Below are 125,693 nucleotides of genomic sequence, written 5' to 3'. Positions count from 1 at the left end.
TGCTAATGGTTTAGTCCAGGGTTAACAGTGCTAATGGTTTAGTCCAGGGTTAACAGTACTAATGGTTTAGTCCAGGGTTAACAGTGCTAATAGTTTAGTCCAGGGTTAACAGTGCTAATAGTTTAGTCCAGGGTTAACTAGGTGCTAATGGGGGCTAGTTCTCTTGACACGGGTCATATATACCATTTGTGTGGACGGACCTTAACAGTGGTCTACAGGCTGCATTGTAGCTGAGTGACTAGACTGTCTGTTATACTGTACATAGACTGTCTGTTATACTGTACATAGGGAAGGAGCTCGTTATTTTTATTGATATAACGAACACAGTATCGATCAGGCTTATCAAGTCGGGTTCTTATCGAGCCCACTATGGAGCAGTAGGCTATATTGCGCCTAGTCAAATACAGTACTTTAACAACAGATGGAAGGCAATTGACCTTTTTTACCAATAAAATAATAATAAATAAACTGTCAACTGGTTAATTTGTATACAGTCACTTTGAAAGCGTCATTTTACTTACCCGGACAGCGCTGGTTGGCAAGTTATCAATACACTTTTAGACACACATGTTGCGTGGATGATTACATTTATTCCTTGGTCGCCTCTTGTCTTCATTGTTTAGACATGACGTCACGGGCCGCTAGGCTCCATAACAGGCTTGATATGCCCAAAGCTTATTGATAACGGGTACTCAATAAGCCCAAAGCTTATTGATAACGGGTACTCAATAAGCCCAAAGCTTATTGATACCGGGTACTGGATAAGCCCAAAGCTTATTGATAACGGGCACTCGATAAGCCCAAAGCTTATTGATAACGGGTACTCGATAAGCCCAAAGCTTATTGATAACGGGTACTCGATAAGCCCATAGCTTATTGATAACGGGCACTCGATAAGCCCAAGGCTTATTGATAACGGGTATACTGGATAAGCCCAAAGCTTATTGATAATGGGTACTGGATAAGCCCAAAGCTTATTGATAACGGGTACTGGATAAGCCCAAAGCTTATTGATAACGGGCACTCGATAAGCCCAAAGCTTATTGATAACGGGTACTCGATAAGCCCAAAGCTTATTGATAACGGGTACTCGATAAGCCCAAAGCTTATTGATAACGGGTACTGGATAAGCCCAAAGCTTATTGATAACGGGTACTGGATAAGCCCAAAGCTTATTGATAACGGGCACTCGATAAGCCAAAAGCTTATTGATAACGGGTACTCGATAAGCCCAAAGCTTATTGATAACGGGTACTCGATAAGCCCAAAGCTTATTGATAACTGGCACTCGATAAGCCCAAAGCTTATTGATAACGGGTACTGGATAAACCCAAAGCTTATTGATAACGCGTGGGTACTGGATAAGCCCAAAGCTTATTGATAACGGGTACTCGATAAGCCCAAAGCTTATTGATAACGGGTACTCAATAAGCCCAAAGCTTATTGATAACGGGTACTCGATAAGCTTGTTATCTGGTTTTGTCTGTTCCCTAGTTCTACATCACTGGTTCTACAGCTTTTTTTAAGTTAAGTTTTTGTGTGTGTGTGTTTTTGTGTGTGATACAGCTCCGCCCTCTGGTGGCGGGCAGGTGGTGTTACAGCGTTACACACACACACAGATGTTCTGTTAGGTTTCATAGTTAGTGCTCACTGAATTCGCAATGGTTGTTTTTTTAGGGGGGCGTGGCCTGAAAAAGGTTGAGAACCACAATTTACAATTCAGGCATTTAGCAGACGCTCCTAACCCATTTGGACCCCGCACTAGATTCTACAAAATGTCTTATTTTTTTTAAACCTATATATGTCAGCGGTACTACAACCTTTTTCATGTCAAGGACCCCCAGAATTATCTGTAATTGGCCGCTGACCATCTGAAAACATGTTGTTCCAGGGACCCCCGCAGAAGCAAAGATTTGAGTTAAAAAAAGATTTAAAGATTAAAAAAAGATTTGAGTTAAAAACCTTCACTGTGAAAGAATATAATATTCAAAGATGTAAAGATTTAAAGAAATAGAAGACCTACAAGCTCGTAGTGCTGCGCTCCAAGAAACAAGCACAAAGGTTTATAAACAAAACAACAACCACCACACATATAAGTGGGTTATTTTAATTTTTTTCATATAATTTTAATACTTTTTTTTTTCTTAAAAAAAGAGATTTTTATGTTTTGTTTTTAACTCCATAATTAGAACAGGATGAAACAAATCGCCCTCAATACTCACACTCACCAACATGGCAACATACCAACAGGTTATTCAAGAGGAGGAAAAAAATAAAGTCTCAGAAAGAAAAGAAATACTGAAATAAAATAAAAATATGAATGAAATGAAAATAAAACATAGAAAATATATATGGAACCAAATACACTCATGAATGTCTGAGCCACAACCAATAGGGCAGGACTTTAGCACCCTTCTCTTCCCACAAAATTAAAATCCCACAATGGCACACAATAACTCCACCTGCTATCATGGACACAATAACAGCGGAGGCAGACTGTCGCGCGTAGTCGCGCAGTTTTTAGACAGCTGGTGGATGGAAAGAAGCTCCGCCTCCGCGCCCGACTGACGCGACGGACAGCTTCACGGACGCGCTCTCCTCCGCGTCAGTCGGGCGCGGAGGTGGAGGTTCTTTTCCATCCACCAGCTGTCTAAAAACCCCACGAAGAAGAAGTTCTTCTGACGCGTCCAGCCCTCCACGCGCGACAGTGTGCCTATGCCCTAACTCAAAATGAGTCAGTAATGAAGACATTTAAGTGCAGTAACCTATAGTCATTCTGGCTACAGACCGAGCTGACATTAGTGCCTGTGGTAAAAAAGAAAAGAAAAGTGACATCCAAATAATCTGTATATAAACCGCTGATTCACACAATTATACAACAGAGCAAACAAACGGGTGCATCATCGCAATTTATTAAATAAAAAAAAGGATAAAAGTCAAATAAAAGTAAAACAAAAAAAAAAGTAGCCTTTAATATAAAGTGAAAAGATGATGCAAGTTGAAATGAAAATTAAATAAAAAGGTTTAGGGTAAAAGGTTTAGGGCAGTGGTTCTCATCCTGTGGTACGCGTACCACCGGTGGTACTTGAGCCCCCCCAGGTGGTACGTGGAAAATCTTCCCAAAAATGAAAAAAAAGGGCGGGCGGGTGAATAAATAATATATATATATATATATATATATATATATATAATAAAAACATAATAAAACTATTGAAATACTACTTTGAATGGAAATAACATTACCATAATATCACTCAAATTGAATTTAAAAAATGTTTTGTTAAACACTTTGTCAGCGTGGGAAGTCTGGGAACAGCGCATTTCCTGGCTGTTACTTTTAATGCGCCTGTACTGGTAGTAGCCACGATCAAAACAAACAAGGGGAGCTGGCGCCTGGCGGGATATTAAACAGCACATAGTGATATATATATATATATATATCACTAACAGTCACAATGATGCAATCGTGGCTAAAAACGGGAACGCTAAGGAAGAGAAGAGAACAGGGGGATTTGAGCAGCGATCTACACGTGGACCAGGGCGAGCAGGAGCCTCAGGTATCGAGCACAGCGGCCCCGCGAGAGAACAGGAGGATTTGAGCAGCGTGGATCTAGATGTGGATTTTGAGGTGGATCTGCACGTGAACCAGGGCGAGCAGGAGCCTCAGGTACCGAGCCCAGCGAGCCCCGCAAGCGGCAGCAATGAAACCGGTCACCGCTGCAGCAAAAAGAGCAAACCCACGAGGAAATTCAATTTGGATTCACTTGGAGTGGGACAGAGGCAGACCCCATACAACTGTGTGCGAAGAGACAAGCACAGCCGTCTCCTGTGTTCTCGTGTGTGTGTGTGTGTGTGCACGTGCGCTTTCAGAAGACAGTCGTTGTTGGACCCAATGCGTGTGTGTCTGCTTTCAGAAGACTGCTATTTTTGGACCCTTGTTGTTGGACCCAAACAGTGAATACCCTGCTTTTTCAGCACTTTCTCCGTTATACATTGTCACTAATATGCTGGCTACCTTTCAAATTGTTTGTATTTAGCATGGCCTTCAAAAATGGCAACAGGTTGTTGTAAAAAATAGTTAATAGTTAATGTTCAACTTCTCACTAGGCGTGTGTGTGTGTATGGTTGGTTATTGTTTTCACTTGCTGTGTGTTTGCAGTACTACAGTTATTGTTTTCACTGTGTGTGTGTGTGAGAGAGATAATGTGTGAAAAATGAAATGTAATCTTTGTATCAAGCCTGTATGGCTCCTCGTAACAGTTAAAGTGCCTGTTTTGTACAGCATGATTTTGGCTGACGTCTGTGAAAATTAATAAATATTCTTATTAGGAATACATTTGCCTCCTGTGTGAACTGTGCATATATATATATATATATATATATATATATATATATATTCTTTTTTAACATAAGTTATAATGGTGGTCATATTGTCATTATAATGGTGGTCATATTGTCATTATCATTTTGATAACAGTGTATATATAGGTAGGTACCCGAAATCCATCATAAACCCGCCAAAAAAGCATCAATAACCACTAATAACCGCGCGTTTGGCAGTGGTGGTACTTGGAGTGACAAAACAAATCTGAGGTGGTACTAGGTGTAAAAAGGTTGAGAACCACTGGTTTAGGGTGATTTGGCATAGCGTCAAAGAGGAAAGAGAGAGAGAATAAGAACAGACAAAACAATCCTTTCAATAGAATCATAACAAAAGTCCCCCCCCCCCCCGTCTTTACAGTAAATAAAAAATAAAAACATGAAATAAAACCAGAGCTCAGATAAGAACAGAAGAGGGCGAGCTTTGCTCTTTTCCCCCACAAATTATTTTCATGTTCGCCTTTTTTTTTCGTTTTTCTTTTTTGGACTTTTCATCGATCGTATATAATATATATTCATGTATCTATTTATATATAATATGTATAATTAAATCCTTTAGTTTTACAGGTCATAGCTCTAAGGCAAAGGACACATTCCAACACTTTTGTTTAATAAAACCCCCGGTTTCCCCTCCACCCTTCTTCCATGGCGGCTTGTCAGCTTCACACACAGACCAGGTTTTCCAGCGGACCGGACCGCCAACACGGACCAGGTTTTACACCGGACTGCCAATCAAGGACTATTAAATGAGGACAGGAAGCGAAGACCAGGAGCAACATTGAGTCCACCGTACGGTCTTCTTTCCTTCCAGGAGCAACATGGAGTCCACCGTACGGTCTTCTGTCCTTCCAGGGAGCAACATGGAGTCCACCGTACGGTCTTCTGTCCTTCCAGGAGCAACATGGAGTCCACCGTACGGTCTTCTGTCCTTCCAGGGAGCAACATGGATATCATTTAATATTTATAGTCCAAGGACCACGTCCCACTAGGATGAGACCCCGGGGCAGACCAAGGACCACGTCCCACTGGGAGGAGACCCCGGGGCAGACCAAGGATCACGTCCCACTGGGAGGAGACCCCGGGGCAGACCAAGGACCACGTCCCACTGGGAGGAGACCCCGGGGCAGACCAAGGACCACGTCCCACTGGGAGGAGACCCCGGGGCAGACCAAGGACCACGTCCCACTGGGAGGAGACCCCGGGGCAGACCAAGGACCACGTCCCACTGGGAGGAGACCCCGGGGCAGACCAAGGCGCAGATGGAGGAAACACATCGACTCACTGGCCTTGGAACGTCTCGGAAGTCACTAATGTTGCTCTGGAGAGGGAAGTCTGGAGCTCTCTGGTGGAGCCGTTGCCCCCGCGACCCGACTACGGATAAGCGGTTGAAGATGGATGGATGGATGGACTTTGATGTCCGGCGACAACAACAACTTGTTCACTTATTCTTTTAACTTGTCTCCCATCCCATCCCCCCCCCCCCCCCGCCGCGATTGAGAGATTTGAACGACAACAACTTTTTTTTTACTTAAATTAAAGTCTCTTCTCTCCCACGCCTTTTTTTTCCTGTTTTCCGTTTTCCCGATAAAAGTTCTGTCACCGTCTTTTTCCTTCTGATAGTCAGTGTCCGTGGTCACTTCCTTCTGATGGTCAGTGTCCGTGGTCACTTCCTTCTGATGGTCAGTGTCCGTGGTCACTTCCTTCTGATGGTCAGTGTCCGCCGTCTCCCCGGGAGAAATCTGAACTTAAAACCACAAACGAAGTTAAGAAAGACCCCCCCCACCCAGGTCGGACGGCAGAGGGGTCTTCTGCATGGCCTCTTATTTCAACTCTCCTTCACGTCGTTTACAAGCAAGTCGCTTCTGCTGAGAGAGAGAGAGAGAGAGGGCGAGAGAGAGGGGCAATCGTTGTGTTGTGTGTGTATGTCTGTGCGTTGCAAATCTACATGTCCTGTACGTGTTGTGGGTGGCGTGACGTGGGCCTTGGATGTGTACGTGTTGTGGGTGACTGTCTGTATGTGACCCGTTGTTGTGGCGGTCGATAAGCAGACACGCTGGTCTTCTCTCCTTCCTCACTGACGTCGGTCTTCACATCCTCAGAAGAGGTTCTCCTCAAAGATGGCCATGAGATCGCTCTGGAAGTTGATGTCGATGGTGTCGGCCATCTGTGGAGCAGAGCGGAGAGAAAACAGACTAGAGATCCTCCAATACCTTTTGTTTTATTTATAGTAGTACAAGTATTTCATTCTGAGTACTCAAAGATACAGAGTACCGATACCGTTACTTTTTACTAGAGATGTCCGAAAATGTCGGAAGATGTCAAAGTATCGGATCGGCCCTTATTTGGTCATATCGGTATCTGTGAATATGCCAGTCTAATCCCACACAGGGGTAAGGGGTCGACACTATGCCAGTCTAACCACCGATCCCACACAGGGGTAAGGGGTCGACACTATGCCAGTCTAACCAGCGATCCCACACAGGGGTAAGGGGTCGACACTATGCCAGTCTAACCAGCGATCCCACACGGGTAAGGGGGTTGACACTATGCCAGTCTAACCAGCGATCCCACACAGGGGTAAGGGGTCGACACTATGCCAGTCTAACCAGCGATCCCACACAGGGGTAAGGGGGTTGACACTATGCCAGTCTAACCAGCGATCCTACACAGGGGTAAGGGGTCGACACTATGCCAGTCTAACCAGTGATCCCACACAGGGGTAAGGGGTCGACACTATGCCAGTCTAACCAGTGATCCCACACAGGGGTAAGGGGTCGACACTATGCCAGTCTAACCAGCGATCCCACACAGGGGTAAGGGGTCGACACTATGCCAGTCTAACCAGCGATCCCACACAGGGGTAAGGGGTTGACACTATGCCAGTCTAACCAGCGATCCCACACAGGGGTAAGGGGTTGACACTATGGTAGGTAAATAAAATGTTGGGGCATGTGGAGTTTGCTTTGGAGTTTCCCCAAACTGCAAGTGCACATTATGAGTGAGGAGTCTGCTATAAACACAACACATTTTCTTTTTGCAACTTTTGCAGTTCAGTTTGATAATTACCGCTTCTCTCCTGCGTCTTTCCTGCTCGCGACGGCGCGCCATCTCCCTCTGGTGGTCGAGGGCGTTCTGTGCCGCCGCCGCCGAGGAGGAGGCCGGCGGAGGAGGCGGGGCTTGCGGCTGACTGGGAGGCGGCTGCGGGGACAGAGTGGGCGTGGTGGAGGCCGGGGGCGTGGCCGTGGCCCGCGGCGACCGCGTCTCTTGCCGCCGTCGGGACGAGTCGTCCTGCGACCGTCGAGGCGGCTCCGCCGAGTCCTCGCCGTCGCGGGTGCTGCGCGGAGGAAACGGTGCATTTATTTATATATCTAACCCTGATTTTCATTTCTAGTTTTTAACCTTTTTAAATAGTTTTCTAATAAATATGTCTGTACATCTTTCTGTAAAGCGACTTTGGTTACCCAGAAAAGCGCTATATAAATCGTATATATTATTATTATATCGCACTTTTACACACACACACACACACACACACACACACACACACACACACACACACACACACACACACACACACACACACACACACACACACACACACACACACACACACACACATTGTGTTAAAGGGGAGGTCTTACTGAATTCCGGAAAAAACAACTAAAAAAGTGTCGTAACCTGCCCTTCTTCTTTCCAATTATTTGTTCGGCCCAATAAATTGTGTTTGTTGTCATAAGGATTACAGATCTTTAAATGAATACTTTTTGAAAAATGCACAGGGAATTCTTTCCTGGACCTGTGGTCGTCATGGAAGGGCGCGGGTAAAATAAATAAATAATTACAAAGAAGAAAAACAACAAAAAAAAGTGTTGTAACCTGCCGTTTTTTCTACTTTCTAATTCTTTGTTTGGCCCGAAAAATTCTGTGTGTTGTCATGATTTGTCACGACACGACGCTTAAAAGGTCTTTAAATAAATTAATAAGAACTGCCTATGGGGAAATGCATTGCGTTTTCATTTCCTGGGCCGTTCGTTGTTCTGAAAGGGCTCTATATCAGTGGTTTTTAGCCAGTGGTCCCTGAGGGGGTTCCAGGTGGTCCCTGAGGGGGTACGGTAGTTTCTCCTGCTCTCTCTCTCTCTACGTACCGTAGTTTCTCCTGCTCTCTCTCTCTCTCTACGTACCGTAGTTTCTCCTGCTCTCTCTCTACGTACCGTAGTTTCTCCTGCTCTCTCTCTCTCTACACATACCGTAGTTTCTCCTGCTCTCTCTCTCTCTACGTACCGTAGTTTCTCCTGCTCTCTCTCTCTCTACATACCGTAGTTTCTCCTGCTCTCTCTCTCTACGTACCGTAGTTTCTCCTGCTCTCTCTCTCTCTCTACGTACCGTAGTTTCTCCTGCTCTCTCTCTCTCTCTCTACGTACCGTAGTTTCTCCTGCTCTCTCTCTCTACGTACCGTAGTTTCTCCTGCTCTCTCTCTCTACGTACCGTAGTTTCTCCTGCTCTCTCTCTCTCTACATACCGTAGTTTCTCCTGCTCTCTCTCTCTACGTACCGTAGTTTCTCCTGCTCTCTCTCTCTCTACGTACCGTAGTTTCTCCTGCTCTCTCTCTACGTACCGTAGTTTCTCCTGCTCTCTCTCTCTCTACGTACCATAGTTTCTCCTGCTCTCTCTCTCTCTACGTGCCGTAGTTTCTCCTGCTCTCTCTCTCTACGTACCGTAGTTTCTCCTGCTCTCTCTCTACGTACCGTAGTTTCTCCTGCTCTCTCTCTCTCTCTACGTACCGTAGTTTCTCCTGCTCTCTCTCTCTACGTACCGTAGTTTCTCCTGCTCTCTCTCTCTCTACGTACCGTAGTTTCTCCTGCTCTCTCTCTCTCTACGTACCGTAGTTTCTCCTGCTCTCTCTCTACGTACCGTAGTTTCTCCTGCTCTCTCTCTACGTACCGTAGTTTCTCCTGCTCTCTCTCTCTACGTACCGTAGTTTCTCCTGCTCTCTCTCTCTACGTACCATAGTTTCTCCTGCTCTCTCTCTCTCTCTACGTACCGTAGTTTCTCCTGCTCTCTCTCTCTACGTACCGTAGTTTCTCCTGCTCTCTCTCTCTCTCTACGTACCGTAGTTTCTCCTGCTCTCTCTCTACGTACCGTAGTTTATCCTGCTCTCTCTCTCTACGTACCATAGTTTCTCCTGCTCTCTCTCTCTCTCTACATACCGTAGTTTCTCCTGCTCTCTCTCTCTCTCTCTACGTACCGTAGTTTCTCCTGCTCTCTCTCTCTACGTACCGTAGTTTCTCCTGCTCTCTCTCTCTACGTACCGTAGTTTCTCCTGCTCTCTCTCTACGTACCGTAGTTTCTCCTGCTCTCTCTCTCTCTACGTACCGTAGTTTCTCCTGCTCTCTCTCTCTCTCTACGTACCGTAGTTTCTCCTGCTCTCTCTCTCTACGTACCGTAGTTTCTCCTGCTCTCTCTCTACGTACCGTAGTTTCTCTTGCTCTCTCTCTACGTACCGTAGTTTCTCCTGCTCTCTCTCTACGTACCGTAGTTTCTCCTGCTCTCTCTCTCTACGTACCGTAGTTTCTCTTGCTCTCTCTCTACGTACCGTAGTTTCTCCTGCTCTCTCTCTCTACGTACCGTAGTTTCTCCTGCTCTCTCTCTCTACGTACCGTAGTTTCTCCTGCTCTCTCTCTATACGTACCGTAGTTTCTCCTGCTCTCTCTCTACGTACCGTAGTTTCTCCTGCTCTCTCTCTATACGTACCGTAGTTTCTCCTGCTCTCTCTCTACGTACCGTAGTTTCTCCTGCTCTCTCTCTCTCTACGTACCGTAGTTTCTCCTGCTCTCTCTCTACGTACCGTAGTTTCTCCTGCTCTCTCTCTACGTACCGTAGTTTCTCCTGCTCTCTCTCTCTCTACGTACCGTAGTTTCTCCTGCTCTCTCTCTACGTACCGTAGTTTCTCCTGCTCTCTCTCTCTCTACGTACCGTAGTTTCTCCTGCTCTCTCTCTCTACGTACCGTAGTTTCTCCTGCTCTCTCTCTCTCTCTACGTACCGTAGTTTCTCCTGCTCTCTCTCTACGTACCGTAGTTTCTCCTGCTCTCTCTCTCTCTCTACGTACCGTAGTTTATCCTGCTCTCTCTCTCTCTCTACGTACCGTAGTTTCTCCTGCTCTCTCTCTCTCTACGTACCGTAGTTTCTCTTGCTCTCTCTCTCTCTACGTACCGTAGTTTCTCCTGCTCTCTCTCTCTCTCTACGTACCGTAGTTTCTCCTGCTCTCTCTCTACGTACCATAGTTTCTCCTGATCTCTCTCTCTACGTACCGTAGTTTCTCCTGCTCTCTCTCTACGTACCGTAGTTTCTCCTGCTCTCTCTCTACGTACCGTAGTTTCTCCTGCTCTCTCTCTCTCTACGTACCGTAGTTTCTCCTGCTCTCTCTCTCTCTACGTACCGTAGTTTCTCCTGCTCTCTCTCTCTCTACGTACCGTAGTTTCTCCTGCTCTCTCTCTCTCTACGTACCGTAGTTTCTCCTGCTCTCTCTCTCTCTACGTACCGTAGTTTCTCCTGCTCTCTCTCTCTCTACGTACCGTAGTTTCTCCTGCTCTCTCTCTCTCTACGTACCGTAGTTTCTCCTGCTCTCTCTCTCTCTACGTACCGTAGTTTCTCCTGCTCTCTCTCTCTCTACGTACCGTAGTTTCTCCTGCTCCCGGCGGTTCTGCTCGGCCTGGGCCTTCAGCGTCTTCTCCCTCTCCTCCTTCTCCCGGGCGGCCCGTTTGAACTGCTCGAAGCTGTCGCTGGAGGAGCGCTGTGCCGAGGCCGGGGTGGACTGGGAGCGCTTCGCCAGGCTGGCCCACGGGCCCATGATCTTCAGCTTCCCCTCCTGTAGAGGGAGATAGAGACAACATGTTCTTTAACCCATTTTGACCTGGGAACGATTCTACAAATGTCTCCTAAATCCTGACAGTTTTCTGAAAAATCTCATGTTTCTATGTGTCAGTCGTTCTCAAACTATTTCATGTCAAGGACCTCCAGAATTATAATGTAATTGGCCGCCGACCCCCATCTGAAAATATGTAGTTCCAAGGACCCCCCAGGAGCAAAGATTTGAGTTAAAAACGTTCGCTCTGAAAGAATATATATTCAAAGATTTGAGGCACATTTTCAAAAATAGCAGACCTACAAGTTCATAGTGCGGCACTCGGTGCCGCGCTATGAGCTTCCATATATAACATCCATATATAAGCCCTAGGGAACGATACTCCACCTGGGACTTCCTGGAGGCGACGGGCGTTTTGGGCTCCTGCTTGACTTTGCTGTCCTGCTGGGAGGGGGGCGGGGCCTGTTGGGAGGGGGGCGGGGCCTGCGGCGAGGACGGGAGGCGGGACCCGGGGCGAAAACCGTCCAATGGCTTCAGATCTGATCCTGTGTGGGGGCGGAGTTATACGGTATCTTGTCATTACGTGCTCACCAATCACCAGCAAGTGTTGGATTTTGACAGCAAAAATTTTGATTTTGTCCACTAGTCCCTTCCTAACATTTTAGTTTAGTTTTACATTTGTTGACGAATCCTGGGTCTTGTGGTCTCTAGTCTAGTCTCTACTCACGGTGGGTCTTGTGGTCCTGGGTCTTGTGGTCCTGGTGGCGTAGGGCTGGGTTGAAGGTAGACGGAGGAAACACAGGAGAATGGGAGCGCTTCTCCTCTTTCACTCCCAGCAGACTGGACCTCTGCTCCTGAGCACACGCGCACGCACACGCACGCACGCACGCACGCACACACACACACACACACACACACACACACACACACGGGCTTTCATCTTTCTGTCCTGCTATTCTATGATAAAGATTGGTTGATGGGAAATAAAATCGGCAAACACAGTATCGGAGTATCGGACGATTCTAGTTGTTTTTTGATCAATCAATAACATTACACCTAGCTACATGCTTAAGCATTTATTTCATATTTACATGTCTTCTGTGGACTAACATTACACCTAGCTACATGCTTAAGCATATATTTCATATTTACATGTCTTCTGTGGTCTCTAAAATTACAATAGCTACATGTTTAAGAATTTATTTCATATTTGCATGTCTTCTGTGGTCTCTAACATTACACCTAGCTACATGTTGAAGCATTTATTTCATATTTACATGTCAATTTCAGCTCTCACACTTATTTCAGACATGCTCTAGTATGTGAAGTGTCTGCCTGTGATATTAACTAATTTTGGATGAAACAAAGACAAAAGAGTTTTTCTCCTCTGGTGAGTTTGCACGATGGCAGGCTCTAGGTCAGATCTGGTCACACATGACGATGCAGAGATAACTCACAGGTTTCTTGGGCTGTGAGGGCGACTGCTGACCGCCTGGGTGGACCTGAGGAGGTTTCCTGGGCTGTGAGGGCGACTGCTGACCTCCGTGGTGGACCTGAGGAGGTTTCCTGGGCTGTGAGGGCGACTGCTGAACTCCGTGGTGGACCTGAGGAGGTTTCCTGGGCTGTGAGGGCGACTGCTGACCTCCGTGGTGGACCTGAGGAGGTTTCCTGGGCTGTGAGGGCGACTGCTGACCTCCGTGGTGGAGGTGAGGAGGTTTCCTGGGCTGTGAGGGCGACTGCTGACCGCCTGGGTGGACATGAGGAGGTTTCCTGGGCTGTGAGGGCGACTGCTGACCGCCTGGGTGGACATGAGGAGGTTTCCTGGGCTGTGAGGGCGACTGCTGACCGCCTGGGTGGAGGTGATTAGGTTTCCTGGGCTGTGAGGGCGACTGCTGACCGCCTGGGTGGACTTGAGACAGCTGAGGAGAATGCATCAGTAGAGACGAGGGACTCTCTCTCAGAGGACCTTTATTTCAACAGCATAGAAAGAAAGAAAGAAAGAAAGAAAGAAAGAAAGAAAGAAAGAAAGAAAGAAAGAAAGAAAGAAACGAAATACCTCAATCAATTTAACAGCACAGCAAGCCAAGTCAATCAATTTACCAGAACGTTTGACTCATAGAATATGTGCAGATGCTTATGCACAACACGTGCCTGCAATGATCCCTTTTGTCAGGCTTGATGTCACGACTACCTAGTCGTTATACGTCACCTCCTTTTTTTATAAGGCATCTCTGTCGGATTATATACTACAGTCAAGTCCGTATAAGAATATAAACCTAAGCCTTAAAATTAAGCTTATCTTTAAACCCAAGATCTAATCTACTCTGCAAGCCTTTAGTCAAGACTATACTCTGCTAGGAGTTACATCTGGTCAGCACTTCCACTCTTGTGACCGCGGAAACATTCTCAACCCTTACACCTTTGCTAAGCGGAACATTCACAACCCTTACACCTTTGCTAAGCGGAACATTCACAACCCTTACACCTTTGGAACATTCACAACCCTTACACCTTTGGAACATTCACAACCCTTACACCTTTGGAACATTCTCAACCCTTACACCTTTGGAACATTCTCAACCCTTACACCTTTGCTGAGCGGAACATTCACAACCCTTACACCTTTGGAACATTCTCAACCCTTACACCTTTGGAACATTCTCAACCCTTACACCTTTGGAACATTCACAACCCTTACACCTTTGCTGAGCGGAACATTCACAACCCTTACACCTTTGCTGAACGGAACATTCTCAACCCTTACACCTTTGGAACATTCACAACCCTTACACCTTTGGAACATTCTCAACCCTTACACCTTTGCTGAACGGAACATTCTCAACCCTTACACCTTTGGAACATTCTCAACCCTTACACCTTTGCTGAGCGGAACATTCACAACCCTTACACCTTTGGAACATTCTCAACCCTTACACCTTTGGAACATTCACAACCCTTACACCTTTGGAACATTCACAACCCTTACACCTTTGGAACATTCACAACCCTTACACCTTTGGAACATTCACAACCCTTACACCTTTGCTGAGCGGAACATTCTCAACCCTTACACCTTTGGAACATTCTCAACCCTTACACCTTTGCTGAGCGGAACATTCTCAACCCTTACACCTTTGCTAAGCGGAACATTCTCAACCCTTACACCTTTGCTAAGCGGAACATTCTCAACCCTTACACCTTTGCTGAGCGGAACATTCTCAACCCTTACACCTTTGCTAAGCGGAACATTCTCAACCCTTACACCTTTGCTGAGCGGAACATTCTCAACCCTTACACCTTTGCTAAGCGGAACATTCTCAACCCTTACACCTTTGCTGAGCGAAACATTCTCAACCCTTACACCTTTGCTAAGCGGAACATTCTCAAACCTTACACCTTTGCTAAGTGGAACATTCTCAACCCTTACACCTTAGCGAAGGGTCAATGAATTGCATGCATCTTACCCGTGGTGAAAGCGTCCGTCTTGCCACGCGGCGAGGGCTGCTGTTGATGCTGTAGTTTGTGATGCAGCGCGGCGGCGGTCGGCCCCTTCGGCGGGCGCTGTGGCGTCGTGGCGGCAGTGATGGTGGAAGAACGGTGCGCGTGCGTGAACGGCTGCTGCGCGTGCGTGTGCGCGGCGGCTGCTGCGTGCCTCTGGGTCGGGGGGGGAGGAGGCGCGGCGGGCATGGCCGCACGCGGCGTGGTCGACTGCATCGACTGAATGCCGAGCTGCGGGGCGGCCGTCTGCACAGGCACAGAGACGGCCTTGTGGACCGGCGGCGGCTGGCCGTGCGAGGAGGAGGAGGAGGGAGGAGGTCGTGTCGTTGTCGACTGCAGGTACATCTGGACCTGACCGAGAGGCAGCGAATGGGGCGGCGGCGTCCTCTGGGCCTGACCGAGAGGCAGCGAATGGGGCGGCGGCGTCCTCTGGGCCTGACCGAGAGGCAGCGAATGGGGCGGCGGCGTCCTCTGGGCCTGACCGAGAGGCAGCGAATGGGGCGGCGGCGTCCTCTGGGCCTGGCCGAGAGGCAGCGAATGGGGCGGCGGCGTCCTCTGGGCCTGGCCGAGAGGCAGCGAATGGGGCGGCGGCGTCCTCTCCGTGGCGGGCTCCTCGTCGTCCTCCAGGAGGGCGTGCGGAGGCTGCGCCGAGAGGGCGTCCAGGACGCCCACGGCCGAGGCGGGGGAGGGGACGCGGGGCCGCGGCATGGGGGGGAGGGGGAGCGGCGTGCGGGGACGCGGGGGGAGAGAGGCCGCCGGGGGAGGAGGAGGCTGCTGATTGGAGGAGGGTTTCGGGGGGAGCGCCGCCGCTCGGTGGCTAGGGCGAGACGGCTGCTGGGGGAGAGCGTTGTGCAGCGCTGAGGAAATATTAAAAACATTAAAATATTTTTTTTTCAAATATTTAAAAAATATAGTTTTCTCAGTAGGTAACAGAAAATATATATAAAAAAAAAACATCAGACCAGTCTGAAGCGAGTGGTGCAACAGCACCTCCAATTGTTACTCTAAACATTGGGACATACCATAGTATTGCTGTTCCTTGGAGTGGTTGCACCACTCAAAAATAGTTCTCAGTAGGTAACAAAAATATAAATAAATAAAAAATTCTCAGTAGGTAACAGTGGTAGGTAACTGTGTGTGTCTGTGACTGTAGAGGAGAGCTGTGTGACTGACTGTAGAGTTAGCTGTGTGTAACTGTAATAATAATAATAATATTAATAAAACTTTATTTGTATAGCACCTTTCATGACATGAAATGCAGCTCAAAGTGCTTTACAGAACAATGGAGAATAAAAGAAAAGCAACGACATTAAAAAAACAAGCAGTAATGCAATACAGTGAGGACATGAATAACAAAAAAATAAAAGATCAATTAAAAGCAATGTTGTAGAAGTGGGTCTTGAGCTGAGCTTTAAAAATGTCTACAGAGGCTGCCTGACGAAGGTACAGTGGGAGCTTGTTCCATGCCGACGGCCCGTAGAAGCAAAAAGCTGCTTCCCCGTATTTTTTAGTTGCCATTTTTTTAGGCAAAGCGAGCAGGCCAGCAGTGGAAGACCTTAGGGGGGCGGTTTGGGACATATTTAGGCAGGCAGTCATGTAGGTAGGAAGGTGCGAGACCATTGAGAGCTTTATAGACAAGTAAAATTATTTTAAAATCAATCCTAAAAAGTGCAGTGATGCCAAAACTGGAGTAATATGTTCTCTCATCTTAGTTCTAGTTAAAACTCTGGCTGCTGCATTTTGGACAAGTTGTAATCTGTCAGTTGTTTTTTTGTAGAGGGGAGCTGTGTGTGTCTGTGACTGTAGAGGGGAGCTGTGTGTGACTGTAGAGGGGAGCTGTGTGTCTGTGACTGTAGAGGGGAGCTGTGTGTCTGTGACTGTAGAGGGGAGCTGTGTGTGTCTGTGACTGTGCCCAGGTGATGGTCGTTGATGCTCATTAATACATCAAGGAAGCAATTATGTTTCTGTACTGTCAAATATATGTACATATATCCTAAGATATTTACATTAACTCCAGCTAGGTTCTAAACAAGAAAGCATGTTTAAAGTTATTGCACAGAAAGATAAATCATTAAAAAGAAAATCTGTCATTTTTCTGGAAAATATTTTTTGTTTAAAACATCGTGATAAATCGTATCGTTTCACCTCATCGTATCGTGAGTTGTTACATGCCTAGTACTGTACTTACTGTACTAGTACTGTACGGTAAGCTAAACATTTGGGTAACTTTTCCACGACTGCAGGTGTACGTACCTGGTGACGGAATGGTCATGGGATGAGCGTTCAGGAAGGGGTGTGTCTCAGCGGGCGTGGCTTTGATGTGAGCGTTCGCGTTGAGGAGGCCCATGCCGACGTGACCCTCAGCGTTGAGGAGGCCCGTGGCCCCGGAGTGGCCCCCAGCGTTGAGGAGGCCCGTGGCTCCAGAGTGGCCCCCAGCATTGAGGAGGCCCGTGGCTCCAGAGTGGCCCCCAGCGTTGAGGAGGCCCGTGGCTCCAGAGTGGCCCCTAGCGTTGAGAAGGCCCCCAGCATTGAGGAGGCCCGTGGCTCCAGAGTGGCCCCCAGCATTGAGGAGGCCCGTGGCTCCAGAGTGGCCCCCAGCATTGAGGAGGCCCGTGGCTCCAGAGTGGCCCCCAGCATTGAGGAGGCCCGTGGCTCCAGAGTGGCCCCCAGCATTGAGGAGGCCCGTGGCTCCAGAGTGGCCCCCAGCATTGAGAAGGCCCGTGGCTACAGAGTGGCCCCTAGCGTTGAGAAGGCCCCCAGCAGCAGAGCCGGGCCCCATGCTGTTGCTCTGAGACATGTGTACGTTCATGAAGTGGGCGAGGGGGTCGAAGCCACCGGACCCCAACAGGGAGGGGTCGAGGGAGGGGACGGGGACACCGGACCCCAACAGGGAGGGGACATGGACACTGAACCCCAACAGGGAGGGGTCGAGGGAGGGGACGGGGACACCGGACCCCAACAGGGAGGGGACATGGACACTGGACCCCAACAGGGAGGGGTCGAGGGAGGGGACGGGGACACCGGACCCCAACAGGGAGGGGACATGGACACCGGACCCCAACAGGGAGGGGTCCAGGGAGGGGACGGGGACACGGACATGGACAGGAGGGGGTTTGGACTGAAGGCCCTGAGGCTTGGGGTGACCGGACACCGGCCCGGTCGTCACAGTGCTGAGGGACGGCTGCTGCTGCTGCCCTGCAGGCCTCCTGGAGTCCTTGTTGGACGTCGTCTTCTTTTTCTGCTGCGGTTGTTGTGGTTGTTGTGGTTGTTGGTGTGGTTGTTGTTGTGGTTGTTGTTGAGGTTGTTGCTGCTGCTGTTTGGGAACCAGCCCTAAAAGACAAGGATGAACAGAGTAAGAGGAAGAGGAGGAAGAGGAAGAGGTAAGTGGGGAAAAATATGAGGAAATAGGGGCTTGCATGTTGGGTAATGATTAACCCATTTTGACCTGAGGTCGATAAAATAAAAAAACGTCTAAATCATGACAGATTTCTGAAGAAAAAAAACAATGTTTCTATATCAGTGGTTCTCAATCTATTTCATGTCAAGGACCCCCAAGATTATATGTAATTGGCCGCCGACCCCATCTGAAAATATGTTGTTCCAGGGACCCCCCAGGAAATAGCAGATCTACAAGCTCTCTAAAATAAAAAATAAAAAATAAAAAATAAAAAATAAAAAATGTAATTAAAATTTAAATTAAAATATTACCCTTCACAGAGTCTTCGCTGTCAGAGGAGTCACTGCTACCCGATGAAGAACCGGTCTTCATCTTCGTCACATTGGTCACCTCCAATCCTTTATCTGCTATGACACGCGCACACACACACACACACACACACACACACACACACACACACACACACACACACACACACACACACACACACACACACACACACACACACACACACACACACACACACACACACACACACACACACACACACACACGGTTTCATTTTACGAATATCTTTCTGTTGAGATATCCTTTACAATACATAATATGTCCTCTTCAATCATATTGTTGTCCAATCATGTTAAAAAGTTCCAATTAGTCATGGCATATAATATAGTTTTGCTGAATATTATGAGTATAATTATTATGTCATTGTGTGTCTATGCTTGAACACTCTTCCCAACAGAATACCACATGAAGCAGTTCATTCAATCAATGCCAACATAACCATACTGTACATACTGTGGCAATGCATCCTCTCACAGGGCAAAAAGACCCAAGCTGTCACACACTGTTGTTTTTGTCGACTAAAACTATGACAAAAATGTTCGTCGACTACCTTTTACCACTGAGGAAATCTAACTGGAAACAAAATGAAAACTAAGCTATGATGACTAAAACGAAGACTAAAGTCTAAAACTAGACACTAAAACATTACAGGTGACTAAAACGTGACTAAAACTAAATGAAAGCTATTCAATATGGACTAATGACTAAAACTAAAATCGAAATGTGCCGCCAAAAAGCCCCATGCTGTCACACCAGGCCAGAAATAGGCGCCTCTCTCAGGAAGTGTTGAGAAACGAACATATACGTCCATAGCAGCTCAAGTGTTAACCCATTCAGGGCCGGGGGAACCCCTTCTGGTGTTTCAAGTGTTATGTCAAGCTTTAGCTATTGAAAAATATCAGTTCTACAAGCTCGTATAGCGCGCCACCGAGTGGCGAGTTACACCAAGTGAAAAAAATGACTTATAGTGGATCTCTTGTCCACTAGTCCCCTTCCTAACATTTTTGTCTAGTTTTTATTTGTTTGACGAAATTGTCAATATATATGTATGTACAGTAGTCTTAGTTTTAGTCATCATGGTCAGTGGAAAAAAGGTAGTCGACGAACATCTTTCGTCTTAGTTTTAGTCGACAAATTCACCACTGTATTAGGTAGTCTATGGGCTGTATTTTTCGTGTCTTAAGTACCAGGTCTTATTACCTAACTTGAGTAAACCTGGAGGCGTGATCAATGCCATTTGGCTATTCTGAGTGGCCAAAGAGCATTGACCACGCCTCCAGGTCTTTAGTATTACTCAAGTTAGGGAATAAGACCTGGTACTTAAGAGTAAAGACACGCAAAATACAGCTCTCTCTCTCTCTCTCTCTGTCTCTACCTGCAGCCGGCCTCCTCTTCCTCCTCAGGCTGGTGGAGACGTACTGTATTATATAGTACTGTATTAGATAGTCTCTCTCTCTCTCTCTCTCTCTCTCTCTCTCTCTCTCTCTCGGTCTCTACCTGCAGCCGGCCTCCTCTTCGTCCTCAGGCTGGTGGAGACGTACTTCTCCAGCTCCCGCAGCGTGGAGGGCTTCAGCGTCTCGAAGTCGATCTCGATCTCGTCGGGGTTGGAGTTCTTCAGCGACGGCTCCCTGGACTGTATGATGTGCACCACGCGGCCCAGCCTGTCGCCGGGCAGCTTGTTGATGTCCAGCGAGAGCTGACGCTTCTCCTCGTACGACATCGGCCGGCACTTCTCGCCGGACGCGCCGCCAACGCCGCCACCGCCACGTCCAAACACGCCTGCGGAGAGATTTTGAGGCCACGGATCAGGAGTCAAAACTAGAGGTTTGTGTTGACAACATTTAACCCATTTGGACATAGCATCGATTCTACAAATATCTTCTAAATTTTAACAGAAAAAATAGAAACGATGTTTCTATGTCAGTGGTTCTCAACTTATTTCATGGCAAGCATCCCCAGAATGATCTGTATTTGGCCACAAAGACCCCCCATCTGAAAATATGTTGTTCCAGGGACCCCTCCCCCCAGAAGCAAAGATTTTAGTTAAAAACGTTCGCTCTGAAAGAATATATATAAACAATAGCAGATCTATCTATCAAAAACCTCCTAAATGGAGTTATGAGGTTTCTCTCATACACACCCATGTGTTGGTCTGCTTCCAGAGAGGCCGAGGGGACCAGAGGGGTCGGCCCGGATGGGGGAGGACCGCCCAGGAGACTGTTCTTCACCACCACGTCCTTCTTACTGTGGAGGAGAGACAGATGACCATCAGACCCCTTGAACCCTGTACCACTGGACATACACTGTACCACTGGACATACACTGTACTACCGGACATACACTGTACCACTGGACATACACTGTACTACTGGACATACACTGTACCACTGGACATACAGTAGAAACAACCGTCTGGTTTAAGGGCCTTGCAAACGTGAAGCGAGGAACGCAGGCGTTGTTGCCTGGATCAACGACAGGTCTGTTGAAGAGGGTCTGGATCAACGACAGGTCTTGTAACCCTAAGGTATATACAGGGGGATTGTTCCTTTAACTGTGTTGGCGGGCTGAGTCTGGGACGAGGAGTATTATGGGATATCTTGTGTTTACTTTCTGTTGTGTTCCTGGTGTGCAGGGAAGCGGTCGCATTATTGAGAGGAAGAGAGATATCACTTTGTTGTTCACTACGGAGGTTGGATACAGAATTAGAACCCTGGCTGATCACGTTTGTCCTTTTTGAATTATTATTTTGTTTATTAAATCACCAGTTCTGCAACACGGACTCCTTTTCCTTGACAGCATAGCAAGAAAGCATAAGGATTATTCCGGAGTAGAGACACGGTGGTTATAGTCTGTTGAAGAGGGGTCTGGATCAACGACAGGTCTGTTGAAGAGGGTCTGGATCAACGACAGGGTTCTCCTCCAGGTCTGTTGAAGACATTCACGGGACCGCGCTCACGTAAATACGCTTGCGTTGTCGCACCGCGACTTCTCCACCAAGTGCTCCGCGTTAAAACGCAGGTCTCATTGAAAACAAAACGCTTGAAAGGCCCTTTAAGACAAACAAAGCCCATTTGACGACCCTATGCCCTTACTGAGCTGCATTCAAAGACACTTGCCTTGTGTCTGATACCTGACTTGTGTCTGAACACAGCTTTGATGGATGTCTTCTGCCCCCCTCCTCCCCATCAAACAAAATGTTTGGTCAAACCATATGGGCTTCCATTGGAAATGCATTGGAGCGGCCATTAAACACAGACACAAGACAAACGCAAGACAGGTGTCTTGAATTCGTGAACGCAGCCCAGTAAGGCCACCCCCCCTCCTGATCCATCTTGGATCCTAAAACACAGGGAGAGAGATGGGGCCATCTTGGATCCTAAAACACAGGGAGAGGTGGGGCCATCTTGGATCTTAAAACACGGGGAGAGACGTGGTGCTGCGGCCATCTTGGATCCTAAAACACAGGGAGAGAGGTGCGGCCATCTTGGATCCTAAAACACAGGGAGAGAGGTGCGGCCATCTTGGATCCTAAAACACAGGGAGAGAGGTGGTACTGCAGCCATCTTGGATCCTAAAACACAGGGAGAGAGGTGGTGCTGCGGCCATCTTGGATCCTAAAACACAGGGAGAGAGGTGGTACTGCGGCCATCTTGGATCCTAAAACACAGGGAGAGAGGTGGTGCTGCGGCCATCTTGGATCCTAAAACACAGGGAGAGAGGTGGGGCCATCTTGGATCCTAAAACACAGGGAGAGAGGTGCGGCCATCTTGTATCCTAAAACACAGGGAGAGAGGCGGGGCCGAGAAAGGCCCTCTCAGTGTCTCGTTTGCAAGAAGCATGAATCAGCCTCAAACCTGCACAGCCAATAATACCTGGTCTTCTTGCGTTCCTTCTTGGAGCTGATTGGCTCCTTGTTGTTGTTCTTTAACTTCTGGAGCAAGGCGGTTGGTGGAGGAGGAGGAGGAGGAGGCGGGGCCTCCACCTCCTCCACTCCTCCCTTTTTCTTGTGCTTGTCTTTCTTTCTCTTCTCCTTCTCTCTCTCCTTCTCTCTCTCCTTCTCTCTCTCCTTCTTCTTGGGCTTGCTGGGCTGTGGGGTGGAGAGGGCGGCCAGCTGCTCATGTACTGCCTTGAGCTGCAACCAATACATGATACATAATACATAAATAATACATAATACAAAATACATGTAACGATATATCGTATATCTATATATATCGATATTAATCCTGACGATATGAATCGTTTCATTGAAATAAAAAATCGAGGGGGGGGGGGGGTAGTGTGTGATGTGAAATGTGAGCTTTAGTCATATTCCATCATATTCAAGTGCTTTTGGAGAGAAATGATAGTCACTTTCAGTAGTAGAGCACTGTAGAGGGGAGCTGTGTGTGTCTGTGACTGTAGAGGGGAGCTGTGTGTCTGTGACTGTAGAGGGGAGCTGTGTGTGTCTGTGACTGTAGAGGGGAGCTGTGTGTCTGTGACTGTAGAGAGGAGCTGTGTGTGTCTGTGACTGTAGAGGGGAGCTGTGTGTCTGTGACTGTAGAGGGGAGCTGTGTGTGTCTGTGACTGTAGAGGGGAGCTGTGTGTCTGTGACTGTAGAGAGGAGCTGTGTGTGTATGTGACTGTAGAGGGGAGCTGTGTGTGTCTGTGACTGTAGAGGGGAGCTGTGTGTGTCTGTGACTGTAGAGGGGAGCTGTGTGTGTCTGTGACTGTAGAGGGGAGCTGTGTGTCTGTGACTGTAGAGAGGAGCTGTGTGTGTCTGTGACTGTAGAGGGGAGCTGTGTGTGTCTGTGACTGTAGAGGGGAGCTGTGTGTGTCTGTGACTGTAGAGGGGAGCTGTGTGTGTGTGTGACTGTAGAGGGGAGCTGTGTGTGACTGTGACTGTAGAAGGGAGCTGTGTGTGTCTGTGACTGTAGAGGGGAGCTGTGTGTGTCTGTGACTGTAGAGGGGAGCTGTGTGTGTCTGTGACTGTAGAGGGGAGCTGTGTGTGACTGTGACTGTAGAGGGGAGCTGTGTGTGTCTGTGACTGTAGAGGGGAGCTGTGTGTGTCTGTGACTGTAGAGGGGAGCTGTGTGTGTCTGTGACTGTAGAGGGGAGCTGTGTGTGTCTGTGACTGTAGAGGGGAGCTGTGTGTGTCTGTGACTGTAGAGGGGAGCTGTGTGTGTCTGTGACTGTAGAAGGGAGCTGTGTGTGTCTGTGACTGTAGAGGGGAGCTGTGTGTGTCTGTGACTGTAGAGGGGAGCTGTGTGTGTCTGTGACTGTAGAGGGGAGCTGTCTGTGACTGTGCCCAGGTGATGATGGTTGTTGATGCTCATCAAGGAAGGCCATTATGTTTCTGCACTGTCAAAAGTAATGCTACTTCTTTTGCAATGTAGTTAAATAAAAAATATCAGGGGAAGATACATTATATAACATTTTAAAAACTGAATCTTTTCTTTAAATTATATATGTTTTAATATCGTGAAAATTCGTATCGTGAACCTCATATCGTGATACGAATCGTATCGTGAGTTGAGTGAATCGTTAAATGCATATACATAATACATACATGGGGAATCTTGACTTTTAAAGCCCGACACACCCCGTCTGCGACCGCCGCGCGTACCGCCGCGGCACAGTATTGCCGCGCGCCATAGCCGCACGGCAACACCAACAGGACGCGGCGCACTACCACGCGGCTGGGGAGTTTTGTTGACTATATTCCATTGCCACGCCCACGGATAGCCGGGTGGAGGCCGCGCGGCAACGCCTGGAAAATAGAACAGCGGGTGCATCGGCTCGGCAGGCGAGGCGTGACCGCGCGTCGGACGCAGCTGGTGTGCGATAGGTTAATTGAAAATAATGGAGGGCGGCTGTGTCCGCCGCACGGCGACGCGCGGGGGACGCAGCCGGTGTGTGGTGGGCTTTACATGCGGCAATGTGGTTTGGCAATCTAAAATGTGACTAAAACTAAAGTGAAAACTATTCAAGAGACTCTACGACTGAAACTCAAATTTCTGCCAAAAACAACAACCCTTTTTTTACCTCCTCCTTCCTGTTCTGTTCTTTGGCTTTATAGAAGTGTCTATTTGTACGTCTCTAAATGTTTAGATGAATTGAACATGGTGGACCCTCTTGTAAACAAGTGTAATGCTTTATTGGGTCGTCCAACTCACAGTTAACAGTCTTTGTATAGAGCAGGGTTCCCCAATTAATTTTCCTCAAGGGCCATATTTTGACTAGCGTACCAGGCTGGGGGCCGAGTCTGCACGCGCGAGGTCGAGGTCTTGCCCTGAAAATTCATTTTCAGGGCAAGACCCCATTTGAAAAGGATGCCCAGTTTGACATGCATAGGCTACTGACCCCCATTTAATGCCATTTATATCTGGGACCCTTAAAAAAAAAAAAAAAAAAAAAAAAACATTTTTTTATTTTATTTTTGAAATTCTTTTATGGGCCACAAGGGGGCGCTCTGTGGGCCGCAAATGGCCCGCGGGCCGCCTATTGGGGAACCCTGGTATAGAGTTTGTGCTTGAAATGTACTGTAATTCTGCAAACTGGTAATAAATATATATATATATATAATATATATATATATATATAATCATCTTATTAATGAGCTTTCTATCATCTTATTATTGCGAATGCATTGAGCACTAACTATGAGACCCTGCAGATCATGTCTGTCTGTGTGTGTCTGTCTGTCTGTCCCGCTGTGACACCACCCGCCCGCCACCAGAGGGCGCAGCTGTAGCACACACACACACACACACACACACACACACACACACAGGGCGCAGCTGTAGCACACACACACACACACACACACACACACAACCACACACGAGCTGCGTTCGCTTCCCGCGTTTGCGCGTCTTACTTGTATAGTATTCAGTGTCACTGAACAGTATGGGTGGGAGGGTTAAGGGATTTATTTATCTTCTTTGTCTAAAAAAATATATATAATATATTTCATATCATAATGTTTAACAATTTATAATCTGTTCAATAAAAACATATTTGACAAAAATATATATATATATATATATATATATTTTTTTTTCAATCAATCAATCAATCAATGAATCAATAAAATGGCCGCCGACCTGTTCCTGGAGCTCGGCCAGTCTCTGCTGTCTCTCGTGCTCCGAGTCGCCGGCGGAGGATTCCGACTCGGAGGAGGCGGAGCTGCGGTGGTGGGCGGCGGCCGGGGGCGGGGCCTGTCGAGCGGAGGGGGCGGGGTGGTGGACGTGGACGGGAGCGGGCTGCTCGGCGGGCTCGTCTGGCATCTTGGCGAAACGCATCTCGAAGACGTCCTGGGAGGAAACGCACGGCGGCACAACGATAAGCCCCTCCTACTGCGTGTCCAGCTTTTGGTGTGTCTAACCATAGACATATATAAAGGCTAGATGGCCCAGTGCATTCTGGGATGTGTAGTTCTATATGTATACTCTACCAGCCCATAGCCATATATAAAGGCTAGATGGCTCAGTGCATTCTGGGATGTGTAGTTCTATATGTATACTCTACCAGCCCATAGACATATATAAAGGCTAGATGGCCCAGTGCATTCTGGGATGTGTAGTTATATATGTATACTCTACCAGCCCATAGACATATATAAAGGCTAGATGGCTCAGTGCATTCTGGGATGTGTAGTTCTATATGTATACTCTACCAGACCATAGACATATATAAAGGCTAGATGGCCCAGTGCATTCTGGGATGTGTAGTTATATATGTATACTCTACCAGCCCATAGACATATATAAAGGCTAGATGGCCCAGTGCATTCTGGGATGTGTAGTTCTATGTATACTCTACCACCACAGCCCATAGACATATATAAAGAGACTAGAATTTCGCGGCCGCTTCGCGGCCGCTCATCCCAGAGTTACTTTGCCGCGCACTATGGGAAGAAGGAAATTGCGGGAGTTGACTCCACATGTAGTAATGGATGGGTTATTAGTTATTATTATGTGTCCTTATTAGTGTAGTGTAGTGTAGTCAACACGTTATGGCTCATAGACACTGCCCGGTATTTGCTCCGATTATGCTGTCGGGGAGCATTTTTGGCGCTGGCCGACAAAACCCCTGATCTGACGTTACTGGTAGATCGTGATCTACCTTTTGGCCACCGCTTGGGATGTGTAGTTCTATATGTATACTCTACCAGCCCATAGCCATATATAAAGGCTAGATGGCTCAGTGCATTCTGGGATGTGTAGTTCTATATGTATACTCTACCAGCCCATAGACATATATAAAGGCTAGATGGCCCAGTGCATTCTGGGATGTGTAGTTATATATGTATACTCTACCAGCCCATAGACATATATAAAGGCTAGATGGCTCAGTGCATTCTGGGATGTGTAGTTCTATATGTATACTCTACCAGACCATAGACATATATAAAGGCTAGATGGCCCAGTGCATTCTGGGATGTGTAGTTATATATGTATACTCTACCAGCCCATAGACATATATAAAGGCTAGATGGCCCAGTGCATTCTGGGATGTGTAGTTCTATGTATACTCTACCACCACAGCCCATAGACATATATAAAGAGACTAGAATTTCGCGGCCGCTTCGCGGCCGCTCATCCCAGAGTTACTTTGCCGCGCACTATGGGAAGAAGGAAATTGCGGGAGTTGACTCCACATGTAGTAATGGATGGGTTATTAGTTATTATTATGTGTCCTTATTAGTGTAGTGTAGTGTAGTCAACACGTTATGGCTCATAGACACTGCCCGGTATTTGCTCCGATTATGCTGTCGGGGAGCATTTTTGGCGCTGGCCGACAAAACCCCTGATCTGACGTTACTGGTAGATCGTGATCTACCTTTTGGCCACCGCTTGGGATGTGTAGTTCTATATGTATACTCTACCACTACAGCCCATAGACATATATAAAGGCCAGATGGCCCAGTGCATTCTGGGATGTGTAGTTCTATGTATAAAGGCTAGATGGCTCAAGGCGGAGTCTCTGACGTAGTTCACCCGGCCATCTTGCCTCAGGGCTACAGTACAGTACAGTACAGTACGTTCAACAGCAGCTCAAACTAAAACAGTCTGTTGTTGTGATTTGCTTAATGATTTGCATGGTGATCTTCTGTGCTTTGTTTACCTGCATTTTGCGCGCCATGGCAACCACGTCGTGGTCTGGAGGATTGTACTTGTAGCAGTTGGAAAACATCAACCTGACGTCGGCTGCAAAGTCCTGGGCCAGTCGGTACTGTCTGTGGTCCATCTTATTCTGAAACACACACAGAGGTACTGTCTGTTGTCCATCTTATTCTGAAACACAGAGAGGTACTGTCTGTGGTCCATCTTATTCTGAAACACAGAGAGGTACTGTCTGTGGTCCATCTTATTCTGAAACACACACAGAGGTACTGTCTGTTGTCCATCTTATTCTGAAACACACACAGAGGTACTGTCTGTGGTCCATCTTATTCTGAAACACACACAGAGGTACTGTCTGTGGTCCATCTTATTCTGAAACACACACAGAGGTACTGTCTGTGGTCCATCTTATTCTGAAACACACACAGAGGTACTGTCTGTGGTCCATCTTATTCTGAAACACACACAGAGGTACTGTCTGTGGTCCATCTTATTCTGAGGGAGGGGGGAGAGGTGGACATCCTGTCCACCACTACTGTCCAGGGCTCGTCCCATTCTGATGTCCATGGGGTCCTGAGGTCCATGGGGAGCTGAGGTCCATGGGGGTCTTACCTTGACGGTGCTGAGGTCCATGGGGAGCTGAGGTCCATGGGGTCTTACCTTGACGGTGCTGAGGTCCATGGGGAGCTGAGGTCCATGGGGGTCTTACCTTGACGGTGCTGAGGTCCATGGGGAGCTGAGGTCCATGGGGTCTTACCTTGACGGTGCTGAGGTCCATGGGGAGCTGAGGTCCATGGGGGTCTTACCTTGACGGTGCTGAGGTCCATGGGGAGCTGAGGTCCATGGGGGTCTTACCTTGACGGTGCTGAGGTCCATGGGGGTCTTACCTTGACGGTGCTGAGGTCCATGGGGGTCTTACCTTGACGGTGCTGAGGTCCATGGGGTGCTGAGGTCCATGGGGGTCTTACCTTGACGGTGCTGAGGTCCATGGGGAGCTGAGGTCCATGGGGGTCTTACCTTGACGGTGCTGAGGTCCATGGGGGTCTTACCTTGACGGTGCTGAGGTCCATGGGGGTCTTACCTTGACGGTGCTGAGGTCCATGGGGTGCTGAGGTCCATGGGGAGCTGAGGTCCATGGGGTCTTACCTTGACGGTGCTGAGGTCCATGGGGAGCTGAGGTCCATGGGGTGCTGAGGTCCATAGGGGTCTTACCTTGACAGTGCTGAGGTCCATGGGGAGCCGAGGTCCATGGGGTGCTGAGGTCCATGGGGTGCTGAGGTCCATGGGGGTCTTACCTTGACAGTGCTGAGGTCCATGGGGAGCCGAGGTCCATGGGGTGCTGAGGTCCATGGGGTGCTGAGGTCCATGGGGAGCTGAGGTCCATGGGGACTTACCTTGACAGTGCTGAGGTCCATGGGTTCTTACCTTGACGGTGCTGAGGTCCATGGGGGTCTTACCTTGACGGTGCTGAGGTCCATGGGGAGCTGAGGTCCATGGGGTCTTACCTTGACGGTGCTGAGGTCCATGGGGAGATGAGGTCCATGGGGTCTTACCTTGACGGTGCTGAGGTCCATGGGGAGCTGAGGTCCATGGGGTCTTACCTTGACGGTGCTGAGGTCCATGGGGAGCTTGATGATGTCGTGGTAGTCGTGCAGGCCCAGGGCGCGCACGTCCACGGGCTTGTAGAAGGGCCAGGCGTACGCCACGTGCTTCTTGGAGAGCATCTCTCGGACCAGGCCGGCGCAGAACCGCAGCTGCTCCTGGCACCTGGGAGTGGCCTTCGTCGTCCCTCCTCCTCCTCCTCCTCCTCCTCCCCCCACCGATAACGAACCGCCCCCGCCTCCGACGCCCAACTGGTGCTGGGAGTCGGGCTGCAGGGCGTCCCTTAGTTTGGGCTGCTTGGCCGGGCGGGCGGTCTCTCTGCGAGGCCGCGTCGTGGTGGTGGTGGTGGTCTCGACGGGCGACGACGCGCTGAGCTGGTCGTTGGCGGTGGGCGTGGTGGTGTCGGCTTTCCTCTTCTGGCTCTTCCTCTGCTGCTGGGGAGAGAGAGAGGTCAAAGGTTAACCCATTCTGACCTGAGATCAGATTCTAAAAATGTCTTCTACATCCTGACTGTTATGTTTCTATGTCAGTCGTTCTTCTTTATATTTTTCCATAGCTAAAGCACAACATAATGCTAACACCAAAAGAGGTTCCCGCCAAAAATGGGTTAAACAAAACGACAAAACATGAGGAAGAAAGTGACGGTTCGTGTGGATTGTGGAATTATAATATAATTATATAAATATAATTTTTATCCCACAATTTTGCACCCCAGTTTTTTTTTCACCCAGTGCCAATTATCTAATCATGTAATCCTGGGCGCTACACTTCCTCTGCCTACCTCGGGGGGGCCTCCTTCTATGCATGAGGAGTCCAAGCTGCTTCTTTACACCTGACAAGGGGGGGGAGCATCCCTGGCCGGACGTAGCGCGTGGAAAGGAACACGTTATTCCAACCAGTTCCTTTCCCCTCCGTCAGGCGCCCCTAAAGCGCCTTTCAAACATGAAGAACTGCAGCATCACTCCCAATCTTCCGCCGTAGTCTGAAAACCCACCTTTTCAGACTCCATCATGGCCCATAGCACTTACCCTACCCCCTTAGATAGCATTTCTGTAGACTTAGATATAGCATTTGATACAGACTTCTAGCATGTTATGTAGACAGCTCTATAATTGCATTGTAATGTAGTCATAGCACGTCATAGTACATATGTATAGCATAGTATAGTATATATGTATAGTTTCATTATATAGATATTCCACTGTTACTTTCTTAGCTTACGCAGGTTTCATGATAAATGCTTTTTATGTGATGTATTCCCATGCTTTTTTGTTCTTGCTTAATGTAAGTCGCTCTGGATTAGCGTCTGCTAAATGCCTACATTGTAAATTGTGAAGCGACACTGCGTACCTTGACGAGGGCTGCCGGTCCGGGATGGATGACCGGGGGGTGAGGAGGAGGAGGGGTGGGGAGGAGGGGGAGCGAGGTCAGGCCCTGGACCAGAAGGTCCAGCGTAGAGAGGGGGAACGGCGGCCCCAGGTGGGGGGGGGCGTGGGAGGGCGGCGTGGGGGGGACGCGAGGAGGCGGCGCCGCCAGGGGTAACGTGGGCGGGCCCTGAGGCGTGGGGGGCGTGGTCAGGAGCGGCGGGGGGTGGGGGTGGGGAGTGGTGGCGGGCGACGAGAAGCCTCGCGTGTGCGGCGTGCTGCAAGGGGAAGAGGAGGAGTCCTGGCCCGAGTCCTGCTGCTTGATGAGGGAGCCTGGAACACAAGGAATGGAATAAACAGAGGAGGAATGGATTCACCTCAAAGCCTGGAACAGAGGAGGAATGGATTCACCTCAAAGCCTGGAACACAAGGAATGGAATGAACAGAGGAGGAATGGGATTCACCTCAAAGCCGTCTACAGCCCCGCCCCGTTACATGACCACGCTAGAACCAGACGTGAATTCCCCGTTCATTTTCCCTCATAGACTTTTCAAAAGGTATTTGTTTGAAGACGTTTACGCCGCGGACAAAGACAACTGGAGTTCTGACAAATCATGACAACAAACACGATGTTTTTCGCTGATCAAATAATTTGTAAGAAGAAAAACAAAACAAACAGTGTTGTATCCTGCCATGTTTTTCTTCTTACAAATGATTTGATCGGCCCCAAAACATTGTGTTTACTGTCATTTGACATTCGTCACAACTCCAGTTGTCTTTGTCCGCAGTGTAAACGTCTTTAACCCATTTTGACCTGGGAAGGATTCTACAAATCCTGACAGTTTTCTGAAAAAACCTCATGTTTCTATCTGTCATTCGTTTTAAACATTTTCATGTCAAGGACCCCCAAAAATATATGTAATCGGCAGCCGACCCCCATCTGTAAACACGTTGTTCCAGGGACCTCGCCAGAAGCAAAGATTTTAGTTAAAAACGTTTGCTCTGAAAGGATATATATTCCAAATTTGCGGCACATTTTCATGATTTTTCAAAAATAGCAGACCTACAAGCTCGTAGATCTGAGCTTGTAAATCTGTTTTCTGAAAAACCTCATGTTTCTATGTCAAAAATGTTCATGTCAAGGACCCCCACGATTATATGTAGGCCTATTAGGCCACCGACCCCCATCTGAAAATATGTTGTTCCAGGGACACCCCCTCCCCCAGAAGCACAGATTTGAGTTAAAAACGTTGGCTCTGAAAGAATATATATTCAAAGATTTGTGGGTTGTGCCACATCGCTTAATTTAGACCTGAGGACGATTCTACAAAAAACATATTTTTTTAATGACAGATGTAGTCACTACGACCACAAATGTCCCAAGAAACTAGCTAGCCTAGCCACCGAGTTTGCTAGCGCTCTGGGAAAACAGAGCGGCTGAATTATTTGTTTTGATTAAGTGGTGAACGGTGCTGGTTTAACCCACGGCTAGAAGGCTGTTTCAACCAATCAGATTGCTTCCAGGAAACGACCTGTGGTATAATGGGTATAATGGGACAGGACAGATTGATAGAAGGAGAAAAGTGTACCCGAATCCCGCCTGACCCCGCGGCGACCCTTGGTGACCACCGCTATCTCAATCTCCTCCTGCGGCATCTCAGAGATCCTACTGAGAAACGTCTTCTCCAGAGATTCAGCCATCAGTACGATGTCATCACCAGGCTGTGCAGAAACACATCAATAACACATCAGTACGATGTCATCACCAGGCTGTGCAGAAACACATCAATAACACATCAGTACGATGTCATCACCAGGCTGTGCAGCAACACATCAATAACACATCAGTACGATGTCATCACCAGGCTGTGCAGCAACACATCAATAACACAACACGATGTCATCACCAGGCTGTGCAGAAACACAGAGGAATGCAATAAACCAAAACTTTAATCCACGCAAGCACCCAGTCTTATACCTTATTGTAGATGTAGCAGTTGAAGTTGTGTACCTTATTGTAGAAGTCTTAAACCTTAATGTAGATGTAGCAGTTGAAGTCTTATAAGTTATACCTTAATGTAGATGTAGCAGTTGAAGTCTTATACCTTGTTGTATAAGTCTTATACCTTAATGTAGATGTAGCAGTTGAAGTCTTATACCTTATTGTAGAAGTCTTATACCTTATTGTAGATGTAGCAGTTGAAGTCTTATACCTTATTGTAGAAGTCTTATACCTTATTGTAGAAGTCGTATACCTTATTGTAGATGTAGCAGTTGAAGTCTTATACCTTATTGTAGAAGTCTTATACCTTATTGTAGAAGTCTTATACCTTATTGTAGAAGTCTTATACCTTATTGTAGATGTAGCAGTTGGTGAACATGGTGTTGAAGTCGTGGAGACACTCCTGGGCGTTCCAGTAGTAAGAGTTCTCCAGACGTCTCCGTATCGTCCCCATGTCCATCGGGCACTTAATGATCTTGTAATAGTCCTGGAGGGTAGGACATGTGATAGAGAGGTCAAAAAGGAACCAAAGTTGCACTAATATTTTAGAATTAGGTCAACAATACAAATTACGTTAGTTTTGTGAATTCATTTACTTTTAATGCGTGGTTCCAGTGGATTTACTAGTCGACTAGTTGCTTAAAGCCCTAGCCTAGTCAAGTATTTCATGTTTTGTGTGTTTTTTCATGTTTTGTATATCTCATGTTTTGTGAGTCATAGATACTCACACACAGACACAGACACAGACACAGACACAGACACAGACACACACACACACACACACACACACACACACACACACACACACACACACACACACACACACACACACACACACACACACACACACACACACACACACACACACACACACACACACACACACACACACACACAGTACCCACAGGCAGGTTGAGTTTCATGGCGTCGACGGGAGCCTGGAAGGGCCAGGCGAAGTGGTGTTTCCACAAGGTCTTCAATACCACTTTGAGCAGGTACTACAACAGCAACATCACGTCTGTTATCAATCAACCTACATTAACATTTTAACACATTAAGACCATTATTTAAAAAGCTTTAGCCATTAAAAAAATAGCAGATCTACAAAGCTTGTAGATGTGATATTTATTTATTTTTTAATCGCAAGAATGTGGTGCAAATCTGGGAATATATATTTATATTCTTTCCCAGCAAATATTTTTAACTCAAATATTTGCTTTTTTTTTTTTGGGGGGGGGGGGGGTCCTTGGAACTAAATATTTTGAGATGGGGGTCTGTGGCCAAACACATCATTTTGGGGGTCCTTTGAGCACCACTGAGATAGAAATGTTTTTCCTTCCCAAAGTGGGGTCCGGGGACCCCCAATAATAATAATAATAATAAAACTTTATTTGTATAGCACCTTTCATGACATGAAATGCAGCTCAAAGTGCTTTACAGAGCAATGGAGAAAAAAGAAAAGAAAAGCAGTAATGCAATACAGTGAGGACATGAATAACAAACAAAAAAAAGATCAATTAAAAGCAATGTTGTAGAGGTGGGTCTTGAGCTGAGCTTTAAAAATGTCTACAGAGGCTGCCTGACGAAGGTACAGTGGGAGCTTGTTCCATGCCGTCGGCCCGTAGAAGCAAAAAGCTGCTTCCCTGTGTTTTTTAGTTGCCATTTTTTTAGGCAAAGCGAGCAGGCCAGCAGTGGAAGACCTTAGGGGGGCGGTTTGTGATATCTGTGATATCTGTCATCTGTGATATGGTTTTGCGGAGTTCGTCTTCATCAATTGCGCAGAAAGATAGTAGGCTCCCCCTGGAGAGATCTACCCTGGGACCATTAGCTGCTGTTTGAAGGTTTGAGCTAGCAGCAGCACCATTATCAGCTCTAATGTTACAAAATTTGTTATCAGAAAAGCATGCAAACTCATTACACTTGGCTTTAGAAGCCGGGAATGACTGCTTGTAGGACTGGGGGGGGGGGGGTTAAAAGTCGTTCAATGGTAGAGAATAGGACTCTGGCATTTTTCTTGTTCTCATTAATAATGCCAGAGAAATATGCCTGCCTTGCTAGACGCAAGGCTTTGTTATAGGCGACTGTTGACTTTTTAAGAATCTCTAGGTGGATGGTGAGTTTGTTTTTTCTCCAAGCTCGCTCAGCTCTACGACATTCTTGCTTCAGTGAGCGTGTATGCTCATTTATCCAGGGTGTTACTCTGGTGTTATATTTCTTTTTTGTTTTCATAGGAGCCACTATATCAAGAGCTGACTCTACCAAATGAACCCTTATGGTAGAGCCATATGGAATCCGTGTTAACGGAATCGCGGAAATGACCAATAAAATCGGAATTGGAATCAAACACGGAATATTGCGGAATTGGCCCTAATCTGGGCTGAAATTCAGTTTTCGGGAGAAAATGGAACATGATTCAGTGGTCAGGTTTGTTCAGAAATCAAGTGAAGACGGACGATTATTATATTTTGTCATAAATGCGCAAAAAAGTACAACAACCACTCTACTCTCATTGAAAATCCGGCAGAGTACGGTTGTAAGGAGATGTATAGCTTAGCTGCGTGTCTCTGTAACACGAGGAGGAGTAGACAGAGCACAGCGCTCTCTCTGCTGCTCCTCGGCTCCCTCCCAGTTCCACACACACGGAGTAAAGACTGCATGTAAAGAGAGAGAGGAGTAGAGGAACAGGTCTAGGAGTAATACTAACCTTGTAACCATTGCTGTTTTCATCTTGCATTAACAAAAATAAAATCCACACTGAGAGGGACAGAAGGTGTAAGTGGTAGACCTACAAGGCTACATTAGCCAACGCTAGCTCCTATGCTAACGCTGCAAAGAATTCCCGGTAAAGAAATTGCATAAAAAGCAAAAAAACGAATTAAAAAATATTAAAACATATGGCTCTACCTTATGGGTATGTAACTCTGAGAGTGTACAAATGTACACTCTCAAGAGTTAAATTAACATTGATTTTAGAAATGCCATTAAATGAGGGGGTCCGTAGACTAATGCATGTCAAACTGGGGGGTCCTTGAAATTAAACGTGTTGAGAATCACTGCTAGAGCCGTAAAAATCTTCTCTTCTGGGGGGTCCCTGGCATATATCTCTTCAAATGGGGGTCTGTGGGGCTAATTAGTGTCAATTTGGGGGTCCTTGACATGAAAAGGTAATTGGGAATAATTTGTAGAATTAGGTTGCCAGGTCTTAAAGGAGAATTCCATACTAAAAGGCTTTCTTACCTTTCTTTGTAGTTACGTCCCCACCAAAGAGGTCCAGGTGTTATTTTGTGCAAAAGCTCCTTATTGGCTATTTCCCCTACCATAAGCCCTAAATGAATTGCATTGAATTGAATGGGAATTGAATGGGGCTATGGGGTGTTGTGCTAATTCGCTTATTTCCATCGCTCAAAATTATAATTTCTTTGTATATATATATATATATATATATATGTAAATAATATCCCAAGCGGCACACTTTACTACTTCTTTCGATGGAAATAAGCGAACTAGCATAACACCCCATGGCCCCATTCAATTCCCATTCAATGCAATGCAATGCAATTCATTGAGGGCTTATGGTAGGGAAAATAGGAGTTTTTGCACAAAAAAACACCTGGACCTCTTTGGTGAGACGTAACAACTACAAAGAAAGGTAAGAAAGATAAGAAAGCATTCTAGCATGGAATTCTCCTTTAATAGGTTAATTTAGCAAAATATAAAAAAAAGAAAATGGTGCAGCCACAGCAGAGGATCCTTACCTGCAGCTGATTGGTCTGTCGTTTGGGCCGGGAGGGGTTCCATATTTCGGGGTGGGCGGAGTTGAAGGGAAGAGGGGGCGGGACAGGGGGAGGGGCCTGGCTGCTGCCCGCCTCCAGCCCGTCTCCCATGGTAACGGCGGGGGGGTGCGGCTGCGCAGACAGGTTGTAGCGATTGGACCTGCAGGCAACGGCAGGCGGGACCACCACGCTGAGGACCCTCAGGCCATCACACACCTGGCTGGACTCTCTGGAGGAGAGGAGAGGAGAGGAGAGGAGAGGAGAGGAGAGGAGAGGAGAGGAGAGGAGAGGAGAGGGGAGGAGAGGGGAGGGGAGGGGAGGGGAGTTGCACTAATATTTTAGAATTAGGTCAACAATACAAATTTAACTCAAAAAAGATTTGAGTTAAAAACGGATTTTCAAAAAATAGCAGATCTACAAGCTCGTATAGCGTAGCGCTCGGTGCAGCGCTATGAGCTTGTAGATCTGATATTTTTCCAATGGCTAAAGTATAACATAATGCTTAAAACACCAAAAGGGGTTCCTGCCCAGATTGGGTTAAAAAGTACGTCATAGGGCCGTCACCATAATTGCACATTCAAGTTGTCACACAAATAAATCGCGATTAAGGAGTTTATTGTGATGATTTTTGGCGTTGGATACTGGAGCATTTTATGTGAATAGAAATTTACAATTCTGTTTTTCTGTTTGCCTTTTCGCCTTCGTAATGAAAAGGTTTCTCAGGGGCAGATATGACCACGAAATTACTGACATTTTCTTTTATTCATTTTACGTATATTTTTGGGGGTCCTTGACATGAAAATGTTTGAGAACCACTGACATTAGAAACATTGGGTTTTTCAGAAAACTGTCAGGATTTAGAAGGCATTTGTAGAATCGTCCTCAGGTCTAAATGGGTAAATTTACTTTGTGACCTTGAACACCGGAGCATAAGAATACAAATTACATTTCTGTTTGTCTTTTAGGCTTTGAAGTTGCACAGGACAGATACTGTATGACAAATAAATAACCTAGATATACAAAGAAATCACAGAGACATATTTTATAACTTTATAATAAAAGGAAAAGCAAACAATAATAGTGGAAACAGCCGATCTACAAGTTCACAACGTGATGCATCGTGAGCTTGTAGATGTGCTATTTGCACTACCTTTTGAAAATGTTCAACGTGGAAATTTGAGAGTGTACAAATGGAACGAAAACGGACACGTTTTGTTCCATTTTGTACACTCTCAGGGTTACAGACCCATAATTGGTTCCTAATCTATCATTTAGCTGGAGACCCCCCTGGAACTCCCTCAAGGACCCCTGGGGGTCCCCGGACCCCACTTTGGGAAACCACTGCTCTAGCAACTCATCAATGACATCATCATGGTCACTTCATTTGTATCATCACTGATGAAACAAGAAGAGGAAAAATCACACCTGTTTCTGGCACAACAGCACCCCTACTGGTATTCATAGTCATATACTGGTGCTCATTAACGTCACACGGACACATATAGGTGAACCAACACATAGGTGGGTGAACACGGACATTGCTGTTCCATGGAGTGGTGGCACCACTCAAAAAAAAAGTAAAGCTAATTTGCTCCAGTTTGAATGACATGATGAAACCTGTTTCTGTGGAAGCTATCATGTTATACTGTACGTACAGTACTGTACATGAAGGAAGAACGCAACGCAACGCTGATACAAAGCTGTCGAGGCGCTACAGTCAGGAATGAGGTGTAGCACACACACACACACACACACACACACACACACACACACACAGAGCTAGGTGTAATGTTAGAGACCACAGAAGTGAACCTTTCAAGCCTGTTTTCTCAACTCGCTGTTTCTCTGCAAGACATTACTCTATAAGCCATATCTCCAAAACTGGTGGGTCAAACTGAACAACCAATATGTCAATTTGAAGCTGTGATTCCCTGCTTTCACATGACATGAAAAACAAAAACGAAAATTCAAAAAGAAAATCCAATGGCAGTCCCTCAGTCAAACCCATTGCAAAGAATAATTTATCCAAACTGAATGTTTCCTGCAGAAAAACAAAACAAAAACACAAACGCAACATAGTCTAATTGAGGGAGTACACGCGTGCATGTGATGGTGTGTGTTTGTGTAGTCAGTGCACGCTGTCTGGCGCTGCTGCACAATATGATGGACAGGATTTCAACCTCAATCGTATTATGCCAAATATCTCAATGCTACGTCGGTTCACACTCATTTTAACCCATTTAGGCCTGACGTCGACATTTGTTAAGTCTTCTGAAATAATATCTATTCAAAGATTTGTGCCTCATTTTCACGATATTTCAAAAATAGCAGACCTACAATGGTCGCTATGAGCTTGTAGATCTGCTATTTTTCAATAGCTAAAGTATAACATAATGCTTAAAACACCAAAAGGGGTTCCCGTCAAGAATGGGTTAAAACTTTGTGTGGATAAGACAATAAACAATCCCATATTTGTATATAGTTAAAAATAAATGTTACTTGTAAACTATGTAAAGGAGTTAAAGACGTATAAGATGCTCTGATATGTTTATTTGTTTTGTTAAAATCTTAAAGCTTCATTATGAACCATTGCTATTGTTGTTTGTTCAGTAACTATCAGCTCTTTCATAAACAATACAAAGAATGACCATAAACCTGATATTTTATAACACCAAACAAAGTAGCAAAACATGCAAGGAAGGAAGAATGCAAAGCAATAAAACAGCTTATCATCGGGAACATTGAATGACTGTCATTTACATTTCTGACCAAATCTTTAAAGTGTGCGGACCAAATACGTTATGGTTTTAACAATTATTATTAGTCCTACTTATTCTCCAAATATTGTTTAGCTGTAGCAGTGTAGCCTATTATATAATGGCACATATAAAGTGCTCCCACGCATTTGAGTTAACACTTCTGTTCTTGCATGCAGCCGTAGCAGCCAGGCCACTTTAAAACTATATGTCTTAACATTAATTTATGTGCACATGTCTTGTCTTGCCTTGCAATGTACATGTGTACTGTATGTGTACTGTATGTGTTACAGTACACCCTTGGTCTCTAATTCATTGCCAAAGCAAGTGTCAAACTAGAATAAGTTAACAACAGTTGAAAATGGGGAAAGTAGTCGCAGTTGCAAGTTGGAGGCATTGTGTAAAACAGAGCTAGGTCACATTGTGTCTTATAGGTTATACGCACGTTATATACAGGCGTTACGTATACAGCTTTTTTTGGAAACAAATAGCAAACTTTTCCAGTCAATTTGGGACAAATAGAAGCCAATTATTTCCTAAGACTATTTAATAAATATTATACAAAACAAAACAACTCAGATGTAAGATTGTAGCAAGCAGCTCTGTTTACATGTGCAGTAAGGTCTAGAGACAGATAGATAGTAGTGAATAGTGATTAGGGTGCTTATATTCCATAAGGCTAAACCTTATTTTATCGCAAACAACAGTTCAAAATAGTTCAACAACCAACCAACCAACCAACCATAATTCAGTGTTTTAACAGTTAAGTAATGTTGAACCAAACGTAACGTGGTGGCTATACTAATAACGTCCGCAATAACGTATATACAATACGACGAAAAAATAGGAACAACACAATAAAGACAGACATCTCTCTGTCGGTGTGAAGTCGTGTATAATATATTATTTCCTACTTGGAGAACACCTTTGCTTTTCTTTGCTAACCTTCCACAGACAGCTCGGTGCGTCGCCATGTCTGCCCGCCTCCCTGTCAGTAGACACAACCACACGGTTGACAGCTAGCTCCGCTCCGCTCCGTGCGTAAACGGCCTTCCAGAATAGCATTTGAAACGCGGACGGTCGGGGACTCACTGCTGCTATTCTCGAACACAACATACGTACTGGACCGTCTGGACGTACTAGCTAGCATCTCGTATGTGTTGGTTTTTTTTTTTTTACATGTGCCCAGACTGCACATCTATAATATTTACATGCAACTTTACAGAAAAGGAGAAAAAAAAGTCGCTTATTATGAGCAGACATGGCAACACTGCTGCTCCTGCCTCCTGGGGTTAGACCTTAGAGTATGGGTTAGACGACGCAACTTTATGTCACGAATACGTCCTTAACGTAACGTTGCGGACGGAGGCTACAAACAAACAACGTACAGCAGCTAGCAGCATTAAGCTACCTGCTAGCAGCGTGCACTGCCGTGCCGTCCTGGTGGGAAGGGGCAGACAGACAGCACAACGTGCACTGTGCCTGCACACACACACTAGCCCCCAATATGTCCCCTCGGTCCCTACGCTCATTCTGTCGCTCCGAGAGGAGCCACGGAACGAGCGCAGGGACCGAGGGGACACATTGGGGCTAGTGTGCACACACTTGAGTGACAGCACTGCCCAGGACTGCCCACGGAAGGCCATTAAACATAGCCTGGTTAATAAACCAGACTAATATCGCACGGACCGCGGGATAACATGGAGCAGGCACTAGCCCCAATATGTTCCCTCGGTCCCTGAGTCCTACGCTCATTCTGTAGCTCCCCAATATGTCCCCTCGGTCCCTACGCTCAAAGTGTGTGCACACACTTTAGTGACAGCACTAACAAAGGACCTATGCTCGGGGACCGGGGTCTCTATGCTCGGGGACCGGGGGCCCTATGCTCGGGGAACGCTGCGCTCTCTCTACGTCGCTACGACGTAATTAAGACACATTTCATCATCGTGCACCGGTCGCTGCCTGCCCTGCGACTCGCAGGCTGCGAGGCCTGCGGACACGCGCGCATACACACACAGTTACATACACTACACTCTCACACACACAAAGTCACACACTGTCACACACACAGTCTCTCTCTCTCTCACTCACACACACACACACACACACACACAGACACAGTCTCTCTCTCTCTCAAGCTCCGCCGCTTGTCACTGTCTGACAGCGTGTGAAATAAATACACACACCACCGGTCCGTCCGTCACGCGTCCCGGGACCCGTGGAAGGGGGGGGGGGGGCTCCGTGCCGGGCCCACGCCACCTCGTGCTGAAAAAAACACAAGAGGCCACTTTTGATGTCCTACCTTGTTGTTGGGTTGGTTGTCACGGATCTTTCCTCCTCCTCCTCCTCCTCCTCCTCCTCGCCCCGAATATTATATCCAGAACAAACAGTCCCGTTCCGACGCGCCGTCGACGACGTCGAGGGTGACGTCACGGGACGCACGGCACGGCGTCGTTCGTTCGGTCGCACGGACGTCACCCAGTTCACCCCCGGCCCCCCCTACCCTTCCCTTCGCAGTGAGGCTCCGGTGTTGCCATGTCTACTTATAAGCGACTTTGGCCTTCCATACATCCATCCATCCATCCATCCATCTTCAACCGCTTATCTGTAGTCAGGTCGCGGGGACAACAGCTCCACCAGAGAGCTCCAGACTTCCCTCTCCAGAGCAACATTAGTGACTTCCACCTGGGGGACCCCGAGGCGCTCCAAGGCCAGTGTTGAGATGTAATCCCTCCATCTCCTCCCAGTGGGACGTGGTCCTTGGTCTGCCCCGGGGTCTCCTCCCAGTGGGACGTGGTCCTTGGTCTGCCCCGGGGTCTCCTCCCAGTGGGACGTGGTCCTTGGTCTGCCCCGGGGTCTCCTCCCAGTGGGACGTGGTCCTTGGTCTGCCCCGGGGTCTCCTCCCAGTGGGACGTGGTCCTTGGTCTGCCCCGGGGTCTCCTCCCAGTGGGACGTGGTCCGTGGTCTGCCCCGGGGTCTCCTCCCAGTGGGACGTGATCCTTGGTCTTCCCCGGGGTCTCCTCCCAGTGGGACGTGGTCCTTGGTCTGCCCCGGGTCTCCTCCCAGTGGGACGTGGTCCTTGGTCTGCCCCGGGTCTCCTCCCAGTGGGACGTGGTCCTTGGTCTGCCCCGGGTCTCCTCCCAACGAAGAAGCAGCGACTATACTCTTGCGTGACTGAGCTTCTCACCCTATCTCTATATATAATCTTATATACCTGGTTGCTTAATTCTTTCACACAATCTGGCAACACTGCAGTGAGCTCGTGCAATACCATGCAATCGTTTCAGTCATAGAAGTAGGTTGAGGCGAGCAGGGAATGGGATGCGACTTACTTTAGTTTTAGAAACCTGGCTACCTCTTTGATTGATTGATTGATTGATTGATTGAAGTATTTAACAGATTGGAGAATTACAGTACATTTTGAAGCACAACTCAATACGAAACTGTTAATTGTGGACGGTCCATAATTAAAGCATTACAATTGTTTTTGTTGTTTACAAAATAGGGTCCACCATGTTCAATTCATCATAGTAGCCAGAAAATATATACTGCCTTTGTTTTGGCGAGTAGCGAAATTATATAATTATCTCAAGTGTAGTGATAGTAGCCTACAGTAGTACGTCATACAGTTATAGTCATTAGGCCTACTGGCAGAGCGTTGGACAGTATTACACTTGCTGTATCTGTTCTGCTCAGTTGAAAAAACGATGGAGTCGGTGCGCCGCCTGGTGGCCAATGTTGATACTTGTTTTAAAGATATGGGTCAACCATAGACTGCCCTAGCCTAGGCAATGAACCCCCAATATACAGTGGTGGAAAAAGTAGTCTAGGCTACTCACAATTCTTACCCAAGTAAAAAATATCAATACTGTCTGCAATGTAGAAATAATAAAAGTCTGGAATTCAAAATGTACTTGAGTAAAGTATTGGCATCAAAACCCAAAGTGCTCATTATGGAGAATGTCTATAGTTTCAAGATTTCAAATGTACACACAAATAAATCCTTTGAAAACAGCGCAAATGAAGTGGTTAATGCATGTTTTGTAAAAAAAAAAAAAAAGAAATAATCAAAATATGCAAAGTAACTGCTAAAAACAAAGTTTTCAAAAAGAAGTATGATAGAAATGGAAATACTCCAGTGAAGTAAAACTATACCTCAAAATGTTACTTAGGTACAGTACTGTACTTCCCACCACTGCCAATATTCCCAATAATAACCTATGAGTTAGACTGTACGAGTCAAGAGAAAATAAATCCTAAAACTAAAATAGGATAGGATTTGTTTGTCCTTTACATCTCGCGCTGGGACACGTTGTGAGCTTGTAGATCGGCTATTTTCAGCAAGTGTAAAAACAGTCATTACGACGGCATCAAGGCCCGCCAAAATACATTTTAGTCGACTAAATCAACTGTAGATTTAGTCGACTAAAACTAAAACACCAAGACATTCCAGGTGACTAGTAAAATGTGACTAAAACTAAATGAAAACTATTCCAAGAGACTAATGACTAAAAACTAAAATCAACATTTTCTGCCAAAAACAACACTGGTCTGGAGCCATTTCACAGGAAGAAAGGAAAACATCAGTGTATATTCAACAAGTTCTTTATTTGTACTCAAGAGACAAAACAACTCCTCCTCCCACTGCTGTTTCCACACCAACCCAAAGTCCACCGTTTCAGATTATTTAACACAAGGTGAGGTGAATTCAATGTAACATGAACAATGACTGCCATGGGCTCTGTGCATAACTGTTAAGCGGTATTCATAGTCCAATATGTTCGGTTGTGAGGTGACCACCGAGCTACAACATGACGTCACGGAGCCGCGGTGAAGAGCAAACCAACGCTCGCCCCCAGCCCTTCTCTCTGTTTTTACTCACCACCGCTCCACGTTATTACAGCTCCGGTGGTCACCTCACCACCGAGAATCCAGACAATGATTAGGCCTTCAGTCCCAGGGGTTTCAGAAGGTGGCATACTCGTTTTCCTCGTTACATTTCTTCCAATATCTTTTGTCTGATTTGGCTCCATGACCTCAGGTTTGAGCACGACAAAACACCCTTCTTCACATGTTTTTGGGGGAAAAGCAACCAGACAGGGAAGCATTCTGAAAAGCCGTGGACAGCCAGTTATGCACAGAGGTGACCGACAGGGAGGGATCGCCTACCGCCGTCACCATCGTAAACCAGTTAAGACCACCGGGTCAACTCTCATGTGAATGAAAAATATAAATAACATTTCTCACCACTTGACAAGTCTAAACTAATGAATTAATTTCAACAAAGATAAAGAGTTGCGGAAACAAACAAAAGGCACAAAAATAAATCTATAAACGATGATTTTCAGGCTTACTAGTGTGTGAGAAACCTGGGGCGGGGGTGCGGGACAAGGTATTCCAACAGCATTAAAATAAAAAATAAAGTAGAAAAATTCACACTGACGTTTAAAAATGGCCACTCTAGTCTAGGACCACCACCGCATCGTCGTCGTCATCATCGTCATCATTCCTTAATATGTCATCCTCCGCCTCCGTCGCCACTATTCCTTCATCCACCTCATCCTCATCTTCATCCAAGTAATGTTCTGCTCCCTCCTCTTCATCCTCACAGCCCATCTCAAAACCTTCCTCATCCTCAGCCCCCTCGTCTTCTCCCTGCCGCCCCTCCTCCTCCTCCTCCTCCTCCGCCACTCCCTCTACTCCTAAATCCTCTTCCAACTTCTCTCCCTCTGTCCCCTCACCCCCCTCAACCACCACTGGCACAATCTCTCCCTCTCGACTATCACCCTCCTCAACTGGCACCATCTCTCCCTCTCGACTGTCACCCTGCGCAAGAACCTCTGGCACAGTCTCTCCCTCTGTTGTCTCGCCCTCAACGGCTCCTGGCACAGTCTCTCCCTCCGTCCCGTCACCCTCAACAGCCTCTGGGACAGTCTCCGCTTCCGTCCGCTCACCCTCAACTGCCTCAATCTCTGCCTCAAGTTCTGCCTCAATCTTTTCCTCGGGCGCCGCCTCATCCTTGGAAGGCTCCACCTCCGGCTCGGTCTCAATAGGCTCCGCCTCCGCAGGCTCCGCCAGCTCCGCCTCCGCAGGCTCCGCCAGCTCCGCCTCCGCAGGCTCCGCCAGCTCCGCCAGCTCTGCCTCCGCCTCCGCCTGGTTGTCATTGGTCATCTCCAACTCCGATACGTCCATGTTCATGGAATCCTCAGGATCCTGGTCGTCCTGGTTATCAGCGAAGGGATTCTCCCCCTGCCGAGTGGAAGCGGAAAGAAACGTTAAAGATGTATCGTATATTAGCTTGAGGTTGGCATGGGACTTGGTACCGCTGAGAAAAAAAATACTGACATATTTGAATAGAGTAAAACATGATTAGTCGTGAAAACTATCTACAAGACAAATGCATCAGAAATGTACCGCACATACTATTGCATAACAATCTGTCAAAGTGTCAAATGTCAATTTTGTATACAATTAGATAAACTAAGATTATTGAAAAGATATTGGGTGTTGGAAGCAAGCTTGCACGATGCAAAAAACCTTATGTGTACCTTGAGGAAAGTCTCCAACTTCTGTGCAATGACTTTGTGGTTAAGGATGCTCCGAGCGACGGACAGACTGTCCCTCTTGGACTGTTCCATCATTCCCTTTGGGAACACAAACAAAGGATAAACAGTCATTCAAAATGTCAGAAGGAAAAACATTCTTAATGCAGGGTATGTGTGTGACATCATCAGATGGGGTTAGGGTACCTTTCGGTTGTAGTTGTGGTCAGGGGTCCTCATGTGTTCCTGGATCAGATGAGGCTGCATGGGAATGAAGACATCACACGCTGCGCAGTGAGCTGCCTCAACCTTCTTCATGAAGTGTTCCATGCCGATGTCTACAGGAGAGAGGGTTTCAATTCAGAAGGTTACACACACACACCGTCCTAACCCCCATTCTGTCTTCGGCCTGGTGGAGACAATAAGAGCGCAGAGAGACCCGGAAAAGAAATCCCTGTTCATTTTCCTCATAGACTTTTCAAAAAGTATTTATTTAAAAACGTTTATGCCGCGGACAAAGACAACTGGAGCTGTGACAAATCATGACAACAAACACAATGTTTTGGGACAAATATGAATTAGAAAGAAGAAAAAAAACGGCAGGTTACAACACTTTTTTTTTTTTTTTTTTTCTTTGTAATTATTTGTTTGGTCCAAAATATTGTGTTTGTACGACGCTTAAAAGATCTTTAAATAAATACTTTTTGAAATGACCTGTACTACAACCATGCTACTGGTCCTTTACCTCTGGTGAGGTCCTGGTCTTTGTAGACCTGTACTACTGGTCCTTGAACTCTGGTGAGGTCCTGGTCTTTGTAGACCTGTACTACAACCATGCTACTGGTCCTTTACCTCTGGTCAGGTCCTGGTCTTTGTAGAACTGGCAGATGGAAGCGCTGTGGTTCGCTAACTGGAGCGTCCTCTGCTCTGTCTTCTTACACTTGTCCAGAATATACTCCTAGAAGAACAAATAATACACACATACTTAATAGTTACATATAACTCTAGATATCCTCTTAGACATACTTATTAGTTACATATAACTCTAGATATCCTCTTAGACGTACTCAACAACTTAATTTTTCTGTACCCACAACATCTAATGACATTGGGAGACGTGCTTTTCAGTTTAACCCTCTAACACCCGCATTAATTTCTACTTGCAAAAAACAGATTTCAACCTTACTACTACTTTGTACTACTAGGACTAAGACTAAAAAATGTTTAAAAAATAAATAAATAAAAAAAGTTTGATGAAATATTTATAATAATTATATAATAATATAATAAATTAATAACTTACATTTTGGGGATATCTTTCACAATAATGAATAAAACATGTTCTAGACATTCTAATGATCACAAAAAAACATATATTAAAATTATTTTACCTACTTTTATTAGGGTAAAGGTCAAAAGTCTTAGGTTAAAAAATGTTCAGAATCGCACAGAGTCCAGACATTTTTTATTTGTGTGAATTTCAGCCTCTGTGGGGAGGATTTATATGCAAATATCATGACCAATGGCATTGCAATGAACATCACTGATGACGTTTAGGTGAAAAAAGAACAGAAAAAAAAAAAAAAAATAGTAATAAAATAAAATTGTTGCTAAAAAGCAACGCTGGGTCTTAGAGGGTTTTAAAGCTCCATCTGATTGGAACAACTTGTCTGTTTCTTTGAGATAAATTACATCATTTAACATTTTCAAGGCTTTGCTTTTAGACCTGAAACCCATTTGTACTTGTTTTTGATTTTTGGAGAGAGGTGTGTACTTTAATGTTAGCTTATTCTTTTTATCTTTATTTTTATTATTTTCATTATTATTAGTATTTTGTTAGGTGTTTCAGTTGCTTCTGGTCTTGATGTAGTGTTTGAGTGGTTTGGAGAGCATCTATGTTTTGTTGATGTTGTAAGTGTGTTGTTCTGTGTCGACATGTTTAATGTATTGTTTGATATCAATGAAAATGTCCTAGCAATCCTTCGGTTGGATTAGTTTACGGTCTAAATGGTCCCTGCTTTAGTTACTGTAGCTATTGTAGGCTTGCGTTGGTCTATAATGTGCAATCAACTACCGCAATCGTCGACTAGATGGTAGATATGACACATTAGATTGTACAACCTGTACTGACACAAGAGCCACTTTATTTTTGTTATGAGTTGAGATGTAGTTATAACTGTATATATAGTGAGTTTTACACTATATCATCATAATTGAAGGATATACCACTGGCCCATGCTGGCCAATCTACAAGCTCACAACGTGACACCTTGCAAGCTTGAAACTTGTTTGTTTTAATTGAGTGGACCCAGTTTTGCGTCTTTTGCTTCAGTGAAGTAATCAATTATTAATCATTTGGCACCAGCTGTGTAAAACACGGTTTGTTGGTCGCGTCTGAAAAACGACCGAATTGTCACCAAATGGAAGCGCAGGATTAGGAGACGATAAAGTATACACAACTATCAGAGCTTGTACACAGCACAGTACAGAGTTAAAGTATACACAACTATCAGAGCTTGTACACAGCACAGTACAGAGTTAAAGTATACACAACTATCAGAGCTTGTACACAGCACAGTACAGAGTTCTTGGCTGGACTGGGGGTCCAAAATTCATCCCTGACATTTGGCCCAAAAACATATTAAAGCAAGCGATCGTGTTTACGTTTACAACTCAATGTGCCGGCGGAAGTGCCGTCCTCTTTCAAGAAAGACGGACAGCTGAGGCAAGGAGAGACATTTCTCACCCTCCGTTGCTTAGGGCTTTCTGCGTCGATTGCGTTTGACTCTCAAGAGATTAAAATAGGGTGCATTTTGCATCCCAAGACACAGTTTATAGTTAAGGGACGCAATAAAACAACGACCGCTGCATCCACGGGATGCACTACTGTACTGTTTTGTATTCTAGTTTATTTTGCTAGCTTTAGTTATAATATTCATTTCTTCTTCTGTTTTCTACATGAATAATATAACCACATTATTATAACCATATAAAATGAAATGGGGGTTAAATGCTGCAATTTGTTAAAAAAATGGCAAAATATGATTCCTAACATGGTTAAAAAAAAAAAAAAAAAGTGGGACTCATAAAATGTCCCTGGGACTAATTTCAAAGACCATCCCTGCATCCTGGGACTCATTACATTGAAAACCTATTTACATCACTGGACTCTGTAAAGCAGTCGACTTGTACTTTGTGGTAAAAGTCTCACCTGTAGGAAGTCTGTGGTGGGTTTAGACATGCGGTTGATGACGAACTTCAGGTGTCCCTGGTGGAAGCTGCTCTCCAGGTGAGTCATCAGGTCTTCTTTGTAGAAGGAGCGGAATTTACACAACAAGCACGCAAACATGGCTCTGCATGGGGGGGAGGGGAGAGGGAGCGCGTCAATTAGTTTAATATACATTAATATAGGATTATTAAAACCCATTTAGACCTGAGGACGATTCTACAAATGCATTCTAAATCATGACAGTTTTCAGAATAAAACCCATGTTTCTATGTCAGTGTGGCTCTCAAACATTTTCATGTCAAGGACCCCAAAAGATTATCTGTAATCGGCCGCCGACCCCCATCTGAAAATATGTTGTTCCAGTGACCCCCACCCCCGAAACTAAGATTAGAGTTCAAAACGTTGGTTATACATTAAAAGCTTTGCACTTTGCACACTTTCACGATTATTCAAAAATAGCAGACCTACAAGCTCGTAGTGCGGCACTCTGTGCCACGCTATAAGCTTGTAGATCTGCTATTTTTCAACAGCTAAAGCATGACATAATGCAGTTAAAAAGGGGCTCTGACCTCTCCACGTAGCCCCTCTTCCTCCTCAGCTTGGGGTTCCTGTCCTGGCCCTGGGGGGTCGTGGTCCATTTGGGGGTCCTGTCCTGGCCCTGGGGGGTCGTGGGCCATTTGCCCTGAGGTTTCTTCTGGGCCTTCTGGGAGCCGTCTTCCTGCTGCTCGGAGGGAGCTGGTGGAAAGAATTAATTTGTTCATTCATTGATAAATAACCGGTAGTGGGTCGCACTAGGGCATTCACTTCTAGTCATTTTTACTAGTCGACTAGTTTACTAGTCTACTAGTCGACTAGTTACTACCTATTATGTAAAAAAAAAAAAAAATCTGAAAGAATGTTTCCTACTCCACAATATAATCAAAGATTTGAGGCACATTTTCACGATTTTTCAAAAATAGCAGATCCACAAGCTCATAGGAATACAATGAAATGTAAAGTGCACTAGTGTCTCGTCTGTCATGCACGAGCAGAGACGTTTCTGTGGCTACCGAGGTGGGGGTGGGGGGACCACCCACAGGGTTACATACTGTAGGATTCATGTCAAGGACCCCCAAATTGACACTAATTAGTTCACGGACCCCCCGTTTGAAAAGATATGCTAGAGACCCCATAAGAGAAGGTTTCTACGGCTCTGTAACTCAGAGTGTAAAACAGGAGAGTCAAATTGATTTAAAATATAATAGATTTCTATATCAGTGGTTCCTAAAGTGAGGTCCGGGGACCCCCAGGGGTCCTTGAGGGAGTCACAGGCAGTGTTGGGCATCGTTACTTTCTAAAGTAACGTCGTTAGGTTACTGGATTACTGCCCATAAAAATAATCCCTTACCGTTGCAGATTACCTTCTGAGAAAAGTAACAAGTTAGATTATTATCCGTTATTTTCCGTTACCAGACAATTAAAACCCATTTTTTAATGCTTGTGCAAGTTGGTTACATTGTATTAGGGCTACTGCCTACCGTCATTGCGCCGCATTATCACGGGCCACGGCCCGGTTAAAAACGAGAATGATACACACCATGAACTGACAATAGACAATATCCCCTTTACAGCTCTCTCTTTATTAACCAAATTAAAGTCGCCACAATCGCCAGCCTATACACGTAGGACTGGACAGAAAGAGAGTGCAGAGTACAGACAATATGCCATACTATTACTAGGCTGTTGCGCTGCGCTCCGATGCCCTCTCCACGCCGCGCACCGTGGCGCATGAACAACAACAACTCCACGACGACCCACATATGAATTAGATAATTTATAAGAAATGGCACGGCGGCCATCCTTGCAGGCAGTGACAGAATGAGAATCCTGTAGGCTGTAACCTGTTCATTTTGGGGGGCATCAAACAACAGCCTGTTGATGATGAATGATACTATGAAACTTAACAATTCATTAACTAGTACTCACCTAATGACGCCGCCACGGAGGATATACCATGTTTAACGTAATTCTAAAGTGTTTAGCCTACATTGTTTAAGTCATAGATGCATGCGGTTTTTATGAACTTTGGCTAAAAGCATGTTGTTATTATTATTCCACTACCACCCGGTAGACTGTCATGGTAGCTGGCTACAACCTGAAACAACTTCCTATTCCTCTTCAAAATAAAAGCTACTTGTAACAATACTTTTATTTCTTAAGTGAACTACAGGATGTAGTAGACGCAGGATGTATAGTACATGGTATAGTGGGCTTGGAAGGATAAATCACACAGAAGGCAGGAGAAATAAACTCAGCAGGCAGTCGGGGCTTTATTATTTTTAAATCTTGCCAACAGAATGAACAGGGACACATTATAATAACGGGATAACTTTTTTGGAAAAGTAACTAAGTAACTAACTACTAAATTGCAAAACTAACTAGTTAGTTTATTCCGTTACCAATAAAAGTAGTCCGTTACATAACGTCGTTATTAATAGCGCCGTTACACCCAACACTGGTCACAGGGGGTCCCCAGCTAAATGAAAGTTTGGAACCAAATGGACCCTTGCGGGTCTGTAACTCTGAGAGTACAAATGGAACCAAAAGAGATGCCAGGTACCCCATAGACGTTTTTTTATTTCAAGGACCTCCAGTTTGACATGCATTATACTATAGACTACAGACCCTCACTTAATGGCATTTATATCTCCGAGACACCCCATTTGGCTCCAGAATAATGATAATAATAATGATAATAATTTACCAGTCTCGGGCTCTGCAGCAGGCTCATTGCTCTGTGGAAAACACAAAAACAAAACAAAAAACATGAGGAATTCACACTACCAGCGTAGCCAATACTGACAAAAAGATGAATGAAAATGATTATCCTTTGATGTGCATCAAACGTCAGAGCACGGTGCTAACAGAAACATGTTTGTGTTTTAAGATCTTTGATCTCATCCACTAAAATGGAAGGGGGACCACTTTGGATGACGTCCCAACCGGAAATGACATTGAGATCTAAATGCTTTATATAAATTAAATATCAGAGCGTGCTATACTACCGTGCTATAATATTACCATGCTATACTACCGTGCTATACTACCGTGCTATACTACCGTCTAGGAGCGCTTTTGTGGCCGAACGAAAAACCGGAAGAAGTCGATGGTGCGCCCGCATGGCGATTACCCTCCACATCTTCCTTTATCTCTTAACCCATTTTGACCTGAGGATGATTCTACAAATGTCTTCATGCTCATGCTTCCTTCATGCCTGAGTGTCCAAGTTGCTCCTTTACACCTGACAGGGGGGAGTTTCCCTGGTTGGACGTAGCGCGTGGAAGGAACACGTTATTCCAACCAGTTCCTTTCCCCTCCATCAGGCTCCCCGGCTGGCCAGGGGGAGGCAGTTTAGAGACCAGGACTAAAATGTTTCTAAGGATGAATGTTGCTGTAGTACTGTAGTAATAATAATAGAACTCACTTCATCTGGAGTGTCGGCTTCCTTGGCGTCACCGTTGTTCTCCATCTCTATGGAGTCTGTGGAGAACGGAAACAAGACATGACATCAGCAACCAACCACCCAATCAACCAACCAGGGAACAGGACATGACATCAGCAACCAACCACCCAATTAACCAACCAGGGAACAGGACATGACATCAGCAACCAACCACCCAATCAATCAACCAACCAGGGAACAGGACATGACATCAGCAACCAACCACCCAATCAACCAACCAGACAGACAGTAAATATCTAGTCCAGTAATAATGCAATTTGACCCAATTGTAACTAATTGCAAAAAAAACCAAACTCAGCTGATTTTGTATCCTCAAAATATCCTGAATAACAGAAAATGAGCTGCCAGGTATTGTCTGAGTGGAAAGTGTTGAAATGGCCTGTACATTATGGCCACCATGGACATCCTATATTATGGCAAGTAGCATGTGACATGTCAAACTAGGGTGTGTTCGTTTGTCAAAGACAAATGTCTTCCTCGGGAGACAAATAATAAAGAACCTTGAACCTTGTTCATGATGCTGAAACCATAACAAGCATTAGTTTTGCATAAACATAAAACTCATTGGGCTAAAGTTGGCCATAAATGTGTCGATCCTGTATTGTCCATAGATTTCCTGTACTACTCACAGCCAGAGTAATGTGGCGATGCTTGCACAGTGTTGAAGACATCATCCACAACACATGGACACAGTCCAGTGGACAGTCTGGAGAAATGTGCCGTGCATTTGTGCATTAGTGTCATACCGTTTCAACATTCATTTTATTTACCTCTCATACCTCCGTTGTAGTTGCAGTGTTCGTGTATACAGAAGTAACTTTAGCAAGCGCGGATCGTAAACAGTGACACAAACATGGCAGAGGCTCAAAGCGACGGGGAGGAATTGTCTCAGAATGTACCAGAGATAACCACACCTGAACATTTTAGGAGTGATGTGTGGAGGATTTTTGGTTTTCCATCCAAAAACGGGAAAATTACGACAAGAGATCACGCCGTCTGCAGACTTTGCCTGGTCGAAATGAAGTACCACACAACAAGAAGCAACTTGAGGAATCATGCTGCCACAATACACCCCGTTGAATTCGCAGCGTTGGCGGAGATGGACGAACCCAGGATAAAGCAGGCTAGGATGACCGCGTTCATGCTACACGAGCCACGGGGTTTACCAGCCCCACGCCAGCAAGCAATTACGCAGAGATTGACCCAATTAATCTGCAAAGATATGAGGCCGATCAACCTCGCACAGGGGGTGGGATTCAAAGCGTTTGTCAAGGAGATTGACCCGAGATACACGATTCCCTGCAATACAACCATCACAGACAGGGTTGTAAAGCTGTATGATGTCACACAAAAGGACATAAAAAAAAGGTTGAATGGAGAAAGGATTGCCCTGACCACGGATGGGTGGACGTCACTTGCCACGGAATCATACATCACAGTCACGGCACATTTTCTAGATGAGAAATGGGAAATGAGGGATTTCATTCTAAAAACTGTGGAAGCAAAGAAGAGCCACACGGCTGAGAATGTTGCCGGGTACATTTGTGATATACTGGAAGGCTACAACGTGACACGTGAGTCTATTCTCTCGGTCACCACAGACAACGCAGCTAATTATGTTAACGCTGTGGAGAGGCACCTCCATACCACCAATATCCCATGCATGGCTCACACAATCAACCTGGCTGTGAGAAAGGGGCTAGGAGTGCGGGCTATTGAAATTCCGATCGCAAGACTGAAGGCCACAGCAGGTCATTTCAACAAGAGTCCGGCAGACATGTACCTCCTGGAGGCTAAGCAAGCGGCACTTGGGATTGACCCGAATAAGCTAATCAACGACTGCGCTACTCGGTGGAACAGCACCTATGACATGGTGTGTAGAGCAGCTGAACAACAGGCTCCTGTAGCAGCAGTAATCATGGAAAAGAAACTCAGTCATTTGGAGTTGAGTACCAATGAGTGGCTACTAATGGAGAAGATCGCAGTAGTGCTTAAGCCTTTCAAAGTGGCCACTGAGGCTTTGTCAACCGACCGATTCCCAACCGCATCAGCCGTTCTTCCCCTGAAATATGTGCTTTTGTCGCATCTCCAAATTAAACCCAATGACTCGGACGCACTCAAAGAAATGAAAACAAAGATAGCAACTGACCTACAGAAGAGATACAGCCCGGACAAAGAAGCATTCACGCTACTTAACACTGCAAGCTACCTCGACCCACGTTTTCACCTGCTAGTTCATTTGGATCAGGGCAAAAAACATGCTGTACGTGACAAAGTGAAAGGCGAACTGCTGCTGCTGCGGGACGTGATCGTGCGGGATGAAGAGGCCATTGAGCCGGTGCAAGAAGCAGCAGCCGTGGCTACAGCCGGACCATCACGCCAGAAGAAGAGACCCAAGACCGCTCTCAGTGCCATGGGAGACCTGTTCGGCGATGTATATCAAGCCACAGAAGAACCAGGTGTGTTTTTTTTATTTTATTTTGTTAAAATAAATGCAAATAAATAAACACAATATAGCGTAAACCACCCAGATTAAATTATAAAGCTAATGAAGTCTTGTTTTTGTGTTCCTTCCTACGATAGGTGAGGTTGATGTCATAGAAGCAGAGATGCGGGCATATGAAAAGGAGACACCCCTGTCAAGCCAGGCCAATCCTCTGGAGTGGTGGGCGACATCACACGCCAAGTACCCCCACGTTTCCAAGCTAGCACGGCGCTACTTGGCAATCCCGGGAACGTCGGTTAGGTCGGAGAGAGTTTTCTCCACCGCCGGGATAATAGTTAATAAAAAACGATCTGCATTGGCTCCGGAAAATGTGGATCGACTTGTTTTTTTGGCCAACAACCTGACCCTGAACTGACTGACCGACCGACCGACCGGACTGACTCGCCATTGTCGCAGACGCTAATGTTGTTTAAACTGTTTTGTTATTTTTTTTATGCTGCTGGATTTTACTGAGCACTTTATTATTTATATTTTCACATTTTATTTTATTTGTTTGGAATTGGAAGTCAGCGTTACACTGACTGTTTAGTATTACAGGTTTACAAATTGAAGATATTGATTTTCATATTTTATTGTACTGTACTTGTTTGGAATTGGAAGTCAGAGTGTTTGCACTGTTTACTGTTATTAATGTGTTTATTATAATACAGGTTTACATTCAAGATTGATAACAACAAGACATTTAAGATAAGACTAAGTCTAAGATTTAGTTACAAACTGTCTTATACATCTTCATTGCTATTTACTAATGATGGCCTGTTCATCGTGATAGCCATTAGCCCAATCATTCTGTTTAAAAAGAAAAAGTCCTGTTCATGATTCCTGACTAGCCTAGTACTCACTACTCAGACTATACTGTATCAGAAGTATATAACGTTCACTGTAAAATGCATTTGCACTAGTCAGACAGACAAATTATCTTACCGTGCTGAGTGCACTGTGCTCAATAAAACAACAGTTTAAACGCTATTTTGTGCCATGAAAACCATTATTACATGTGCTTAAAGTACTGCTTTGTCGTTTGGAAGGGGGGGCCCTCTAGTGGACAGAACGTGCATCGTCAACCTTGGTTATTCTGTGTATTATTATAGGCTAAATATGAGCTAAAATAAACAATGTAAATATTCGAATATTTTCGAAAATTACAAATAATGAAGCAATGAAATTCGAATTGGATTATAGAGGTGAACTGACAGCACTACTATACAAATAAAGTTTTATTATTATTTCATTAGTACCTTGGGCAGCCTCTGTCCCCGCGGCGGTTTCTGTCTTGTTCAGCTTGGACTCCGGCTCGTCGGCGGCGGGCGTGGTGGGCTTCCTCTTAGCGTTGTTAGCGTTAGCGTTGTTAGCGTTCTTCATGATCTCCCGCTGAGGTTTCCCCTAGTGGTGCAGGAGGGCAACACAGTGTGAACTCAGTCGAATCCACAGACACACATTCGGCAGGAAAATGACAAAAAATGCATTTTCGGCCTATTCGGTTTCGGCCCCGAATAGGCAGAAAATATATATCACAGAATAGTGTATGCAATTAATGCATTCAAAAGAGCTGAATAAATGTTTTATGGGTCCATAATAGTGATTATTATTTAAGTTAAAGTTTTGCCATAAATCAGGTAGCTTTAAGGTAGGGCCATGACGGCAATGGTAGGAAAGAAGATATATAATATTAATCATATTCGGTTTTCGGCCAAGAATGTTGGGTGCCTAGTCTCCCAACACACAGTGAACTCAGTCGAATCCACACACACACACACACACACACACACACTATTCTCATGCCAGTTCTTAGAGTGAACTCAAATCAATGGAGAAAACTCTCCACTGGTTTTAGGACAAAAATAATATATTAGTGCTGCACAATTCTTGCTCAAATTTGACGGGCGATTACCTATTATGTAAAAAGTAAATTGGAAATAAATATTTGTACATTCAAAACATTCAGAAACTGTGTAAATTGGTGACTATAACTATAAGCTACCTGATCTTGAGGCCTACAAAATCGGGGGGAAATTAATTAATTTAAAAATACTAAACTTTTTTTTCTTTTCTTATCAAATAGTCAACTAGTACCAACAAGGTGGACTAGTGGATTTACTAGTCGACTAGTTGCTTAACCCATTCTGAACGGGAACCCATTTTGGTGTTAGCATCATGTTATGCTATTGAAAAATAGCAGATCTACAAGCTCATAGCGCGCCACCGAGTGGCGCGCTACGAGCTTGTAGGTTTGCTATTTTTAGAAAAATCGAAGAACGACTGACATTTTTTAAAATCTGATCTCAGGTCAGAATGGGTTAATCAGACCAGTGTGTGTCCAGTGGAAACGTCGTATGAATCTGATCTCAGGTCAGAATGGGTTAATGCCCTATCCGGGTCACCATCATGATGATGAATTGAAACATGCACAGAATGAGAAACAAGACGAGGCAGAACGGTTGCATGCACCTTCTTCACAATGAATAATAAAGTTGACATCATGAGAGAGACATTGTTCTATGAAGATGATGCGTGTGGGACTTTTTCCAGTAATACACTTCATTGTGCAATTCTAACAAAATAAAATGATAAAGTGACAGCCATTGAGTAACAGTTGATAATCATCCCTTTGCTAATTTGCTTTGAAACCTTTTTTGGCAAGACACCAAAAGAGTAAATAAATAATGCAAATTATGAAATAATATGACTACAGATAGCAGTGTAGTGGCTAATAACAAATGCAGTTATACTTTTTGGCAATGACGCAAAAAAAAAAAAAAAACACAATTCCAACACTTCATCATCTTTATAGCTTTTTAGTGCCGTTAAACCCCATACATTTTAAAGAGCAAATGAAATGCAAAAGCATAATTCACTAATTAAGTTTGAAGGCATGTTGACAAATGTAACGTGGCTGGTTGATGTCATGCTAATGTTTGCCTGGTCTTTTAGAGTTATGAATGAATGAAAAAGCAACAACTTCACCCCTGCCTGCCTTAGCAGAGCCGTCTGTGTCAGATATAACCATAGTTATGGCATCTTTGACTTACAGTAGTCTGTATAGCGTAGATCTATTCTACGTCCGAGCATAGGCACATGGTAACGCCCCGCCTGCCTCTGATTGGCCTACAGACACGTCTTGCCCCCATGGTCTCACCAGACCATGTACAAGAGAATGGCAGCTTAGCATGCGCAACGGTAACGTGTAACTTTAATTTTTGTAGAAGAGGTAAACTAATATCGTTTGTGACGTTTGCTTTGATTGAATAATTGATTGAACACGTATGTACCATGATTTGATTTGGCTGTGTTCTAAATAAAAGTGTTAAGTGTTTGCCTCCTCTACAAAAATAAAAGTTACTGCCGCGCGTTGCCAAGCTGTCATTATTGTATTATATCGTACTTGTATTATTTATTTATTTCCCACCACGGAGTATTAAACCTCGCGGCAGACTATCCAGCATGTCTCTTCCCCCTCGGAGGAAACTCTGGTAAGGCCGGCAGTGTCGGTATAGGCCAATCAGAGGCAGGCGGGGCATTACCATGTCTATGGTAGGCCAATCAGAGGCAGGCGGGGCGTTACCATGTCTATGCTCGGACGTAAAAAAGATATACTCGTCTGTATGTAACCAAATTGTATTGAACCCGGCTTTCCCCATTCCCAGCGAAAAGTTAAAACAGGCATACATTACTGACTGTATTTGAGTGCTAACTGGTGCTAATAGCCCGTTTGATCGCCATCAGCTGCCATTTATTAGCATTTCATTTCCCCTTTCAATCGTCACCTTCAATCCATAGTTCATTACACTATTAAATATGAACAATCGTCCTTCTATAGTGAGTTCCTGATCACTAGCATTAGCCGTATTCTAAGGACACCCAAGGGTGAAAGAAAGGAACCCAAAAAAAAAAAAAAAAAAAAGGGGAAAATGTGTGTGGAAAAACACACACACGGATGAGTTCCTGGGGCACTTAAGGTGGAAATGGGGCATCTAGCTCCATGGGGGCATTTGTAAAGCGCACAGGGGCAGGAGGACGTTATGGGACAGAAGTGGTGGTAAATGTGAGATGCAGATAGTTGCGACTAGTTGATACAGATGGAAAATAGATTTGAATGTGCCAGACTGGATATTCCACTTGTGGAGGGGATTGAAACAGGTCTAGTCTTTAATAACTAGATCCTGGTGTTGGAGGGGCTGAGAAGTCTGACTGGAGGTACTTACTCTGTTGACTCTCTTGCGGCCTCTCTGGCGGCCGGCCTGAGGGCCGGGGCCCCCTCCAAAATGCCTCCCAGGGAAGTTGTGTGGCCCTTGGGGAGAACCCTGGTGGAATCCCCCACTCTCGGGGTACATGCGGTTGGACAGGAGGGATGGGAGCTTGCCCCTGCCACCTCCCGGGGAATGACCGTGATGGGAGAGGCCACCACCGCCGCCACCTCCCCGCCCTCCTCCTCCTCCCATTGGAGTGGGGTCAGACCGGCGCCCTCCAAAACCTCCTCCATTGCCACGGCCCCCGGCATTTCCACCCCCTCTGGGGGAGCGCCTGCCCGCTCCAGCCCATCCGCCACCTCCTCCACCTCCTCCTCCTCCTCCTCCTCCTCCCAGACCTCCTCCCAGGCCACCTCCCAGGCCACCTCCAAGGCCACCTCCCAGGCCACCGCTGAAGGAGTCTCTCATATTTGGTTGCATTTTAGCAACTCCGTAGGACGAGGATTGGCCACCAAAGCCTCCTCCTCCTCCTCCTCCTCCTCCTCCTCCCCCTCCCCCAAGCCCAAACCCCCCTCCTCCTCCGAAGCCTGAGCTGCCACGCTGACCCATCAGCATGCCGTCCCCTCGGCCATCGCCGTAACCATAGCTACCGCTGCCGGCAGATCTGTAGAGATCTCGGGAAGAGGTGAGAGAGGAAGGTTGGGACGAGTAAGACTCGTACTGCTCAAACCTGCGGGGTGGAGGGGAGGGAGGGAGGAAGGGTGGCAGAGAAGAGCAGAGGGTGAGGGAGGGAGGCAGGCTTTGGATTTCTCCACCTGCTCCACAGTCTCACTTTCTCTCTCTCCCTTTAAGCTCCCAGACTGACAACACCATACAGTGATGATCCAGAACAAAATGGGGTCAATTCATCTGAACATTTGGTTGACATTGAAAAATGCTGAACTGGAGTTCTTCCCACAACTCATCTCACCACATCTCTACAGGAGGTTAAAACTATTAGCTGGAAGGTTTAAAATGTCCCCCCCCCCCCCCTTCCATGTGGGGGTTTGGTCCAGTGTTGCCAACTTAGCGGCTGAATTAGTGAAAAGCTACTTTTTCTGGTGAATTGGGGACAAATCGTCTTGACAGGCGCCAGAGATAAAAACCCTATTTTTTCTTAATTTTCCCCTCTCTCTCTCAGCCTCAAATCCGCTAAGTTGGCAACACTAAAAGTGCTCAGCGCGTTGAGGTGCGTCTGGTCTGGCTTCCTCGCCGCCTAAAAGTCGCTAGGGACACTAAACAAGTCGCTAGGGGGCGCTCATATCCCACCCCTAGCGACTTTGAGACTTTTCGAAGAGCCACTAGCTACTTCCATTACTGGAGTTGGCAACACTAGTTTGGTCAAACCTTGGAAGGAACAAACAGGAGCCAATTCACATCATAAGACTTATCCTATCTTAGGGTACATTTGGTCTATGGTGACTTTCACATCATAAGACTTATCCTATCTTAGGATACATTTGGTCTAGGGTGTCTTTCACATCATAAGACTTATCCTATCTTAGGGAGGAAACGGTTCATACCCTAATTACTACTAGAGAGGTATGCTTTTAACACAAAATGTCTTTAATAATGCCACAAGAGCTCCGTCACCTCTGCAACCTAAAGCCAGGACACTGGGTAAGATTAGGTCTCATTGATTGGAGGATGAGGGGAAAGAAACAACAAGTGGGTACTAAAGATATATATTAAAAAAAGACTAGAATCATATGTTTTAACTCATTACGCGTTAAAGAAGAAGGGCCATGCATTGTTCTTATTTAAACGATTGAGGCGTAAGTGAGAATGCCCATCATTGTATTCCTTGACTCCCAAAAAAAAACATAATAATAATAATATCAACACCGTTCTGTCTGTCACAATGGTGTTTGAATGTAAGCATGCAATGCATGGCTTGAAGGGGAATCATTACACAAAATAATTACCATAAAAATAAAAAAATAAATACAAAAAGAACATTGTAAATTGTCCCCGGACATATGTATTTTAATCACTCTGTGAATCAGCATGTTAAGATAAGACATGCTTAAAGGACCACTTCACCACTTTTCAACCTATCTTCATATAGGTCCTCACTAATAATCATGAAAAAAATGGAGCAATTGTTTTCTATTCATTCTGTGACTCATAGGAGGGCTGTGGGCAGTTCAGAAACCGTCTTCCAGTGACATCATCGATGGGGAATACAAGCTAATAGGAACTGCAGGCTTTCTAGTCCTGAAAAGTTACAATGTGAAAATGGAAGCCATTGTTCTCACAATAATGATTTTTTTTTTTTACAATTTATGTAAAAACTACTACAACTACTTGTTTAAAAAGAAATCTGCCTAATGATGATGTCACTGGAAGACGGTTTCTAAACTGCCCACAGCCCTCCTATGAGACACATACTGAGTAGAAAACAATTGTGCCATTTTATCATGATTATTAGTGAGGACCTATAATATGAAGATAGGTTGAAAAGTGGTGAAGTGGTCCTTTAACCAGGTTATACTGTCTGACGGTGTGTGTCCGTTACCTATCAGAACGACCGCCACCACCACCACCGCCACCGCCACCAGACTTCATCCCTCCCTCCATCTGGGTCAGCATGTCCAGGCGCTGGTTGATCTTTGCGATGACGTTGTCCGAGCCCGTCGGGTTCGAGAGCAGCGAGCCTCCAGAGAGACCCCTCTTCATCTGCCCCCCGCCTCCTCCTCCATACGCCCCCAGCCCAGACATGGAGTCCTTGTAGCCTCCTCCTCCATACAGACTAAAGTTGTTGGCGCCTGGCGGGGAAGAAAACAACGTGACAAACAGTGATGTAAATAGGTTTTCCATGTAATGAGTCCCGGGATGCAGCGATGGTCTGTTAGAAATGAGTCCCAGGATGCAGGGATGGTCTTTTAGAAATGAGTCCCAGGATGCAAGGATGGTCTTTTAGAAATGAGTCCCGGGATGCAGGGATGGTCTGTTAGAAATGAGTCCCAGGATGCAGGGATGGTCTTTTAGAAATGAGTCCCAGGATGCAGGGATGGTCTGTTAGAAATGAGTCCCAGGATGCAGGGATGGTCTTTTAGAAATGAGTCCCAGGATGCAGGGATGGGCTGTTAGAAATGAGTCCCAGGATGCAGGGATGGTCTTTTAGAAATTAGTCCCAGGATGCAGGGATGGTCTTTTAGAAATGAGTCCCAGGGACATTTCATGAGTCCCACTTCAACCATGTTAGGAGTCATATTTAGACATTTTTACAAATTGCAGCATTTAACTCGCATTTCATTTTATATGGTTATAATGTTATATTATTCATGTAGAAAAAAGAAGAAGAAATTATTATTATGACTAAAGCTAGCAAAATAAACTAGAATAAAAAAACAGTACAGTAGTACAGTAGTGCATTCCGTGGATGCAGAGGTCGTTGTTTTATTGCGTCCCTTAACTATAAACTGCATTTTGGGATGCTGAAAAATGCCCCCTATTTTAATCTCTGGACAAAACCACTGAGCTAGAGAATACTAATAAAACGCTTGCCGTTGAGGCTGTGTGCTCCTCCTGTCGCAGGTTTAGCATTGAATGAAAGAACTACCAGCGCAGCCAGCCCCACATGCTCACTCAAGCACTCTGTCAAGAGTTACATAACCATCATGATAGATGTAACAAATATTAGAGAAATACATAGAAGTGACATAAATCAGACTGTTCCCATTACTCAAAATGATTTAGACCCGTTAACTTAACGTCCCAATTATTTTTATAAAATTACCTAAAAGTCTCGACAAGCATTAATAACCTCATTGCTCAGTCACAAACTGGTTTAGACATCCACTCTGCAAGTCTGCAATGCAGTCAAGGATTAGGATTTATTTGGCTTGACAGACGATGTCGGCACGGTTAAATTTAGCACAACAACAACGGTGAACACATTCATTGTGACATTATTAGTACTTTTAAGCATTATGTAACGCTTTAAGCTGTTGAAAAATAGCAGATCTACAAGCTCACAGCGAGTAAAAATCGTGAAAATGTACACATGTGGCGCAAATCTTTGACTATCACCGTGACATTATTATAATAATCTGCTCACCTCTGTTGCCCGATGACGAACCTCCTCCCCAACTCGAGTACCCTTCAAGAAGACAAACACAATGGAATTGTTAAAGTTATATAATAACGTGAATGCCAAGTACAGTCAGGTCCTACAGGACCTGACTGTACTTGGCATCACATTATTTCCATTTGAAGCTGCAGATGAACATTAACTACCCTCTAAGAGGGTAGGGTACCCCAGGAGTCCAGGCAGGGTACCCCAAAACCAGGGGTCCTTGACGGAGTTCCAGGGGTTCCCCAGCAAACAAATGGCAGGATAGTTCGTAACGAAAACGGGTCTTATGGATCAAGTGTACAAATGGAGCCAAATTGTCTCAGAGATAGAAATGCCATTGGATGAGGGTCTGTCTGTAGCCTATAATGCATGTCAAACTGGGGGTCTTTGATATAAATAAAAGGTCTATGGGGTCCCTGGCATCTCTTTTCAAATGGGGGGTCCTTGAGTCTGACATGGAAAAGTTATGAACCAAAAATGCATTAGCTGGTTCTGGGTGAATGCTGCAGAACTGCAGCGATAACAAAAAAAAAAAAAAAAAAAACGGGGCACACCATGATTAGAACTCGAATGAATCAAACATTATTAAATATTATAATACGTTTTGGCTCTGAGGTTTGTTTATATTGACGTGGCGGCCATTTTATTAGCTTTATGAGACTATATTAATGCCAGTGACTCCATTTTAACGACGCAAAGCCACAGTTACAAAAAAAAAGAATAAGCTTTCTAACAACCAGCAGCGAACCTTTCTGTGAGCTAGCTGCTATAGCTGTGCTGTGGAAGTGGAATGGATGGATGTATTGTTGTGTAACGCTGTTAGCTAACATAGCTAGCCTGCTAGCTAACCCTCCCACCCCCATTGTTCACATCATACAGCAGCGTTGTTGCTCTCGTTTGTTATTAGCCGTTAGTATATCTAGCTTTATAGCTAGCTCGAGACAAGCAACGGTGGATTCATTAATGTATCGACGTATTAACAGTTTGCAGAATTACAGTACATTTCTCAAGTACAACTCCATACAAAAACTGTTAACTGTGAGTGGAGGACGACCCAATAAAGCAGTACACTTGTTTGTTGTAAACAAGTGTAATGAGTTATATGCTTAAAATGTATTATAATGATGAGCTTATAAACGTGAATAATGAGAGGTTGCATTGTTCACGAAGAGCCACACACACACACACACACACACACACAAAGCAACGTTAGCCTTTTAGTGATGAAGGAATATTAGAGCTGGTAACGACATTTTTTGCACGAGCATTTCTCGTGCAAAAATCTGTCTGCTGTAACCTGAATGCTGTCGCATGATGAAAACGTGCGTTTATTTACCAGAACCGTAGTTTCGTCCGTCCATTTCTCTGAATGTACTCTGTGTTCCAAACCAATGAAGACTCTCTCTGTGCACACCACACACACACACACACACTACACTACACGCACACACACACACACACACGCACACACACTACACCGTAGCACACACACTCGCACACGGCACACAGCACGACTGAGAAGCAGTGTTGCCAGATTGTGTGAGAGGCGCGAGCGAGCCAGCTAGGGAGAAATAAGCATGCCAGTTCTATGAAAACTCACGTTTTTATTTTCAGGGAGAAAAATATATATATAAAAAAAACAAAAAAACAAGCCCAAGATAATAAGCCACTCCACAAAATGTGCAGTTTAATTCTAATATTAAATGGCATTCATTTGAAAATAGCCAATCTACAAGCTTGTAGATCTACCCCAAATAAGTCTGTGAAATAAATGTTTTTTTCTTTATATGTAGTAGTAGTATAGTAGTACTGTAGTAGTAGCTTATAGTAGGAGTAGTAGTAGTAGTAAACACAAATATGGTATCGCCCTAGTTCTAAGAATAGAAAAATGGGGCGATAGTTGCCGGGGTCTTATATAATTTGCTCCCTTTCTTGTGCAGGGGGGTTACTTTGGGGGACCTGTCTCTGTTTGATGGAGAGGTTTATTATGTGGGTGATGATTGAAGCTATAGAGATGGCCGAGTCTCTGAGAAATGTGGACGGAATATTGTCATAATAATAATAAAACTTTATTTATATAGCACTTTTTTAAACAAAGTGCTTTGGAACAGTGACAGTCAAACATCAATCACAACAGAATACATCACTGATTCACCCTCTTAACCCTAACTGAAAGGGCCTTGTGGCCAGTGGCCTTGTGGGGTTGGAGGGCAGTCAGGGCACTCCGTTTTTTAAGTAGGCCTACCTCATCATCGGTTGACGCTTGACGGTTGTTACCATTACCAGTTTAACATCGTCTTTACAAACTATGTTTTTGTAGAAGGCTTTGATGTGCTCTACACCAAAACGCCCAGAGTGGGAGGGCAGTTTGTTAACCAGCGTTGTTGCAATGTTTGTAAAGAAGATGTTTAAGTATTGGCCACATCAAGCGTGTCAGATGGGGGGGCCCACACGTGTGGACAAATCCCTATGGGACATTTATGTAATACATGCAGGGGTCCTTAGTTGACAGACATGTTTGAGAACCACTGGTTTAAACATTAGGAAACAAACCTAAATAAAGAACAACTAACAACAACTACACTACACTTTAGAAACAAGCCCAGAAAAGTGAGAAAACCACAGCAACTAGCAATATTTACAAGCTACTTTACAGGAAAAACAAGCGCAAAGTCGCTTAGAATCAGCGGACATGGCAACACTGCTGACTTCTCTGCTTCTCTGCACTTCACATTTGCTGAAAGTAAAGAGCCATTTAGGGCGTGATGCTGCCCCCTACGGGTAATGGGCACAAACGTAGTTAGTGTGGTTGCCCGAATGGGCAACCAGACTCTTGTAACTGTGACACTTTATTATTTCACTGGAGTAGTCTTTATTTTGACGCTTTATACCTCCCACACTGTACGCTGTACGCACTTGAGCCATATGTCAAATTGACCGGAAAAATCGGGAATTGTGTGCTTGTATTTTGTTAAGAGAAATGTTGTATAGTTTAATTGATATGAATTTATTAGTGAATTAAATTCCCCCATTGACATGAATGGGAAAAGGCAGAAATTAAAATTCAAGTATTTGTTCCTCGGAGACTGTAATCACTATAGTTACAAAACTTTTAGGGATAATTCAACATTATCCCTAAAATTATTTAACCTTAAAATTGTATCGGTCGGCCTCATGGTGGCGCTATAACAGCCCACTTTACCTTTTGGCTTATAACTCTTGAACCATAGGTCGTAAAATAAAAAATATGGATTCCTTGGGTCATGACGCATCTCCCCATATAGGCCACGCCCATTTCCGCCATGATAGATTTTCCGCCATTTTGAATTTTGTCCAAAACACACTTTTTGCTTTTCCTCCTACAGATTTTGTCCAAATCTCACAGAAATCGGCACACGTGATCTCTGGACCCATCCAATTAAAACTGAACTGCAGAATTTTGAAAGTGCGTATCGTTCGGCCGTAATCGTCTTCCGAAGTTAGTAGGAGGGGCCTATATCACAAAAAATGCCATAAATCACGAACGGAATGTCCAATCCATCCCACATTTCAATCACATGTCCGGGGTGGTTCAATCAACCATTTTCATCCATAGGGGGCGCCGCAAATGCGAGAAATGTAACCGTTTGTCGCAAAAACATGAATTTCGGGGGTTAAATCCCCTCCGAATTACTTACGCATGATCTAAGGCGTGACTTGAAATTGTAATTGGCTGGCAATACTAGTGGGAGGGGCATATGTAAGCCACTGCGGCAACCACACTCTGCAATTTTTTAAAATTTGTGATGCCTTTGACAGATGTTTGTAGAAGTCGTTCAGTTATTGTTACATCATTTTGTAATTAACCTCTTAAGTCCTACATAATATATACACTTAGTCGCACAACAATGTTCAATTGTAAAAATGGCTGATCTACAAACTCACAACACAGCATTGTGAGGCTGTTTTTGAACATTTGTAAAGGATAATTTCACATGTTTCAAGTGATTAAAGGATGGATGGCTTTGCCGGCATTTAATGTGAATCACCACCAGCCCAGGTGAAATGTATGCATAGTTCTTGTGAGGCTGGAATCTATTTTACAGTATGGCTCTAGATGCGGAACATAGAAATGTTATGTCAGATTTTCACATTCAGAACCGTGTTAATCAGACCAGTGTGTGTCCATGTGGAAACCTCGTATGAATCTGATCTCAGGTCAGAATGGGTTAATCAGACCAGTGTGTGTCCATGTGGAAACCTCGTATGAATCTGATCTCAGGTCAGAATGGGTTAAATACTACTGAAGTTTCACTTGTAAGTTTGGGTAAGAAACTGTTTTTTTTTTGCAGAGACTTTTTGTCTAATCACGTGGTCTGGTTCTTTATTTTCTTTACTTTATACGATAAAGCGTCCAGTACAGGAGTTATGTACAATTTGTCAATTTGCAGGTATTTAGAACAAAATTATAGACTCAAAATCTATACATGCTGCAAGTGCTCCGTCTTCCAATAAATAAGGTTTATCAAGTAGAAATACATGTTTGGTTATGGTGACATACATTTTGTGCGTTGTACATTTACATGACATTGGCAGTTATAAATAAAATTGATATAAATTAACATGTTTTGAGTACTGAGTTATTTCACCGAGCTGGTCAGTTCAGGTGAAGAAGTTTAAATGGTTTAATGTTTGAAATTATGTTAATTAATTTATTATTAGCCAAATTTGTTTGATACATATCAAGTAGTGTCTAATGGGGGTCTAATGGGGGCTCAACAAATGTGGATTTGGGAACAACTGCAGACTGCAGTACAGTATTAAGTTATTAACAGATCCCTGATTGATCTAAAACGAATCCACAAATCACCAACAACACAGCAATTAGTACTGCGACAATGGCCCCCAGAAGTCGGCATACCCCTACCGGAGTTAGGACCAAACACAACATAGTTTTTCCTCATCTCTAAGGCCTCCCATACATGAAATGGATTCTTGTATAAAAATATTTTACTGCAAAAGTGGTGAAATTGTTATTTAAAGTTATACACTTCAAACTAAAAATAAAGCCTGTCCGTCTGGTGGTTGAGGCACTTAAAGGCATGTAGATTCACAATGGAAGCTCTGAGAGGTTCAAAACTTGGCATACTTGAAGCCAGAACATACCTCTACATTCTAGAAAAGACTGAATGTCAATATCTGAATGTCAATATGAGATATAGTCATTTGAACACATACTTACAGTAGGCGGAATTGTACATCTATGTAGATGTCTTCTCTACTTTGTAGTGACTCTGGAATGGATTGTCATAGCAACACATATGATGGCTTGTAGGAAAGGTGAGGTTCTACTGAATCCAGCAATACCAATTGTGTAAATGTAGCTTGCATAATCGTGGAGTTATGCCACAAAACGTATATGGTGTCCCAAACGGGGGGAAATAAAACTAATGAAATCTACAGTATCACATTAGTTTTATTTTTACTTCACTTATCAAGGGTGGGAAAACATAAACAAATCACTTGAGTAGAAGTCCCTAAAATGTATGAAATGTCTCAAACTTGAGAAATGAGAAATTGTGAACAAATAGATGCCGCTTCAATAGAGAAATATGCAAGCCTAGATTGGAACTACTAACTATTATTATGTTGCAGCACATGACCTGGATCAAGCTCAAATCTCAATATTATCCTCCTAAATATAGATAATCAAGTTATGTTCTGTTATTTGAGTTATTTGGTTACAGTCAAGTTATACTACAGTATGTGGCTCCACCTGCATCTTATTGCCTACAGTATGTGGCTTTCTTAGTTTCTTCATAAAATGACCGGTAAAATCATTTCACATATTTTGGAATGTGAAAAGATGAGATGAACCTTGTCAAATCAAGTAGCTATTTAGCTGACTGGAGTGGAGAGTGACCTAGCATTTAGTTCTCTTTAGTGTAACAGAGCCTACTGCCTGTCCAGTCTACACTGACAATAGCAGAACCCTGCCCTGACACTGTTTCACCAGAATGGAAAATAGACTTAATTAGTATCACTTGTAATATGGTTACTGCACATATACTATAGCCTAAAAATAGTGCGCGTAATGCACAACATAGATACTGTACAAATTCTGAAGTGTGTCTTTAAAATTTTACCAAAATGGAATATTGGATCCAAATCTTTGTATCATCTTTGCTAAACAGTTGGAAAAAAGCACGAAACAAGACCCATAATGTATAAAGCCCACGGCAGAAGACCTTCAACACATGATGTTCATAAAACCCTGGCAAACCCAAATTCAATACTCTCCTCTCCTCATCATATACTGTATCATGTTGAGAAAACTACTCCAGTAAGACCAGAGTGAGAGCATGCCGTCTCGTCAAGAAGACTGAATAGGATACAACATTGTTGAATAGGATACAACACTGTTTAACATACAAATATATTGTTTCATTTGTGGGAAGGCCAGCACAATTGATTGATTTTTTTTTTCTTTTTTTTTTGCGGCTTACGCCTTTTATTGTTTTTTTGAAGGGACAGACAGTAGGCTGACAGGAAACGGGAGAGAGATGGGGGAAGACATGCAGTAAAGGCCGTGTCGGGCTCGGGAGTCGAACCCGCGGCACACTGCGACTGGATTACCAGTCGGGTGCCCAGACGGTTACGCCACCGCCTGGGCAATTGATTGATTGATTGATTGATGGATTTAATAGTTTATTAGACATAAATGTAAAAACAGCAACAGAGTACAGTCATACAATCAGTCCAAAAGGGATAGCACAAAAAAGTCATTGCGGTCTTGTGCAATCAGTTCATAGACAAAACCAGGACTACTGGTCAGAGTACCAGAGACAGGGCCTTCACATGGTCACTGGTCAGAGTACCAGAGACAGGGCCTTCACATGGTCACTGGTCAGAGTACCAGAGACAGGGCCTTCACATGGTCACTGGTCAGAGTACCAGAGACAGGGCCTTCACATGGTCACTGGTCAGAGTACCAGAGACAGGGCCTTCACATGGTCACTGGTCAGAGTACCAGAGACAGGGCCTTCACATGGTCACTGGTCAGAGTACCAGAGACAGGGCCTTCACATGATCACTGGTCAGAGTACCAGAGACAGGGCCTTCACATGGTCACTGGTCAGAGTACCAGAGACAGGGCCTTCACATGGTCACTGGTCAGAGTACCAGAGACAGGGCCTTCACATGGTCACTGGTCAGAGTACCAGAGACAGGGCCTTCACATGCAGCATCAGAAAGATTGATGAAGTTGTACATCGGCTGCTCTCGTACCCAGATCTCTTTGCATATGATGACAAATATCATAAATGCTACCTAAAACACTAAATATCTAAACGAAATATAGCAGCTATAAAACAAAGAATTAGAACAGCAGACCAGTATCTATGTCAAAGGTTTTATTAATCTCACTGAAGTAGTTAACATCTTTCTTTAAATAAATGAAAGTGATGACAAGTCATCACTTTCAATAAATAAGAGTTATGACATACTGAAGACACTGGTCCATGGTTTTCTTCATCGATAATTCGATATATATCTGCAGGTCTATGTAGTAGTTCTGGATTTTCTTGGAGATTTGCATCTTCTCTCATTGTGCCCATTTCCCATGGGCACACTTTTAGAGCATGCAACATCAGACTTTCCATGTTCTACAAATTATAATGCTGTATGTTTCCAGGGTTTGTATTTAGACAATATCATCTTCTTCCTCAGAGTCAGTGTCTTCTGTATGTCATCATAACAGTCAAGGAGTTTATATACCGTAAATGGAAATTGGTGCATTTACAGTATATAGAGCTTTTATCCAAAGCACTTTACATAGATTGTGCATTACATTCACACATTCAGTCACACACCGATGGCAGAGGAAACCATACAAGACACCGACCTGCACATCGGGATCAATTAGGGGTTCAGAGTCTAACTCTGGGGGAGCCCTGGATCGAACTGAGAATATGGTATGATATAGTACTACCGGTATATTGTTAGTTCACACTGAATTTTGTCTTGCGAACCTCACGGTTCTCCATCCAGCCGCTCTATCCCTGAGGCACTGCCGCCTCGGCATATTACCGGTATTATACTGTATATTGTATATTTGTCATCATACACAAACAGATCTGGGTACGAGAGGAGCAGATGATGTACAACTTCATCAACCTTTCTGATGCTGCATGAAGGACCTGGTACACATACCAGTACCAGCCATAATGGCTGTCAGATGTTCTGGTCTTGTACTGGTCTTCACACAAATAAAAAATATCTTTGTATGTTAAACAATGTTGTATCAACCCTATTCAGTCTTCTTGATGAGACTGGTGCAGGCATGCTCTCACTCAACATTTGCAACTTGCTCATTACTGCAGCATATTGTCTGTATATAGAGCCACGGTTTTATGAACATCATCATCTCTCTGTTGAGCAACATTTAGTAAGATCATTTAAATTTTGAGTATCTGCCGATACCGATTTTTCCCCATCTGAAAATTATATTTTTATGCAACTCCTCCAATATCACAATAGTACAATATCCCAAATCACGGACAATATACAGTCTAATATCATGATATGGATATCATATTGATACTAGGGATGTCCCAATCACATTTTTGTGCTCCTGATCTGATCATTTAAAAATGTCATGATCGGCCCCGATTTCCGATACACTTTATACACATTATAAGATCACATAAGATGCACATAGGTGGAGCCAAATACTGTAGTATAAATTGACTGTAACCAAATAACTCAAATAACAGAAATTAATAACTTGATTATTTATATTTATGAGGATAATATTGAGATTTGAGCTTGATGAGGGAACAGGCTTTCGCCTTTGCTGCCCCAACCCTGTGGAATGCCCTCCCTAAGGCACTCAGAGATGCCCCTACCCTTCAAACCTTCAAATCCACCCTCAAAACCCACCTCTTCAAAATTGCCTTCCCTTTTCACGGTCTTTTAATGTCCTTTTTCTATTAAAGTTGTTTTTAATTTGTTGTTACCTCTGTAAACCCCCCCCCCCATGTAAAGCGTCTTTGGGTACTCAGAAAAGCGCTATATAAGTTTGAGATATTATATTATTATTATTTAACATCCAGGTCATGTGCTGCAACAATAATAGTTAGTAGTTCCACTGTAGGCTTGCATATTTCTCTATTGAAGCGGCATCTATTTGTTCACAATTTCTCATTTCTCAAGTTTGAGACATTTCATACATTTTAGGGACTTCTACTCAAGTGATTTGTTTATGTTTTCCCACCCTTGATAAGTGAAGTAAAAATAAAACTAATGTGATACTGTAGATTTCATTAGTTTTATTTCCCCCCGTTTGGGACACCATATACGTTTTGTGGCATAACTCCACGATTATGCAAGCTACATTTACACAATTGGTATTGCTGGATTCAGTAGAACCTCACCTTTCCTACAAGCCATCATATGTGTTGCTATGACAATCCATTCCAGAGTCACTACAAAGTAGAGAAGACATCTACATAGATGTACAATTCCGCCTACTGTAAGTATGTGTTCAAATGACTATATCTCATATTGACATTCAGATATTGACATTCAGTCTTTTCTAGAATGTAGAGGTATGTTCTGGCTTCAAGTATGCCAAGTTTTGAACCTCTCAGAGCTTCCATTGTGAATCTACATGCCTTTAAGTGCCTCAACCACCAGACGGACAGGCTTTATTTTTAGTTTGAGGTGTATAACTTTAAATAACAATTTCACCACTTTTGCAGTAAAATATTTTTATACAAGAATCCATTTCATGTATGGGAGGCCTTAGAGATGAGGAAAAACTATGTTGTGTTTGGTCCTAACTCCGGTAGGGGTATCTCGAAAACTAAAGCACTTTTTGACTGTTTGTTGCAGGACTAAATAAGGCATTAAAACGTTTCCTTTGGAAAGTCAGAAAGTGACGTGCAAAATAAAAAATAAAATCTGCCAATTTATACACACTATGTTACACGTAGGCCTATACCGACGGTAGGATACCGTGTCTTTTAGGGGCGTTTATGTGGTCAAGATAGGGCTTTTTTGGGGTACTGTAGCCTACCTGTCAGTTCTGCTGCTGGAGTCGGGTCTTCATGTAGGCTATAGCCTATGTGGTCTTCAATGTATAGCCTATGTGGCGTGAACACTAAATCCAGGCTAAAATCGCGAGATAGTCAGCAAGTCATTAATTACAGAAGTATTTCACACACCTTTGATTCGCTGTAATAAAGGAACTAAAAGGTGATCATGAAGCAGAGGGAAACACAAAAGTCAGTTGGCAGCGCCACAGCCCAGCGACACCCACGTTGTGGCCAGAAATGTCACTCCGTTTGTAAGCTAAAGGATCCCACATAATGTAGGTTTGTAATAATGTTGTTTTTTGATGAATTGAACAATGTGGACTTTTGATGAATTGAACAATGTGGACCCTCTAAAACAAGTGTAATGCTTAATTGGGTCGTCCACTCACAGTTAACAGTCTTTGTATTGAGTTTGTGCTTGAAATGTAGCCTACTGTAATTCTACAAACTATTAATACAATATTTAAATCAATCAATCAAACCAGAGCTAGACTACACCATGATATATTATTAGGAGTACAATAACTTTGCATTGTGAATAAAAAGGTATAGCCACAGTGGGGTTGCAGTGTAATGTAATGCTGAAGGTTTAATCACAGGGCTGTCTGCTTTATGTACTATGATTAAACGTGCATTCTGGTATTGTGAATCAATGATTGAGAAAAACATCAGAGGGGTTTGAACCCGTGAAGTTATATAAAGTTTAATTCAAAGTCGGGCGTCTAAACCGCTAGACCACTGAGGACGCTGCCAGGAAGGGGACTCATGTCTGTATTGACTATTTATAAGCCGTGACGTAACCCGCTTCCGGGTCTTACTCAAGAAAGCTCCACGTCCTCGCGGGCGTGGCCTCACGTCATACCCGGAAGGAAGTGCCGCCCCCCCTCAAATCAAGAAAGCTCCACGTCCTCGCGGGCGTGGCCTCACGTCATACCCGGAAGGAAGTGCCGCCCCCCCTCAAATCAAGAAAGCTCCACGTCCTCGCGGGCGTGGCCTCACGTCATACCCGGAAGGAAGTGCCGCCCCCCCTCAAATACGGAAGAGACGCGTGGAGGGGGTTTTGCTCAGTGTTGTTTTGCCACGTCACCATGTCGGTCGTCGTCGTGTCCGCAGCAAGCAGGTACGTTCAATGTTATTTAATACTTAACGTTGTTGTTGTTCAAACATCTGTGATCACTTTATATGTTAACATGTTGTGATGTTTATATATTATGTTCGTGCCACTCTGTAAAACCGTGTTCCAGTAGCCGAACGGTTACTCTCGGCGCCTAGTAGACAACAGGGCCCGGGTTCGAGTCCCCATCGAGGACTGAGAGTTAGCTTCATTCTTACCAAACTAGCACAATTGTTTTAGCTTTTCTCGTCGAGGTCCATTATTCATTCAGTATTTGAGCCTAAAAATGGTGCTCCATTGGCTCAGATACGGAATGAATAAAGGACCTCGACTTGATGCAAACAAACAGTGTTGTGTTTGTTAAGAAGAAAATAAACTCGGTCATCGACTGGGAAGTGAACCCGGGCCCGGATGTTCACATACCATCGGCTTAACCATTAGGCTACTGGATCATGGTTTTATGAAGTAGTAGTAGTAACATATATGAACACAACACAGTAGGAACAAAGCATTCTGGGATGCACGCTAGTTCGTTAGCTAGCTAGCGTGCTGCCGTCGTGAACGTGCACAATGATAGTCAACGGACCAGCGCGTTCATGTGTTTGGGGCCAGGCTGCAATACCTTCATTCGGCCACTATGTCCATTTCGCCTCAGGGTTTCCTCTGGGTGCCTTCTCTATTCATAATATACTCTATGCTCACAATGGTGGTCCGTGGCTGAATAAATAATCGACTAGAGGTGAACAGAGTAGTGTTTAGATGGTTCTGTTATGACTGCATGCTGTAGTGTTTAGATGGTTCTGTTATGACTGAATGTTGTAGTATTTAGATGGTTCTGTTATGACTTCCCCTCTGCATGTTGTAGTGTTTAGATGGTTCTGTTATGACTTCTCCTCTGCATGCTGTAGTGTTTAGATGGTTCTGTTATGACTGCATGTCGTAGTATTACTATTTAGATGGTTCTGTTATGACTTCCCCTCTGCATGTTGTAGTATTTAGATGGTTCTGTTATGACTTCTCCTCTGCATGCTGTAGTATTTAGATGGTTCTGTTATGACTTCTCCTCTGCATGCTGTAGTATTTAGATGGTTCTGTTATGACTGCATGCTGTAGTGTTTAGATGGTTCTGTTATGACTGAATGTTGTAGTATTTAGATGGTTCTGTTATGACTTCCCCTCTGCATGTTGTAGTGTTTAGATGGTTCTGTTATGACTTCTCCTCTGCATGCTGTAGTGTTTAGATGGTTCTGTTATGACTGCATGTCGTAGTATTTAGATGGTTCTGTTATGACTTCCCCTCTGCATGTTGTAGTGTTTAGATGGTTCTGTTATGACTTCTCCTCTGCATGCTGTAGTATTTAGATGGTTCTGTTATGACTTCTCCTCTGCATGCTGTAGTATTTAGGTGGTTCTGTTATGACTTCCCCTCTGCATGCTGTAGTGTTTAGATGGTTCTGTTATGACTTCTCCTCTGCATGCTGTAGTATTTAGATGGTTCTGTTATGACTTCTCTGCATGTTGTAGTATTTAGATGGTTCTGTTATGACTTCTCCTCTGCATGCTGTAGTGTTTAGATGGTTCTGTTATGACTTCTCCTCTGCATGCTGTAGTGTTTAGATGGTTCTGCTATGACTTCTCCTCTGCATGTTGTAGTGTTTAGATGGTTCTGTTATGACTTCTCCTCTGCATGCTGTAGTGTTTAGATGGTTCTGTTATGACTTCTCCTCTGCATGCTGTAGTGTTTAGATGGTTCTGTTATGACTTCTCCTCTGCATGTTGTAGTGTTTAGATGGTTCTGTTATGACTTCTCCTCTGCATGTTGTAGTGTTTAGATGGTTCTGTTATGACTTCTCCTCTGCATGCTGTAGTGTTTAGATGGTTCTGTTATGACTTCTCCTCTGCATGTTGTAGTGTTTAGAATGGGGGTGGGCAACTTTGACGATAGAGACTATATTTCCACAGTCCACTATATTTCCACTCTCACTCCAGAGGGCCACGTTGCATATTACTGTTGTAGCAAAAATAGCCGATGTACAAGCTCAAAACGCGTCGCAGTGCAACGCGTTTGGGGCTTATTGATCAGCTATTCTTTCCCCAAGACGGTGGATTGTGGCCCATGCCTTCCTGCTGTTATTTGTCATGTTGGTGTTCTCTATATCTTTTCGTCCTGGGCATGACGTTAAACTGTTCCGTTCGAGAGGACCGGCGACCCTCGAATGTAAACAGCCACGAAAGGAAACTATGTGTGTGTGAGGTGTTCTCTATCATTTCATTCCAGTACTACTACTTTGGGTAGTGGCTGGACGTTTGTGTAGATATTGAAAAGGAGGGGGCGAGCAGGCTACCTTGTGGTAGGCCGTTCTTTTGGGCTTTCCATTTACTCCTCTGGTCATTTAACTGGACATAGAAGCGCCTGTTGTTGAGGAGGCTTTTCCTGACCATTGTGCGGTGTTGGACAGTGTCGTAGGCAGCAGAGAGATCTCTGAATGCTGCTCCAGTTATTTGTTTTCCCTCAAACCCATCCTCAATGTGTTGGTTGAGGTTGAGCTCTGTCCAGCACAGGAGCGGCCAGGACGGAAACCACCTTGGTCTTTAGTCAGCTTGGTGTCTATGAGTGGCAAGAGGCGTTGGAGTAGCAGCCTCTCTTCTAGGTGATGCAGAGGAGGGAAATGGGTCGGTAGCTCTTTGTGGATAATGGGTCTTTGCCAGGTTTAAGGATTGCAACCACTTTGGCCTTTTCCCAGACAGAAGGGATGGTTTTCTGTGCTATGCATGTGTTCAGCATCCCCACAAGCCAGGTCTTTGCGTTGGGTCCCAGGTGCTGTAACATTTCTGCCAGTAGGTCATCAATCCCTGCTGCTTTTCCGGGTTTCAACTTTCCCATTGCAGTTTCAAGTTCTTCTAGGTCGAAGGGTTTGGTTTGAGGGCTGGCTGATTGTGCTTGGTCTGATACCACTGCGCAATGGTATTCTCCTGTGGGTCGGTGGCGGTCTTGGTCACAACTGGTGGCCAACAGTTGTAACCAACACCGCCACCGACTCACATAGAATACCATCGCACAGTGGTATCAGACCAACCACAATCAGCCAGCCCTCAAACCAAACCCTTCGACTTAGAAGAACGTGAAACTGCAATGGGAAAGTTGAAACCCGGAAAAGCAGCAGGGATTGATGGCATACTGGCAGAAATGATACAGCACCTGGGACCTAACGCAAGGACCTGGCTTGTGGGGATGCTGAACACATGCATAGCACAGAAAACCATCCCTTCTGTTTGGAAAAAGGCCGAAGTGGTTGCAATCCCTAAACCTGGCAAAGACCCATTATCCCCGAAGAGCTACCGACCCATTTCCCTCCTGCATCACCTACAAGCTCTATGAGAGGCACTAACATTTCTGAACAGACTATATTTACATTAATATGTCTGGGTCCCCACCTACTCACTCAGGGTTGACGTGTCACACCTGCAGTGATGGGAGGGGCACCAAAATGTGGTGTTTTGATTGGTTGATGGGGGCACTCCCTTAGTATAAAAGTGTATGTTTTGTGTACACATGACCTGATGAAGATCAAATAGATCGAAACGTTGTCAGTATTTCAATACAGAACGTTTTTTTTATACCTGTGAAGTGCGGGCTCCATCCAATACCTACACCAGTTGTGATGCAACAGAGTTTGCTGTGACCGTTGTGAATTATGGGTGGTGTGGTTTTTGCCAAGACGGTGGATTGGGGCTCATGCCTTCCTGCTGTTATTTGTCATGTTGGTGTTCTCTATATCTTTTCGTCCTGGGCATGACGTTAAACTGTTCCGTTCGAGAGTACCAGCGACCCTCGAATGTAAACAGCCACGAAAGGAAATTATGTGTGTGTGAGGTGTTCTCTATGGGTTGGGTTTCAGGTGGTTGTATTGTAGTAGCTTGACATTTCTTGGAGGGCACTTTCAAGGACAGACTCAATCTTCTGGAAGTCTGCTTGTTGGGTCGTAATGCAGAGGTTGTCGGCGTAGATGAAATGCTGGCATTAGGCATTGGGTAGTGGCTGGTCGTTTGTGTAGATATTGAAAAGGAGGGGGGCGAGCACGCTACCTTGTGGGAGGCTGTTCTTTTGGGCTTTCCATTTACTCCTCTGGTCATTTAACTGGACATAGAAGCGCCTGTTGTTGAGGAGGCTTTTCCTGACCATTGTGCGGTGTTGGACAGTGTCGTAGGCAGCAGAGAGATCTCTGAATGCTGCTCCAGTTATTTGTTTCCCCTCAAACCCATCCTCAATGTGTTGGGTGAGGTTGAGCTCTGTCCAGCACAGGAGCGGCTGGGACGGAAACCAGCTTGGTCTTTAGTCAGCTTGGTATCTATGAGTGGCAACGAGGCGTTGGAGTAGCAGCTTCTCATATAGCCTTGTAGGTGATGCAGAGGGAAATGGGTCGGTAGCTCTTTGTGGATAATGGGTCTTTGCCAGGTTTAAGGATTGCAACCACTTTGGCCTTTTCCCAGACAGAAGGGATGGTTTTCTGTGCTATGCATGTGTTCAGCATCCCCACAAGCCAGGTCTTTGTGTTGGGTCCCAGGTGCTGTAACATTTCTGCCAGTAGGTCATCAATCTCTGCTGCTTTTCCGGGTTTCAACTTTCCCATTGCAGTTTCAAGTTCTTCTAGGTCGAAGGGTTTGGTTTGAGGGCTGGCTGATTGTGCTTGGTCTGATACCACTGTGCAATGGTATTCTCCTGTGGGTCGGTGGCGGTCTTGGTCACAACTGGTGGCCAACAGTTGTAACCAACACCGCCACCGACTCACATAGAATACCATCGCACAGTGGTATCAGACCAACCACAATCAGCCAGCCCTCAAACCAAACCCTTCGACTTAGAAGAACGTGAAACTGCAATGGGAAAGTTGAAACCCGGAAAAGCAGCAGGGATTGATGGCATACTGGCAGAAATGATACAGCACCTGGGACCTAACGCAAGGACCTGGCTTGTGGGGATGCTGAACACATGCATAGCACAGAAAACCATCCCTTCTGTTTGGAAAAAGGCCGAAGTGGTTGCAATCCCTAAACCTGGCAAAGACCCATTATCCCCGAAGAGCTACCGACCCATTTCCCTCCTGCATCACCTACAAGCTCTATGAGAGGCAGTAACATTTCTGAACAGACTATATTTACATCAATATGTCTGGGTCCCCACCTACTCACTCAGGGTTGACGTGTCACACCTGCAGTGATGGGAGGGGCACCAAAATGTGGTGTTTTGATTGGTTGATGGGGGCACTCCCTTAGTATAAAAGTGTATGTTTTGTGTACACATGACCTGATGAAGATCAAATAGATCGAAACGTTGTCAGTATTTCAATACAGAACGTTTTTTTTATACCTGTGATGTGCGGGCTCCATCCAATACCTACACCAGTTGTGATGCAACAGAGTTTGCTGTGACCGTTGTGAATTATGGGTGGTGTGGTCTTTGCCAAGACGGTGGATTGTGGCTCATGCCTTCCTGCTGTTATTTGTCATGTTGGTGTTCTCTATATCTTTTCGTCCTGGACATGACGTTAAACTGTTCCGTTCGAGAGGACCGGCGACCCTCGAATGTAAACAGGAGTAGCAGCCTCTCTTGTAGGTGATGCAGAGGAGGGAAATGGGTCGGTAGCTCTTTGAGGATGATGGGTCTTTGCCAGGTTTGGGGATTGCAACCACTTTGGCCTTTCTCCAGACAGAAGGGATGGTTTTCTGTGCCATGCATGTATTCAGCATCCTCACGAGCCAGGTCTTTGCGTTAGGTTCCAGGTGCTGTATAATTTCTGCCAGTATGTCATCAATCTCTGCTGCTTTTCCGGGTTTCAACTTTCCCATTGCAGTTTCGAGTTCTTCTAGGTCGAAGGGTTTGGTTTGAGGGCTGGCTGATTGTGGTTGGTCTGATACCACTGTGCGATGGTATTCTCCTGTGGGTCGGCGGCGGTGTTGGTTACGACTGTTGGCCACCAGTTGTGATGCAACAGAGTTCGCTGTGACCGTTGTGAATTATGGGTGGCTCCCTGAGGTCCTTGATCGCCATTGGGTCCAACAGTGGTCATTGAAGCGTGCGCACACATGCACCTACACACGCACAGGCGCACATGCGTATGCACACCTGGACCTTTAAATGAACAACAACACAAAAACTAAGGCACTGGTGTCTGACTTCTGGTTTACCGGAACGGGGTTCAACTCCCTGCAGTGCCCTGCTCAATGTGTTGTATTTCATTCATTGGTCCATGGTCTCAGAGGTCATTGAGCGGCGCGCTATAGTGCGCGATTCTTCATCATTGTTGAGGATTTAAAAAAAAGGTGAAAATCAAGGAAAAGCAAAAGGCTATAGTCCATGGTCACGGACCACATACTGGTCAAGGTCATTTATACTGGTGAAGATCATTTACTAGTCTTATGAAGGTCATTTATACTGGTCAAGGTCATTTACTAGTCTCATGAAGGTAATTTATAATGCCTTCCTGCTGTTATTTGTCATGTTGGTGTTCTCTATATCTTTTCGTCCTGGGTATGACGTTAAACTGTTCCGTTCGAGAGGACCGGCGACCCTCGAATGTAAACAGCCACGAAAAGAAACTATGTGTGTGTGAGGTGTTCTCTATCATTTCATTCCAGTACTACTACTTTGGGTAGTGGCTGGACGTTTGTGTAGATATTGAAAAGGAGGGGGCGAGCAGGCTACCTTGTGGTAGGCCGTTCTTTTGGGCTTTCCATTTACTCCTCTGGTCATTTAACTGGACATAGAAGCGCCTGTTGTTGAGGAGGCTTTTCCTGACCATTGTGCGGTGTTGGACAGTGTCGTAGGCAGCAGAGAGATCTCTGAATGCTGCTCCAGTTATTTGTTTTCCCTCAAACCCATCCTCAATGTGTTGGGTGAGGTTGAGCTCTGTCCAGCACAGGAGCGGCCAGGACGGAAACCAGCTTGGTCTTTAGTCAGCTTGGTGTCTATGAGTGGCAACGAGGCGTTGGAGTAGCAGCTTCTCATATAGCCTTGTAGGTGATGCAGAGGGAAATGGGTTGGTAGCTCTTTGTGGATAATGGGTCTTTGCCAGGTTTAAGGATTGCAACCACTTTGGCCTTTTCCCAGACAGAAGGGATGGTTTTCTGTGCTATGCATGTGTTCAGCATCCCCACAAGCCAGGTCTTTGCGTTGGGTCCCAGGTGCTGTAACATTTCTGCCAGTAGGTCATCAATCCCTGCTGCTTTTCCGGGTTTCAACTTTCCCATTGCAGTTTCAAGTTCTTCTAGGTCGAAGGGTTTGGTTTGAGGGCTGGCTGATTGTGGTTGGTCTGATACCACTGTGCGATGGTATTCTCCTGTGGGTCGGTGGCGGTCTTGGTCACAACTGGTGGCCAACAGTTGTAACCAACACCGCCACCGACTCACATAGAATACCATCGCACAGTGGTATCAGACCAACCACAATCAGCCAGCCCTCAAACCAAACCCTTCGACTTAGAAGAACGTGAAACTGCAATGGGAAAGTTGAAACCCGGAAAAGCAGCAGGGATTGATGGCATACTGGCAGAAATGATACAGCACCTGGGACCTAACGCAAGGACCTGGCTTGTGGGGATGCTGAACACATGCATAGCACAGAAAACCATCCCTTCTGTTTGGAAAAAGGCCGAAGTGGTTGCAATCCCTAAACCTGGCAAAGACCCATTATCCCCGAAGAGCTACCGACCCATTTCCCTCCTGCATCACCTACAAGCTCTATGAGAGGCACTAACATTTCTGAACAGACTATATTTACATCAATATGTCTGGGTCCCCACCTACTCACTCAGGGTTGACGTGTCACACCTGCAGTGATGGGAGGGGCACCAAAATGTGGTGTTTTGATTGGTTGATGGGGGCACTCCCTTAGTATAAAAGTGTATGTTTTGTGTACACATGACCTGATGAAGATCAAATAGATCGAAACGTTGTCAGTATTTCAATACAGAACGTTTTTTTTATACCTGTGATGTGCGGGCTCCATCCAATACCTACACCAGTTGTGTTGCAACATAGTTTGCTGTGACTGTTGTGAATTATGGGTGGTGTGGTCTTTGCCAAGACGGTGGATTGTGGCTCATGCCTTCCTGCTGTTATTTGTCATGTTGGTGTTCTCTATATCTTTTCGTCCTGGGCATGACGTTAAACTGTTCCGTTCGAGAGGACCGGCGACCCTCGAATGTAAACAGGAGTAGCAGCCTCTCTTGTAGGTGATGCAGAGGAGGGAAATGGGTCGGTAGCTCTTTGGGGATGATGGGTCTTTGCCAGGTTTGGGGATTGCAACCACTTTGGCCTTTCTCCAGACAGAAGGGATGGTTTTCTGTGCCATGCATGTATTCAGCATCCCTACGAGCCAGGTGTTTGCGTTAGGTTCCAGGTGCTGTATAATTTCTGCCAGTATGTCATCAATCCCTGCTGCTTTTCCGGGTTTCAACTTTCCCATTGCGGTTTCGAGTTCTTCTAGGTCGAAGGGTTTGGTTTGAGGGCTGGCTGATTGTGGTTGGTCTGATGCCACTGTGCAATGGTAATCTCCTGTGTGTCGGCGGCGGTGTTGGTTACGACTGTTGGCCACCAGTTGTGATGCAACAGAGTTCGCTGTGACCGTTGTGAATTATGGGTGGCTCCCTGAGGTCCTTGATCCCCATGGGGTCCAACAGTGGCCATTGAAGCGTGCACACACACATGCACACATGTACCTTTAAATGAACAACAACACAAAAACTAAGGCGCTGGTGTCGGACTTCTGGTTTACCGGAATGGGGTTCAACTCCCTGCAGTGCCCTGCTCAATGTGTTGTATTTCATTCATTGGTCCATGGACTCAGGTCATTGAGCGGCGCGCTATAGTGCGCGATTCTTCATCTCCATCCAATAACTACACCAGTTGTGACGCAATAGAGTTTGCTGTGACCGTTGTGAATTATGGGTGGTGTGGTCTTTGCCAAGACGGTGGATTGTGGCCCATGCCTTCCTGCTGTTATTTGTCATGTTGGTGTTCTCTATATCTTTTCGTCCTGGGCATGACGTTAAACTGTTCCGTTCGAGAGGACCGGCGACCCTCGAATGTAAACGGCCACAAAAGGAAACTATGTGTGTGTGAGGTGTTCTCAATCATTTCATTCCAGACTTTCCTTCGTTCATTCCCAACTTCACTGTCTATCTCCTGTGTTCTCCATTCATCTTGAGCGATACACAGTCGTCTGATGTGCGGGGGGAGGTGCCGGCTAGCGCATAAAGGCACGGGACAGGTGTTGTCTTGACGCATCCCGTGTTGATGCGACAGGTGTCATTTAGGGCTGTGTCGACCAATTTGGTGTGACGTGATCGGCTCCAGCTTGAGCAGGCATACTCTGCTGTAGAGAAAGACAGGGCCATGGCAGTTGCACAGATTGTTTGTGGGTCTGCGCCCCTCTTGGATTTCACTAGTTTTCACAGGATGTTATTGTGGGTGTTGACCGTGGCTTTTGTGTTCTCCAGGTGTTTTTTGAAGAAGAGTGTCCTGTCCAGTGTAACTCCAAGATACATGGGGTGGGTATGGTTGGAGAGTTTGTGACCATCCCAAGTGACGCTCAGTTCTTTTTTCGCGTCTCGGTTCCTCAGGTGGAAGCTGCATAGTTGGGTTTGTGTGTGTCTTTCTTTTTCTGTCTTTCTTTCTTAGGACGGAGATCAAGGTAGACGCCGTTGGAAGGCTCAACACAAGCCGATGCCCCTAGAGATCCATCCCAAAGCTTCCCTCAGGGAGCCCAGCAAGCCAGCTAGCCAGCAAGCCTGCCCAGTCAGCGAACGCAGCCAGTCAGCTCCGCCAGTCAGCCAGTGTAGAAAGTCAGGCTGCCAAGCCAGAGCATATCAGCCCTTGCAGTCAGCCACTGCAGCCATGCCAGCCTTGCTCAGTCAGCTCAGCCAGGCCTCTCTCGAGGCCTGGCTCTCTGTCTGCCTGGCCCGGTCTGCCCCGCCCTGCCTTGCAGCAACAGAACCAGCCTTTCTGGCAAGCCAGCCAGCTCAGAATGCGAGCTGAGCAAGCCAGTGCAGCAACAAGCCCAGACTAGGTTACTGCAGCCTTACTGTGCAGCCACAGCCACTCAGCGGAGATCAGCAGGAGCTGGCCAGGCTCCAACCCTTGCAGCGCAGCCTTAGGCCGGATAGTCCCCCTGCCTGCACTTTGTTGCCTTCCTGGCCTGTCTGCCTGCCTAGGCGCCTCGGTCTTCCTGTCTGTCTGCCTTGGCCTGCCTGTCTGAAACTGGTTAAGACTAACTGCGTGCTTGCCAGCTGCGCTGGCTTGCTGAGCTCGTATTCTGAGCTGGCTGGCTTGCTAGCAAGGCTGGTTCTGTTGCTGCAAGGCAGGGCAGGGCAGACCGGGCCAGGCAGACAGAGAGCCAGGCCTCGAGAGAGGCCTGGCTGAGCTGACTGAGCAAGGCTGGTATGGCTGCAATGGCGGACTGCAAGGGCTGATATGCTCTGGCTTGTCAGCCTGACTTTCTACACTGGCTGACTGGCGGAGCTGGCTGGCTGCGTTGGCTGACTGGGCGGGCTTGCTGGCTAGCTGGCTTGCTGGACTCCCTGAGGGAAGCTTTGGGATGGATCTCTAGGGGCATCGGCTTGTGTTGAGCCTTCCAACGGCGTCTACCTTGATCTTCATCCTAAGAAAGACAGACAGAAAAAGAAAGACACACACAAAGTCAACTATGCAGCTTCCACATGAGGAAGGCAGGCAGGAAGGCAGGCACGCAGGCACAAGCTGCCTGCGTGCTTGCTTCGCCCTCCAGTTGCTGCTCCAGTTATTTGTTTTCCCTCAAACCCATCCTCAATGTGTTGGGTGAGGTTGAGCTCTGTCCAGCACAGGACGGGACGGAAACCACCTTGGTCTTTAGTCAGCTTGGTGTCTATGAGTGGTATGAGGCGTTGGAGTAGCAGCCTCTCTTGTAGGTGATGCAGAGGAGGGAAATGGGTCGGTAGCTCTTTGAGGATGATGGGTCTTTGCCAGGTTTGGGGATTGCAACCACTTTGGCCTTTCTCCAGACAGAAGGGATGGTTTTCTGTGCCATGCATGTGTTCAGCATCCCCACGAGCCAGGTCTTTGCGTTAGGTTCCAGGTGCTGTATCATTTCTGCCAGTATGTCATCAATCCCTGCTGCTTTTCCGGGTTTCAACTTTCCCATTGCAGTTTCGAGTTCTTCTAGGTCGAAGGGTTTGGTTTGAGAGCTGGCTGATTGTGGTTGGTCTGATACCACTGTGCGATTGTATTCTCCTTTGGGTCGGCGGCGGTGTTGGTTACGACTGTTGGCCACCAGTTGTGATGCAACAGAGTTCGCTGTGACCGTTGTGAATTATGGGTGGCTCCCTGAGGTCCTTGATCCCCATGGGGTCCAACAGTGGTTAAGCGTGCACACACACATGCACACATGCACCTACACACGCACAGGCGCACATGCGTATGCACACCTGGACCTTTAAATGAACAACAACACAAAAACTAAGGCACTGGTGTCGGACTTCTGGTTTACCGGAACGGGGTTCAACTCCCTGCAGTGCCCTGCTCAAATGTGTTGTATTTCATTCATTGGTCCATGGTCTCAGGTCATTGAGCGGCGCGCTATTGTGCGCGATTCTTCATCATTGTTGAGGATTTTTTAAAGGTGAAAATCAAGGAAAAGCAAAAGGCTATAGTCCATGGTCACGGACCGCATACTGGTCAAGGTCATTTATACTGGGGAAGATCATTTACTAGTCTTATAAAGGTCATTTACACTGGTCAAGGTCATTTACTAGTCTCATGAAGGTAATTTATACTGGTCACAGTCATATACTGGTCACGGTCATTTCTACTGGTGAAGGTCATTTATACTGGTCAAGGTCATTTGTACTTGTCAAGGTCATTTATACTGGTCAAGGTCATTTACTAGCCTTATTGAAGGTAATTTATACTGCTCAAGGTCATTGATATTGGTCAAGGTCATTAAGTGGCACGCTATAGTGCGCGATTCTTCATCATTGTTGAGGATTTGAAAAAAGGTTAAATCGCAGAAAAGCGAAAGGCTAAAGTCCATGGTCACGGAGGGCATACTATAGTATGTTGTTTTTCATTTTTTGGTGGTGTGCGGGCTCCATCCAATAACTACACCAGTTGTGATGCAATAGAGTTAGCTGTGACCGTTGTGAATTATGGGTGGTGTGGTCTTTGCCAAGACGGTGGATTGTGGCCCATGCCTTCCTGCTGTTATTTGTCATGTTGGTGTTCTCTATATCTTTTCGTCCTGGGCATGACGTTAAACTGTTCTGTTCGAGAGGACCGGCGACCCTCGAATGTAAACAGCCACAAAAGGAAACTATGTGTGTGTGAGGTGTTCTCTATCATTTCATTCCAGACTTTCCTTCGTTCATTCCCAACTTCACTGTCTATCTCCTGTGTTCTCCATTCATCTTGAGCGATACACAGTCGTCTGATGTGCGGGGGGAGGTGCCGGCTAGCGCATAAAGGCACGGGACAGGTGTTGTCTTGACGCATCCCGTTTTGATGCGACAGGTGTCATTTAGGGCTGTGTCGACCAATTTGGTGTGACGTGATCGGCTCCAGCTTGAGCAGGCATACTCTGCTGTAGAGAAAGACAGGGCCATGGCAGTTGCACAGATTGTTTGTGGGTCTGCGCCCCTCTTGGAGTTCACTAGTTTTCACAGGATGTTATTGTGGGTGTTGACCGTGGCTTTTGTGTTCTCCAGGTGTTTTTTGAAGAAGAGTGTCCTGTCCAGTGTAACTCCAAGATACATGGGGTGGGTATGGTTGGAGAGTTTGTGACCATCCCAAGTGACGCTCAGTTCTTTTTTCGCGTCTCGGTTCCTCAGGTGGAAGCTGCATAGTTGGGTTTGTGTGTGTCTTTCTTTTTCTGTCTTTCTTTCTTAGGACGGAGATCAAGGTAGACGCCGTTGGAAGGCTCAACACAAGCCGATGCCCCTAGAGATCCATCCCAAAGCTTCCCTCAGGGAGCCCAGCAAGCCAGCTAGCCAGCAAGCCTGCCCAGTCAGCGAACGCAGCCAGTCAGCTCCGCCAGTCAGCCAGTGTAGAAAGTCAGGCTGCCAAGCCAGAGCATATCAGCCCTTGCAGTCAGCCACTGCAGCCATGCCAGCCTTGCTCAGTCAGCTCAGCCAGGCCTCTCTCGAGGCCTGGCTCTCTGTCTGCCTGGCCCGGTCTGCCCCGCCCTGCCTTGCAGCAACAGAACCAGCCTTTCTGGCAAGCCAGCCAGCTCAGAATGCGAGCTGAGCAAGCCAGTGCAGCAACAAGCCCAGACTAGGTTACTGCAGCCTTACTGTGCAGCCACAGCCACTCAGCGGAGATCAGCAGGAGCTGGCCAGGCTCCAACCCTTGCAGCGCAGCCTTAGGCCGGATAGTCCCCCTGCCTGCACTTTGTTGCCTTCCTGGCCTGTCTGCCTGCCTAGGCGCCTCGGTCTTCCTGTCTGTCTGCCTTGGCCTGCCTGTCTGAAACTGGTTAAGACTAACTGCGTGCTTGCCAGCTGCGCTGGCTTGCTGAGCTCGTATTCTGAGCTGGCTGGCTTGCTAGCAAGGCTGGTTCTGTTGCTGCAAGGCAGGGCAGGGCAGACCGGGCCAGGCAGACAGAGAGCCAGGCCTCGAGAGAGGCCTGGCTGAGCTGACTGAGCAAGGCTGGTATGGCTGCAATGGCGGACTGCAAGGGCTGATATGCTCTGGCTTGTCAGCCTGACTTTCTACACTGGCTGACTGGCAGAGCTGGCTGGCTGCGTTGGCTGACTGGGCGGGCTTGCTGGCTAGCTGGCTTGCTGGACTCCCTGAGGGAAGCTTTGGGATGGATCTCTAGGGGCATCGGCTTGTGTTGAGCCTTCCAACGGCGTCTACCTTGATCTTCATCCTAAGAAAGACAGACAGAAAAAGAAAGACACACACAAAGTCAACTATGCAGCTTCCACATGAGGAAGGCAGGCAGGAAGGCAGGCACGCAGGCACAAGCTGCCTGCGTGCTTGCTTCGCCCTCCAGTTGCTGCTCCAGTTATTTGTTTTCCCTCAAACCCATCCTCAATGTGTTGGGTGAGGTTGAGCTCTGTCCAGCACAGGACGGGACGGAAACCACCTTGGTCTTTAGTCAGCTTGGTGTCTATGAGTGGTATGAGGCGTTGGAGTAGCAGCCTCTCTTGTAGGTGATGCAGAGGAGGGAAATGGGTCGGTAGCTCTTTGAGGATGATGGGTCTTTGCCAGGTTTGGGGATTGCAACCACTTTGGCCTTTCTCCAGACAGAAGGGATGGTTTTCTGTGCCATGCATGTGTTCAGCATCCCCACGAGCCAGGTCTTTGCGTTAGGTTCCAGGTGCTGTATCATTTCTGCCAGTATGTCATCAATCCCTGCTGCTTTTCCGGGTTTCAACTTTCCCATTGCAGTTTCGAGTTCTTCTAGGTCGAAGGGTTTGGTTTGAGAGCTGGCTGATTGTGGTTGGTCTGATACCACTGTGCGATTGTATTCTCCTTTGGGTCGGCGGCGGTGTTGGTTACGACTGTTGGCCACCAGTTGTGATGCAACAGAGTTCGCTGTGACCGTTGTGAATTATGGGTGGCTCCCTGAGGTCCTTGATCCCCATGGGGTCCAACAGTGGAGAAGCGTGCACACACACATGCACACATGCACCTACACACGCACAGGCGCACATGCGTATGCACACCTGGACCTTTAAATGAACAACAACACAAAAACTAAGGCACTGGTGTCGGACTTCTGGTTTACCAGAACGGGGTTCAACTCCCTGCAGTGCCCTGCTCAAATGTGTTGTATTTCATTCATTGGTCCATGGTCTCAGGTCATTGAGCGGCGCGCTATTGTGCGCGATTCTTCATCATTGTTGAGGATTTTTTAAAGGTGAAAATCAAGGAAAAGCAAAAGGCTATAGTCCATGGTCACGGACCGCATACTGGTCAAGGTCATTTATACTGGGGAAGATCATTTACTAGTCTTATAAAGGTCATTTACACTGGTCAAGGTCATTTACTAGTCTCATGAAGGTAATTTATACTGGTCACAGTCATATACTGGTCACGGTCATTTCTACTGGTGAAGGTCATTTATACTGGTCAAGGTCATTTGTACTTGTCAAGGTCATTTATACTGGTCACGGTCATTTACTAGCCTTATTGAAGGTAATTTATACTGCTCAAGGTCATTGATATTGGTCAAGGTCATTAAGTGGCACGCTATAGTGCGCGATTCTTCATCATTGTTGAGGATTTGAAAAAAGGTTAAATCGCAGAAAAGCGAAAGGCTAAAGTCCATGGTCACGGAGGGCATACTATAGTATGTTGTTTTTCATTTTTTGGTGGTGTGCGGGCTCCATCCAATAACTACACCAGTTGTGATGCAATAGAGTTTGCTGTGACCGTTGTGAATTATGGGTGGTGTGGTCTTTGCCAAGACGGTGGATTGTGGCCCATGCCTTCCTGCTGTTATTTGTCATGTTGGTGTTCTCTATATCTTTTCGTCCTGGGCATGACGTTAAACTGTTCCGTTCGAGAGGACCGGCGACCCTCGAATGTAAACAGCCACAAAAGGAAACTATGTGTGTGTGAGGTGTTCTCTATAATTTCATTCCAGACTTTCCTTCGTTCATTCCCAACTTCACTGTCTATCTCCTGTGTTCTCCATTCATCTTGAGCGATACACAGTCGTCTGATGTGCGGGGGGAGGTGCCGGCTAGCGCATAAAGGCACGGGACAGGTGTTGTCTTGACGCATCCCGTGTTGATGCGACAGGTGTCATTTAGGGCTGTGTCGACCAATTTGGTGTGACGTGATCGGCTCCAGCTTGAGCAGGCATACTCTGCTGTAGAGAAAGACAGGGCCATGGCAGTTGCACAGATTGTTTGTGGGTCTGCGCCCCTCTTGGAGTTCACTAGTTTTCACAGGATGTTATTGTGGGTGTTGACCGTGGCTTTTGTGTTCTCCAGGTGTTTTTTGAAGAAGAGTGTCCTGTCCAGTGTAACTCCAAGATACATGGGGTGGGTATGGTTGGAGAGTTTGTGACCATCCCAAGTGACGCTCAGTTCTTTTTTCGCGTCTCGGTTCCTCAGGTGGAAGCTGCATAGTTGGGTTTGTGTGTGTCTTTCTTTTTCTGTCTTTCTTTCTTAGGACGGAGATCAAGGTAGACGCCGTTGGAAGGCTCAACACAAGCCGATGCCCCTAGAGATCCATCCCAAAGCTTCCCTCAGGGAGCCCAGCAAGCCAGCTAGCCAGCAAGCCTGCCCAGTCAGCGAACGCAGCCAGTCAGCTCCGCCAGTCAGCCAGTGTAGAAAGTCAGGCTGCCAAGCCAGAGCATATCAGCCCTTGCAGTCAGCCACTGCAGCCATGCCAGCCTTGCTCAGTCAGCTCAGCCAGGCCTCTCTCGAGGCCTGGCTCTCTGTCTGCCTGGCCCGGTCTGCCCCGCCCTGCCTTGCAGCAACAGAACCAGCCTTTCTGGCAAGCCAGCCAGCTCAGAATGCGAGCTGAGCAAGCCAGTGCAGCAACAAGCCCAGACTAGGTTACTGCAGCCTTACTGTGCAGCCACAGCCACTCAGCGGAGATCAGCAGGAGCTGGCCAGGCTCCAACCCTTGCAGCGCAGCCTTAGGCCGGATAGTCCCCCTGCCTGCACTTTGTTGCCTTCCTGGCCTGTCTGCCTGCCTAGGCGCCTCGGTCTTCCTGTCTGTCTGCCTTGGCCTGCCTGTCTGAAACTGGTTAAGACTAACTGCGTGCTTGCCAGCTGTGCTGGCTTGCTGAGCTCGTATTCTGAGCTGGCTGGCTTGCTAGCAAGGCTGGTTCTGTTGCTGCAAGGCAGGGCAGGGCAGACCGGGCCAGGCAGACAGAGAGCCAGGCCTCGAGAGAGGCCTGGCTGAGCTGACTGAGCAAGGCTGGTATGGCTGCAATGGCGGACTGCAAGGGCTGATATGCTCTGGCTTGTCAGCCTGACTTTCTACACTGGCTGACTGGCGGAGCTGGCTGGCTGCGTTGGCTGACTGGGCGGGCTTGCTGGCTAGCTGGCTTGCTGGACTCCCTGAGGGAAGCTTTGGGATGGATCTCTAGGGGCATCGGCTTGTGTTGAGCCTTCCAACGGCGTCTACCTTGATCTTCATCCTAAGAAAGACAGACAGAAAAAGAAAGACACACACAAAGTCAACTATGCAGCTTCCACATGAGGAAGGCAGGCAGGAAGGCAGGCACGCAGGCACAAGCTGCCTGCGTGCTTGCTTCGCCCTCCAGTTGCTGCTCCAGTTATTTGTTTTCCCTCAAACCCATCCTCAATGTGTTGGGTGAGGTTGAGCTCTGTCCAGCACAGGACGGGACGGAAACCACCTTGGTCTTTAGTCAGCTTGGTGTCTATGAGTGGTATGAGGCGTTGGAGTAGCAGCCTCTCTTGTAGGTGATGCAGAGGAGGGAAATGGGTCGGTAGCTCTTTGAGGATGATGGGTCTTTGCCAGGTTTGGGGATTGCAACCACTTTGGCCTTTCTCCAGACAGAAGGGATGGTTTTCTGTGCCATGCATGTGTTCAGCATCCCCACGAGCCAGGTCTTTGCGTTAGGTTCCAGGTGCTGTATCATTTCTGCCAGTATGTCATCAATCCCTGCTGCTTTTCCGGGTTTCAACTTTCCCATTGCAGTTTCGAGTTCTTCTAGGTCGAAGGGTTTGGTTTGAGAGCTGGCTGATTGTGGTTGGTCTGATACCACTGTGCGATTGTATTCTCCTTTGGGTCGGCGGCGGTGTTGGTTACGACTGTTGGCCACCAGTTGTGATGCAACAGAGTTCGCTGTGACCGTTGTGAATTATGGGTGGCTCCCTGAGGTCCTTGATCCCCATGGGGTCCAACAGTGGTGAAGCGTGCACACACACATGCACACATGCACCTACACACGCACAGGCGCACATGCGTATGCACACCTGGACCTTTAAATGAACAACAACACAAAAACTAAGGCACTGGTGTCGGACTTCTGGTTTACCGGAACGGGGTTCAACTCCCTGCAGTGCCCTGCTCAAATGTGTTGTATTTCATTCATTGGTCCATGGTCTCAGGTCATTGAGCGGCGCGCTATTGTGCGCGATTCTTCATCATTGTTGAGGATTTTTTAAAGGTGAAAATCAAGGAAAAGCAAAAGGCTATAGTCCATGGTCACGGACCGCATACTGGTCAAGGTCATTTATACTGGGGAAGATCATTTACTAGTCTTATAAAGGTCATTTACACTGGTCAAGGTCATTTACTAGTCTCATGAAGGTAATTTATACTGGTCACAGTCATATACTGGTCACGGTCATTTCTACTGGTGAAGGTCATTTATACTGGTCAAGGTCATTTGTACTTGTCAAGGTCATTTATACTGGTCACGGTCATTTACTAGCCTTATTGAAGGTAATTTATACTGCTCAAGGTCATTGATATTGGTCAAGGTCATTAAGTGGCACGCTATAGTGCGCGATTCTTCATCATTGTTGAGGATTTGAAAAAAGGTTAAATCGCAGAAAAGCGAAAGGCTAAAGTCCATGGTCACGGAGGGCATACTATAGTATGTTGTTTTTCATTTTTTGGTGGTGTGCGGGCTCCATCCAATAACTACACCAGTTGTGATGCAATAGAGTTTGCTGTGACCGTTGTGAATTATGGGTGGTGTGGTCTTTGCCAAGACGGTGGATTGTGGCCCATGCCTTCCTGCTGTTATTTGTCATGTTGGTGTTCTCTATATCTTTTCGTCCTGGGCATGACGTTAAACTGTTCCGTTCGAGAGGACCGGCGACCCTCGAATGTAAACAGCCACAAAAGGAAACTATGTGTGTGTGAGGTGTTCTCTATCATTTCATTCCAGACTTTCCTTCGTTCATTCCCAACTTCACTGTCTATCTCCTGTGTTCTCCATTCATCTTGAGCGATACACAGTCGTCTGATGTGCGGGGGGAGGTGCCGGCTAGCGCATAAAGGCACGGGACAGGTGTTGTCTTGACGCATCCCGTGTTGATGCGACAGGTGTCATTTAGGGCTGTGTCGACCAATTTGGTGTGACGTGATCGGCTCCAGCTTGAGCAGGCATACTCTGCTGTAGAGAAAGACAGGGCCATGGCAGTTGCACAGATTGTTTGTGGGTCTGCGCCCCTCTTGGAGTTCACTAGTTTTCACAGGATGTTATTGTGGGTGTTGACCGTGGCTTTTGTGTTCTCCAGGTGTTTTTTGAAGAAGAGTGTCCTGTCCAGTGTAACTCCAAGATACATGGGGTGGGTATGGTTGGAGAGTTTGTGACCATCCCAAGTGACGCTCAGTTCTTTTTTCGCGTCTCGGTTCCTCAGGTGGAAGCTGCATAGTTGGGTTTGTGTGTGTCTTTCTTTTTCTGTCTTTCTTTCTTAGGACGGAGATCAAGGTAGACGCCGTTGGAAGGCTCAACACAAGCCGATGCCCCTAGAGATCCATCCCAAAGCTTCCCTCAGGGAGCCCAGCAAGCCAGCTAGCCAGCAAGCCTGCCCAGTCAGCGAACGCAGCCAGTCAGCTCCGCCAGTCAGCCAGTGTAGAAAGTCAGGCTGCCAAGCCAGAGCATATCAGCCCTTGCAGTCAGCCACTGCAGCCATGCCAGCCTTGCTCAGTCAGCTCAGCCAGGCCTCTCTCGAGGCCTGGCTCTCTGTCTGCCTGGCCCGGTCTGCCCCGCCCTGCCTTGCAGCAACAGAACCAGCCTTTCTGGCAAGCCAGCCAGCTCAGAATGCGAGCTGAGCAAGCCAGTGCAGCAACAAGCCCAGACTAGGTTACTGCAGCCTTACTGTGCAGCCACAGCCACTCAGCGGAGATCAGCAGGAGCTGGCCAGGCTCCAACCCTTGCAGCGCAGCCTTAGGCCGGATAGTCCCCCTGCCTGCACTTTGTTGCCTTCCTGGCCTGTCTGCCTGCCTAGGCGCCTCGGTCTTCCTGTCTGTCTGCCTTGGCCTGCCTGTCTGAAACTGGTTAAGACTAACTGCGTGCTTGCCAGCTGCGCTGGCTTGCTGAGCTCGTATTCTGAGCTGGCTGGCTTGCTAGCAAGGCTGGTTCTGTTGCTGCAAGGCAGGGCAGGGCAGACCGGGCCAGGCAGACAGAGAGCCAGGCCTCGAGAGAGGCCTGGCTGAGCTGACTGAGCAAGGCTGGTATGGCTGCAATGGCGGACTGCAAGGGCTGATATGCTCTGGCTTGTCAGCCTGACTTTCTACACTGGCTGACTGGCGGAGCTGGCTGGCTGCGTTGGCTGACTGGGCGGGCTTGCTGGCTAGCTGGCTTGCTGGACTCCCTGAGGGAAGCTTTGGGATGGATCTCTAGGGGCATCGGCTTGTGTTGAGCCTTCCAACGGCGTCTACCTTGATCTTCATCCTAAGAAAGACAGACAGAAAAAGAAAGACACACACAAAGTCAACTATGCAGCTTCCACATGAGGAAGGCAGGCAGGAAGGCAGGCACGCAGGCACAAGCTGCCTGCGTGCTTGCTTCGCCCTCCAGTTGCTGCTCCAGTTATTTGTTTTCCCTCAAACCCATCCTCAATGTGTTGGGTGAGGTTGAGCTCTGTCCAGCACAGGATGGGACGGAAACCACCTTGGTCTTTAGTCAGCTTGGTGTCTATGAGTGGTATGAGGCGTTGGAGTAGCAGCCTCTCTTGTAGGTGATGCAGAGGAGGGAAATGGGTCGGTAGCTCTTTGAGGATGATGGGTCTTTGCCAGGTTTGGGGATTGCAACCACTTTGGCCTTTCTCCAGACAGAAGGGATGGTTTTCTGTGCCATGCATGTGTTCAGCATCCTCACGAGCCAGGTCTTTGCGTTAGGTTCCAGGTGCTGTATCATTTCTGCCAGTATGTCATCAATCCCTGCTGCTTTTCCGGGTTTCAACTTTCCCATTGCAGTTTCGAGTTCTTCTAGGTCGAAGGGTTTGGTTTGAGAGCTGGCTGATTGTGGTTGGTCTGATACCACTGTGCGATTGTATTCTCCTTTGGGTCGGCGGCGGTGTTGGTTACGACTGTTGGCCACCAGTTGTGATGCAACAGAGTTCGCTGTGACCGTTGTGAATTATGGGTGGCTCCCTGAGGTCCTTGATCCCCATGGGGTCCAACAGTGGTGAAGCGTGCACACACACATGCACACATGCACCTACACACGCACAGGCGCACATGCGTATGCACACCTGGACCTTTAAATGAACAACAACACAAAAACTAAGGCACTGGTGTCGGACTTCTGGTTTACCGGAACGGGGTTCAACTCCCTGCAGTGCCCTGCTCAAATGTGTTGTATTTCATTCATTGGTCCATGGTCTCAGGTCATTGAGCGGCGCGCTATTGTGCGCGATTCTTCATCATTGTTGAGGATTTTTTAAAGGTGAAAATCAAGGAAAAGCAAAAGGCTATAGTCCATGGTCACGGACCGCATACTGGTCAAGGTCATTTATACTGGGGAAGATCATTTACTAGTCTTATAAAGGTCATTTACACTGGTCAAGGTCATTTACTAGTCTCATGAAGGTAATTTATACTGGTCACAGTCATATACTGGTCACGGTCATTTCTACTGGTGAAGGTCATTTATACTGGTCAAGGTCATTTGTACTTGTCAAGGTCATTTATACTGGTCAAGGTCATTTACTAGCCTTATTGAAGGTAATTTATACTGCTCAAGGTCATTGATATTGGTCAAGGTCATTAAGTGGCACGCTATAGTGCGCGATTCTTCATCATTGTTGAGGATTTGAAAAAAGGTTAAATCGCAGAAAAGCGAAAGGCTAAAGTCCATGGTCACGGAGGGCATACTATAGTATGTTGTTTTTCATTTTTTGGTGGTGTGCGGGCTCCATCCAATAACTACACCAGTTGTGATGCAATAGAGTTTGCTGTGACCGTTGTGAATTATGGGTGGTGTGGTCTTTGCCAAGACGGTGGATTGTGGCCCATGCCTTCCTGCTGTTATTAGTGTGGTTGCCCGAATGGGCAACCAGACTCTAGTAATTGTAACACTTTATTAGTGTGGTTGCCTGAAGGCAACCATAGTATTGTCTTTGTGACCTTTTATTATTTGTATTATTATTGTTGTTTTTATTATAGATAAACTTTATTTTGTCGCGTTATACCTCCCACAGTTTGTGTCGCACTCGAGCCATGTCAAAACGACGGGCTACATCGGGAATCGTGTGCTCGTATTTTGCTAAGACATTTGTTGAATAGTTTAATTGATATGAATTAATTAGTGCATTAAATTTCCCCATAGACATGAATGGGAAAATGCAAAAACTCACTTTCAAGTATTCTTTCCTCTGAGACCATAAGGGCTATACTTACAAGACTTGGAGGAGAGATTCATAATAATTACTCAAATTAATTACCTTAGAAGTTTATCGGTCGGCCTCATGGTGGCGCTATAACAGCCAACTTTACCTTTTGGGGTATAACTCTTGAACCGTAGGTCGTAAAATAAAATATATATTTTCCCTGGATTCCTTGGGTCATGACACATCTCCCCATATAGGCCACGCCCATTTGCGTCTAGATAGATTTCCCGCCATTTTGAATTTAGTTCAAAACACACTTTTTGCTCCTCCTCCTACAGATTTTGACCAAATCTCACAAAAATCAGTACACATGATCTCGGGACCTATCCGATTAAAACAGCACAGTCAGAATTTAGATCTTCTGTATCGTTCGGCCGTAATCGTCTTCCAAAGTTAGTGGGAGGGGCCTATTTTACAAAACACGCCACAATTCACGCACGGAATGTCCGATCCATCCCAAATCTGAATCACATGTCGAGGGTGGCTTAATCAACGCAGAGCCAAAAGCAATTCCATTTTCGACGGGTGCGATGTGGGCAACCACACTTTGCAATTTCCCAGAATTGCCTCTTTCTAGTTATTAAAGGTTTCATGACATTCAGTTTAATTTATTTTTCTTTTTCATTTTTTCTTTTAGGTTTTATGACCTCAATTACACCCAAAGAACCTGAAGTTTTCTTTGGGTTTTTTTGGGTGCAATTGAGATTAGAAAACCTAAAAAAAACAAGAACAATTCCAAAACCTTTTTTTTAATGTCACAATCCCTTTAACTTATTACACATCTTGAATTCTTTATGTTCCATGCAAGTATTATTCTAACAAACCTCCAAACAAGCAGCCACCCGCGTCTTTAAAAATCACACACGTGTGAAGTGAGGGGCGCTAATATATATATACAAGTCTAAATCACGTTGATAAGGTGATGTAATGGTGATGACAAAACAAATTATCTTTATTGTTAATGGCGTTTTTAAAACAAACTAAAAAACATTAAACCTGTATATAGGCTCAAAAATATATAGTGTACAATTTGGGAACCCAACACAATGTATGACATTGTTGCGACTGCGAGTTCCTTCAGCAGCGAGACCAAAGCGTGTATACCAGCCCCGCCCCCAGGGTGCCTACACTTTTTGACTTAAAATGTCAACAAGTTCCTGCCACCCAAAAAAAACATATCCCATTTATGAAAATTCTTTAAAATAGTGGTGCCGACAGCCATGGCGTTACTTGACACATAAAAGACAAAGACAAAACACACTTTGAAGGAGAAATAGAGGGGGACATTTTTAATTGGAAGTTTTGCTCCCAACACTCCTAAAAACAAAGTGTTTAATTGTGGGTTTATCTACTATAGAAGACATGAAGTGAGCTGACAGGCCCTTCTTGTCAATCACCTTAACCCATTCTGACCTGAGATCAGATTCTAAAAATGTCTTCTACGTCCATTTATACAATATGGATAATTAGTGTGGACTGAAACCGTTAGTCTATAGTAGGCTACTCATCGTCACACAGCTTTTTCATTTTCGTTGTAAAGCAACATATGCAAAATCCTCCTGTACTGTACATTTAGACTTGTACATTAAATCCTTGTTACTAATTAACAATCGTTGTTACAGCTACTTAGGATTTCTTCCTTCACTACGAATTGCATTGACATATTCTTTCTCATACAGACAATCTGCACATCTGACGAAGCCTATAACGAATTAGAAAAATCCTCAATGGAAGCACTGATGTATTCAACAAGTTTTTTTATTTGGACCTTAAGACAAAAACAACTTGTTATATTTGAGAGACCTATTTAGTCTACAGACATTAAAATCACTGCTTTGCCTTCTTTTCACATCAACTCACAGAAGAAAAAAACCCCACACATTTCTCAGCACAAGGTTTTGGGAAAACGCAGTCTAGCATTTTCAGCTATTATTAGGGAAGTGGCTCCATCGCCACTGTGTCAAGTCTCAAATGAATACAAAACTCTCATCACTTTGACAATTTACAAGAAGAAAAACAAAATAAAGAATTCAATAAAACAAAAATAAAATAAAAAAGGTTTAGAACAAAGGCACACACAAAAAAAGAGAAGAAAATCTATACACAAACATAATAATAGTATGTATTTTCAGGGTTACTAAGTATGTGCAAGAGCGTAGGAAGCCATCTTTAATGGAATGCGGTTGGTGATGATGGTCAGAATGGTTCTATTGGGAGCTGTTGAACCGCTCCAGACCTTAGAGTGGTGATGATGGGAGTCAGAATGGTTCTACTGGGAGCTGTTGAACCGCTCCAGACCTTAGAGTATATATGAATAGAGACGGCACCGGATTTCTCCTCCCATCCACTTGCATTAAGGTGGATTTCTCCTCCATCCACTTGCATTAAGGTGGATTTCTCTTCCATCCACTTGCATTAAGGTGGATTTTTCCTCCATCCATTTGCATCAAGTTGCTGAAAAGCACAAGAAGCGATTTCACTCCTCCTTCCGGGTAGGAACAGAGTGCATTCTGGGATGGATTGGACCCAAACACATGAGCGTGCTGTGCCGTTGACCATCATTGCGGTTTGTGCGCGTTCACGTATGAAACATAGCGTTCACGTATGAAACATAGCGTTCACGCGTCATGGCCCCAATAACATGAACGTGTACAATGATAGTCAACGGACCAGCGTGTGTTTGGGCCCAGCACTGCAATGACAAATTGGGCCACTATGTCCATTTGGCCTCAGGGTTTCCTCCGGGTGCCGTCTCTATTCATATATACTCGAAGGTCCTGACAGGTCTAAAAAGGTCTAAACATTCACACTGGTGTGTTTAAAAAAAAAAGAAAACACAAACAAGGTTCAGTCTAGGACGACCACTCCATTGTCATCATTTTTTAACAACTCGTGTTCCGCCTCGGTCGCCACTATCCCCCCCCCCTCCTCCTCCTCCTCCTCCTCCTCCCCCTCCTCCTCTGCCTCGACCCCCTCCTCTCCAACCTCATCAGCCACCACGAAACACTCCTCGTCTCCACCATCTCCATCTCCCACCTCAAACCCTCCCTCGTGTTCCCCCTCCTCCTCCTCCCCCCCCTCCAGCACTCCCTCCACCCCCTCCTCCTCCTCCTCCTCCATCTTCTCCTCCTCCCCCCGTGGGGGCGGAGCCTCACCCCGGGGGGGCGAGGCCTCTGCAGAACAGTACAGAACAGTCGTGTCTCCATCCTCGTCCTTGGCCGGCTCCGCCTCCTCCTCCGCCTGGCTGTCATTGGTCAGATCAATCTCTGACACCTCCATGGCCATGGCCTCCTCCTCCAGATCCTGGTCGTCCTGGTTACCGCCCACGAAGGGATTCTCCCCCTGCCCAACCAGGAAGTGGATTTCAAAAAGCAACCAATTAGGAGGTTTCACTGAATTAACCCATTCTGACCTGAGATCAGATTCTAAAAATGTCTTCTACATCCTGACAGTTTTCTGAAAAAGCTATGTTTCTATGTCAGTCGTTCTTCGATTTTTCAAAAATAGCAGACCTACAAGCTCGTATAGCGCCACTCGGTGGCGCGCTATGAGCTTGTAGCTCTGCTATTTTTCAATAGCTAAAGCATACCATAATGCTAACACCAAAAGGGGTTCCCGCCCGAAAATGGGTTAACTCGTACATCTCTAAATGGGAGTAGCAATAGTTCAGCACAGGCTAATGTAGATTTGTTCTGTTTTTTTAGAAAGAGTTGTAAATAAGTAAAAAGAATCCTCAATGTGGTTGCCAGGTCTTAAAGGAGAATTCCATGCTAGAAGGCTTTCTTACCTTTCTTTGTAGTCGTTACATCCCCACCAAAGAGGTCCAGGTGTTATTTTGTGCAAAAGCTCCTTATTGGCTATTTCCCCTAACATAAGCGCTAAATTAATTTAATTGAATAGGGCTATGGGGTTTTAATTTTGAGAGATGGAAATAAACGAATTAGCACAACACCCCAATGCCCCATTCAATTCATTGAGGGCTTATGGTAGGGGAAATAGCCAATGAGGAGCTTTTGCACAAAATAACACCTGGACCTCTTTGTTGGGGACGTAACAACTACAAAGAAAAGTAAGGGGCAATTTGTATTAACTGCTAAATCTGGCCTTAATACAAGGACACACATCAATATAGATATCATTTATAAATCATTCATAATTACACTGATGGCATTAGCTGCTTTTCACTTTATGAAAACTTCCTCGTTTTAATTAATTTCCATACAATTAGTTTTTTTAAAGCAACCAATATGGTTACAAATAAACCATGCGTGTACCTTGAGGAAACTGTCCAGCTTCTGTCCGATGACTTTGTGGTTCAGGATGCTCCGAGCGACCGACAGACTGGACCTCTTGGACTGTTCCATCATTCCCTTTGGTTAGACACGTCAAGAGGTTAAAATAAATATGCTTAACCCATTCTGACCTGAGATCAGATTTAAAAGAAAGTCTTCTACATCTTGACAGTTTTCTGAAAAAGCTATGTTTCTATGTTTCTCGTTCTTCGATTTTTCTAAAATAGCAGACCTCGTCTGCTATTACAAGCTCGTAGCTTGTAGGATGTTCCGGTCAGGGTACCTTTCGGTTGTAGTTGTGGTCAGGAGACTTGATGTGTTTCTGGATCAGATGAGGCTGCATGGGAATAAAGACATCACACGCTGCGCAGTGAGCTGCCTCCACCTTCTTCATGAAGTGTTCCATGCCGATGTCTACAGGAGAGAGAGAGAGAGCATTCAGGCCTATGTCTACAGGAGAGAGAGAGAACATTCAGGCCTATGTCTACAGGAGAGAGAGAGAGAACATTCACATTCCTAATTCCTGCCTGCTATTCTGACGCACCGCCATTCCGACGCACTCAATACTAACCCTGTCCCTGTCCCTAACCGCACGCACTAACCAAGTCTACAGGAGAGGGAGGACATGCAGAATACTTCTCAACGTGAGGTCCTGGTCCTTGTACTACTGGTCCTTTACCTCTGGTGAGGTCCTGGTCCTTGTACACCTGTACTACAACCCTGGTCCTTTACCTCTGGTCAGGTCCTGGTCCCAGTAGACCTGTACTACTGGTCCTTTACCTCTGGTCAGGTCCTGGTCCTATGCTACTGGTCCTTTACCTCTGGTCAGGTCCTGGTCCCTGTAGACCTGTACTACTGGTCCTTTACCTCTGGTCAGGTCCTGGTCCATGTAGACCTGTACTACTGGTCCTTGACCTCTGGTCAGGTCCTGGTCCCTGTAGACCAGTACTACTGGTCCTTTACCTCTGGTCAGGTCCTGGTCTTATGCTACTGGTCCTTTACCTCTGGTCAGGTCCTGGTCCCTGTAGACCTGTACTACTGGTCCTTTACCTCTGGTCAGGTCCAGGTCCTATGCTACTGGTCCTTTACCTCTGGTCAGGTCCAGGTCCTATGCTACTGGTCCTTTGCCTCTGGTCAGGTCCTGGTCCCTGTAGACCAGTACTACTGGTCCTTGACCTCTGGTCAGGTCCTGGTCCTATGCTACTGGTCCTTTACCTCTGGTCAGGTCCTGGTCCATGTAGACCTGTACTACTGGTCCTTTACCTCTGGTGAGGTCCTGGTCCTATGCTACTGGTCCTTGACCTCTGGTCAGGTCCTGGTCCTATGCTACTGGTCCTTTACCTCTGGTCAGGTCCTGGTCCATGTAGACCTGTACTACTGGTCCTTTACCTCTGGTCAGGTCCTGGTCCTATGCTACTGGTCCTTTACCTCTGGTCAGGTCCTGGTCCATGTAGACCTGTACTACTGGTCCTTTACCTCTGGTGAGGTCCTGGTCCTATGCTACTGGTCCTTTACCTCTGGTGAGGTCCTGGTCCCTGTAGACCTGGCATATGGCAGCAGAGTGGTTCTCCAGTTGACTCGTCCTCTGGTCCGTCTTCTTATATTTGTTCATCAGATACTCCTGGAACATTAAAACCACAACGTTAACCCATCCTATTTTATCCCATTCTGACCCGAGATCAGATTCATACGAGGTTTCCACTGGACACACACTGGTCTGATTAACCCATTCTGACCTGAGATCAGATTCTGGAAATGTCAGTCGTTCTTTGATTTTTCAAAAATAGCAGATCTACAAGCTCATATGAGCTTGTAGATCTGCTGTTTTTCAATAGCTAAAGCGTAACATAGTGCTAACACCAAAATGGGTTCCCGCCCAGAATGGGTTAAATAGAGCTTTGTAGATCTGCTATTTCTCAATAGCTAAAGCATAAAACAATACTTAAGTCTCACCTGTAGGAAGTCCGTGGTGGGTTTGGACAGGTTGCTCTGGAGGAACTTGAAGTGGTCTTTGTGGAAGCGGCTCTCCAGGTGAGTGGCCATGTCTTCTTTGTAGAAGGAGCGGAACTTACACACAGAGCAGGCAAACATGGCTCTGCACCAACAGGACACAAGAATGAGTCACATTAAGTTAAGTTTTGCCATAAATCAGGTAGGTTTATGGTCATGGCCATGGCAGCAATGGTAGGAAAAGAATATATATATGAATCATATATTCGGTATTCGGCCAACTGTTTCCTATATTCGGTTCCGGCCAATAATTTCCCTTTCGGTGCAGCCCTAGTTATAGAGAGAAGACTTCCGCACACCCGGCAGGCAATTTGGAGCAGGTGCGATGATGACAAAGAGTATACAATGTGGAAGAAGGGACATCCGCACACTGCCACTTGCTAGTTCAGAGCAATTTTATTAATTGAGCAACGTTTCGGTCTTGCGAAGGAAGGTCGCAAGACCGAAACGTTGCTCAATTAATAAAATTGCTCTGAACTAGCAAGTGGCAGTGTGCGGATGTCCCTTCTTCCACGGTGCAGCCCTAGTTAGAATTATGGAAGAATAGGGAAGGAAGTAATAAAAAACTAATATGTATTCTTTCAGAGCGAACATTCTTTAAAGGACAACTTTAGTTTTTTTCAACCAAGGTTCATGTTTCAGGGATTTTAGCTATTTTTGACAGGGGGGCGGGGGCATTCGAGCATGGGGCTAAATATGTATATTTTTACAAAATGTTATGGTGATTTATTTTTGTATTATTTACTATAGTCCTAATAAACCCCAGGAAATTACATCAGGCCACAGAAGATCACAGGATCTACTGAATGTGAAGGTAGCCAGTAGGCTACCTTCACTTCAGTATAAGGGGAAGGCTTATACTGTGTGTATAGGCTCAATATGTCAGTTTGTCACATTCAATCGATCCTGTGATCTTTTGTGGTCAGATGTAATTTCTTGGGGTTTATTAGGACTATAGTAAATAATACCCCCCCTGTCAAAAACTGCTAAAATCCCCAAAACAAAAAAAAGCAGCAAATGAAAGAAAATTTACACTCACCTTGTAGTTTCTCTAATAACAACCTAAAACATGAACCTTAGTTGAAAAAAACTAAAGTTGTCCTTTAACTCAAATCTTTGCTTCTGGGAGGGTCCCTGGAACAACATATTTTCAGATGGGGTTCGTTGGCGTGAAAATGTTTGAGAACCATTGACATAGAAACATGGGTTTTTCAGACAACTGTCAGGATTTAGAAGTCATTTGTGACTAAATTTGATTGAGGGACTGCCATTGGATTTTGTTTTAATTCTCATGTTGTTCAGTTTGACCCACCCGTTTTGGAGATATGGCTTATAGAGTATTGTCTTGCAGAGAAACTGCGAGTTGAGAAAACAGGCTTCTGTGGTCTCTAACATTACACCTAGCTACACGTTTAAGCATTTATTTCATGTCTATTTCAGCACTTATTTCAGACATATTTCTAGTATGTATAGAGTCTGCCTGTGCTAGTAAGTCAGTCAGTCAAATCTGGCAACATTTGTAGAATCGTCTAAACGCTTTAAAGAAGATCCAAACAGATCCAAACATTGGGATCGATAAATCAGTGGAGCAGATTGTTATTCTAGTTCATACCGCCTGACCACCAGGGGGCGTTGTTTACTCGCTGACCTTTCCAGGAAGCCCCTTCTCCTCCTCAGCTTGGGGTTCCTGTCCTGGCCTTGGTTTGGGGTCTGTTGTTTCTGTGACTTCCTCTTCCCCCCCTCAGCGGCATTGTCCTCCTGGTCACTGGACACTGCTGTGGGGAGAGGACACATACAGACACCGTTAACTCTGCTGTGGGGAGAGGACACATACAGACACCGTTAACTCTGCTGTGGGGAGAGGACACATACAGACACTGTTAACTCTGCTGTGGGGAGAGGACACATACAGGACACTGTTAACTCTGCTGTGGGGAGAGGACACATACAGGACACTGTTAACTCTGCTGTGGGGAGAGGACACATACAGGACACTGTTAACTCTGCTGTGGGGAGAGGACACATACAGACACCGTTAACTCTGCTGTGGGGAGAGGACACATACAGACACCGTTAACTCTGCTGTGGGGAGAGGACACATACAGGACACTGTTAACTCTGCTGTGGGGAGAGGACACATACAGACACCGTTAACTCTGCTGTGGGGAGAGGACACATACAGACACTGTTAACTCTGCTGTGGGGAGAGGACACATACAGACACCGTTAACTCTGCTGTGGGGAGAGGACACATACAGACACCGTTAACTCTGCTGTGGGGAGAGGACACATACAGACACCGTTAACTCTGCTGTGGGGAGAGGACACATACAGACACCGTTAACTCTGCTGTGGGGAGAGGACACATACAGACACCGTTAACTCTGCTGTGGGGAGAGGACACATACAGACACCGTTAACTCTGCTGTGGGGAGAGGACACATACAGACACTGTTAACTCTGCTGTGGGGAGAGGACACATACAGGACACTGTTAACTCTGCTGTGGGGAGAGGACACATACAGACACCGTTAACTCTGCTGTGGGGAGAGGACACATACAGACACCGTTAACTCTTCTTTTCATCAAGTCTGTATATATACGTATGTCGACGCTAGGGGGCGTCATATCCCAGGTCCGTATATATATATATATATTTACATATACGTATGTCGACGCTAGGGGGCATCATATCCCAGGTCCGTATATATATATATATATTTACATATACGTATGTCGACGCTAGGTGGCGTCATATCCCATGTATAGTATAGTCCGTCTATATATATATATATGTCAAATAAGGTCAAACTCCGACTTTTTTAAGTGAACGCGTACGCTGGCACTGGGAACTGGGGTTTATGCTAACAGCTAGCGATAGATAGTGTTTTAGCAGGCATCAATATGCAAAAATAAAGAGTAGAAGACAAGAGTGAAGTGGAAGCACTTACTTTTCTCTCCTTCTGGTGCAGCCTTGGTACTCTGTGGAAAGGAGAAAGACAGAAAACAAATTAAGGAAAGGTTCACACCACTGGCCAATCATATTTGCCCTTTGCATTCAACTAGGAACAGTCGGCAGCTATTGGACAGTGTCCAGGGAGCAGTAACCGATTCAATAGCGACTTTAAGCAACGATGGCTACGGCAGTCAGCTACGGCAACCGGAAATGGATCAGTGCTTGATACATAAACCTGCTCTCCGTCGCAGCCCTTTCTACTACGGCAGAACCTATACTTACACGTAGTGTAACACTAATACCACATGTCATATTAACCATGTTTATTAATAATGAATTGCATTTTTATAGGACTTTTCCAAGTGCTCAAAGCGCTTTACAATGGTTCATTCATTCATACATTGGGGGGTGAAGCGGCGAACAGTCGACGCCAGCGTCCTCAATTCCCACATTCACCACTGGTGGCGAGCTCACACCGACCGACTCATTGGAGGCAATGTAGGGTTCAGTGTCTTGCCCAAGGACACTTTGACATGTGGACAGGAGGAGGAGCCGGGATTCGAACCGCCGACCCAGTGATCATTGGACGACCTGCTCTACATCCTGAGCCACAGCCGCCCACGGGTTTAGAATAACACAGATTACGCCCACGGGTTTAGAATAACACAGATTACACCCACGGGTTTAGAATAACACAGATTACGCCCACGGGTTTAGAATAACACAGATTGCTCCATGCAGCACCTTCTTCTTTCCACTGCTGATCATGTCCAGCGCATGTAAGAATTAAGCAATATCGGCAAGTTAGCTGACGCAAGTTAGGATGGGTGAAAAAGCCAATTCCCAAAAAATCATAATAATGATAGAAAGATCATCAAGATGATCATCTAGGTGTACTCACTGTAGATGGAGTGTGGGCGTCGCCGTTTTTCTCCCCCGACTCTGTTGGGAAACAGAAGGTTAAAGGTCAAGCCATCGCCCAACAAACGCTGCATAACCCTAACCCGACTCTGTTTGGAAACAGAAGGTTAAAGGTCAAGCCATCGCCCGACAAACGCTGCATAAAGCACGCCAGAGAGACCTGGGGCTCCATTTCCGTCACCGCTAAACCCCTTATCCCTAAACTTCTTTGCCTTTTTTTTTTTTTACTATTTTGACAAACTTTTTTGAATAATTTAACTAGCCAATCTACATTGACAAGTTGTGAGCTTGTAGACTGGCCATTTTAACTATTCAAAAATGTTTAGCAAAATAGTAAAAAAGGCAGTTTAGGGATAAGGGGTTTAGCTGTGACAGAAACGGAGCTCTTGGTGTGTACATATGTAGTTTAGGGATAAGGGGTTTAGCTGTGACTGAAACGGAGCTCTTGGTGTGTACATATGTAGTTTAGGGATAAGGGGTTTAGCGGTGACTGAAACGGAGCTCTTGGTGTGTACATATGTAGGCCCGTCACAATTATTACCACTGTGTGGCATTATTATTATTAGGGCATTATTGCCGAAAGATGTGTCGCCTATGTTTGATTCCTCTGTTGATGTGTCGCCTACGTTTGATTCCTCTGTTGATGTGTCGGCTATGTTTGCTATGTAAAGATGTGTCTAGTGTGTTTGATTCCTCTGTTGTTATGTTATGTGTCTCCTGTTTGATTCCTCTGTTGATTTTCACAAAAAATAAATCCTGTGTGAAACCAGAAATGTTCCAATGCAAATAATGACCCAATCGAATTTGCAAATATAAGAACAGCAGAGGTGTTGGAGGTTGGCTGTGCTTTTGATTAAAGTTTAGTGTGTGTGTGTGTGTGTGTGTGTGTACCCTCTGGCCCTGCGGTCTCTGTCTTGTTCATCTTAGACTCTGGCTCATCGGCAGCAGGCACCGTAGGCTTCCTCTTCTTCTGGGTGTCGCGCGGACTCTGAGGTTTCACCTGCTGCTATAGGCCATTAGGGGGCAGCGTTACATACCGTTAACCTTCTATAGGGGGCAGCGTTACATACCACGTTAACCTTCCGTTGACTTCGGGGGATTAATGTAGCATCATGTAGCAACTTTTGGCTAGTTCGATGTAATCTACCTAAAACCGGCCGAAATCCTCTCACTGCACGGTCGGTCACGCACGCACGCAATATTTATGTGCATAGCTCCCTAACGGCCAAGCTACACCAGGCTTTTCTCGCGCGTTTACTCTAAACGGGCGGACCTTGAGTGCGTATATATGAATAGAGAAGACACCCGAGTTCTCCTCCCATCCACTTGCATTAAGTTGCTCAAAAGCGCATGAGGCGATTTCACTCCTTCTTCCGTGTAGGAACAGAGTGCATTCTGGGATGGATTGGCCCCAAATACATGAACACGCTGCCGTTGACTATCATTGTGCCGTTTGTTTGCGTTCACGTATGAAACATTCGTTCACGTGTCATGGCCCCAAACACATGAACGTGCGCAATGAGTCAACGGACGAGCGCTGGCTCGAGCTGCAATACCAAATTAGGCCACTATGTCCATTTCACCTCAGGGTTTCCTCCGGGTGCCGTCTCTATTAATATATACTCTAAGATCCAAACGCACTGTACGCGCGCAGTAAACGCATACGAACGCTCGCAAAATTGCCTGGTGTAGCTTGGCCGATAAATGTGATATTCAGGGCTTGATTAGAGCTTAATTTGACTTGGATATAAAAATATAAGATGATAGCTTAGCATCGCGGACATCTGACTGTGTAACAGTGCAGAAAGATAGCATACACACACACACACACACACACACACACACACCCCATTTAAACCTAATGAGTTTGGCTTCTAGATCACTCTATGACTGCTAGACTTCAAACATGCATCATATGCAAAACGAGACAATACAGATTGCAGTTTGTTTTCATGCATCAAATATCACAATATGATGAAGCTTAAATTGGTACTATGAAGATAATGCGTGTAGGACCTTTTCAGTAATATATTTCAGTAATATATCACAATGTGTTGTGCTGATATATTCTGACAGCCATCGATACAAAATAATTAAAAGTAACTGAATTAAATCTAGGGGGAAAGTACCTGAAAATTATGGATATTACAAAATATGCCAATACAGAGCAGTACATGGTGGCTAAAAGAAATAATTACACCAATGATTTACGATAAAAAAATGAAAAAATAAATCCAACACAGATTATCTTAATATCGTTGCAGTGCTTTAAACCCAGCCCATTAAAAAAATTATCACTTTCGATGCATATCTTCACACACTTTAAATACGGACAATCTTCTTTCTATGGGAAGTCCTGGTCACTAGTCCTAGCCTACCAACACCCATGGGTGAAAGAAGAAAGACACGTAGAAAAAAACCAAGGGTGCAAAATCTGTGGAAAAGCCTGAGTGTGACATCCTGGGAACGCAGAGCCAATTCTATCCGCATTTAACTGGACAGTTGACATTAGGGGGGGGGGACATAAGTGACCCTAAATGGACAGTTAACATTAGGGGGGGACAGAAGTGACCCTAAATGGACAGTTGACATTAGAGGGGGGGGGGGGGGGGGACAGAAGTGACCCTAAATGTGAGATGCAGATAAGAGGTCACATGGGGCTAGTTTGACATGTAAAAATCCCCTCGCCCACTAGTTGATGGGATCAAAGACATCGATAAACAGGTCTTAGAACTGTTGCCCCGGTGCAGATGATGGGGGGGGGGGGGGCTGACAGGAGGTACTTACTCGGTTGAGGGCAGCTTTCTTGCGGCTGCGGCCAGCCCGCGGGGCGTGAGCGGGGCGTCCAAATTGCCTCCCAGGGACGTTGTGTGGCCCTTGGGCAGCAGAACCCTGTGGCCCTTGGGCAGCAGAACCCTGGCGGAAGCCGCCACTCTCGGGGTACATGCGGTTGGACAGGAGGGATGGGAGCTTGCCCCTGCCACCTCCCGGAGAGCGGCCATAAGTGGAGCGACCACGACCGCCTCCACCACCGCCACCACTTCCTCCTCCTCCTCCTCCTCCCCGCCCTCCTCCTCCTCCGAATGGAGTGGGGTCAGACCTGCGGCCTCCAAACCCTCCTCCTCCTCCACGGCCCCCGGCATTTCCACCCCTTCTAGGGGAGCGTCTGCCTGCTCCGGCTGCCCATCCTCCTCCTCCTCCTCCTCCTCCTGAACCTCCTCCCAGGCCACCGCTGAAGGAGTCTCTCATAGCCTGTCGCATTTTAGCGACTCCATAGGACGTGGAGGAGGGGCCATCGAAGCCTCCTCCTCCTCCTCCCCCTCCCCCAAGCCCAAACCCCCCTCCTCCTCCGAAGCCTGAGCTGCCACGCTGACCCATCAGCATACCGTCCCCTCGGCCATCGCCGTAACCATAGCTACCGCCGCCGGCAGATCTGTAGAGATCTCGGGAAGAGGTGAGAGAGGAAGGTTGCGAGTCGTAAGACTCGTACTGCTCAAACCTGCGGGGGGGGGAGGGAGGGAGGGAGGGAGGAAGGGTGGCAGAGAAGAGCAGAGGGTGAGGGAGGGAGGCAGGCTTTGGATTTCTCCACCTGCTCCACCTTCACCTCCACAGAGAAGAGCAGAGGGTGAGGGAGGGAGGCAGGCTTTGGATTTCTCCACCTGCTCCACAGTCTCACTTTCTCTCTCTCTCTCCCTTTATCTTTAGCTCCCATTTTTCATTTGATGAGGACGGAACCATCATCGTACACACACTGACGACCCGCGACACACAGAGGCACCGTTGGTGTGGTCGTTGGTGGCACAGCTGTGATGTTTCCTCTCAACTTGGTTTACAGACAATATGCACTGAAGTTCTTCCCACAACAACACATCTCTGTGCAGGAGCGCCTGTTTTAAAAAAGGACACTGTCTGGTCGTCAGTGATGTTAGACACAAACATGGAACTTTTTAGCGTGTTGTCAAACAGCTCATCGGCAAAGCCAGGGGGGGGGGGGGGGGGGGAAGTGTTGGGGGGGCATAAATTGGTCGTATAGAAAAGGATCTTGTCTTGTTTCTCTTGTGTCTTAAATACTCAGCCATGAGATTGTATTAATGGCGGGGGAATCAAATGGCTCATATGATGATGGAACCCAAATCTCTTTTGAGTGGGATACGGCAGAGGTCCTTAACATTTGACACAGATATGCCACAACACCAGCTGCAAACTCTCTCTCTCTCTCTCTCTCTCTCTCATGCAACCTAAATCCAGGAAACAGGGTTAGGTCACATGGAGGAGGAGAAATAAAACAAAAGAAATGGATACAAAGAGACAAGAAATGACAAGGCAAAGGCAATGTTGTCGACCTGCAGAGCACCATGCTAGCTAAACGGTGTGAAACAGAGGCTTCATTATAAAAGGCCCTGCTTGTTACTAAGGGGGCTTAAAGCAGGAACGACCCTCGAGTCCAAAACGGGTTGGTTCTTCAACAGCATCACTCTCTCTCACACCAGAACACAGTACTGAGCTAAAAACACAGCTGTAGACATAATAAAACACCAGAACACAGTACTGAGCTAAAAACACACAGCTGTAGACATAATAATAAAGAAAAACACTTTCATTCAACAATAGTCAAATAAAGTCCGGAGATGTGTTTGTGTGAGTTTGATCCTGAGAATCTATGATTGTTCATTCGTTAACCCATTTTTGGCGGGAACCCCTTTTGGTGTTTTAACTAAGCATTATGTTATACTTTAGCTATTGAAAAATTGCTAAAATTGCAGACCTACAAGCTATGAGCTTGTAGGTCTGCAATTTTTGAAAAAAATCATAAAAATGCGGCACAAATCTTTGAATATATATTCTTTCAGAGCGAACGTTTTTCTTATTTCGACGTCAGGCAGTGGCCGGCTTCTGCCATTCCCACCTTCACAAACCTCACTGAACCTCAACTTGAAAACAGTTCTCAGATCGATGCTACTGTACATACTGTACATACAGTGAGAGTTGATCAATGCCCAGATCACGTCACACATTCTGAAACATCAAACACTGGGAAAGTATCTATTTATTTATTTTTTTCAGGAAGAAGATAGTTAAAGACAGGAACTGAAAAGGAGAGAAATGGGTAAAGCCTGCATTGCAGTCTGTTCATAATGAGTCTCGTAATAACCACAGAATTTATTTAGAATCAGCAGAAGGGTAGCGGAGGGTTTCTGTCGCCCATCGTGTTGCTCCACCCCGAACGCCCGGGATTATTAAATCCATTAAATCAGAGGTTATTTAATCCATTAAATCAGAGCGCCCAGCGATTTATAGCAGCGGAGCACTTTTAGCGACGGACCGGATGTTATCCCGGATGTGGCTGAAGCAGCTAAATGTAGCCAAAACACTCTAGAAGCGATTGACAACAACGGGAGGATATGATTAATTGTAACGCGACTATAGCGACGGGACCGCGGTGGGCCGTCTAACACAGGATCTTCTCTTAGAATTGGACGGGATGATTTAGATCAAGAGTTATTCACGTTTTAAGATTTTTTCAATTCAAATCTTTTAATATATATTCTTTCAGAAGGAACGTTTTGAACTCAAATCTTTGCTTCTTGGGGGGGGGGGGGACATAAATCATTGAGCACCACTGAAAACGGTTATGATTTAGAAGCATTTTTTTATTTCGACATCAGGCCTAAATGGGTTAAATATATACTGCAGTGCGGTCTATAGAGACCTTTGGAATGTGTAAATACTGAAGCATTGTGTCCTTATCCAGCGTTGGCACGAGCATTGTCCCCGCCAGGTCAATAAAACGTTCCATCTGTATATAAACACCTGGACGTGGCCAGAGCGATCCGTCTTCTGGTTCGGTGGAATGTCAAATAAGAGCACCGTTTATAATGTGCCGTTAAAAGTTTTAATAAGTGTTACATCTAAAGGCAATTCAAATTTTACCTATCATTTAATAATGGACGGTAAAGGGCCGATTCATACGCTGTAGTGCCAAAATGATTTTGGCTCGTCAGAAACTTTCAGTAGCACCGAAGAGCCGACTGTAGAACGGTACCTGTCGTTGCGAGCGGACTTCATCCCTCCTTCCATCTGTGTCAGCATGTCCAGGCGCTGGTTGATCTTTGCGATGACCGCATCGGCGCCCGTGGACGAGAGCAGCGAGCCTCCAGAGAGACCCCTCTTCATCTGCCCCGCTCCTCCTCCTCCTCCTCCATACCCCCCCAGCCCAGACATGGAGTCCTTGTAGCCTCCTCCTCCTCCATACTGGTCAAAGTTGTTGGAGCCTGGCGGGGAGACCATTTAATATTAAAAGAAAGAAAAACACACACAACCACATCAGCTGCCGTTGGGCCATCTGTGTGTAATAGGCCCTATAGAAAAGGATTCCCGCTGTGCACCATACCCTATTAAAACAGTTTGACTGATTAAAACGCGTAACCCGCATTTTAATCAAATATCCTAGGATGCCGAGATTGTTGTATTACCTTTAGAGCATACGCTGAATTATTTGGGCTTTTGATCCGTGAAAATCCGGCGAAAAAAGGTTCCTTCGTTTGTTATGATCCGATCGCACCACCCGCCATCTTGGCGGGTGGTGCGATCGCAGCACAAGAACCTCCTCCATGAGGAGTTGTAGGCCGTTCATTTGCATTGGCCTCAATTTCCCAGAAGCCCTAGCAGCCCACAGCATGTGTTGATTTCCGGTTTCGTCATCAAATGAAACCATCTAGTCTCTAGGCTCCGCGGCAAAGACAGAGTTTATTTTTATTTATTACAATACGGCGGATTAAACACATAAAACATGTCGTAAAAAGCATGTATCGTACCCTGGATTAAACAATTCTCTGCAGTCAAACTGTTAAATAGGGTATGCAGTTTTTCCTGCAGGAAAAGGCCTTGGCATGGTGCTGGGCGCGGGGGGACCTTAATTTGATTAATTAATTAATTAATTTGATTAATAAATTAAGATTAATTTGTATTATTGCTCTTGTATTGCTATTGGAGACACTGGGGGGACACTGGGGAGGCACTGCAGAGACACTGGGGAGGCACTGGGGAGACACTGGGGAGGCACTGGGGAGAAACTGCAGCCACTGGTAAGACATTGGGGAGGCAGTGGGGAGGCACTCAGGGGGACACTGGGCAGACACTGGGGAGGCACTTGGCGGAAACTGGGCAGACACTGGGGTGGCACTGGGGGAGGCACTGAGGGAGGCACTGGGGAGGTACTGGACATTTCATATCACACACACTATGATTCACTATCCCCCTTTTTTTTTTTTAAGCTTGGCATGGCGCGATTTATTTCAAGCATGGCGCAGCGCCATGCCAACAACATTGTGCAGGAAACCCTGGTATGGTGCACAGCGGGAATCTTTTTCGCAGACGTGGGAGTCGATGGGCGCTTGTTTTACAGCGTAGTAGTTACTACTGCTAGTAACCTCTCCAAAAACTACGCCTAAACCTAACATTACAAAAACTATGCCTATTGCCTAAACCTAACCCTAACCTGTAAAACAAGCGTCCCCTCGGAGGTCATCAACTCCCACTGTCTGTGAAAAAGGTAAGTCCATGTGAGGGGGGGATCTGTTCCATTCCGTTTGACCATAATGGAACAGAGCCTTAATTAGCATCATTAACACTGACTCTGTTTGACCAGAATGGAAAAGAGCCTTCATTAGCATCATCAACACTGACTGTTTGACCAGAATGGAACAGAGCCTTCATTAGCATCATTAACACTGACTCTGTTGGACCAGAATGGAACAGAGCCTTCATTAGCATCATTAACACTGACTCTGTTTGACCAGAATGGAACAGAGCCTTCATTAGCATCAGTAACACTGACTCCGTTTGACCAGAATGGAACAGAGCCTTCATTAGTATCATTAACACTGACTCTGTTTGACCAGAATGGAACAGAGCCTCCATTAGCATCATTAACACTGGCTCCGTTTGACCAGAATGGAACAGAGCCTTCATTAGCATCATTGGTAACACCAGTGAAGGAAGTAGGAATAGTTATTCTGTGTGCAAGGAGCGTATTCAAGTAAATGTATTATTGAGTGGTGCAACCACTCCTACAACCAGCAATGTCCGTGCCAATCTATGTGCCTACCTATGTGGCCATGAGCACGAGTATATGACTATTGCCAGAACACACACACAGACAGACACAGACAGAGACAGACAGAGAGACAGAGAGACAGAGAGAGAGAGAGAGAGAGAGGGGATCACCTCTGTTGCCTGATCCTCCCCAACTTGAATACCCTTAAAGAACAGAAAAGAGCACATTGTAATATCAAATCAATGTTACAACGTGAATCCAAGACAGCTCACTTTGGCAACCTTGCTACTAGCGTGATTAACATTAGCCAATGTTATTTTGTAAATCAATGACAATACATACAATAAGTAGAACAATTAATTACTACGGTTTTGCGTGTGGGTTGATAGTTGGTTTAATGTCATACAGAACCCCCATTTGGTAAATATGTGTTTTTAACTTCAGGGAGCCATTCCGTTGGCTCGCTAGTGAGTGAGTAGCAGTGTGGAAGAGCCTAAAATGTTGATTCATCTTGGATCTCTCCTCCATTGTAAATGTGCAAAAGCGCCCCCTAGCGGCCAGGGTTGTGCAGCCAGTTGCACTCATTAGGGGAGATGAGGAGAGATCCAAGATGGATGCCAGACTCCGAGACAGAGTGGATCAAAACACAGTTTTTACATGCTTTCCGCAGACAAACCGGACCAGTGGGGCAGCAGGGAGAGCACCTTAGATGTAGCATTTGTACAAGTTAAGAGTTACTCTGAGGCAGGTATTTCCATACCACCACACCATGGGGGAAGGAAGCTTAACCGAGGGTCCCGGTTAAGCTTTTCTGAAGTTCGGACACGCTTACCCCGGGGTCCCACCGGTCCCTGAGTGCTTATTCCACTCTCCATGGGAGACAGATGTTCACGCCGTGCGGCACTCCGCTTGAGTGTTGGTGAAGATGAAGATGCATAAAGCGGCATATAGGAGACAACGGAAACGTGGGAGAAAAATCGCATTAAGCGCCGCTGCGCCGATGCCGTTAAGTATTTTTAGGTGCTCTGAAATTCTCTCTTCCTCTCTTCCCATGTCCCGCCTCCGACGACACAACAGCATTATAAACATCCTGCATGCACGCGGTCGGCCAATCAGAGGCAGTAACTAGGACGCGCAGCTAGCCAGTCTCGGTGCGCGAGGCGGCACAATGGGAAGTCAATAAGGAAGTCAAGGAAGTGAGAATTTCAGAGCACCCAAAACTTTTACAAAAATACTTAACGGCATCGGCGCTTAATGTGATTTCTCCCACGTTGCCGTTGTCTCCTATAGCTGCTTTATGCATCTTTGAAACATCTCACCAACACTCAAGCGGAGCGCCGCACGTTGTGAACGGAGGGTATGTACATCTGTCTCCCATGGAGAGTGGAATAAGCACTCAGGGACCCTGGGGGTCCCTGTCGTGTCCGAACTTCAGAAAAGCTTAACCGAGGGTTCCGAAAGATGCCAGGGGGAAGGTCGTTTAGACTCTAGTAGAGAATTGATAAATACATCTAGAGAGTCAAAATCTTAAGGCCTATTCATAGTCTGGATTTTCGGTGTTTAGGTGACCACCGCTCCGGTGGTGAGCTGACCACCGGAGCTGAAATAACGTTGAGCGGTGGTGAGTAAAAACAGAGAGAAGGGCTGGAGCGGTGGCGGTGGTTTGCTCTTCACCGCGGCTCGTGACGTCATGTTGTAGTTCGGTGGTCACCTCACCACCGTAAATCCAGACTATGTATGAGCCTTAAGGCTAACGAAGTGTGTCTGATTGATCGAGGCATCCAAAAACAATATATTGCAATACAACATATGATCAAAACAGTACAAACACAAGTTACACAACACATCTCAAAGGGATAAAAACAACACAACACCCCCCCGAAGGCTTGTTGTGTATATCCGTACGTCTCTAAATGTTTTGATGAATTGACCATGGTGGGCCCTGTTGTAAACAAGTGTAATGCTTTATTATGGTATCTTCCACTCACAGTTAACAGTTTTTTTGTATTGAGTTGTGCTTGAAATGTACTGTAATTCTGCAAACTGTTGATAAATAATTGATTGATTGAAATATGTATGAACAGTTTGCAGAATTACAGTACATTCCAAGCGCAAACTCAATACAAAGTGCATCATTAACGTTAGCTAAACAGTTAGCTAGTAGCTAGCTACCATTGTTCTAACATTAGCAGAGTGTTGTGTTGCTGATCTAGTATAGTTAGCCGTTAGCTTTAGCTCCAAGTGTGAGGTTTAGCTAAATTAATGACAAAGCCCGCCATTACTACTTTACATGTCAACAAACTAAAATAACGATATTAGACGTAAATAGCGAGAGGTTGTTGTTGCACTGCGGTTGGTTTTAAGAGCCCCCCCCCCCCCCCCACACACACACACACACACACACACACACACACACACACACACACACACACACACAAACGTTGTTAACTAACGGGCGAATTAACAACACTTAACAGTGAGTATAAAGATACGGCTATGATTTAATATAACCTCAATGTTGGCGCATATTAATGAACACGTTTCTATTTACCAGAAGAGCCGTAGTTTCGTCCGTCCATCTTATCTCGTTGTGCGTTCCGTTCCTTGACGTCCTTCCGAATAATGATGACTCTGATTCTATTTCAATCACACCGGTTCGGCTGTTCACAGTTCGGTTCACAGGTCACACCGCCGAACACCAACAGAACCAGTGTTGCCAGATTGTGAGAGAAATAAGCAAACCCGTTCTATGAAAACAAGCCCAAAAGAAAAATATTGGGGTGTGTGGGGGGGGGGGGGGGAATGACAAGGTGGAATATTTCAAACAAATCTGGTATACTTCCATACCAGATTTTTTTTTATTTTTTTTTAGATGTAGCCTAGGGTCCTTTCCTTGGACAATAATACCTTTTGCCTATACGCCTATAGATTATAGAAGTGTCTAAATGTTTTGATGAATTGAACAAGGTGGACCCTCTTGTAAACGAGTGTAGTGCTTTATTGGGTCGTCCACTCACAGTCTTTGTATTGAGTTGTGCTTGAAATGTACTGTAATTCTGCAAACTGTTAATACTTATTTCAATCAATCAATCAAACATGAAAATGTGTCTCTGACCCTTACAAACAAGTCTTGAACTGTGGGTATTCTGCAATATGTTAATAACATTTTCAATCAATCAATCAATCAATCAATCAATCAATCAATCAATCAATCAACCAACCGCTGGTTTAACCAACATTAGGAAACAAGGCCAAATAAGCAAACTACACATTAGAAACGAATAGCCAAAAATGTACAAGCAACTTTCCTTCTTACATGAAAAACAAGCACAGGGTCGCTTTCAATAAGCGGACATGGCAACACTGCTCTTCTAAGAACCCATTTAGGGCGTGCTGCTGCCCCCAAGTGGTCATGGACGAGCACTTCTTTGCAACAGTAGTAATGTACAAAGTGAAATAAAGCAAGCAACCTCCAACAAATCCCAACACGTCATCTTAAAGGAGCTATAACATAAAATTCAACTTTTTCAATTTATTTTGTATTTTTAGGGCTCCCATGTGTTTTCTATCCCCACAAATAACCAATTTTGAACAGTCATATCATATCAGGTGCTTTAATAGAAATTGCTCTCAGGAACAGCTCAACTGATTTTGGTCTCATCGTGATGTCATCAATGTCACCCTACTTTGTATAATTCCTCCTTCTTCAGTCTTCAGTTCCAAATTTGCATTTCCACTTTGTTTACAATGTCCACCATTGTTGATTTTCCAAGCTGGCATGGAATGGAAACAAGCCTGGTTTTATAGCATCAGTATTATAATGACTCAAATATTACATAATCTGCATTTCAGCACCCCCACCACCTCAGGACATTGTGGTACTGCAGCTAAAACTGCTTTAAAAGTCCAGAAAGAAATGACAAGGACTGGTTATATCAGAGTGGTGGTTGAGGTTCAAACCATTAGAAATAACTTTGATGGACATAGACAATATGATATTAAATATTAAAAGCAGTTTTGAAATGCATGTTATTTGCGCTTTAACAAAGAAATAAAAATAGATGCAAATTGCAGTTATATGCACTAACACAAGTACTCTAACCCAAACCCATCTTTAAATAAATACAAATGAGAGAATCTGGATTATTTAACATAATCCGGTAGGCTATATGCATTTTGCCTTCTATTCCCCATATTTGTTTGTCCACAACACCACGTCAATGGATGTCATGGTTGTTGTAAGCACCCAAAGTGGGGTGCTTACCCCAGGGTTCATTGAGGGAGTTCCAGGGGGTCCCCAGCTAAATAATAGTTATAACTATTATTTAGCTGGGGACCCTTATGGGTCTGTAACTCTGAGTGTACAAATGTAACCAAATAGACCAATTAACATTGATTTTACAAAAAAGAAAAATGGGGGTCCTTGAAATGAAACGGGTTGAGAATCACTGCTAGAGCCTAAGAATATATATTCTCTTATGGGGTGGTCCTTGCTCCTTGGCATACTATATGTTTTCAAATGGGGGTCCGCGGGGCTAATGAGTGTAAATTAGGGGGTCCTTGGCATTAAAAAGTTTTAATGCAGGGAAGCTTGAGGTAGCCTGCCTTCACTAAAAACACCGGGACAACGCTCCACACCTCCCAAACTCTTCTCCCTTCTGGCTCCAAAACCAGCTCACAGTCAGAACTGCAGCATCACTCCCAATCTTCCGCTGTAGTCTGAAAACCCACCTCTTCGGACTCCATCATGGCCCATAGCCCCTTAGATAGCACTTTATGTTGACTTAGATAGTATTTTAGACAGACTTATATAGCTCGTTACGTAGACAGCACTAGAATAGCATTTTATGTAGTCATAGCACTTTATAGTAGGCTACACTTGTAGCCTATAGGCCTATTGTATAATATAGTATAGTATGTATAGTTGACATAGATACTCCACTGTTACGTTCTTAGTTTATACATGATTCACGATAACTACTTTTTATATATATGTGATGTATGCCATGCCTTTTGTTTTGGCTTAAATGTAAATCGCTCTGGATTAAGAGCGTCTGCTAAATGCCTAAATTGTAAATTGTTGTTCCAACTGATCAGGTTGTCGTTCAAACTGTAAAATGCATAATTTATCTTGTTCATTTATCTTGGCTCTCTCCAACTGTTCAACATCTCAGATGTTCTGTAACACAGGATATTATTAATTAGGCCTCTTTCTGTTTTGTTTGTTGCTTTGTTATGTATGGACATATCCTGATGTTTCTTTGAAGATTTTGTTTAGTATTTGTGCTGCCATGTGGTGTGTGGGGGGGGAATATATGTGAATAATTGCTTTGAAAATATTATGTTGTAAAGAAAAATCAATAAACATATGTTAAAAATAAATAAAAATAGGTCTCTTTCTTTTAGTAGCACATAAATTCAATATACTCCACAGTCATCACTTAACAGACTTTTATTATTTTGCCATGCATTAAAAGTTCACTCATACCATAAAAATATCCCATAAACAGTAATAATTAATCCTGTAACATATTTATCAAAGGCACATAAATAATTGGTCCCTACTCCCCCATTATATTAAAAAAAGAAAAAATATATATAATATAAAGTCATAATACAAAAGTTAACAAAATGACACATTGTACACACATAAGTGCCTTTCATGTCAACACACTCAGCAAAATTACCACTTGGTATTTCTTGGTGTACCATTTCTGGGAAAGGATTTTGTACCAGTGTAATGATTTGGTAACATTAAAACAGTGCATATACTGTATATCTTCCAGCATTGACACCTCCAAGAAGTTTGACTTTAAAATAAATGCTTTTTGAACTTAGGTGCGTCTTAAAGAGTGCAACTGTTGGTTGTTAAGTAACTATTAATATACATAAAAGTACATATGGAGGGATGTGATAATGCAGATCAGACGCACATTTAATGGAGTAATAATCTTCAACCCTGTATTCTCTTCAGTTCCTTCACCAAGAGATATAATCGTATAGTACAGACATCATGTTATGGCAATCCCATTCAAATGCACCCAACGACGTTTTAAATAACAATGCTCTAGCAGAAACTAAGGCATACGAGTCAAGACAGGCGCACGACTTGGCTTAAAGATGGAGTGCCGTGGTTTGTTTTACCCCCCTAAAACATGATCATCAGATATACTATGATTATACTAGGAGGAAGATTTATTTCAATAAAGTGTACAGAAAGTGTTAAAATTATGTTTTTATGTGGCCACACCCACCGGCTCATTAAGCATGCCTGGTTTTCACCGCAGCACCACCCACCTGAACTTAAGCCTCGCCCACAGCTGTTGTTGTATGATAATGTGGGAGGGGTTAGGGTTATGATGTCACTAAAATGGTGTTATATCCATTGGGCCTTTTGACTCAAAGGCTTTCAGATTTCAGGGAGAAACCAAAAATACAAAGGGAAGACATATTTGAATATTATAACCACACCTAGGGGTCTATTAGAGTAATGTTAACTCCATAGACACATACAAAACACCTGGGGGTCTATTAGAGTAATGTTAACTCCATAGACACATACAAAACACCTGGGGGTCTATTAGAGTAATGTTAACTCCATAGACACATACAAAACACCTGGGGGTCTATTAGAGTAATGTTAACTCCATAGACACAAACCACGGCACTCCATCTTTAAGTTGAATCATTTTAAAAATGCTATAGCTATTGCCTGCTACTATATATGGCTTTGACCTTTTGTCACAAACTGACAGTACATGACAGGACGAATAATATAGTGTTCCAGGATGACCTTTCAAGATGACCTACATATCATCGCTGTCAGACACAAACCTCTTGTCTCCAAAATTTAAGGGCCACTTCACCCCTTTTGCAACCAGATCTCATTTGAATGATGTTTGGGAGACAATAAAAACTTTCCTGGGGTTTTTATGTGGGTAATATATATATATATATATATATATATATATATATATATATATATATATATATATATACAGTATATTCAAAGATTTGTGCCGCATTTTCACAATCTTTCAAAAATAGCAGACCTACAAGCTCGTAGCGCGGCACTCGGTGACGTGTTACGAGCTTGTAGGTCTGCTATTTTTCAATAGCTAAATTATAACATAATGTTTAAAACACCAAAAAAAGGGGTTCCCGCCCAAACAGTTTTGTTGCAAGGAGTTGCGACTACCGGTAGTTGCATTGGTGTGGTTTTTGGGCTTAATAAAATTCACAACAAACTCGTTGTTCCTTCATTGCTATCATAACACGAGTTGTCATCTTGAATTGTCTCATTTAGAAACCTGAGTGGAAAAAGGGGAGGTCAAAGTGGTCACCACGTCTACGAGGTGGTCACCACGTCTACGAGGTGGTCACCACGTCTAGGAGGCGGTCGCTGCTGGGACTGATGGCCTGGTTCTTTTCGCAGCAGATTCCTCCACAGAAAATGGGTAGCTATACTGGAAAAAAACAGAATATCACAGATTTCTCTAAAAGTCATGAACTGTAATTAATTTCTCTCAAGTCTATACACACACAAGTCTGTAAACAGAGCTGAACTTCATTCATTCATGCTTGCATTGAGAGGCTTTTAAGTCTTTATTTAAAGAGGGAGTGCCACATTCTTTGTATTTTTCATGTGTCTATGAGGTGACAGTACTTCATTAGACACCCTGGAGTCCTTTTTATGTGCAATGGTGTAGTAACTTTGTATTTAGGGTTTCTTCCTGGAGGCCGAACCCTTGACAGTCAAACGGGCCAATGAAATAAACAGTAATATAGTTTAGAGTTTTATTAGGATCCCCATTAGCTGGTGCATAGCAGCAGCTAATCTAATATAGCTAATATAGTGACATCACACTATCAGCCCCTCCCCTAACCCCTCCCCCTTTATCATACAACTACAGCTGTGGGTGCGGCTTCAGTTCAGGTGGATCACCACCCATCACCCCCCACCAGGCAAACTTAATGAACCGGTGGGCGTGCCCACATAAAAACGTCATTTTAACAAATACTGTACACTTTTTTGAAACAATTCATCCTCCTTATATAACAATAAGACCCGATGATCATGTTTTAGGGTGCGGAAAAAAATCATGGCACATCTTTAAAACCCATCTCTTCTCCCTGGCTTTCAATGTTGTTTGACCTAACTGACCCGTGTGTCTAAATACTTGTGTTGCTTCGATGTTGTTTTTACTATGCTATTTGTGTTGATTGTATGCTTGTTTTATGATCGTGTACAGCACTTTTTATTTGCTCTATTTTCATGTCTTCCTTCAAGCAACGATAAACTGGGTTGTTGTAAATTCTATGTGTGTACAGTTGTATATATATCTTTAAGTTATATGGGTAAAAGCAAAAGGGGGTAGGGGCTTAATAAGTTTTATACTTCACCCTACTCCTTTTCGGACATTGTTGGAGTATTTTCCTTTTGTGTCAGTGTTTTTATGTATTTCATTTCAAATAATGTTCGAAATAAACTCATTCATTCACTTTGGTTGAAATTCTGGTCTTTGTAAATGTGCTCTAGAAATAAAGTTTGATTTGATTTGATTTGATTTGATTTGATGCTTACTTCATTTTCAATGTCCTGAAGAGACTTTATATGAATGTTGGTCAGTGGAGCGTTCAGCTGAGGACTCTGGAAACGTAAACGAGCTTCATTAAAGAGAGATTCAAGAACAGCACAGGGGGGAAAAAAATATATATCTTCCACTTCAATCTGATAATACAATAAAATGTAATAAAAGTTAACGCACCATGCCGTTCATCTGGCTCTCAAACTTGGGATGAAGGGTAAAGGGAACTCCATCTATAGCTAGAGGGGAGTTGAGGGACGTACAGAGGGAATATGGGTGAGTGAGGTGAGTATGAGGTGAGTATGAGGTGATATGGGTGAGTGAGGGACACACAGAGGGAATATGGGTGAATAAGGTGAGTATGAGGTGAGTATGAGGTGATATGGGTGAGTGAGGGACACACAGAGGGAATATGGGTGAATGAGGTGAGTATGAGGTGAGTATGAGGTGATATGGGTGAGTGAGGGAAGCACAGAGGGAATATGGGTGAGTGAGGTGAGTATGAGGTGAGTATGAGGTGATATGGGTGAGTGAGGGACGCACAGAGGGAATATGGGTGAATGAGGTGAGTATGAGGTGAGTATGAGGTGACATGGGTGAGTGAGGGACGCACAGAGGGAATATGGGTGAATGAGGTGAGTATGAGGTGAGTATGAGGTGATATGGGTGAGTGAGGGACGTACAGAGGGAATATGGGTGAATGAGGTGAGTATGAGGTGAGTATGAGGTGACATGGGTGAGTGAGGGACGTACAGAGGGAATATGGGTGAATAAGGTGAGTATGAGGTGAGTATGAGGTGATATGGGTGAGTGAGGGACGCACAGAGGGAATATGGGTGAATGAGGTGAGTATGAGGTGAGTATGAGGTGATATGGGTGAGTGAGGGACGCACAGAGGGAATATGGGTGAATGAGGTGAGTATGAGGCGAGTATGAGGTGACATGGGTGAGTGAGGGACGTACAGAGGGAATAATAGGTGAATGCATCTATGGAACAGTTAAGACATAGATGGTGAAATGAAAACTAAGCTATGATGACTAAAACTAAGACTAAATGTATTGACAATTTCGTCAACAAATGAAAACTAGACTAAAATGTTAGGAAGTCATTTTACAATTGGTTGCATGCTGAAAATAGCAGATCTACAAGCTCACAACGTGTCGCAGTAGATCGGCTATTTTCAGTCATTACGACGACATCAAGGCCCGCCAAAACATTTTAGTGGACTAAATCAACTGTAGATTTAGTCGACTAAAACTAGACTAACACCAAATAAGAAGTACCTGTGATCACAGAGAGGCTGATAAGACGTACCTGTGATCACAGAGAGGCCGATAAGACATACCTGTGATCACAGAGAGGCCGATAAGACGTACCTGTGTTCACAGAGAGGCCGATAAGACGTACCTGTGGTCACAGAGAGGCCGATAAGACGTACCTGTGATCACAGAGAGGCCGATAAGACGTACCTGTGATCACAGAGAGGCCGATAAGACGTACCTGTGATCACAGAGAGGCCGATAAGACGTACCTGTGATCACAGAGAGGCCGATAAGACGTACCTGTGATCACAGAGAGGCCGATAAGACGTACCTGTGATCACAGAGAGGCCGATAAGACGTACCTGTGATCACAGAGAGGCCGATAAGACGTACCTGTGATCACAGAGAGGCCGATAAGACGTACCTGTGATCACAGAGAGGCTGATAAGACGTACCTGTGATCACAGAGAGGCCGATAAGACGTACCTGTTGTCACAGAGAGGCCGATAAGACGTACCTGTGATCACAGAGAGGCCGATAAGACGTACCTGTGATCACAGAGAGGCCGATAAGACGTACCTGTGGTCACAGAGAGGCCGATAAGACGTACCTGTGGTCACAGAGAGGCTGTCGGCCGATAAGTCCGGCAGGTCCTTGCGTTGGAGCGTGCTGCGTCGCTGGCTTAGCTTGGCGGGAGGCTGGGGCGGAGGGTTGCTATGGAGACGAGGACAGAGACAGAGGGTTGCTATGGAGACGAGGACAGAGACAGAGGGTTGCTATGAAGACGAGGACAGAGACAGAGGGTTGCTATGGAGACGAGGACAGAGACAGAGGGTTGCTATGGAGACGAGGACAGAGACAGAGGGTTGCTGACAGAGACAGAGGGTTGCTATGGAGACGAGGACAGAGACAGAGGGTTGCTATGGAGACGAGG

General features: G+C 45.5%; 4 protein-coding genes and 1 long non-coding RNA gene across 6 annotated transcripts in view; all 5 read right to left on the bottom strand.

Annotated features, from left to right (window-relative positions):
- Positions 1-5,905: 5,905 nt before the first annotated feature.
- Positions 5,906-41,517, bottom strand: LOC310858232 (bromodomain-containing protein 4-like). Its single transcript, XM_083764340.1, has 21 exons — positions 41,393-41,517; positions 36,317-36,563; positions 33,467-33,559; positions 32,911-33,048; positions 32,149-32,281; positions 30,546-30,892; positions 29,195-29,629; positions 27,595-27,723; positions 25,572-25,781; positions 22,359-22,618; positions 20,627-20,730; positions 19,984-20,265; positions 18,450-18,542; positions 16,995-18,071; positions 14,708-15,598; positions 12,701-13,209; positions 11,971-12,097; positions 11,631-11,788; positions 11,056-11,246; positions 7,447-7,714; positions 5,906-6,544 (listed from the first exon to the last, which is right to left on the bottom strand). Exons 2-21 carry the CDS (start codon positions 36,443-36,445, stop codon positions 6,476-6,478), a joined length of 5,643 nt encoding a protein of 1,880 aa, XP_083620466.1. The 5' UTR covers positions 36,446-36,563; positions 41,393-41,517; the 3' UTR covers positions 5,906-6,475.
- A 2,162-nt stretch (positions 41,518-43,679) lies between these two features.
- On the bottom strand, positions 43,680-64,662 carry LOC310859352 (uncharacterized protein). 2 transcript variants are annotated; one of them, XM_083765840.1, is made up of 14 exons: positions 64,513-64,662; positions 63,159-63,200; positions 61,614-61,863; positions 59,072-59,786; positions 56,108-56,252; positions 52,325-52,380; positions 51,605-51,635; positions 49,431-49,596; positions 48,844-48,985; positions 46,485-46,590; positions 45,840-45,970; positions 45,639-45,734; positions 45,205-45,339; positions 43,680-45,174 (listed from the first exon to the last, which is right to left on the bottom strand). In XM_083765840.1, the coding sequence occupies exons 1-14, from the start codon at positions 64,535-64,537 to the stop codon at positions 44,551-44,553; spliced, it is 2,664 nt and encodes an 887-aa protein (XP_083621966.1). In that variant the 5' UTR covers positions 64,538-64,662; the 3' UTR covers positions 43,680-44,550. The 2 variants fall into 2 exon arrangements, with proteins under 2 accessions (XP_083621966.1, XP_083621965.1); XM_083765839.1 differs by having other exon boundaries at positions 43,680-45,339.
- Positions 64,663-98,413: 33,751 nt separating this feature from the next.
- Positions 98,414-99,100, bottom strand: LOC310858934. The gene is made up of 2 exons (XR_014569249.1): positions 98,972-99,100; positions 98,414-98,909 (listed from the first exon to the last, which is right to left on the bottom strand). It is a non-coding gene; the product is annotated as an uncharacterized lncRNA (long non-coding RNA).
- Positions 99,101-99,763: 663 nt separating this feature from the next.
- Positions 99,764-115,106, bottom strand: akap8l (A kinase (PRKA) anchor protein 8-like; the record flags this gene model as incomplete). The annotated part of the gene is made up of 12 exons (XM_083764339.1): positions 115,079-115,106; positions 112,896-113,124; positions 109,640-110,351; positions 107,744-107,858; positions 106,833-106,873; positions 105,927-105,957; positions 104,624-104,750; positions 102,919-103,060; positions 102,481-102,586; positions 101,249-101,379; positions 100,948-101,043; positions 99,764-100,015 (listed from the first exon to the last, which is right to left on the bottom strand). Coding segments are annotated over exons 2-12 (1,932 nt in total), but the record flags the coding sequence as incomplete, so codon positions are not given.
- Positions 115,107-122,257: 7,151 nt separating this feature from the next.
- mvb12a (multivesicular body subunit 12A) overlaps positions 122,258-125,693 on the bottom strand; it is a 15,428-nt gene continuing 11,992 nt past the window's right edge. The window contains exons 7-10 of the mRNA XM_083764769.1: positions 125,370-125,473; positions 123,677-123,735; positions 123,493-123,558; positions 122,258-122,374 (exon numbers count right to left, since the gene is read on the bottom strand). Coding sequence (XP_083620895.1) covers positions 122,297-122,374; positions 123,493-123,558; positions 123,677-123,735; positions 125,370-125,473 — 307 coding nt within the window. The 3' untranslated portion in view covers positions 122,258-122,296. The remainder of the gene's footprint in view (positions 122,375-123,492; positions 123,559-123,676; positions 123,736-125,369; positions 125,474-125,693) is intronic.

This window comes from Protomyctophum parallelum, assembly GCF_964188405.1.
Source record: "Protomyctophum parallelum genome assembly, chromosome: 5".
In the NCBI taxonomy this organism is placed as follows: domain Eukaryota; kingdom Metazoa; phylum Chordata; class Actinopteri; order Myctophiformes; family Myctophidae; genus Protomyctophum; species Protomyctophum parallelum.
Note: the sequence above shows the minus strand (reverse complement) of the source record. Positions and strands in the feature narration are given on the sequence as shown.

Coding starts and splice junctions, on each gene's coding strand:
- LOC310858232 (XM_083764340.1), bottom strand. CDS start 36,445: ATGGGAGACGGGCTGGAGGCGGGCAGCAGCCAGGCCCCTCCCCCTGTC. Junction 33,560..36,316: donor GACAGACCAATCAGCTGCAG/GTAAGGATCCTC, acceptor TTGCTGTTGTAG/TACCTGCTCAAAGTGGTATT. Junction 6,545..7,446: donor AAAGACGCAGGAGAGAAGCG/GTAATTATCAAA, acceptor TCTGCTCCACAG/ATGGCCGACACCATCGACAT.
- LOC310859352 (XM_083765839.1), bottom strand. CDS start 64,537: ATGGACGGACGAAACTACGGTTCTG. Junction 59,787..61,613: donor GGTGGCGGTCGTTCTGATAG/GTAACGGACACA, acceptor TCCACCCCGCAG/GTTTGAGCAGTACGAGTCTT. Junction 45,735..45,839: donor ACCACAACTACAACCGAAAG/GTACCCTAACCC, acceptor GTGTTCCCAAAG/GGAATGATGGAACAGTCCAA.